General features: G+C 39.5%; 10 protein-coding genes and 1 long non-coding RNA gene across 12 annotated transcripts; 2 read left to right on the forward strand and 9 right to left on the reverse strand.

The window, feature by feature from the left end:
- Positions 1-2,449: 2,449 nt before the first annotated feature.
- Positions 2,450-2,977, reverse strand: LOC131317110 (uncharacterized). The gene is made up of 2 exons (XM_058346684.1): positions 2,833-2,977; positions 2,450-2,778 (listed from the first exon to the last, which is right to left on the reverse strand). Exons 1-2 carry the CDS (start codon positions 2,975-2,977, stop codon positions 2,450-2,452), a joined length of 474 nt encoding a protein of 157 aa, XP_058202667.1.
- Positions 2,978-8,419: 5,442 nt separating this feature from the next.
- Positions 8,420-9,862, reverse strand: LOC131317111 (crocetin glucosyltransferase, chloroplastic-like). The gene has a single exon (XM_058346685.1). It carries the CDS (start codon positions 9,818-9,820, stop codon positions 8,420-8,422), a length of 1,401 nt encoding a protein of 466 aa, XP_058202668.1. The 5' UTR covers positions 9,821-9,862.
- A 6,643-nt stretch (positions 9,863-16,505) lies between these two features.
- LOC131315738 (crocetin glucosyltransferase, chloroplastic-like) lies at positions 16,506-18,379 on the reverse strand. The gene is made up of 2 exons (XM_058344934.1): positions 18,141-18,379; positions 16,506-18,090 (listed from the first exon to the last, which is right to left on the reverse strand). Exons 1-2 carry the CDS (start codon positions 18,230-18,232, stop codon positions 16,647-16,649), a joined length of 1,536 nt encoding a protein of 511 aa, XP_058200917.1. The 5' UTR covers positions 18,233-18,379; the 3' UTR covers positions 16,506-16,646.
- A 684-nt stretch (positions 18,380-19,063) lies between these two features.
- On the reverse strand, positions 19,064-20,971 carry LOC131315739 (phloretin 4'-O-glucosyltransferase-like). The gene has a single exon (XM_058344935.1). The coding sequence runs from the start codon at positions 20,743-20,745 to the stop codon at positions 19,396-19,398; it is 1,350 nt and encodes a 449-aa protein (XP_058200918.1). The 5' UTR covers positions 20,746-20,971; the 3' UTR covers positions 19,064-19,395.
- Positions 20,972-32,700: 11,729 nt separating this feature from the next.
- LOC131315740 (UDP-glycosyltransferase 75C1-like) lies at positions 32,701-34,548 on the reverse strand. The gene has a single exon (XM_058344936.1). It carries the CDS (start codon positions 34,343-34,345, stop codon positions 32,939-32,941), a length of 1,407 nt encoding a protein of 468 aa, XP_058200919.1. The 5' UTR covers positions 34,346-34,548; the 3' UTR covers positions 32,701-32,938.
- A 3,722-nt stretch (positions 34,549-38,270) lies between these two features.
- On the reverse strand, positions 38,271-40,118 carry LOC131315741 (crocetin glucosyltransferase, chloroplastic-like). Its single transcript, XM_058344937.1, has one exon. It carries the CDS (start codon positions 39,994-39,996, stop codon positions 38,596-38,598), a length of 1,401 nt encoding a protein of 466 aa, XP_058200920.1. The 5' UTR covers positions 39,997-40,118; the 3' UTR covers positions 38,271-38,595.
- Positions 40,119-41,470: 1,352 nt separating this feature from the next.
- Positions 41,471-43,155, reverse strand: LOC131315742 (crocetin glucosyltransferase, chloroplastic-like). Its single transcript, XM_058344938.1, has one exon. It carries the CDS (start codon positions 43,014-43,016, stop codon positions 41,619-41,621), a length of 1,398 nt encoding a protein of 465 aa, XP_058200921.1. The 5' UTR covers positions 43,017-43,155; the 3' UTR covers positions 41,471-41,618.
- A 1,172-nt stretch (positions 43,156-44,327) lies between these two features.
- On the reverse strand, positions 44,328-46,139 carry LOC131315743 (crocetin glucosyltransferase, chloroplastic-like). The gene has a single exon (XM_058344939.1). The coding sequence runs from the start codon at positions 45,966-45,968 to the stop codon at positions 44,562-44,564; it is 1,407 nt and encodes a 468-aa protein (XP_058200922.1). The 5' UTR covers positions 45,969-46,139; the 3' UTR covers positions 44,328-44,561.
- A 7,713-nt stretch (positions 46,140-53,852) lies between these two features.
- On the forward strand, positions 53,853-55,405 carry LOC131315744 (crocetin glucosyltransferase, chloroplastic-like). The gene has a single exon (XM_058344940.1). The coding sequence runs from the start codon at positions 53,971-53,973 to the stop codon at positions 55,366-55,368; it is 1,398 nt and encodes a 465-aa protein (XP_058200923.1). The 5' UTR covers positions 53,853-53,970; the 3' UTR covers positions 55,369-55,405.
- Positions 55,406-61,567: 6,162 nt separating this feature from the next.
- On the forward strand, positions 61,568-63,334 carry LOC131315746 (crocetin glucosyltransferase, chloroplastic-like). Its single transcript, XM_058344942.1, has one exon. The coding sequence runs from the start codon at positions 61,803-61,805 to the stop codon at positions 63,198-63,200; it is 1,398 nt and encodes a 465-aa protein (XP_058200925.1). The 5' UTR covers positions 61,568-61,802; the 3' UTR covers positions 63,201-63,334.
- A 14,357-nt stretch (positions 63,335-77,691) lies between these two features.
- LOC131315747 (uncharacterized) lies at positions 77,692-78,647 on the reverse strand. 2 transcript variants are annotated; one of them, XR_009196882.1, is made up of 4 exons: positions 78,633-78,647; positions 78,339-78,429; positions 77,913-78,017; positions 77,722-77,834 (listed from the first exon to the last, which is right to left on the reverse strand). It is a non-coding gene; the product is annotated as an uncharacterized LOC131315747 (long non-coding RNA). The 2 variants fall into 2 exon arrangements; XR_009196881.1 differs by lacking the exon at positions 78,633-78,647 and having other exon boundaries at positions 77,692-77,834; positions 78,339-78,616.
- Between the last annotated feature and the right edge of the window lie 36,745 nt (positions 78,648-115,392).

Below are 115,392 nucleotides of genomic sequence, written 5' to 3' on the forward strand. Positions count from 1 at the left end.
AACGCCACATGTACGGACGTCTTTGGAGTGAAATCACTTATGCTTTATCACATACCACAAGTAATACAAGCAATCATATACGCATACTCATAACTATCTTAAAGATCAAAATACGAATACTTCTAATCAAACGATAAGTACGTAAATAAAGATAACCTACTTTATACTTGGGTTGGAAGACAAAGAGATCCTACTTATACTTACGGAAGTGAGTAGAGGTATTCTACCTTACTTCTTGGCGGTAGGTCGGCTACAGAAAGTACGTCGGTGGTCCGGCGGAGTAACTTCCTACGGTGGTCTCCGGTAGCTTCGAAAGAGAAAGGTTTCTCTCGAAACTTCTACTTGACTATTACTACTACTACTTTCGGATCGAGAGGGTGGTTGAGTGGTGGTCTAGCGGCGGCCTAGGTCGAGTTTCTTGAAGAACTCAAGAACTACTCAAAAACAAAGTAAGAACTAAAGAAAGAACAAAGAAAGAACACAATTTTTCTAGAGAGAGAAGTTGCTAGGTGAAGGTGTGAGTTGAATGGCATGGGATGGCTTGCTATTTATAGGCAAAACTCTTGGGCTCTCCCTCCCTCTCATGGCCGGCCCCCCCTCTCTCTCTCTACCTCAAATTTTGACACATGGCATGCACTTATGGAAGATCAAAGGCTAAACCCTAGGTTTGCATGGCTAGGTTAGGCTAAATGGTAGGCTTGCATGGCTAGATTGTACCAAGGATTGATCTTTGGGAGATTTGTTTGGAAAGAATGAGACAATGGTACAAGATTTGGTCAAAAAAACAAATATGGAAGTACAAATGGAGAGTTAAGTTTGGTTAGGGAAAAGATTCTCCAAGGATGGAGAAAGATCAAGGAAGGATCATGGAAGTACAATCAAATCTCTCCCTCTCTCTCTCCTATCTCTCTCTCTCGGCCTCTCTCCTCTCTCTCTCGGCAATCTCTCTCTCTCTCTCTCTCTCTCTCTCTCTCTCTCCCTTGTACACTACACATACACACACACACACACACACACACACACACACACATATATATATATATATATATAAATGAAGAAAGAATAAGAAAGGTACAAAGTACAAGATTTACAAAATCAAGTAAGAATCTTAATTGAACACATGTTTCCAATAAATAAATAAACTAGTGTACTAATGTACTCTAGGAAGATCAACTCCCCAATAAAATAATTCAATTGGATACAAAACCCCAATACAAAATAATAAAAAGGTACTTAGGAGAATATTAGGCTTAAAGGCTACATTAATAAAATATGGGTTCTTCATCACATGGGCAATAAGGAAAAAAATGACTAGTTAAAAGAATAACTCTTTTACCCAATGGATAATAAATACCCTAATTTTTATTATCCAATGGACAATAATAACTAGGAAACTTTTATAGTAAAATAATCAAGGAGTACTTTTAAGCATGTGACAAAAGCCCTATATTAAATATAGGTGTGGTACCAAGTACCCCAATTAAATAAAAAGACTAGGATTCTCCCTATTAAAATAATAATAAAGTACAAGTCAAATCAACTTTATTGGAAGGTTCTCTAGTCACATCGGTACTTTATTTGGTCAAAAGTCTCTATTATCCAATGGTCACTAACTTCTCTAACGGTTATTACCCAATGGATAATAGTTTCCCTTGCGGTTAATAACCATTGGACAAAAGAGTACAAGTACCTTTTATTAAAATAAAATTTTGAAAAGACTACATGTACTTTTTATAATAAAAAGTTTATTATCCAATGGACAAAAATTACCCTTGTGGTTATTAACCAATGGATAATGGAGGGGTGGGAGAATCCCCAATAAACAAGGAATAAATGTACTTTGCACAAGTTTTTATAAACCACTAAAATACTATATCTTGTACTTTACCAAAATATTTAAATAGGAAGCCTATTGTCCAATGAATAAAGATTTTTCTAACCATTATGGACCAATGGGTAAAGGCAAAAGGTTCAAAAGGTCCAACTAGTAACTAGGTAAGTTGGTTGCTCGGTTCCTCCAAGCAGTCGGTTGGAAATTAACTAAATTGGTCACGTTGGATTTCTAGTCGAGAGCAAAATTTTAACTACGACGAAAATTAACAAGTAATCATATAGCAACTCAAGAGAAAATAAGTAATTCAAATAAAATTCAAATATTTAACGAAATTTTTATTGACTAAAATTCAAGGTCGTTACAATCTATCCCCCTTAAAACAATTTCGTCCCCGAAATTGGCGCGCGACTACAGATTAGACTAGTTCGCTAGACCGGTCTCGAAATCATCGGCTATCCCCCTTAAAAATTGGAGTAGGCCACCATCAATCGAATTAAGCCTCATTACTTGCTTAACGAGATGGGGTTGAAGTTGCTTCTGCCGTTGAACAGCTTGCCTCGTCGTACGCCTTTGGTAAGGTCTCCACCGTAAATACCAACGCTAAATACAGAACTTCTACCAAATCGTCATGCGAACTAGCATTCCACAAGCATTCCTAATACATCTTTGTTGAACCCTCATGCTCCTCGATATTAAATCTATTTCCAAAAGTAGGAAACAATGGGTCCATCCTTTATAATCGTAAGGCATAAGCTCTTCATTGGACATCAGTAAGCAAGCCCTACGATACTCTTCAGTATTTGCAAAGGCATTGAAAGAACCTTTGCAGTCTCGGGAAAATAAAACATTGGCAGCGTCGACTTCTAGCGGCTGCTTCCAATCCAGTATTGCTTTGACCTCGATTCCATCCTTGGATACCACGTGCCCCAAGAACTTAACCACTTCTAGCCAGAACTTGTCTTGGCATAAAGTTAGCTATCTCAGAGTACTCGTAGTACCATCCGAAAGTGTCCTTCGTGCTTCTCCTGATAAGTCATCGAGCCTTGGCAATGGATACCGGTTCTTGATGGTGACTTGATTTAGCTCCCTATATAGTCGAAGTGTTCCTCCTCCTTCTTCTCGAACGATGTCGGTGCTTCCCATGGTAACGTACTCGGCTTGATAGGCCCTTAATCCAATAGCTCTTGCAATTGGGTCTTGATCTCCCTTAGTTCCGCAGGGGCCTTTTGGTATGGCGCCATAGAAATTGGTGCCGTTCCTGGCTGAAGTTCTATAGAGAAGTCTATTTCTCCTTAAGGCGATAAGCCAGGAAGTTCTTCAGGGAAAACATCGGCATACTCGTACACGATGGGTGGAAATCCCACTTCCATTCTATTGGCTTCCTCCAATTGAAGACTAGCGAGCCATCCAAATAGTTGGTTCTTCCATCTGATACCAAGTTGTGGATTCTGCTACCTCGATCTTTTCGTCGCTGAACTCGCTATCCGTCTATCCCCCTTAAAAGGAATCGAGTCCCTTCTAGGGTATAAGCTGTCACCATTCTTCTGATGGCAGTCTACGATCGCTTGACGTGCAGATCGCCGGTTCATCCTCAGGATTACTTCGAAATCCGCCATATCGATCACTAGAGGGTCGCAAGCTAGGCGCAGGTCGGCTACTCCTAATTTTGCTCTCTCAACACACTAGACTAATAGCTATGCTCCCTTCAACTGGTTCATGGCCAAAGCCACACGATCTCCGTCCTGGGTAACTCCGAAGGTGCTGAGGATCATCTTGACCTCATTCAGCCACATCTCGTCTACGATAGGATTGGTGTCTCCATGAAAGGTCGGAGGTCGACGTTTGCAGAACTCGTTCATCGCTCGGGTTTGGGTCATGGATCCATCGTCGTGGTTTTGGTTTTGGCGGTTGGCGTTCAAGGCAGCTATGAACGCTTGCATGACTGGGTTAGGTCGGGGTTTGCGTGAAAGGATTCTCCATTATCGTATCCTAATCCGCGGCACGTATTAACGATCTACGAGGGAAAATCGAAAAACAATTTTTCTTTTTGCAAATGGTCTATCTTTCAAAAGTCAAAAGCAGCTTAACAAATAGTATGCAACGGTACTCTTTAAAAATAAAGCTGATTTTTCATAGGTAAAAACATCATACAACATAAACAAAATTCTCCATAGATAAGCAGAAAGATACAATCAAAAGCATAGAGTTCTACTATAAAACAAATAGATTAGAACAGGATTTCCTACTACAAGCTAAGACGGTCCTAATCCTTATCATCCTATATCCCGAAGGATTACAACGATTACTAGTTTTATTCTATGCACGCCTAAGCAATCTACTTGGCCTTTACTGATCTTCTAGGGCCTCGTCCTCCTCGAGATTCTCTTCACCTAACAGATTTTCCTTCTCGGTCACCTCATTGGCGTCCTTATCACCATCGACTTCTTCCTCTTCAACCTCAAAGTTCTCCATCGGGGGTAAGACACCGAAATACTCATGGTAAGCAAACATGATCGGAAACATTTCTGAAAACCAGGGGTCCTTTTCAACGGGAATAGTGGTATTCTGCTGCACTCTTTGGAAATCTCTCTTTTCCTTAAGTACTGCGGCAATAAAGGCAGGATCCTCCAACTTTTGGGCTGTCAAGATTTCTATGGTATTTCTGGGTTGATAGGCTTCGGCTAAAAGATCAACCAGACGTTTCATCTACAAGAAAAAGTGTCAACCTCAATTAGGAAAATTTTAGGACAAGGTTTTGCTAATACTAAGAAAACTTTCGAGTTTCTAAGTTCCACAATCAACTCTTGTCTTAGGTCATCATCCAATTGTTCGGGAATTCCCAGCTCAGCGGTACTGCCAATTTCCGCGCCTTGCTTCAATCCGAAGATTATTTTGACAGAATTCCACCCAATTTGGGACGGTAAACTTAAACTCAATTTACGTTTGTGCAATGGTCAAACTATCTCGTGGTTCTACCCATTCTACCCATGGCCGAGGTTTTGAACCTAAAGCTTTGATACCAAGTTGTAACGCCCCGAATTTTGGGTACGTTAAGAAGACAATTTTATTGATAAAATCTGTAACGCCCTGAATTTTGGGTACGTTAAAAGACCATTTTATTCATAAAATCAAATGGAGTCTGGCTCGTTATTACAACAAAACTCCTACAAGAGTTCAATATTTACAAAAATGAAGGGGGTTCTACGGTTCCTAACTACAGCTCCTCCTTCTTCTCCATCCTAGCCAGCTCCTCAGCTCCAAAAGCCTCCACGGTGATCTGTTTACCCTGATCATCTACAAAGTCTGACACATTATGCCAGCGTCGCCACCGATATAATATGTCAGGGTCACCAAAAAGGCAACACCGTGAGCTACAAAGCTCAGCAGAGTAATCCCATACCCGCTAACCCATAACTTATAAACAAAACTATAATACAACATCAATTTCCACATGATAAGTATATACACAGTTTAATCAATGACACATCCAAATTCATTAATCATCTATCGTTGGTGTCCAAGAGTTTCGTATTTCTCCTACGCGACTCGTCGTAGACCGTGTCAACATTTTTACTTACAAAACAATCTTTCAAAATCATTTGTTTACACACCCAATCTTTTAAAATCATTTGCATTGGCTCCGTACCGCGGATAACCAAGCTACACACCCAACCTTTTTTAAATCATTTGCATTGGCTCCGTACCGCGGATAACCAAGCTACACACCCAACCTTGGTTCCGCCGCGCCGGGTTCCCAAGTATCCTCACAATGGTTCCGCCGCGCCGGGTTCCCATTGGCACACAAAAATATTTGCATTGGCTCCGTACCGCGGATAACCAAGCTACACACCCAACCTTGGTTCCGCCGCGTCGGGTTCCCGAGTATCCTCACAATGGTTCCGCCGCGCCGGGTTCCCATTGGCACACAACCTCACAATGGTTCCGTTTTTCCCGGATCCCATTGGAACACACACAAAACACACACCACACAATGGGCTACCACGTCCGGCCACATCGCGGTTTCCAAAACATTTCAACCTTTTCAAATGTTTCTTTTACGCACGCACACAACTAACATAATGCCACCCAAAACAGGTCATTATGTTGTTTCAAAATATTTCCTTCCTCGGAAAACATTTCTTTTAATTAACCACACCCTAGGTGTCATGTTTTTACTTTCTCGGTTCTCGTGTCTCATTTACATTCAAAGACTCCGCGGTAGGACATGAATCTTTCTAACAAGATCATTCAATTCTATATTACTTTAACACGCTCAATCACTACTTATAGCATAACGCCACATATACGGACGCCTTTGGAGTGTATCACTTATGCTTTATTCAAAGCACAACGCCACATGTACGGACGTCTTTGGAGTGAAATCACTTATGCTTTATCACATACCACAAGTAATACAAGCAATCATATACGCATACTCATAACTATCTTAAAGATCAAAATACGAATACTTCTAATCAAACGATAAGTACGTAAATAAAGATAACCTACTTTATACTTGGGTTGGAAGACAAAGAGATCCTACTTATACTTACGGAAGTGAGTAGAGGTATTCTACCTTACTTCTTGGCGGTAGGTCGGCTACGGAAAGTACGTCGGTGGTCCGGCGGAGTAACTTCCTACGGTGGTCTCCGGTAGCTTCGAAAGAGAAAGGTTTCTCTCGAAACTTCTACTTGACTATTACTACTACTACTTTCGGATCGAGAGGGTGGTTGAGTGGCGGTCTAGCGGCGGCCTAGGTCGAGTTTCTTGAAGAACTCAAGAACTACTCAAAAACAAAGTAAGAACTAAAGAAAGAACAAAGAAAGAACACAATTTTTCTAGAGAGAGAAGTTGCTAGGTGAAGGTGTGAGTTGAATGGCATGGGATGGCTTGCTATTTATAGGCAAAACTCTTGGGCTCTCCCTCCCTCTCATGGCCGGCCCCCCCTCTCTCTCTCTACCTCAAATTTTGACACATGGCATGCACTTATGGAAGATCAAAGGCTAAACCCTAGGTTTGCATGGCTAGGTTAGGCTAAATGGTAGGCTTGCATGGCTAGATTGTACCAAGGATTGATCTTTGGGAGATTTGTTTGGAAAGAAGGAGACAATGGTACAAGATTTGGTCAAAAAAAGAAATATGGAAGTACAAATGGAGAGTTAAGTTTGGTTAGGGAAAAGATTCTCCAAGGATGGAGAAAGATCAAGGAAGGATCATGGAAGTACAATCAAATCTCTCCCTCTCTCTCTCCTATCTCTCTCTCTCGGCCTCTCTCCTCTCTCTCTCGGCAATCTCTCTCTCTCTCTCTCTCTCTCTCTCTCTCTCTCTCTCCCTCTCTCTCTCTCCCTCTCTCTCTCTCTCTCTCCCTTGTACACTACACACACACACACACACACACACACACACACACACACATATATATATAAATGAAGAAAGAATAAGAAAGGTACAAAGTACAAGATTTACAAAATCAAGTAAGAATCTTAATTAAACACATGTTTCCAATAAATAAATAAACTAGTGTACTAATGTACTCTAGGAAGATCAACTCCCCAATAAATTAATTCAATTGGGTACAAAATCCCAATACAAAATAATAAAAAGGTACTTAGGAGAATATTAGGCTTAAAGGCTACATTGATAAAATATGGGTACTTTATCACATGGGCAATAAGGAAAAAAATGACTAGTTAAAAGAATAACTCTTTTACCCAATGGATAATAAATACCCTAACTTTTATTATCCAATGGACAATAATAACTAGGGAACTTTTATAGTAAAATAATCAAGGAGTACTTTTAAGCATGTGACAAAAGCCCTATATTAAATATAGGTGTGGTACCAAGTACCCCAATTAAATAAAAAGACTAGGATTCTCCCTATTAAAATAATAATAAAGTACAAGTCAAATCAACTTTATTGGAAGGTTCCCTAGTCACATCGGTACTTTATTTGGTCAAAAGTCTCTATTATCCAATGGTCACTAACTTCTCTAACGGTTATTACCCAATGGATAATAGTTTCCCTTGCGGTTAATAACCATTGGACAAAAGAGTACAAGTACCTTTTATTAAAATAAAATTTTGAAAAGACTACATGTACTTTCTATAATAAAAAGTTTATTATCCAATGGACAAAAATTACCCTTGTGGTTATTAACCAATGGATAATGGAGGGGTGGGAGAATCCCCAATAAACAAGGAATAAATGTACTTTGCACAAGTTTTTATAAACCACTAAAATACTATATCTTGTACTTTACCAAAATATTTAAATAGGAAGCCTATTGTCCAATGAATAAAGATTTTCCTAACCATTATGGACCAATGGGTAAAGGCAAAAGGTTCAAAAGGTCCAACTAGTAACTAGGTAAGTTGGTTGCTCGGTTCCTCCAAGCAGTCGGTTGGAAATTAACTAAATTGGTCACGTTGGATTTCTAGTCGAGAGCAAAATTTTAACTACGACGAAAATTAACAAGTAATCATATAGCAACTCAAGAGAAAATAAGTAATTCAAATAAAATTCAAATATTTAACGAAATTTTTATTGACCAAAATTCAGGGTCGTTACAAAAGTTCCTTGATCTAATTGTCTCCTCCAACCTCTCCAACAAAAGCTTTGAGATTCTCCTCGGAAGATCCACCTTCCTTCCCAGCTTCTCGAGCCAAATCCTTCCATTTCTTAGCATTTCTCCTCATTTCTTCCCCTCGCTCCTGACGTGGCCTCATGACCATCTCTATACACCTCTTAACCTCATCACTCCTAACAATTCCTTCTTCATCTGCCCTGACTCTCACACCAATCTTCCACACATCCGCCATCATCTTCGCATTCGTCGTTTGATCCGACAAGTGAGGAAACGCCACGACTGGAATCCCATAAGCCAAGCTCTCTAAGGTAGAGCTCCACCCACAGTGCGTCACGAAACATCCCAAGGAAGGGTGTGACAGGATTTCCAATTGGGAACACCAAGGCACTATCTTCCCTTGTTGTTCTAGTTCTTCCATGCAACTTAGCCTATCTTCTTGGTTTTCTTCTTCTCCGTTTTCTTGAGCTCGTATCACCCATAAAAATGGCTGATGGGTTTCCAACAAACCACGGGCAATCTCTTCCATTTGTGGTTTTTGAAGAATCACAAAGCTTCCAAACGACACGTAAACCACTGACGATTTGGGTTTCCCGTTTAGCCATTCGGTATAGTCGGTTGTTTTCTGAAAGAGGTCACATACCAATGAATTGTCTAAGGGATTGCCCAAGAAAGCTGATGGAATTAAGGGTCCAATTGCAATACAGTTATACTTCTCTATGACTTTCAAGGCCTCGGGCTCTAATGCATCGAATGTGTTAACAAGGATTTGAACCTTTGAATCATTTAGTTCCTCTATCAGCTCTTCGATTAATGCGAATGAGCTATGGTAGGCGCCGTTTGAGGTTGAAGGAAATAACAAAGAGGGTAGGTCACCAGCATGGAGCAGTGGCAACCCAGGTAATTCTATAGACCATGAAGGGTCTTTGTAATTTTCCATTATGACATCCTTATAACCATTGAAATAATAGTGGTAGATATCCAATACCATAGCTGGCTGAATCCATAGAACGGACGAGCACACGTGACAATCACGTGCCACCTTTGCTGCCCAAGGGAGGAGGAAATTGTAGATCAAGCACGTAACTGGACAACCTTCTTCAATGCTAGTCGCGATGATCTCTCTTAGCCTTCGGGAGCTGCAACTTCTAGTTTCGGAAAAGAAGTGATTCCTATCGAATCCGGGTTTAAACCCCTCATCGTAGCCATCAGAATAGGTGGCGAACTTGAAGCCATCAGGAATTTGAAAGTCGTTTCTTGAAATTCGACGTTGAGCATGCACGCTGATAACAAAGGTGACTTGCACATCCATCCGAATGAGACGCTTGGCGAGTTGAAGACAGGGGTTGAGGTGGCCTTGCGTGGGAAGAGTCACGATTATGAAGTGGGGCTTTGCCATCACCGACGGCGGAGCGTGGGGTTGTTTTGAGTAGTTTTCCTACTCGATCTAGTAGTATTGAAGGAAATGAAAGTGGGCATAGTTTGTCTTTGTGGGTATAGGTTTGTATATAAGGACAAGGATTTTGACACTATGACGTTTGAAGTGACGAATTGGAAGAAAAAATAGTCTTGTTTCATTATGTTTGTCGTTGTCACCACAAGAAAAATTCAATTGAGTGACGAATGAAAATCGTCACAAATTGTATATTTTTCATCACAAATAATATAGGTGACGAAAAAAAATTTGTCGACTAAAGGTTGTCGAGGATTCCTACCTAGTGACGAAATCTATTTTTCTCACCTATAGTGCCTTTTGATGACGAAATTTTTTGTCATCAATTATTCCTTTTAGCAACGAAAAAATTCGTCACCAATGTGACACATCGGTGACCAAACTTTTCGTTGCAAAAAATGTTTTCATATGGGAAAAAAATTCATTCTTTCTTGCTCCTGCTGGGTTTTGAACCCGAGTTCATTGAGTTTTTTGCGCAAGTTCCAACCAACTGCACCACACACACTTTTCAGTAAACATTTGAAATATCTAATATATAACACATATGTTTAACATGAAAATATATTTCGAATGTAATTTTGAACCTTTAAACATTAAAATTAGCAAATTTGATAAACATGAAAGTTTTAGGCAATTGAGTTATTGTTCAAACCTAATTTGAATTATCTCAATCGGAGTTTTTAGTAAAGAGTTACGTCCGAAATACATTTAGTGACAAAGCACAATTCATAAATTTCGTCACGAAAGGTGCCCATTTGACGACGAAATATACTTTTCGTCGCTGAAAGCGTTAAAATGATGACGAAAAATAATTTCGTCACCAAAGTTAAGCATTTGGTGACGAAATATATTTTTTGTCACCAAATGATTAATTATCTTTGGCGACGAAAAATAATTTCGTCACATTTTTTAAGCTTTCGACAACAAAAAATGTATTTCGTCACCAAATGGGTACCTTTGGTGACGAAAATATTTTTTTCGTCGCTAAACAAGTATAATTGATGATGAAATTATTTCGTCACGGAAGTTATCAAAATAGTGACGAATTTATTTTTTCGTCGCCAAATATACTCATTTAGTGACGAAATTAAATTCCGTCGCCACTTTTTCATCACCAATTTTAATTTTTCTAGTAGTGTGTGTTCAAGTGGGCATTTCGTGTGTGTGTGAAGTTTGAGGAATTGTACAACATCCAAGTATTTATGAAATTGACTCCTAATTTGAGTAGCTCAAGGTTAGATTGGTTTGGGTTGGAAACATAGTTGACTAGAGTTCTATATTTGGGGTCAGGTCGCAAGAAGGTAGTTTATTGTGAATCCTATAGATTTAGTGTGGATAACTTTCCTTTGACCAAACTAAGGAGGTGATAACTCAAGATGCGCGCGTAAGCTGGTCCAGACACTCTCGACCATCGAAAACCCTCCCTCATAATTGAGTACTATTGTTTATGCACAGCAAGACTTGCCAAAATGACAATATGTGGATAGCTTGTACAAGGATATACTTTCGACACTACACGTTCTCGTAAATTAATTGTATGAATACTGTTAAAAAAAATGAAAAGGAGAAGGTATAAGCACGTTTAGCCCTACGAACTAACTACTAAGTGATTATTTAATAAACCAGCATTTAGAGTTTCTCGTTCAATGTTTGGGTTTAAATCTCTGGAGTGAAACAAGTTATGTGTTTGTCCTCAATGTGCATGTTTCACCATTTTCTTTAGTAAAAAGGAAAAAGAGCTTGGTCTCGTGTAACTTTTATGTGGTGTGCCAATCACTTTTTCTGTGTGAAGAAAAGAGTAATGATGTATTATTGCGTGTGGGTGTTCTTCCTTTGAAATTGTTTGTTGAGCCTAGTTGTCTCGTAGATTCTCACAATCAATGAAGTGTCTCGGGTTTAGACTATGTACTTTATTTCTGATGTAAAATGATCTCTTCTATCGATTGACAAAAAAGAAAGGAGTAATCGTATTAACTATTAGTTCAAAAAAGTAACTCGCAAATAAGTTAAGCATACTCTTTTTTTTGAACGGCGAAGCAATTTATTTGGGAAAAGAGCGAAAGTTTCCAACCAAAAGTTGGAAACACAGTAAAGGGACGAAACCCTATACAACACCTAAGGGCCAAAAGTGCCCATATAAAGCAAATAAACACAAAACCAAAAGGCCAAAAGTCAAGATACAGCAATGTAAGCCCAACCCAAAAGAAACTCAAAACCTAATCCTAGAAGCCGCCACCGCTCGCCTCAGATAGAGCCACCACTGCCGCCGGAAAAACACCACTGACAACCACCATGCCTCCACATGCCACCCACGAGAGAGAAGCCCGAAACCAGAGCAAGCCCAATTTGTCGCAGAAGCTACACCAAGTCGTTAGGCTAGAACCGGGCTGCCCAACGACGGCCACGGCGGGAGCCAATGCCAACCGGTCCACCGAACTCGAAGGGACCCTAGCCGTTAAACGAAATCAGAGGAACCAACAATACCTCCAACCGGGAACGACAGGCCAACTAAAAGACGAGAGAACGAAGCAATACCGGCAAGGCAAGTTAAGCATACTCTTGATCTCATTACCAATCTAAAAGCTTTCTTTCCTGACTAGAAAAATGGAATGGAGGATCAAGCTACTTCAACCAAAATTAATCAACGATCGATATTCGAAACTGCATGTATTTCATTTACGGGCTTCCATGGATGATTTTTCAAAGACAGAAATTTCTCACTTTTTAAATCAAATTCCAGAAAGAATAAATTTATTTCGCTTATCAAGTTTCATTTTGAACAGCTTTTTCTATCGAACTTGTAGAACTTGTAAAAAGTGGTAGGAGGATAAGAGTAGAAAAAACATACACCCATTTGGGCTGAACGAACCACCATGTGGGTTTTGGCCCATCACACCACTTGGTATGGGCCCACGAAACATCTCGTCTTATAACCATTTTTTTTTGGCGATGCAGGGTGTATGTCCTAAACCAATTTGCGCGTTACGAAAAAATATGGGGGCTTCTTGTTCATTCGAATGAAGTTATGTAGAAGAGGCAACATGTGTATGGGTTAGGCGTGGAGTTACTCTTCTTACCAAAAAATGATTCTAATGTAATTCAAGTGTTCAACCCCGACTTACCAAAAAAAAAGTGTTCAACCACGATGATCGAGGTGTAACTAATGCTATAAAAATTTAAAAATTAATTCAACGCGTCCACATAAACCTATGCATTTGAAAATTGGACAATTAAGAACATTTCAACAGACATATATTACATTCGACGTACATGAGTCTCACACGATGCATACCGAATGCAAACATCAAGTAATTGTAAACACATCTGTATATGAACGTATATATCTCGATCAATTTCTACCATCAAACTCGATACCCTCCATTCTCTCTTAACCTACCCTAACGTTTCCGAAAACTGTTCCAATTTTTTGTGTGAAGAACCACCCTCCACAACAGCACCCTTTCCCAACCCTTTCCACTCCAAACACTTCCTCCTTGTTAGAATAAATGCATGTACAAAATAATATCGCGATCAAATCGTGGTTTTGAGATTGTGATTTGATTGTAATTAGGATGATTTTATTCCATAGTTAATCAGTATGATTTTCTTTTCATAGTTAGGCTCTCTCCTCTTGTATATATAGAGGTCTCATTGTATGGTTTCAATAATCGAATTCAATATTTCTTCTCTCATATTTAATAGAGTACTGCTATGAGTACCGACTGGCCGTGCCGGGCCGTCTCCGGCCACCGGACAGTCGATCCGAGCCGTCCAAAAATTCTAAAAACAAAAACCGAGGGGCCGTAAATGAGAATCAACGGCATTTGAGGTGTGTAGGGTGCTTAATCCGAGTACACCTTTTTCGTGTATATACACGAACAAATGGTGCTCAGATCAAGCACCCTACACACCTCGGATGCCGTTGATTCCCGCGCCCGGCCCCTCGAATTTTTTTTTAAAATTTTTTGGACGGCTCGGATCGGCCGTCCGGTGGCCGGAGACGGCCTGGCGCGGCCAGTCGGTACGATTTCTCTCCCCAGCCGTCGGTACCTATATCATTTCTGTATTTAATATGATATCAGAGCTATAAGATCTAGGCATTGTGGATTTTCGCTCCTAGCGGGCGGCCTAAGCCTCACTGCCGTCCGTCGGGCACTTAGTTACTTTGTCAATCTCCTCCATGCGCGCTCGTGGCTTTTCGATTCATGGCTTCTTCGTTTCTTTTCTTTCAAACTCAAGTTGGTAGACCTACTTGAGTTTGGTTTGGCGTGGCGTGGCGACTCCTGGTTTCTTTTTGCTTGGATATTCCTAGTTTCTCTTGGCTTTTTCAATTCAAGTTGGTAGACCTACTTGAGTTTGATGGGGAATGTTAGAATAAATGCATATAAAAAATAATATCGCGATCAAATGGTGATCTTGAGATTGTGATTTGATTGTAATTAGGATGATTTTATTCCATAGTTAATCAGTATGATTTTCTTTCCATAATTAGGCTCATTTCTCTTGTATAAATAGAGGCCTCATTGTATAGTTTCAATAGTCAAATTCAATATTTCTTCTCTCATACTTAAAACTCCTAATCCCCTCCCCTCTCACTCCTCCCCCATCACCACCTCCAAACACCTCCCCACCTCTTCCCTCTCCACCACCCCTTCCCCGTTCACCCGCCATTACCCCATTCCTCCACACCTCCTCCACCATCTTGGCATTTGTCGTCTGGTCGGAAAACTATGGACACCCCACCACCGGCCTGCCCGCCACTGAACTCTCCAGCACCGAGATCCACCCGCAGTGCGTCAAAAAACAACCAACTGGCCCGTTCCTCAGCCCCTCCAGTTGCGAACACCACGGCATGATCAAACCGTCATTTTCATTTAGCTCTGCTTCAGTAAAGGTGGGAATAAGACAGGTCTTTTTTGAGATGGATCCAAGTAGAAATGTGTGACATATAACCCATTCGTCCCTGCAGGTGTTTTTTATTTTTATTCAATCTTGGTTGGATTTTCCTTTTCTCTTCCTCAACTTGATATACCGGCCTTTTGTTAAGTTTTCCTTAATAAATGCATTACCAATAAAAAAAAAAACATACAACGCATTTGTCATCTCTGGTTTTAGTATATGATCTAATGCAGATCTGTAAATGGGTCGGATCCGATCCGGATCCAACAGATCCGAATCCGATCCGGATCCAACAGATCGGAATTCGATCCGGATCCGATAAGACCCAAATCGATCCGATCCGGATCCGATAAGATTCGAATCCGATAATAGTAATCCGGATCCGATCCGAATCCTATCTGAAAATTTTTTTTACTTCAAAAATTTTAGCAAAAAAAAAAAATTTTTCCGAAAAAAAATTAAAAAAAATTAAAATAAAAATACAACTTCTTAAACATTTTTTTTTTCAAAATTAAAAATTTATTGTTTTTTTAAAAAAATTTTAAAATATTAAAAAAATAAAGTTCGGATTCGGATTGATAACGGATTTAATCCGATCCGATCCGTATTTGAATTACCGGATTCGGATTATCGGATTTCGGATTGACATTATAGGATTCGGATCCAGATCCGGATCGGATCTGGTCCATTGACAGGCCGAATCTAATGTGGTTTGATCCTCGCTAGAGAAGCTGTTTGCTTTTGTTTTCTCGTACTTTATTTTTGTTATTTAATTTTTCTCTTTACACTTCTCTTTCCTCTTTCTTACATGAGTTTGACTTACCAAGACAAGAAAACAGAAAGTCACCAAATTAATGTACGAGAGACACTTCAAGTAATTTCTACCAAATTACACTCATCAGTCAAATTTTGATACTGTCAAGTTCTACAAGGTGAATTATCTGGTGACTGTTGAAAGTGGAAGCACACGAACTCGCTTACTAAACAAACTCTTATATATTGATTTACAACAAAACACAAATACATAGCTTATGGGGGATGGGAGAACTCCCATCTCGGGGTTGCTCCCACGTCCACAGTACTCTCTCTTTTGCTACTCTCTATATCTATCCATTGCCAAAGCATATATATATAGTAAAAGTTTCAAATGAGGACCTCTTAAAATGTGAACTCTTCTTTTCTGATTGAATTTCGATAATATCCGAGCCGCTCAATGTGTTCAGAACGTAATTTTAAGAATACCCACGAGAAATATCCAATTATAGGCGTAGAATATCACTATTCCAAGTTCATGCTTTGGAGACATTTTCTTCCCAGCCTTTAATTCCACACATGTAAACAAAGTCAATCTTGGCTGCTCACTTGTCTTCAAAAGCTGATGGGATATATCCACATTTTTCTTTAATCCAATTCCAAGTTTCTGCCATCCTCCACTATCTTTTTTCCTTAGCTAGGAATCAAGCTTACCATATTTCAACAATTTACATGTGGTATTGGACTGTACATCAAGGCATATAGTACACATTTTTTAAAATTTTCCGACACTAAGATAATTAATTAATTGTTTCCCATTTCTGAAAAATATGTTCCTAGCTCATTTTTATTTCGAAATATGAACTTTAATTCTCTCGCATGCTTCTTAAAATTGCATTTTGATCATACAATATCTTGTGTAATTGTGTGATCAACAAAATAACTTTTCTCTACGTAATAGGTTATTGCTTAACTGGGATAGACAAAATAATGCACAATTCATAAATACTCGTACTCATCTAGTGAAATGGGATACAACCTTGAAACTCATAACCGGAAAAAAAATTAAAAGTTAAATTATTGACAACTTAAAGAAACAAGAAGACAATAGTACTTCGATCTAATTGTCTCCTCCAACCTCCCCAACAAAAGCTTTGAGATTCTCATCGGAAGATCCACCTTCCTTCCCAGCTTCTCTCGCCAAATCCTTCCATTTCTTAGCATTTCTCCTCATTTCTTCCTCTCTCTCCTCACCCCTCATGACCATCTCTATACACCTCTTAACCTCATCACTCCTAACTATACCTTCTTCATCTGCCCTGACTCTCACACCAATCTTCCACACATCTGCCATCATCTTTGCATTCGTCGTTTGATCCGACAAGTGAGGAAACGCCACGACTGGAATCCCAGAAGACAAGCTCTCCAACGTAGAGCTCCACCCACAGTGCGTCACGAAACATCCCAAGGAAGGGTGTGACAGGATTTCCAATTGGGAACACCAAGGCACTATCTTCCCTTGTTGTTCTAGCTCTTCCATGCAACTTAGCCTATCTTCTTGGTTTTCTTCTTCTCCGTTTTCCTGAGCTCTTATCACCCATAAAAATGGCTGATGGGTTTCCAACAGACCGCGGGCAATCTCTTCCATTTGTGGTTTTGGAAGAATCACAAGGCTTCCAAACGACACGTAAACCACTGACGATTTGGGTTTCCCGTTTAGCCATTCGGTATAGTCGGTTGTTTTCTGAAAGAGGTCACATACCAATGAAGTGTCTAAGGGATCTTTTCTGCCCAAGAAAGCTGATGGAATTAAGGGTCCAATTGCAATACAGTTATACTTCTCTATGACGTTCAAGGTCTCGGGCTCTAATGCATCGAATGTGTTAACAAGGATTTGAGCCTTTGAATCATTTAGATCCTCTATCAGCTCTTCGAATAATGCCAATGCGAGATGGTAGGCGCTGTTAGAGGTTGAAGGAAATAACAAAGAGGGGAGGTCACAAGCATGGAGCAGTGGCAACCCAGGTAATTCTATAGACCATGAAGGGTCTTTGTAATTTTCCATTATGACATCCTTATAACCATTGAAATAATAATGGTAGATATCCAATACCATAGCTGGTTGAATCCATAGAACGGACGAGCAGACTTGACAATCACGTGCCACCTTTGCTGCCCAAGGGAGGAGGAAATTGTAGATCAAGCACGTGACTGGACAACCTTCTTCCCTGCTAGTCGCGATGATTTCTCTTAGCCTTCGGGAGCTGCTACTTCTAGTTTCAGAATAGAAGTGATTACTATCGGATCCGGGTTTAAACCCCTCATCGTAGCCATCGGAATAGGTGGCGAACTTGAAGCCGTCAGGGGTTTGAAAGTCGTTTCTCGAAATTCGACGTTCAGCATGGACGCTGATAAGAAAGGTGACTTGCACATGCATCTGAATGAGACGCTTGGCGAGTTGAAGACAGGGGTTGAGGTGGCCTTGTGCGGGAAGAGTCACGATTATGAAGTGGGGCTTTGCCATCACTGACGGCGGCGCGTGGGGAGGTTTTGAGTGGAGTTTTCCTACTCGATCTAGCAGTATTGAAGGAAATGAAAGTGGGCACAGTTTGTCTTTGTGGGTAAAGGTTTGTATATGAGGACGAGGATTTTGGCACTATGACGTTTGAAGTGACGAATTGGAAGAACAATAATGCTACCGAGCATTATTGTTGGAAGAAACACTAGTCTTGTTTGGTCGTGACTGTCGTTGAGTTCCAGTGGGCATTTTCCAAGTATTTATGAAAATGACTCCTAATTTAGGAGAATAGTTTTTGCACGCCATGACTTGTTCTAAAATGACATGATTGTGTGGATAGACTTGTAGAAGAAATTTTTTTGACACTACACGTTTTGGTTTATTAATTGTATGAAAAAACTAATTAAACTACGAAAAAACTTCACCGAACAACTCTTTGTGCACATTCATGTCCACTTTTTGATAATATAGCGCGTGAGCAAGTTTATTCGTACACCAACTATTCTTGGTGACCAGCCAACCTCACAATCCGCTAGTGGAGGCTCAATTAAAATCGGAAGAAAGACCCATTTGAACTCATAACATGCATGTCATATTTGGGCCAATTTTTTTTTTTTTTTTAATGTTTTTAGATGGGCCGTGTAGGCTCAAGATGCATATTGTTAAGCCTGGTACAGAGGAGTCCTACAGCGTAACAATATTGTTTGGGAAAATGACGGCCAAGGACGTGTTTGATAATTAATACCTTCCAATGACATTTTCAGCATTAACAAATGTTCTCAAATGTTCTTAGTATGTCCTTGGCGGGTATTAATTATCAAAACACGTCCTGGGCCGTTATTTTCCCATATTGTTTGGTTCTCTCACATGCAATTAGCAGTTTTTTCAAACGAGAATAAATTTTATACATCGGCAGCGTAAGTATTTGTTTTTTCAAAATCAATTGCATTGCCTCACGTCGTCAAAACAGTATTCATGTCTCAATGTAATTGATTTGGAAGAAACAAATGTTTACACTGTTGATGCAAATAATTTAATCTCTTTTCAAACATATCTAGAACCCACTACATTATCGAATTCCAAAGCATATATGACGACCAGTATTGAGTACATTCATAGCACATTCTTGATACCAATTTTATTACGTTTTTCTACAGACATCCACCATAGATGAAGATGGTCATTTGCATTTCGCTAATTGATCGATGATAAAGTGTAACACTTCCACGAACATTAGTCTCACCCGATGCATATTGATTTCAAACGTCATATAAAATACATCTGTATCTGAACATAAATATCTCGATCAGTTTCTACAATCAAATTCGATACCCCTTGATTTTCTCTAGATTCACTCTAACCTTTCCAAAAACTGTTCCAAATTTTTGTGCGAAGAACCACCCTCCACAACACTACCCTTTCCCAGCCCTTTCCACTCCAAACTCCTCCTCCTAATCTCCTCCCCTCTCTCCCCTCCCCCCATCACCACCTCCAAACACCTCTCCACCTCCTCTCCCTCCACCACCCCTTCCCCGTTCACCACCGCCCTCACCCCGTTCCCCCACACCTCCTCCACCATCTTCGCATTCGTCATCTGATCTGACAACTGCGGACACCCCACCACCGGCACGCCCGTCACTAAACTCTCTAGCACCGAGTTCCACCCACAGTGCGTCAAGAAACACCCAACTGACCCGTTCCTCAGCACCTCCAGTTGCGAACACCACGGCACGATCAACCCATCATTTTCATTCAGCTCTGCTTCAATCAAATCCCTTGTTTCCCCCTCATACTCTGTTTTTCGAATGACCCACAAAAATGGCCGTTGACTTTTCACTAACCCGTGAAAAATCTCTTCAATTTGCTTCTTTTGCAACACTGCCATGCTACCAAACGATACGTAAACCACTGATTTCTCTGGTTTTGAATCCAACCACTGGGTACAATCAGTGCCCAGCTCAAACAGATTGATCTGACCAGGGTTATGATCGGATGGAACTAACGGTCCAATGGGGATCACGGTCATGTGATCAACGGCTCTGATCGAGTCTTGTTCTAGTTCATCGAACGTGTTTACGAGGATTAATGGGTTGGGGTCTGTTTCTAGGGTTTGAATGTGTTCTTGGAAAGTGGGGACCACAGAAGCGAACGGACTGTCTGGTAAGAGGAAGGAAGGTACTTCATTGGGTGAAAACAGTGGCAATCCAGGTAATTTGATGGACATTTGAGGGGTGGTTTTGTCAGGGTAGAGGCCGTCATGGGTGTTGAAGTACCTGTGGTATATGGCAAACGTGGTTGCGGACTGGATCGAGAGAAAAGCGGAGGGGAGGTGGAACTCACGCGCCACCGCGGCGGCCCAGGGTAAGAGGACGGCGTAGATGAGGAAGGTCACGGGGCGGCCTTCGGCGGAGAGGGAGGCGAGGAGTTGGGCGAGGGTTTGGGACCCCGCGCGCTTGGATTCGGACATAACGACGGCCAGGTCTGCGGTGGGGTCGGGCCCGTCGTCGTAGCCGTTGGAGAAGGTGGCGTAGGAGAGCTTGTCGATGGCGGGGAGGGCGGTGGTGCGGCGGAGGAAGTGGACGGTGGTGGCTAGGGTGACGTGTCCGGCGGCGCGTGTGAGTTTCTTGGCTAGTTCTAGAGTGGGGTTGAGGTGGCCTTGGCCGGGGTAGCAGAGGAGGAGGAAGTGGTGGTGGTTGCTCATGGTTTGCGGGTTTTGTTGTTTATGGGAGGTGGAAGATGGATGCTGAAAGATTTATAACAGGATTTTAGAAAGTAAATTTCACATTTTTTGTTAATGAGAAAAACTTATTTACTTAGTTTTCCGTAAATTTTTTTTACAAAGATAAATCTGAACCGTCGAAAATACATTTGGACGATTCAAATTCACTTCCGTTGAGCTTATTATCTTTTTTGTTATTTATATTCGGACATGGATGGGTTCAGAAACAATGAGAAACATTTTTGTATCCGTATTGGGATATCTATGTACAAATAATATCCATTCATTTTTTAGTGCATTTTTTTCTCTTTCGAGACAAGTTTACAGGTAGTAATTTTTTTAAATGAAAAAAAATAAAAAAGAAGAACAATGAAAAGAATGATGTGATAATAACATTCCAATTTTGGATGATCGAGAATTGATTTTGACGATTTCTACTTTAATGAATTTTCTTTTTATTTTTGTTAGTAAAAAAAAATATTTTCTTACAGATCCTGAAGTGAAGAATGTCGGAGCAAAAAAAAAAAAAAAAGTTTGTAATTTTATTTGAAGTAATGAAGTGCATTTGAATAAAAGTGAGTGTTATAATTAACTAGTAATTGCCCGTGCCTAAAGGCACGGCGCAACGCGTTTAAAACACAATTAAAAGGAATTAACCTTTTTTACCGTTGACCTCCCCCGCCAAGAAAGCTGTCCTCTCTGAAAAGTCTTTTTTTCATATAAGGTTCAAGAGTTTATATTAAGGTAATTGTATTTAAGAAAAATATTAAAATTTACAACAACAAATGAATATAATTTCTTATTGCTCATGAACCAAATATAGAATGTAAATTGTATTTAAGAAAAATATTAAAGTTTACAACAACAAATGAATATAATTTCTTATTGCTTTGAACCAAATATAGAATGTAGAATCAAATGAGATTTCTGATCGAATTCCAGGCAACCAGCAATTAACCAAGTCAATTCCATTTGTTTGTTTGTTCGGCAAAAGATGAACAAACAAAAATAATATCAGAATAAAACGATCAAATAGATAGCATATGAAAATCCTCATTATTTTCTTTTTGGTGGGAGGTTCTAGCTAGAACATTCAAAGTACTTTTTTGTAGATTCACTCCAATCCCCATTCTTTGATGCTAGTAATAGCCTGCGCCTAAAGCACAATGCAACACATGCCATCCAAACCCGGCTTACACTTATCCTTCCTTACCATTGGTCTCTCCAACCAAAAAACTGCAGTTCTATCCAAATTTGTTTTTCAAAAAATATCACATTTACCAATTTCAAAGACAACTCCCAATGGAATGTCTACTGAAACATATAGGAGTAAAAAAGAGAATTAAATGAGGTAATGAAGAGAGCGATTGTTGTCTGACATAAGAAAAGTGAACACCAATCTTCTTTATAAAACATTAGTCCTTCTATGGAGAAAAAATAGTGACTGGGATATAAATAGAACTCCGTATACATATAAGCTCATCGTTGTCTGAAGTTGGTGAATTCCTAGGCCTCGTAGATAGGCTCTCAATTGAAGTGCTAGCGACAAAATTGTTGGCCACCCTTGCTGACTATGAATTCTGTAATATGTAACGAAAATAAAGAACACACCCTCTTTCTGTCATGCTTTCTTCAAGATTAATCCTTTGAACGTGAGCAATTGGAAAATTGAATAATATCATTCCCTTAATACTACTACTTTCTAGAGGGGTTGCTCAATGCTATGACTTTAAGAACCTAAAGAATATTACAATCATGAGAATTTCTATCTCTCACAAATTCATGCGAAGTGTGAACTATGTATAGAAAAACATAGTTGTGCATTGGATCACTCATGAAGCTATCAAAAGAAAGCTAGAAAATTTGCATGATGCTACCAAAGGAAAGCTAGAAAATACCCATGATTTGCCAAAACGCTCACAATTTCCTAGCAATCTTTGGCCCAATTGTACAATGCTTTGTTTTTCTTTCTTGTTTTCAACGTGCATGTTGGTCCAATGTCACTTTTGATAACATATTACCAGCTTGGGCCTAAAGTAGGAAAATGAAAAAGCACACATTAAAATTGGAAAAAAATTTAAATTACAAACACATAATGCATTTAAAAAACTAAACTGTTTGCATGACGTTGTTTTAGATTAGACTCAAAAAAGACAGGTGTAGTTTAGAGATGCTTTCATAGTTTGTCATTCTGACTCCGGATAATTTTTAAAACTACCAAAAGAAAGGCAAATGATACCCTTGAATTTTGATTTTCATTCTCCACATGGATGACATTGTGATCCCGCTCATCACGGATTACTATTCCAATATTTTTTGTCTCGAAGAGGTTGAATCTCAATGTACAAAGTCAGTTGTTAATAAAATAATCAGAAGATGACATGTCTATTTGATTCTAAAGAAGTTTAGAGAAATGAAATAGTCATACCCATTCATTTTCATTTCCCATGGCATAAGTTGCCTTCTCTTTCCCTCTATTTGACATTTGTTTTGCCTGAACCGATTCTTATTTCCGTTCGTCCTATAAAAGTAAGGTATGGTGTATTGTCAAAATTTACAAAAGAAAATAGTGAATATATATGTATGGAACTGATGGACATCTTTTTTTTTTGTCAATAAATTGATGGACTTACCTCATTGCTACGGATGACATTGACGTTTTGCTCATCACATACACTTTTTTCCCTTTGTAGAGGAGGTCAATCCTGCATAGAATTAATAGAGAGACTTGAAAGAGGTCGAACCTTAACTTTTCTATAAAAACTATACAAAAATTCAAAAAATCATACCGGTGCATTTTCCTTTTCCTTGGCAGAAGTTCGTGTAAATTTTTTCTTCTTGGGCCATTGAGCCTTCTTTTTCACAATAGATGTAAGAGGCAGAAAAAAGAACAATATTTTCAAAATCACACCAATATAACACCACCATGTTAAGCTTTTACACATATCCAAATAGTATCTCAAAATAAACAGAATAAATTCAAACTACTTAAACAAAGTATCTCAAAACCCATTTAGAAACCCATGCCAACGGCAAATCGTTCAAAAGTCAATCGTACACGTGATCAGGAAATACTACAATCTCTAGTACAGTGGGATACTACACTAATGGTTATCATCGACGTCACCAACAAAACTGAACAAATGCCAATCGTACCTGTCCCGTGATCGGGTAAAAAAAAAATAGTTTACTCACAGCCTCAACCTAATGCTTTCTTATCTTCTTTTCTCTTCTTCACGCAAACAATAGTACCCGTGATCAGGTAAAAAAAAACTCATAATTATATAGTAGAAGTCAATTGAGGTTATCATAGGATCCAAAAAAGCAATTCCAGCCGTTGTGAACATTGGAGACACTTAAGATTGTGTAAGATTTATTTGAGTTATTGTCATCTTTTACTCAAAATTCGATTTGTTTAAATGTAATTTGGGAATAGATAGGTTAGGCCTTATGTACCTGGTTCCCATACTTCTTAGTAAAATGCTTTCACAACAATTGAATGGAGGAAAATCCTGCTTTGGAGTATGTAAAAATCCTGCTTTGAAAAAAAGGGCACACACCAACCTATCTGTTTTCATCGATATTCAAAATTGAAATGAGAACACGGACGCCTATTGTGCTTTAAATTAAAATAGAAAGCTTTGATATTCCAAGACATGGAAAAAAAAAAAAAAGAACCGGATAAAGAATTCACAGTGAGTAGAGAACAAAGAACTAATTTTCTAAACAACTAATTTTTCAATTCACAGCCGCCACAACCGTTTGTTCAAAAAAAAAGAGAACAAAGAGTCATACATGTGGAAAGAGAACTGAAGAGAGAGCGAGAGTCAGGGAGACAGGAAAGAGAACCGGAAAGAAAATGATTAGGGAGAGAGAGCGACATTCGTTCACCCAAAATTCGACTTAGCCAAAATTTTGTTCAAAATTGGCTATTTTGAACAAATTAATCATTACCAAAATTCGTTCACCCAAAGGCAAATAAATCTTTACCAAAATTCGTAGTCCATTCAAAGGCAAATAAATCATTACCAAAATTTGTTCACCCAATCAACGGCATTATTGCATGTGATTATATTATCTTACCCGATTTATAGCACATCATTGTATTTTCCAATAGCATGTCATTATATTCTCACCCAATCAACGCCAATCAATGGCAATTTCAGAAATCATTACCAAAAATCTTGTATAAATCAGTCTTTGTATGACCGTAATTATAGTTCATAATCTTCCCGTAATGAGCTACTCTAGTCCACCCAATCATTACCAAAAATTCGACTGAAACCATATTGAGCAACTCTCAACCATCGGATGAAATCAATCTGAGTCATCTAATGCCAATGGTTGAATGAAGGGAGATTTGTGCAGAGAAATATGTCCTAAATTCAACAGCCAAGATTTATGCAGGAAAAATGTGTGGGCCACCACACCGTCGTGAATTGTATTATAGAGTATTATAGATACTACTCCGTTTTAAGGAAACAACGTAATTATCAACTTTAAAAAACAAAAAATGTTTTCTTTTAGAATATGAATCAAAAAAGGTTTGTTTCGTTTTTGAATGTTAAAAAATCAACCTAAAAGGAAATTATTGAGTTGGATGTAGGAAAATTAAATAGGAAAACCTTCTTAAGGAAACAACGTAAAAGCAATTAATTGAAAGGATTTATCGGTCATAAGGTTAGGAGAGTTTATATTAGGAAGTACTCTCTCGATCAAACGGCTACAACTAATATGAAATATTGATCGGACGGTTGTAGAGGGTGCTGGATTTATATGTATAGACAAAAACCACTCTGTTTTATAATATAGATTTCCACGTTATTTACCTAATCTAGATTTTAGGAATAAAAAAAAAAAAAAAAACCTTATCCATAACACGTGGCCGTCACCTTTGACTTTCGGTGCCACTATTGGGTTTCACATTTCTTTGATTAAAAATCTCTGCTATTAGTGACTCGTCAGCTGTGCGTGGTAGATAGACTATAATGGCAGAAAACAGTAAAATAGATTGCGTAGATGGCATTATTATCAGTAGGAACAGCTTTGTAATTTACGGGGCCTAAAGCCTAAAGCGAAGTTTGAATATTTAAAAATAGTTAAGGAGGAAAAAGTCTTTATACCAAAGCATTTTAAGCATTTGAGAGATATAAAACCAAAATCATTAACATTACAATATATATCTTAAAAACTACCGTTTCAAACATTACTCGTCTCGCACTTTTAGCTACATTGTATTAATTAAACACGCATAATCTAGCTTTACTACCATAGACAACAAACAATTTAGGCGCAATTCCACTAAGGTTTTTATTTTTTAATTACTTATTTTTAATTTTTTTTTTCTCGGTAAAACGAAACTTTTATAAAACCTCGAAATCGGATACAACGAGGGCTCGAACATGGAGAAACACACATGCTCGAACAAAACAAGAAAAAAAAAGGACCAAAAACAAAAAGCCCTCCAATAGAAAATTGGATGGCAAAGCACCTTACCACCCAAACCAACTTACAGCTTCAACACCCTAACTCCATCCAGAAAAATCCTAAAATCCTCCACCGAATATGATAAGTGCCAAAATATACATATTTTGGCCCTCCAATCTATATTTATTAGTCCTTTATTTATGTTAACTAATTTTTATTCTGTGTTTTAATGTTTATAGATTGCTCGAGCTCGGTTTCCAATAATTTGGGTAAAAAGAAGATTTTATAGAAGTTTTGGATCAAGATGCAAAGTTCTTCGAAGTTGAATGACTAATGTTTTATTATGTAAAGTCCAAGGGCTACTATGTAATTATTCCCTTCAATCCCTATAAAACCAACTTTGTTACCCTACTGATGAGTTCGGCCAGTCCTGGGAAAAAAGAGAAAAAGCTGCGCACAAGGGGCTGCGTGGAAAAGAAGAAAAAAGGCTGCTGCTACCGTTCTTTGTTCTACATATTGCTTACAGTATTTTTCCTTTCAAGTTTTTATGTTTTGTTCAATTACTCGCAATTCAGTAACTAGTTTTAAATTCCGTTCTTTATAAAAGTTGTTCGTTGATTCATGTTTAATTTAGAACTTTTATTTATTTACTATCTCGCGTAATAAAAACATGTTTCAAACTAGGGTTTCTTTTGTTTATTGTTTAATGATGAGTGAGTAGTTATCTAGGTAGGGTCGCGAGGTGATTAGCACGCCGTGATCAGTTCGGATACTGCTCCTGTTTTTAAACAATGTAAAAATGATTTAAGATTGAAAAAATACTTCCCGCGGACGAATCTGGGCATTGTCGGAGCCCATGTGAACGGGGGAATGGGGGTCCAAAACCCATTCTCCGCTGCGCATGGGTAAACGGCAACCATAGAGTCTCGCATCTTGCGGGGTATCTTTTTCAGTCTCAGATCGAACGTTTATAAGAACACCGAATGGAGCAGGTTAATCCGGACTGGTTACGAGTGCTATTAATCCTACGACCGTACCTTTTTTTTAATTATTTGAAAAGTACAATCAATTTCTAGGTTTTAATTTAATCTCAATCAAAACGAAAAGGGGTGGCTACCTAAGAGCCCATTTAAATTATAACAACCCGAATTTTTAGTCAGCACACATCACCGTCTCTGTGGATTCGATTCCGGACTTACCGGATATTGTGCTACGTCGGTCTCCTCCTTACGCTTGGGGTAATCCATTAATTTAGGACTAGGAAATCGATCAAGCATTTTTGGCGCCGTTGCCGGGGACGGTTACGTGTGTTAAGAATTCGGGTAGTTATTTTTTATTTGTTTTCTTTTTAGTTCTTTATTTATTTTTTTTAAATTGTTGAAAAAAAAAATGGCCGATTTTGCAAAGTGCTATGGAGGTTATACAAAACAATTTGATTGTTCAGTATACTTCCTATATTTTATGGTTTGGCCTCAGAAAATCCTTTTTCGCATATTGGTAACCTTGAGAAAGCTTTTGCTAGCGATGAAGTGGCTCTTTTACATGTATTCCCAAAATCTTTGCGTGGTCGTGCTCAAAGTTGGTTTATTTTTTTGAGTTCAAGATTGACATGGAGTGAGATTGTCATACAGTTTTTCAAAACTTTCAATCCCTCGTATGAGACTCATATGCTTTTACAAGAACTATCAGATTTCTCTCAACATGATGATGAGTCTTTGTCACAGTGTTGGGAGCGATTTAAATTTGTCGTATTCTCTTGGTCGAGTTTTAATTGTGAGATTGGCAGTCTTCTGGCTACCTTTTGCCATGCTTTAAATCCTAAGATATGCGAGGTGAATTTTAGGTCCACTGATGAATTTCTGGATAAAAACGCTGAAGATGCTTGGGATTTCTTAGATGAATTAACCCAAAAGCTCCAATTTTGTGAGTTGACCGAAAGTTCTGAGGATACCAATTTTGATGCTAGAGAAAAAGAGGAAATAGAGCCGCTTCATGAGGATATTAATTCTGATGCGAGAGAAAGAGAGGAAATAGAGTCCTTTGTCATTAGTGAAGGCTATATGCCTTTTGAGGAGTCATTGCCAATAGTTACTCTGAATAATCAAGTGCTCCCAGCTCTAGATTGTGCCATCCCTTCTATTGAGTCTCCACTTTCACAAGAGTTTTTAAATGTGAATCATAATGATTTTCTTGGTATTGATGAATTTAATTTAGTTTATCATCCATATTTTGTGGACTTTGTCAATACTTTGAAAATTGATCTAGTTTGGGCTAAGCATTTGGTTGAATTTAAGTGTCTAAAACGAATTCGGCAAATGTGCTACTCAAAATATCTTATCTTGTGGCATGGCCGAGTTCAATTCTTGATAAAAGGTGTAGAATGGAGTACTATGTTCATTGTCTTAGCTCTTGTTGGCATGATAAATGTTCGGAACCCACGTTTGGCTACACGTGCATAATTTTTATTTTTATTTTTGATGGTTTGGTATAGCCACCCGTTTCTCGCTTGAGAAATAGGGAGAAAAGTAGTACCCGTGTCTTTCGCGTGAAGAAAGTGGATGATTTTTTGTATTTTATTTTTCTTTCTTACCTTGTTTATTTTTTTAGTTATTTTTCTTGTTGTCTTGGAGGCTAATATTTTGCAGATTGTTCAATTCAAGTTGGAGGGTCTCCCTCTCTCTATCATTTATTCTGCTTAGCCCCTCCTTTTCGAGGTGATATCTCTCCTCTCTTATACGTTTATGTCCTATATTTTTATTCTTTTGCTTTCAATGTGGACATTGAATAGTTCAAGTTGAGGGGAATGATCACTTTGTTATTTATTTTGTTAAAAAAAATGAAAAATTGAAAAAATAGTGGGTTTTTTTTTGCATGAGACTTGAAAGCTGTTGAGATTGGCTTGCGATTGATTGAGATATGATAGTCAGTCTTGTAATATTGTGGTGGCATTGTAGTTCTTTTTGCTAGCTTGTCGCAAAAAATCTGTCATGGCATTTATTTTTAGCACATTTGCACTTCACGTCTGTTTGGGCTTTGGTTGCTTGTAAGCTGTGACTTAATTATTCTTGATGGCTAGTTTAGTGAAGACTTATGCCCCATGTGAGTTTAGAGCCCTATCTTTTCTTGGAGTGGTGTCAAATAAACTCTTGTTTGTCACGAAAAAAAGTAAATTCGTTGTTGATCTCATTATTTTTGTCGTCAAGTGTTGAAAATGTTTTGAATTGCCTACTTATCTCTTGGATTTGGAAAGTTGCATGGTTGTGTTGCCCATTGGAGAGGATTATAGGCCATCTTTGCTATTTAGAGCCGGTTCGTTTCTTCATTCACACATTTATCACTTATGAACCAATTTGAGCCTCATACATACAACCTTTTTTTTGTTGAGCTCCACCATCTATATTGTGTGTTGAGAATGGTTAGTTAATGATGTGAATGTGAATTTTTGAGAAGGGGATGAGTAGAGTTGTGAATTGAGTTTTGATTGTCCGGTGATCTTTTCCATTCAAAAAGAAAAAAGAAAAAAAAAAAGAGAATAAAGGGAAGACACCATATTATTGTGGAAAAATACACTTGTTCCTAATGTGGGATTGTATTAAAGGTAGCAGAGAGAGATATGGCGGAGTTGAAAAAAGAAAAAAAATTAAAGAAAAGGGGCACGCATTGTTTTATTTGCCCTATGTGAGTTGCATGTGGCCATTCTCGGACACTTGAATTTTTACCTAACCTTGAAATACTTTCCCTTACCTAATGTTATAACCGAAATGAAAGCCCTATTTTATCGTTGGGGCAATGAGTTGTGAATTGGTGGATAAAGAGAGTTTTCAATACTTGGCATTCCGTTCATGAGATCGTGTATCCACTTTGTAGAGCTTTCTTTTTGTGTCAACTTGTGCAGAGTATTTTGCTTTCAGTTACATAATTTCCGCCTGCACATATTGAGTAATATGCACCTTGTTTTGAGTGATTTCATTTGTTGAGTGCATGACACGGTGAGATTTGAAGCCGAGACTCGGCCCGGAGAGAACTTTTGGTTATTTTTCACTTGTGACCGAAGCCCTTGTTTACACACGCTGAGTATAGGTGCCATGACTTATGTTTCTGACTTGATAGTATTTAGAACTGCTTATGCCCGTTATCTCTTTGCGATAGCTTCATGTTTTTTGTTTGGGTATCATTGAGCTGTCTTACGGTTTTCGAATTTCATGTGAAAGGATTCTTGGTGTTTTGTGGGTGATCACTGCTGAAAACCCTCACGAGACTTCACTCGTCCTATTGGGACCGCCTGGGGGTTTAAAAGAACTATTGGTTTTTAATTTGTTTTATTTAGTTGCTTTTTTTTTTCTTTGCTCGGGACTAGCAAAGTGTAAGTTGGGGGGTGTGATAAGTACCAAAATATACATATTTTGGCCCTTCAAACTACATTTGTTATTCATTTATTTTTGTTAATTAATATTTATTGTGTTCTTTTGTTGTTTGTAGGTGGTTCGAGCTCGTTGTTTGAGATTTTGGATTAAATCGGAAGATACAAGAAACTTGGGGTCTAAATGCAAAGTGTTTAAAAATGGATTATTAGTTTATTATTTTATGAAGTTCAAGGGTCTTTATGTGATTATACCTTTCAAACCCTATAAAACCTTATTACCCTACTGACTGTCACGGCAGCTTTTGAATAGAACAAAAAAAAGAAAACTACGTACCTGGAGCAGATCTCTTTCTCACGAACAAAGAGAGACGGGGGCTGCCGAGACGTTTCTTTTGTCCGCAAGAGTTTGCGTACTTTCTTGTTTTTGATACTTTGTTCAATTACTCGCAATTCGGAAATCAGTTTTAATTTTTGTTTTTTTTTTTTTATGAAAATCGTTCGTTTGTTTTTGTTTGGTTTGAATCTCCTGTTTATTTTCCGTATCGAATATTAGAAGCATGATTAATTCTAGAGTTTTATTCTTTTTATTTTTAATAATAAGTGAGTAGTCGTTCAGGTAGGGTCGCGGGGTGATTAGCACACCGTGACTAGTTCGGGCACTGCTTCTTTTATCAAACAATGAAAAAACGATTTTAGATTGGAAAATACTTCCCGCGGACGAACCCGGGCATTGTCGGAGCCCATGTGAACGGGAGAATGGGGGTCCAAAACTCATTCTCCGCTGCGCATGGGTATACGGCGACTATAGGGTCTCGCATCTTGCGGGGTATCTTTTTCGACCTAAAATTAAACGTTTTTAAGAACTTCAAACAGAACAGGTTAATCCGAACTAGTTACAAGTGCTATGAACCCTACGACCATACCTTCCTTTTAATTATTGAAAGAATACAATTAATTTGTTAGGTTTTAGTTAATCTCAATCAATCATCAAGGGGTGGCTACCTAAGAGCCCGTTTAAATTATAACAACCCGAGTTTTTAGTCAGCACACATCACCGTCTTTGTGGATTCGACTCCGATCTTACCGGATATTGTGCTACGTCGGTCTCCGCCCTACGCTTGGGGCAACCCATTATTTTAGGTCTAGAAATCGGTCAAGCAGAATACATCTTTATGTCGAATTTCGCCTTTACCCACATTGCAACTTTAGTTTTAATCAATTTTACGAAACAAATCATTCTCTTACAATATATAATCTTTAATCTATTCGATGGCATCGATGTTGACGGAAGGTACGTTTTTCTTCAGCTTTAATTTTGAGAAAATTCTTAACCAATCCATGCATTCGGAAAACAACTACCCTTTGCCTTTTAAGTAAGTGAGCACATGAAATAATGAAGATATATAGCAAGTTATGAGATGCGGACCATCTTTATTTCAATCGTGATGTTGCCATTATGTTAGAACAAGTTGATCCCGGCTTCTCAGGGGCTTAAAAAAAAAAAAAGTTTTTTTCTTGAATTATTATAAGGGGTAAAAAAAGTGGAAGGTTGACCGCAACACAAGTTTTAACTCAGGACTGACAAGTGGGAGGTTGCCAGGGACAAGCTTCTGCGGATTTGCGGATGCTGCTATACAATGATATGCTGATTCATCAGGATGGATGTATTTAATTTTTTCCCATGTGCTTTCTTATTAGATACTACTATATTGGGATCTTTTCAAGATCTTGGTATCTTGGTTCTCTTTATTTTGGTTGATCAGTTGTCATCCTCAACCACCTAGGCTCAGGCAGCAAATGATTGTCGCGGGATTCGGGTGCCAATCACATTGGGATTGTTTTTCCCGCATTGTGACGCGCTTTCGCTCTTGCCTTATAATCAATCTATTGTATGTAATCCTTGCAATTGATTAATCCGTGCAATTGATTAATGTAATCTTTCTCGCCATTCAAAAAAATAAAAAAGTGCTCCCTTTTGTGTGCATTAATTAGAGCTTTATTATTGTTATTGTAAATTGCAGCTATTAATATATTTTTTGCCACTGCCGAAAGAAGTGCATCTGTCTTTTGAGATGAATTCACGTCAAAAAGTTGGAAAAGTCTTCAATACACGCATATCATGAACAAAGATACAAGAGATTTTTGACAAATATATATTACGACAAAATAAATGACAGATGCACCAGATACTAAAATTAACCCAATTACAAGAAATTAAGGGAAATAAATGAAAACCCTCTACTAAAATTAACTCCAGAGCACCAAATGCATCTGGTGAACGAAGATGCATCCAGAGAGATTCTTAACCCAATTACAAGAAATGATAACAAAATGAACACCAAATGCCAAAAAAGAAAAATAGAGAGACAAAGTTACCCTTTACCATTATCCTTCAACCTCTTCCACAAAAGCCTTGAGATTCTTATCCGAAGATCCACCTTCCTTCACAGCTTCCCTAGCCAAATCCTTCCATTTCTTAGCATTTCTTCTCAATTCTTCCCCTCCCTCCTCAGCACCCATGACCTTCTCGATACACCTCTTAACCTCATCACTCTCAACTATTCCTACTTCATTTTTCCCGACTCTCACACCAATCTTCCACACATCGACCATCATTGTTGCATTCGTCCCTTGGTCGGACCAATGAGGAAACGCCACCACTGGAACCCCGGATGCCAAGCTCTCCAAAGTAGAATTCCACCCACAATGCGTGACGAAACATCCCAATGAAGGGTGTGAAAGAACATCTAGTTGAGAACACCAAGGCACTATATTCCCTTGTTGTTCTAGCTCTTCCATGCAACGTAGCCAATCTTCTTCTTCTTTTTCTTCGTCTTTGTTTTCTTTTTCTCTCACAACCCACAAAAATGGCCGACGGGTTTCTAACAAACCGCGTGCTATCTCTTCCATTTGTGACTTTGGGAAATTCAATATGCTTCCAAACGATATGTAAATAACCGATGACTCAGGTTTTGAGCTTAGCCACTGGGTGTAATCCTTTGTTTTTTGAAATAGGTCACCTCCAAATGAAGTATCGAATGGATCTCTTCCATCCAAGAAAGCAGATGGAATTAAAGGTCCGATAGCAGTCAAATCATACTTTTCGATGACTGTCAAGGCCTCAGGCTCTATTGCATCAAAAGTGTTTACAAGGATTTTAGGGTTACTTTCGGCATCATCAAGTGTTTGCACCAGCTCTTTCAATAAACACACTATCGAATTGAATTTAGAGGTTGAAGGAAACATAGCAAAGGGAAGATCACGACCGTTGAGCAGTGGCAATCCCGGTAATTTAATGGACCATGAGGGGTCATTATGGTTCTTCAACATGACGTTCTCATCATAACCATTGAAATAATAGTAGTAAATATCCAAAACCGCTGCTGGTTGAATCCAAAGAAGCGTTGATGGGATGTGACAATCACGCGCCACCCTTGCAGCCCAAGGGAAGAGGAGATTGTAGACCAAGCACGTGACCGGACGACCTTCATCACTACTTGTTGCGATGATCTCTCTAAGCCTTTGAGAGCCGTTACTTCGAATTTCGGAAAAGAAGTGACTCATATCGTCTCCAAATTCAAACCCCTGATCATCATAGCCATCGGAAAAGGCATCAGCAAACTTCAACCCATCAAGGGTCCCAGTGTTTCTAGAAATCAAACGTTGAGCCGACACGGTAGTAACAAATGTCACATGCACCCCTATTCGAATGAGACGCTTGCCGAGTTGAAGACATGGATTAATATGGCCTTGCGCGGGAAAAGTCAGGAGGAGGAAATGGTGGTGCACCATATCTACGGCAGCCCGTGGGGCGGAGTGGGGTGGAAAGGGGGTGAGGTTTTCTAGTCTTCTTTGCAAGAAATGATGATGAGCATTATTTGTGCTTGTGGAATTTGCAGGCTATAGTAGGTATTTGGAATCTGTCACATGTAATGGTAGCTGGGAAAAAAAAAACGTTTTCTTAAACTAGGATTTTGACAATGTGACGTTTGAGGTGACGAATTGGGAGAAATAATACTTTTTTAAATTTTCTCATTCTGGTATTCTACTCAAGTGGACATTACGTTTGCGACAAGTTAGACGAATACTGGACCATCTAATAAATTATGAAAATAGATTAAATAACTCCAAATTTGATATTGCTCATGTATAGCACGAATTGTTAAAGCCACATCACTTGGATAATAATGCCCATTAAAAAACCATTCAAGCAGTATGATTCAATCAAGGGTAGTACTTTGTTTTATTTAACTTACGTAGCATATATACATACCTTTTGAAATTGGACAGTGTTACTGTTAGGTGACAATTTTCTTTTGATAATTTAGGTGTTCAGACCAACTTACGCACATCTCTACTAATGTTGGAGGAGCAATCTCATAGACTATTTGCAGGGATCCCAATTAAGTTAGAACAACGCCCTGTACGGACTGATCCTAAAAGAATTATTATAACCGAGAGATTTTGAACTTGAGACGTATCTTAAGAGGGAGCAAACCCTAGCTAAGAAAATATTAATTTTAGGTCAAATAAGGTTTTTGATTCTTTTTACACCTAAAATAAAGGTGAGATTCATTTTTTGAAATGGATTCACGTAGAACTGTGTTGTATACTTGTTAGAATTTCTGTAAACTCTTCATATCCCTCCTTAGTCAGCAATTACCTAGTGGAGGTAGTAAGTGAAATTACTCTCTTACCATTCCATGTTAAAAAAAAGAGAGAATTTCTGTAAACTCAAATAATAGGAGACACCAATCACAAGGGAATATTAAGATAATTATTTAAACAAAAAGGCAGGAGTGTAGGAAAAAAAAAGTTACGAGTCGAGTTAACGTCCCCTCTAGCATGACCCGAATATTTTTATTTTTATTTTTATTTTTATTTTGAGAGAATGCACCACTCTAACTTAAATTCACCTAATGATAGACTATTCAATGCCTGAGGCACCGTGCTGCTGGCCTCTTTTCCACTGCACAGTATGATAGGATCAATACAGCTTGTCTTTGACCCGACTCTATTAACCTCCTCACAATGCATGTATGGTGGAAAAGCCTGGGGCACCACCATGACATTTGAGATGACGCAGGGAGGTTTTGTAAGATGCATCTTGTCGTAATTAGATGCATGAATGTTTGATCCTGGATTTTGAGTGAGTACTTTTCCTGGTACTCTTGGATGCAATGTATAATGGGAACGATGGTGAAGTGTGTGTTTGTCCATATATATGACGTTTGATATCGATGACAAATTGGCAGAAAACCTAGCTAGACCTTGTTTTTTCTAAAGGAGAGAAGGAATTAATTATGTTCAAGTGGAGGAATACTAAACATCTAAGACCAGGACTGAGATTAATCCAATCCCAAAGCCTAAAACTGCGGAAAAAAAACACGGGTTTTGAGTTACGAAGGATATTAGCAGTCCCTTGTCGATCATTAATGGTGAACCCTATCCTAATTCTATCACCTTATGCAACTCATCCTTTTCAGTTGAGTTATCAAACGGGGGCCTGAGTATATGTGACAATAAGTACTCTTTCTATTGTGAATCCTATCGATCCTAGTTTCATCACCTTATGAGACCCATCATTTTTAATCGGGTTATCAAACGGGAGCCCAAGTATGTAACGACTCGCTCCAGTTGACCTGCTTAACCCTTAGCCCTAGCACGTGGCTCAAAAAGTTAACCTAGATCTGGTTTTTAGTAGCTGGTGGGTCTTTTCCTATATACATCATATTCTTCCTTTCAACTGCCGATGTGGGACATTACAATTTCTCCACCTTGGCTGCAACGTCCTTAATGCATTGACCCAGCAACCTTCCCCTGGTGGGTATAGTGTGACACTTAGCTCTGTACAGCACAGTCAATGCACTCGTACCAGGTTTGTGCTATGATACCAACTGTAACAATTTCCGCCAGCTAACCTACTTAACCCTTAGCCCTAGTACGTGGCTCAAAAGGTTAATCTCGAGTTTTTAGTAGTTAGTGGGTCTTTCCTATATACATCATATTCAATTCCTTTCAACTGCTGATGTGGGACATTACAGAGTATATGTGACAATAACTCATTCTATTGTGAATCCTATCTTAATCCCATCATTTTACGAAACCCATCATTTTTAGCCGGGTTATCAAACAGGGGCTTAAGTATATGTGACAATAACTCATTCTATCAAACATACACACATATTCGGCTATAGATGGGTTTACATATATTCGGATATCGATGAGTTCAAACACACTTGATAAATGCGAGATCCATAAGGTGTACATGGAACTCACACAATGGACGTGAGACACACACAAATCGATGATTGTAATGCATTTTTGTGTCCAGATCAATATTGGGATATCTATGTTTAAATCATATCCATTATTTTCTTGTAAGCAAACATTCTTTGTTTTCTCTATTGATGTAAGATTTTTTTCTTTTCTCGGCAAAACGAAGATTTTATAAACTCGAAAGGACTACATCGAGGGAAACCTACTAAGTGATAACGCTCAGAAGACACAAAAAAAAACAGAAAATTGATGTAAGATTATAATATTATGTTATTCCTTCAAAAGATAATGTACCAATTTACATGAATAAAAAAAAGAAAGATAACAAGAAGGATGCGACAATCAATCCCAATTTGGGGTGATCGACAATTGATTTGATCACTTCCTGTCGGAAAGAAATTCTTTTGTTTTTTGTTCGTTTAAAAATTATAAAAATTATCTTTTTACATCCTGAAGAAAAGAATGGTGGAATAAGTTAGTACATTTTACTACTTCTATATGAAAAATAAAATAAAATAAAATAAAGTGCATCTGAACAAAAGTGGCTGTTAACATTAATTAATTTCCACTTTCTTTTTACCTAATCAAGATTTTAGAAAGAAAAAGACACCTTATCCACAAAAACGTGGCCGTCACATTTGACTTTTGGTGCTATTATTTGTTTTCTCTTTAACAAAACAAATCTCTGTTAGTCGGTTTGTGATCTTGGTAAATTGACTGTAATGACAGAAAAAAACAAGAACATAAATTGCGAAGATGGCATTATTACCATATATTTTGAAAGATGTCAATTTACTGCTCCCTCCAATGTTCAAAAAAACTGTCTCTTCCGCAAAACAAGTACTTTAAAAAATTACATTTTTGTCAAGAAAAATTCAAACATATGTGCTATATATTAAGTAAATGTGGTGACGGCCCGTCTTTCCATGCAAATGATAGCTATGGTTCGAACCGGACATTCTATTGGCGGGTAGACAGTTCCTATGGTCACGCCCAAAAAGAGTTGCTGTGCTGGTTGCCCTCTCCCACCCTTTTTCTGTTTAAAAAAAAAACTTTTGAATAGATTCGTTTCTTGTAATTTGCCTGTTAACTGTTTGATACAATGTTCCTATGGGAATAAGGCAACTAGAAAAACACCATCACAAACCAACGCATCAAAGAATTAATTGAGTCTTCCTTGAGTATACATTTCTCCTAAGTTCGATGAATCATTGTTCTCCTCAGTATACATGAAATCTACTTTATGACAATTGCTTTTGAATGGTCTAATTCATGGACATTTATACTTGACAAATTTTTGTTGGGGCCGAATCACTAGGCAAGAGCCTAATTCCGTTATCCTTGTCAATTTATTAATTTCCCCCTTTTCCATGTCCCTTTTGTTCATTGCCTTTTTAACATTCTAATCAATTTAGCATTTTCCACTGAGGCAATTGCATTTGCTAGTTGGAATAAACAATGTATTTCCAAGGCATAACACACATGATGAACAAAGATACAATCTGGAGGTTTTTAACCCAATCACGAAAAAGAGAAATTAAACTTAAGTACTCCAGAACACCAAATACAAAATAAAATAAAATGACAAGGTTACCCTCTACTAGTCTCCCAAGGCATAATACACATCTGGTGAACAAAGATGCATCTTGAGAGATTCTTAACCCAATTACAATATATGATAACCAAATGAAAACCAAATGCCAAAAAAGGAAAAAAAAAAAAACAAAAAAGCAAAAAAAGAGAGACAAAATGACCCTTTACCATTATCGTCCAACCTCCTCCACAAAAGCCTTGAGATTCTTATCCGAAGATCCACCTTCCTTCACAGCTTCTTGAGCCAAATCCTTCCATTTCTTGGCATTTCTTCTCATTTCTTCCCCTCCCTCCTCAGCCCCCATGACCTTCTCTATACACCTCTTAACCTCGTCACTCTCAACTATTCCTTCTTCATTTTTCCCTACTCTCACACCAATCTTCCACACATCGACTATCATAGTCGCATTCGTCCCTTGGTCGGACCAATGAGGAAACGCCACCACTGGAACCCCGGATGACATGCTCTCCAAAGTAGAATTCCACCCACAATGCGTGACGAAACATCCCAATGAAGGGTGTGAAAGAACATCTAGTTGAGAGCACCAAGGCACTATATTCCCTTGTTGTTCTAGCTCTTCCATGCAACGTAGCCAATCTTCTTCTTTTTCTTCATCTTTGTTTTCTTTTTCTCTTATAACCCACAAAAATGGCCGACGGGTTTCTAACAAACCGCGTGCTATCTCTTCCATTTGTGACTTTGGAAAATTCAATATGGTTCCAAACGATATGTAAATAACCGATGACTCAGGTTTCGAGTTTAGCCACAGGGTGTAATCCTTCGTTTTCTGAAATAGGTCACCTCCAAATGAAGTATCTAATGGATCGCTTCCATCCAAGAAAGCCGATGGGATTAACGGTCCGATTGCAGTCAAATCGTACTTTTCAATGACTTTCAAGGCCTCAGGCTCTATTGCATCGAAAGTGTTTACAAGGATTTTGGGGTTACTTTCCGAATCATCAAGTGTTTGAATCAGCTCTTTGAATATATACAGTATCCCACTGGAACTGTCAAGGTTTGAAGGAAACATAGCAAAGGGAAGATCACGACCATTGAGCAGGGGCAATCCCGGTAATTTAATGGACCATGAGGGGTCATTAGAGTTCTTCAACATGACATCCTCGTAACCATTGAAGAAATAGTAGTAAATATTCAATACCGCGGCTGGTTGAATCCAAAGAAGCGCTGATGGGACGTGACAATCACGCGCAACCTTTGCAGCCCAAGGGAGTACGAGATTGTAGACCAAGCAAGAGACTGGATAACCTTCTTCTCTACTGGTCGCAATGATCTCTCTAAGCCTTTGAGAGCCGTTACTTCTAATTTCGGAAAAAAAGTGACTCATATCGTCCTCAAATTTAAACCCCTCGTCATAGCCATCGGAAAAGGCGTTAGCAAACTTCAAGCCGTCAAGGGTTCCGTTGTTTCTTGAAATCGAACGTTGGGCAGACACACTAGTGACAAATGTCACATGCACCCCCACTCGAACGAGACGCTTGCCGAGTTGAAGACACGGGTTAATATGGCCTTGCGCGGGGAAGGTCAAGAGGAGGAAGTGGCGGTGCACCATATCTGCGGCGGCCCGTGGGGCGGAAGGGGGGTGAGGTTTTCTACTCTTCTTTGCAAGAAATGATGATGATCATTATTTGTGCTTGTGGAATTTGTAGGCTATAGTTGGTATTGGGTACCTGTCACATGTATATGGTAGCTGGGGAAAAAACGTTTTGTTTGGTTATCGGCCTTTCAATCCGTAGACATGGATTTACTTTGAGAATGTGACGTTTGAGGTGAAGAATTGGTGAGAAATAATAGAGTTTTTTAATTTTCTCATTCTTGTTATTACATTCGAGTGGACATTACGTTTGTGACAAGTTAGACAAATACATCTTGAACATCTAAGTAATTAGGACAATAATTCGATAACTCCAAATTAATTTGAGTTGTTAAAGCCACATCACTTGGACAATAATGCCCACTAAAAAACCACGCAAGCAGTTTGTGATTCAATCAAGGGGAGTACTTTGTTTTATTTAACAATTATGCAGCATACATATGGACAATGTTAGGTGACAATACATTTTTTGATAACTTAGGTGTTCGAACCAATTTACCCACACTCCAAATAATCTTGGAGGAACAATCCCACAGTCTACTGGTGGAGATCCAATTAAAGTCAGAGGAAAGCTCTGCATGAACTGGCCATAAAAGGGTTATTTTACCTGATTGATTTTTGAACTTGAGGCCATTTCAGCCGAATCATGATGCCTCTATGAGGGAGTAAATTAACCCCTACGAAAATATTTAATTTTACGTTGAATAAGGTTTTTGATTCTTTTAATTTATACTAAAATAAAGGTGAGATTCATTTCTTCAAATGGATCCACGCAGAACTGTGGTATGTTAGAAATCTTTGTTAGAATTTCTATAAACTCAAATAGTACGAGACAACGCCAATCACAAGAAAGGGTTGAAGTTGCGGTTTCTCGGCGTTCATTTATGGGATCCGGGATCGTTTTGGGGCTCTCGTGGACATTTGGCTTTTGTGTCGGTGTCTGGTGGTTTTGGGATTGCGTTCTAGACTGGTTTTATCCGGTGGTCGTCTGTTATTGCTTGGGGTGGTGGCCGGTGACCGATGTTGGCGGCGGTGCTTTTGGTTTTGTTGAGAGTTAGGGTAGGTTTTGGGCTATGGGCTTAAAGGTTTGATATCTGGGCAATATAAGGCCACAGGTGCTTCGGCTAGGCTGTTTGTATTGGAACTCAGGGTCTTTTGGGCTTTGCCCTTGGGTGTTGCAGGATTTGGCCCTCTAGGTGTTTTTCTTTTTTAAATCATTGGTTGGATACCCCTCTTCTAACTTGATGTACCCATTATCAAATTTTTCTTAATAAATTTTTTGTCATTTCAAAAAAAAAAACACCAATCACAAGGATATATTAATGTAATTATTATTTAAACAAAAAGAGGAGTGTAGGTAAAAAAAAACTTATGAGTCGAGGCACATGCAAAACACTCTACCTAGAGCAAAAATGTCTCCTCTAGCACCAAGTTGCATGATACTCTTCCTCAAAGATATGATAATCTTTTTGGAAGCTTTGCGTGAAGCCCGGACAAATTGCGAACGTTGAAAGTTCTCCAAAAGTTAATGGAAAATAACAAATTGCAAACGTTGAAAGTTCTCCAAAAGTTACCCACAACTAGTCTCCTCCAAACTCATCCAGAAAAGCCTTGAGATTCTCATTTGAAGATCCACCTTCCTTCACGGCTTTTATAGCCGAATCCTTCCATTTTTTAGCATTTCTCCTCATTTCCTCCCCTATCTCCTCACCCCCCATGACAATCTCTATACACCTCTTAACCTCACCACTCGTAACTATTCCTTCTTCATTTTTCGTCACTCTCACGCCAATCCTCCACATGTCCGCCATCATCCTCGCGTTCGTCCCTTGATCCGACCAATGAGGAAATGCCACCAACGGTACCCCGGTCGCCAAGCTCTCCAGCGTGGAATTCCATCCGCAATGCGTGACGAAACATCCTAAGGAAGGGTGCGATAGAACTTCTAATTGAGAACACCAAGGCACTATCTTCCCTTGCTGTTCTAGCTCTTCCATGCAACTTAGCCTGTCTTCTTCCTTTTCTTCTTCTCTATTCTCTTTTGCTCTTATCACCCACAAAAACGGACGACCGGTTCCCAACAAACCGCGGGCTACCTCTTCCATTTGCTCCTTTTGAACATTCAACATGGTTCCAAATGATACGTAGACGACCGATGATTCGGGTTTTGAGTTCAGCCATTCGGTATAGTCCTTCGTTTTCTGAAAGAGGTCTCCTCTGAACGAATTATCTAAAGGATCTCTTCCGCCCAAGAAAGCCGACGGAATTAATGGCCCAATGGCAATCAGATTGTACTTTTCAATCACTTTCAAAGCCTCAGGCTCTAACGCATTGAAGGTGTTTACAAGGATTGTAGGGGTAGTTTCGGAATCATCAAGCGTGTCTATAAGCTCTTTGAATATCTGCAGAGAGGCGCGGTCAGAGGTTGAAGAAACCATAAAAGTGGGAAGGTCACGGGCATGGAGTGGTGGCAATCCCGGTAATTCAACGGACCATGAGGGGTCATTGCTGCTTTTGGCGATGGCCTCCTCATAGCCATTGAAGTAGTAGTAGTAGATACCCAAAACTGCGGCTGGTTGAATCCAAAGAAGCGACGAGGGGACGCAATAGTCACGCGCCACCTTTGCCGCCCAAGGAAAGAGAAAATTGTAGACCAAGCACGTAACCGGACAACCTTCTTTGGCACTAGTCGCGATGATATCTCTAAACCTTTCAGAGCTGTTACTTCTGGTTTCGGAAAATAAGTTACTCCCATCGTCTCCCGACTTTCGCCCCCCATCGCGACCATCGGAATAGGGGGCAAACTTCAGCCCGTCGGGGGTTTCGATACCGTTCGTGGAAATGCGACGTTGAGCGGACACGCTGGTGACAAAAGTGACCTGCACGCCGCGCCGAACAAGGTACTTGGCGAATTGAAGACTTGGGTTGATGTGGCCTTGTGCCGGATAAGACACGAGGAGGAAGTGGTGGTGCGCCATAGCTATATGGCGGCGCGTGGGGCAGATTCAGGCGGTTTTATGTACTCTTTGATGCAAGAGAAGATGATAATGAGAATTGTGCTTGTGAATATTTGTTGGCGAGTGTATAGATATATATTATCGGTTCCTCTATAGGCAGCCTAGTTGGCTGATGATGGTCTCCTGCACGCCCCAAAAAGGGTTGTACTTCCGCCCAATTTCAAAGCATTGCTAGCCTTTTCCTCCCGCGTGATTGACTGATGTGAGTTGTTAAGGCAAATTGACCCCATTACCCTTTTTCCCATATAAGATGCACCTCCTTTTTAACTATTCCAACGACCAATGGTTCATTAATTTTCTTTCCACAGTTTCAATGTAAATATTTTTTTTCGACTTTCGAAATAAAGCTATTTTACCATACAACGCTGCTAACCACACAGACATTTGTGTACAGATTGTGTACAAATTTTATCGTGAGGTCTATCACAGGTCTACACAAACGATCCGATCCGTTTATTAAATGTAAAATATTTTTTCAATGGTTCCCGTGAAAAATCAACTCAATTCGATACTTATAGGTGCTCAATTCAATCATCCAACTTTTTATTCAGATTTTCGACTGTATCTATACGTATCGGATTGAGACAATTTTTCGCGAGAACCTTTAAAAAAATGTATATTTAATGAACGGCTTGGATTGGGCTTTATCTTGCGTTCTAGACTGGTTTTATCCGGTGGTGGTCTGTCATTGCTTGGGGTGGTGGCCGGTGACCGATGTTGGCAGCGGTGCTTTTGGTTTTGTTGAGAGTTAGGGTAGGTTTTGGGCCATGGGCTTAAAGGTTTGATAGCTGGGCAATATAAGGCCACAGGTGCTTCGGCTAGGCCGTTTGTATTGGAACTCAGGGTCTTTTGGGGTTTGCCCTTGGGTGTTGCGGGATTTGGCCCTCTAGGTGTTTTTTCTTTTTTTAAATCATTGGTTGGATCCCCTCTCTTAACTTGATGTATCCATTATCAAATTTTTCTTAGTAAATTTTTTGTCGTTTAAATAAAAAACACCAATCACAAGGATATATTAAGATAATTATTTAAACAAAAAGATGAGTGTAGGTAAAAAAAACTTATGAGTCGAGGCAAAAGCAAAACACTCTCCTTAGCGCAAAACGTCCCCTCTAGCACCAAGTTGCATGATACTCTTCTTCAAAGATATGATAATCCTTTTGGAAGCTTTGCGTGAAGCCCGGACCTATACATTTCAAAACTATTTCTTAGGTTTGTCTCTTTCTCAGGTCTTCCACAGATCGAGTCTCTGAATAAATGATTTAAGTAATGGAATTGTTATCCAAACTAGGATTGATATTATTTAATGTGTTTTTGTACGTGAAATTGATCATATCACTCAACGGCTGTCATACTTTAAATCCATCAAGTTTTGATACTGATCTACCAATCTTCAAATTCTTAACCAAAAACAAAAAAATAAAAAACAAATAAGAAGGAAAAAAAAAGGGAAATTAATACAAAATAACAAACTGCAAACGTTGAAAGTTCTCCAAAAGTTACCCACAACTAGTCTCCTCCAAACTCATCCAGAAAAGCATTGAGATTCTCACTTGAAGATCCACCTTCCTTCACGGCTTTTATAGCCGAATCCTTCCATTTTTTAGCATTTCTCCTCATTTCCTCCCCTATCTCCTCACCCCCCATGACAATCTCTATACACCTCTTAACCTCACCACTCGTAACTATTCCTTCTTCATTTTTCGTCACTCTCACGCCAATCCTCCACACGTCGGCCATCATCCTTGCGTTCGTCCCTTGATCCGACCAATGAGGAAATGCCACCACCGGTACCCCGGACGCCAAGCTCTCCAGCGTGGAATTCCATCCGCAATGCGTGACGAAACATCCCAAGGAAGGGTGCGATAGAACTTCTAATTGAGAACACCAAGGCACTATCTTCCCTTGCTGTTCTAGCTCTTCCATGCAACTTAGCCTGTCTTCTTCCTTTTCTTCTTCTCCGTTTTCTTTTGTTCTTATGACCCACAAAAATGGACAACCGGTTTCCAACAAACCGCGGGCTACCTCTTCCATTTGCTCCTTTTGAACATTCACAATGCTTCCAAATGATACGTAGATAACCGATGATTCGGGTTTTGAGTTCAGCCATTCGGTATAGTCCTTCGTTTTCTGAAAGAGGTCTCCTCTGAACGAATTTTCTAAAGGATCTCTTCCGCCCAAGAAAGCCGACGGAATTAATGGCCCAATGGCAATCAGATTGTACTTTTCAATGACTTTCAAAGCCTCCGGCTCTAAGGTATTGAAGGTGTTTACAAGGATTGTAGGGGTTGTTTCGGAATCATCGAGCGCTTCTATAAGCTCTTTGAATATCAGCAGTATGAAATTTGAGGCGCGGTCAGAGGTTGAAGAAACCATAAAAGTGGGAAGGTCACGGGCGTGGAGCGGTGGCAATCCCGGTAATTCAACGGACCATGAGGGGTCATCGCTACTTTCGGCAATGGCCTCTTTATAGCCATTGAAGTAGTAGTAGTAGATACCCAAAACTGCGGCTGGTTGAATCCAAAGAAGCGATGAGGGGACGCGACAGTCACACGCCACCTTTGCCGCCCAAGGAAAGAGAAAACTGTAGACCAAGCACGAAACCGGACAACCTTCCTCGGCACTAGTCGCGATGATATCTCTAAGCCTTTCAGAGCTGTTACCTCTGGTTTCGGAAAAGAAGTTACTCTGGTCGTCTCCCGACTTCCGCCCCCCATCGTGAACATCAGAATAGGGAGCAAACTTCAGCCCATCGGGGATTTCGATACTGTTCGTAGAAATGCGACGTTGAGCGGACACGCTGGTTACGAAAGTGACCTGCATGCCGCGCTGAACGAGGTGCTTGGCGAATTGAAGACTTGGGTTGATGTGGCCTTGTGCCGGATAAGACACGAGGAGGAAGTGGTGGTGCGCCATAGCTATAAGCCGGCGCGTGGGGCGGATTGAGGTGGTTTTATCTACTCTTTGATGCAAGAGATAATAATGAGAATTGTGCTTGTGGTATATTCGTAGGCGAGTGTTTAGATATATAGTATTTGCAACCTGTAGCACATGCTATGGTAGCAGCGCAAATCTCTAGGCTAGTATAATACTCCTTCCATTCCGGTTTGGTTGTCTCATTTTTTATTTTTTAGAGTGTTTGACCTCTTAAAAAATTGACTATAATTTTCAATTCGCAATATTTTTAATATGCAATATGAATATTATTTGATAGATTTCAATTAGTGTTATTATACAAAATCTTCAAAATCATAAAAAAATATTATGAAACGTAAGATATAAGTATATTTTTGAAAGACACGTATTTCGATAATTGAACAAACAAATTGAGACGGAGAGAATAGTACTACGTACTAATGGCAAGAATTTTGTTAAATGACATGTGAGGTGACGAATTGGAAGAAAAACTAGACTTTTCTTCTTCATTTTTTTTTGTTTCCCTCACGTTTGTTGTGAAATATATATTGAAGTGGAAATTACGTGAGGGACAAATAGTAGGAAAACTAGTTGAAATCGCAAGATGTGTGCATGTAGACCTTACAAAATAATACTCCGTTTGATCACTTAAGCTTCACTCTAGAATACATTCTTAAAAAATAAGTACTTATTTCATATTTTCAAACTCAAAAATAATGTAAATGAAAAATAATTTTTCAATTTTTTTGCACTGTATAAAAGATCTCAATGAGATCTATCAAACAAGATCCATATTGATAGAAAAATTATTTATATAAGTACATAATTTTTGAGCTTAAAATTGTCTTCTTAAAATATAAGTACTTATTTCCCTTTCGGAAACTGAACCTTAACATCTGATGATTTCAGGCACATCTGTATACGGTTGTGTGCGGTGGCCGACTTCCTGAGGTTGAGTGGCGACGTTGATAATTTTTCTTAAATTGTACTCTACGAACATGGAATAATTTAATTAGATTCTCTGGTCTTTGCTAACACATCCAAAATCTGTCTCTTTCCATATTGGATTTATGTGCATATTTTAACCCAAACCTCCAAAGTATTCCAGTTATGTGGTCCTTTGCACTGTCATTGGTTTTTGGCAGTAACGGATGACAGTACTATGTCAACTCGATCTTTAATAGAGGAAAAATACTACTATACATCTTATGTTTGGGTTTGTATGATACGCATCTTCTTGGATTGTCTTAGACCTCGTAATATTTTGCTTAAAGTTTTGTAAAATTCATAAGATCATCTTTCAAGTTGAATCCCGTCGTAATCGATCTGCAAAATAACAATTGAACCGAATGAAGCTTTCCCAAACCCTACAATAGAAACTTCAAAAAAAAAAAAGTTGTGGATCTCTTGATTAATTAACACTCTGCTAAAATTGTTGGCTTTTGCACTGATATACGAGAGAGTTGTGAGTGAGACTTGAGGAGGGAACACAGCAGCCATGGAAGACCAGCAGCCTTTCATGACTTTTCCCATGCGTTTTCTTGCTTCCCAACTGTCTATATATCAATAATGCTATGGACACGATAACGGGCTACAACACTAACCACATCAATCTACGTAACACTGCATGATTGGTAATGAGAGAACAATTACTTTGCAACCACCAATCATGCAGTGTTTTCTCATTACCAATCATGTAGTAGTTGTTCTCTCATTACCAATCATGCAGTGTTACATAAGCAGGTATAGCTTGTGTTGTGGCCCTTGCATTATTGGTGTATATTTATACATGTATAGGCAATAGCTAGGTTAGGGAGTACGGATCAGAACGGGATAGATCAAACAAAGTGAGAGAGAGAGAGAGAGAGAGAGAGGTGTTTAATTTTCATGATTGTGTATATCATGGTTAATATAAATTGGAGTTTTTCTCTCGTATGTGTGTGTGATTCCCAGAGCAGAACGAAAATATGCGAGACACTAACATAGTAAAAGTTGTGCTTGAATGGCTATCGCAAATTAGCGGCCGGGACCGGCTCTACGATGACGTTTTCAGTTTATGTTTGTTCCTTGTCACAAAATTGTTCATGGCATCTATGTTCACACATATGTTGGACAAGAGAAATATTTCCAATAACAAACAAACATGAATTGTCGCTTAGGCAGCTGGTAATTATCTCGACAATACACCTGGAATACACAAATACCCAATAAGGGAGAAAAAACTAATGCATGACCCTAATCTTTCAATCCTCTGCAGTGCAACGCCCGGCCACCGCTCTCTTTCACCGCTCCTCCAATTTTACTGTTTGTCTCGGTAACCAATGGTCAAGATTTTAAAAAAACTCTTCCAGGTCTGGAAGAGTATTTTAAAATCTAAATCGTTCAAAATACTTTCAGAAGGCTAGTGAGAATGAGTGCGGTAGGAGGAGGAGTGAAAAGGAACGATAGGCGTAAACTTTTCAAATCTTTTTAGTTTTATTTTGAGAGAATGCACGACTCTAACCTAATGAGTAACTATTCATTGCCTGAAGCCACCGTGCCCCTGTCATATCTTTTCAACATAAATTATGGCGGGGTCAATACATTTTGTCTCTGACGCAACTATATTGACCTCATCACATTGCATGTGTGGTGGAAAAAGCCTGGGGCGCGCACCACGACGTACCCGAGTACTTTTCCCTAATCATATCACCTGACCTCATCACAATGTACGTATGTTTGATCCTGGCTTTTGTATATACGCACCTGGTTCGTTTCTATGCAATGTGTATGGGAACGATGGTGAAGTGTGTCTTTGTCCACATGACGTTTGAGATGACGATTTGGAAGAAAACCTAGACCTTGTTTTCTACGAAAGCGTTACAATACATGGAACTGTCCATGGTTCACATTAACAATGATGTGAATCTGAATCATTCATTTACCTTTCAAGGTGTTAGATTTCTTTTAGGATTCCAAACCTAAAATTAATTAGTAATAGGTGGAGTAGCTTCTAAATTTTATTAATAAAGCTTGGGTGGCTTAGATGAGCAATACGGGTAAAGTCACACTCCCCCTCACGTGCGATCCGGATGCACGTGGAGGTACGAATTGAAGAGACCAAGAGATTTGCACGGGCGCCGCACGCTCGACTACATAAGGTAAGGTCACCCAAGATTTAGCTCTAATATCATGTTCGATTTCTTTTAGGGTTCCAACGTAAAATAATTGGCAATAAATAGAGTACCCTCTAAATTTTATTAGCTAAATTTGGTAGCTTAGATGAATAATACAGGCTAAAGTCAGAAGAATTTTTTTTTTTATCTAACATGGTATTAGAGCTAGCTATAAGATCTAGGCTCTGTGAAATTTTCGCTCTCGGCGGCGGCCTAAACTGTGTTGCCGTCCACCAGGCACTCGTAGTAACATCTAATTGGCTCGCTCATTCAGATTCACCTCAAATCTCTTCTGTCATGGCTTCTCTAGCTCGCTCATGACAGTTCTTTGGCTCTCTTGATTAATTTCTCTTGGCTTGGCTTGGTGTGGTTGCTCCTGGCTCTCCTAGCTTTGTTCGTCCGAAAGAAGTCGTGATAGAAGAAGTCGTCGTATTACTCTGTTGCAAAGTTAGCTTATTCGTTTGGTTTGCTAAGACGATCCCTTATTCGACTTTTTAGCTTCTCAAAATTACTTCGCATATAAACCTCTTTCCTTGGGATAAAATTTTTTAGTTTCTCTTGGCTTTTTCAAGTTCAAATTGGTAGACCTACTTGAGTTTGAAGGGGCGTGCTATGAAAACATTATGTTAGCATATTTTCTATGTTTTAATTAATAATATATTTCTTTTTGGTAAAGAGAGATTTTATTATTACCAAAAGAGACAAGAATACAATAAACAAAGGGCATACCCCGAAAAAAGTCCAACTACCTATTGGAAACAAAACAGGATCACCAAACTAAAAACAAGAGCCTAGACTGCAGCTAGTTACAAAATATGTTCTGAAATGTTCCAAACTCTACGCAAAGCTCTATTAACAGTGCTACAACCATAGTTCCACCAAGAAGATGCCCTATCCCGTATATCCTTAACAATAATATCATAAATGGGATCTGAAGTGTACTACTTATTGCCGAAAACAATGTTATTCATCACTTTTCAAATGTAGTACACTGTACCCACCATTGCTAACTTGTAGAAGGCAGATAAAAGACATTTCTTCTTGAGGTGCTGAATAGCCCAACCTATTTCTTGCCCCATTTTGTTGGATTTCTAGAAATATTATACATATGAAGAACTTTATCCCAAATACATGCTGAGAAAGAACAATAAAAAAAAATGATGCTTTTGGGACTCATGCACATTAGAACATAGGACACATCGTATGTGGTGGGAGAAGGAGTGAAAAGAAGCTGTAGGCGAAACTTTTCAAATCTTTTTAATTTTATTTTGAGAGAATGAATGCACGACTCTAACCTAATGAGTAACTATTCAATGCCTGAAGCCTGAAGGCACCGTGCCCGTTATCTTTTTCACCATAAATTATGGCAGGGTTAATACATCTTATCTCTGACCCAGCTGTATTGATCTCATCACATTGTATGTGTGGTGGAAAGTGAAATGCTAAGTGTAAAGAAAATAGGCAAAAAAAAGACCTTTAAAGTATACATGAATGGCTCAGATGTACTGCATAGTGAATCTGGGCCGTTCATGTATACTTTATGAGTTTTTTCTTTATCAATTTTCTTTGTCCCTAGCACTTCTCGTGGTGGAAAAAGCCTGGGGTGCACACCACGACGTACCCGAGTACTTTTCCCTAATCATATCACCTGAACTCATCACAATGTACGTATGTTTGATCCTGGCTTTTGTATATACGCTCCTGGTTCTCTTCTATGCAATGTGTATGGGAACGATGGTGAAGTGTGTCTTTGTCCACATGACGTTTGAGATGACGATTTGGAAAAAAACCTAGACCTTGTTTTCTACGAAAACGTTACAATACATTAAACTATCCACGGTTCACATTAACAATGATGTGAATTTGAACTGTTCATTTGCCTTTCATGGTGTTAGATTTTTTTTAGGGTTCCAACCTAAAATTAATTAGTAATAGGTGGAGTAACTTCTAAATTTTATTAATAAAGCTTGGGTGGCTTAGATGAGCAATGTGGGATAAAGTCTAACACTCCCTCTCACGTGCAGCCCGGATGCGTGTGGATGTACGAATTGAGGAGACCAAGAGATTTGCACGGGCGCCCGACACTCGACCACATGAGATGAGACCACTCAAGACTTAGCTATGATACCATTTTCGATTTCTTTTAGGGTTCCAACCTAAAACAATTGGCAATAAGTAGAGTATCCTCTAAATTTTATTAACCAAACTTGGGTGGCTTAGGTGAACAATATGGGCTAAAGTCAAAATTTTTTTTTATTTTTTTTATCTAATATAGTATCAGTGCTATAAGATTTTTCGGCCCTGTAAAATTTTTGCTCTCAGCGGGCGGCCTAAACTTCGTTGCCATCTGTCGGGCACTCGTAGTAACGTGTAACTAGCTCGCTCATTTAGATTCACCTGAAATCTCTTCTGTCATGGCTTCTCTCGTTCATGACTGTTTTTTGGCTCTCCTGATTTCTCTTGGCTTGGCTTGGTGTGGTTGCTCCTGGCTCTCCTGTCTTTGTTCGTCCGAACGAAGTCGTGATATAAGAAGTCGTCGTATTACTCTGTGGCAATGTCGGCTTATTCGTTTGGTCTGCTAAGACGATCCCTTATTCGACTTTTTAGCTTCTCAAAATTACTTCGCATATAAACCTCTTTTCATGGGATAAATTTTTTTAGTATCTTTTGGCTTTTTCAAATTCAAGTTAGTAGACCTACTTGAGTTTGAAGGGGATGTTAAAAAAATATCATGTTACCATATTTTCTAGGTTTTAATATTATATTTCTTTTTGGTAAAGAGAGATTTTATTATTACCAAAAGAGATAAGAATACAAGAAACAAAGGGCATACCCCGAAAAAGGTCCAGCTACCTATTGGAAACAAGACAGGAACACCAAACTAAAAACAAGAGCCTAAACTACAGCTAGTTACAAAATATGTTTTGAAATATTCCAAGCTCTACACGAAGCTCTATTAACAATGCTACAACCATAATTCCACCAAGAAGATGCCCTATCTCGCATATCATTAACAATAATATCATAAATGGGATTTGAAGTGTACTGCTTGTTGCCAAAAACAATGTTATTCATCACTTTTCAAATGTAGTACACTATACCCACCATTGCTAACTTGTAGAAGGCAGATAAAAGACATTTCTTCTTGAGGTGCTGAATAGCCCAACCTATTTCTTGCCCCATTTTGTTGGACTTCTAGAAATGCTAAACATATGAAGAACTTTACCCCCAATACATGCTAAGAAAGAACAACAAAAAAAAAAAGATGCTTACGAGACTCATGCACATTAGAACATAGGACACATAGGGGATCCACCATCATTCCCCAAAAGAGAAGTCTATCCTTTGTCGAAAGTCGCCCCCAACAAATAAGCCACATAATAAAACCCCATCTAGGAATACCTTACTTGAACCAAACAATCGGAGCCCACGGAACTTTAGGGAGAGGAGTTTTAAGAGTCTCCCGAGCAGTTTTAATAGAGAACATATCATTTAAGGCAAGAATCTAGATCACGGAATCATCGACACCTGCGTAAGGCCTGAGGATTGAAAGGGTACTCCTCATAAGTTGCATAATGGCCCTATTTATTTGTCTAGGCCAGCACCACTTTCCATTTTGAATTATAGATGAAGCCTTGGCTAGAAGAGACCTACCCACATTATTAACTATGCCTTCACCAAATACTTTATAGAGAGGTCCTACATCATGCCAGTAATCTAGCCAAAAAAAAATAGTGTTCCTATTTTCAATCACATACTTGATGAGGGGCTGCACTATGTACCTCTCTAAGCTTAAAAAGTTTTCTGATGGTCCAAGAAGAGTCTTGAGGCAAACACATCTGCCAAAGACATTTCCTTTTTGTGATATATGAATGAACCCATCTAACCCATAGAGAGTCAGATTTCTTGCTCAAAGCCCACAAGTGCCTAATCATGGTTGTTTTATTTCTTATTTAGGCTAGGTTAATATTTATGTTTCCTTGTTATTCATTTTTCCTTCTTTGTTAGTTTCTTAACACCAAGTCCTGAAGCCTATATAAAGACAAGTTATGGTTATGGTTTGTAAACAATCTATAATATATCGTTTGCTTCTTCTTCATATTTAACATGGTATCAGACTATAAGAGCCAATTGGTTTTAAGTTAGAACCTTCCAAAAAATCTAACACAGAGATGGAAACTTTTCATATACTGTATCAATGTGTATCTGAACTGTTCACTTGCCTTTCACGGATGGAAACTTTTCATATACCATATCATCCCTCTGTTTGCTAAAGGAGAAGGAATTAATTATATGTTCAAGTGGAGGAATACTAAACATCGAAGGCCAGGACTGATAATCCAATCCCAAAGCCTATCACTGTCGGAAACAAGCATGGGCTTTGAGTTACGCAGGATATATATTAGCAATATTCCCTTGTCATTGTGAATCCTATCATATCCCATCACCTTATAGCGAAATCCATCATTCTTAGTCGGGTTATCAAACGGGGCTGAGTATACGCGACAATAACTCATTCTATCCATTCCCTACCCATGTACGCGTTGTAACTCCTTTCTAAAAATATTCACAAAATCGACATCTGATTTATATTGTCTCAATTGATGGACCAGTAAAAGAAAAGTGAAAAAGCGTGCCAAGTTATTGGACTGAAAAGTAGTCAAGGATAGGAAAGGTACGTCGATCCATCCATATATTCCAATTTTTTATCACAAATGTCAAAGTCAGGGCTCCCAAGTTATCCACATACCATATCCTTTTAAACCTCTGCAAAAACAAAATCTGAGGAACAATTTCTAGTTATTTGTTTCTTTTGTTAGTAAATTTTCCTTAGAAGGGAAAAAATTATGGATGATGAGCGTGTTCGAGTCCTTCTGGTAACCTTTCCGGCGCAGGGGCATATCAACCCCTCTCTCCAGTTTGCCAGGTGCCTCACGAGAATGGGTGTCGACGTCACTCTTTTGACGGCGCTTTCCGCCATCAACCGCATAACAAAAACCACCACCAGTAGTACTCCACAAGGCGTAACCTATCTTGGCTTCTCCGATGGCTATGATGACGGCTTGAAAGTCGACACTGATTTCGAGGTCTACATGGCTGACCTAAGGAGACGTGGTTCGGAGGCAGTAGCCAAACTCGTCACTTTTAGTGGTGAAAATGGAAAACCCTTTGTGCATGTGGTGTACACCATCCTTCTTTCTTGGGTAAGCCAAGTTACACGCGCCCTAAACGTGCCATCCACTTTCCTTTGGATTCAACCAGCAGCCATCTTGGATATTTATTACTATTCCTTCTATGGTTATGGAGATGTCATTAGGAACAATGTCAATGACCCCTCATGGTCAGTAGAATTACCCGGATTGCCACGGCTCACTGGCCGTGACCTTCCCTCTTTTTTATGTGCTCCAAACCTGTATAAATTTGCACTTTCGCTGTTTAAAGAGCATATAGATACCCTGGGTGAAGAAACAAATCCAAAAGTGCTCGTAAACTCTTTCGATGCATTGGAATCTGAGGCACTACGGGCTATTAAGAAGTTAAATTTTGTCGCTATTGGACCATTAATTCCGTCAGCTTTCTTAGACAGGAAGGATCCATCTGACAATTCTTTTGGAGGAGACCTGCTTCAAAAATCAAACAACTATATCGAATGGTTGGATTCAAAGCCAAGAGGATCTGTTATTTATGTGGCATTTGGAAGCATCTCTGAATTAGCGAAGCAACAAACAGAGGAGGTCGCACGTGGTTTGCTTGATTGCGAAAGGCCATTTTTGTGGGTGATGAGAGGAAAGGGAAATGATGAAAAAGAAGAAGATAAGGTGGGTTACAAAGAGGAATTGGAGCGACAAGGTATGATAGTGTCGTGGTGTTCTCAAGTGGAGGTTTTGTCACATTCATCCGTGGGTTGTTTTGTGAGTCACTGTGGGTGGAATTCTTCGTTGGAGAGCTTAGTTTCTGAGGTTCCGATGGTGGCTTTTCTACAATGGTCAGACCAAGCAATGAATGCAAAGCTTATTGAAGATGTTTGGAAGACGGGGGTTAGATTGATAAAAAATGGAGAAGGAATTGTTGAGGCTGGTGAGGTTAAGAGGTGCATTGAAATGGTGATGGGAGGGGGAGACAGAGGGGAGGAAATGAGAAACAATGCTAATAAGTGGAAGGATTTGGCAAGGGAAGCTACTCTGGAAGGTGGATCGTCGGACAAGAATCTCAATGCTCTTGTTGATGAGGTTAGAGCTCATTAGAGCTTATTTTAGTCTACTCGAACCTCAATTTCCAGCCCATAAATAAGTACATCTGTTACGTCCCGTCTTTTCTAATTCCTAATAATTATATTTCTGTAATAAAATAAAGGATTTTTATGGTTTGGATCGTAATTGATATGTCCTCTCTCTCCACATAGTATATCTGTTGTTGGCACTATTATAGTGCTGTGGTAGAAGTCTAAATAGTTTTAGTATTTGGTGTTGTACCGTATTAAATACTTTTATTAGGTGGTTACCTATTATTTAATGGAGAACGTGGGTCAGAGAAAAGAGGTCATTATATTAGACTAGGGTTGTTTATTTTGAGAGTGAGAAATCGCAGCAGCCAAGGGTTTTGTCTGGTTCGGAGATAGCCTCAAGTAAGTGGTTATTCTTCTCTTCATATTTATTTCTTTTTCACCTTCGCATGCTAAGGCTAAAATTGTGAACTTGCGTGTGGAGTAAAATTATTGGTTGTGTTGGGTTTGTGGCAAGGCGAGAGGGAAAGTGAATGAATACTATGCCAGTTGTGCGTAGTGAATTGTTGAAGGTTGTTAGATGTTCATTGCTATGTTGGCAAGTAATTCCCTTCCTATAATATTATTCAAGTTGTGTTTTGTGTATATAATAGTGGGTTGCTATGGTGGATTTTGGAGGATTAAGAGGCGGGTTATGATTGAAGAACGTGCAAAACTAGAATTAGGAGCAGAAAGTTTGTCATGGTGTGTACATAGAAAAATGAGTGAATTGCTTGGACTTGGGTTTTACAAATTGGATTTGTAAGTTTCTAGTGACAGATGGGTTTAGTCATAGGTATGGTTAATTTCGATTTGTATTATTAACCTAAGATGTTATAGTAAACATCACTAGATACATTAATGAGCCTATGTGAATTATCTTGTGGTTCAGGTTAACTTGATTTCGCGTTGTTTGATCGCATTACGTTTGGCCCAGGTGAGTAGCTAAGTATGTAACGTATTTTTGAAAGTTCCCTGTGTCTCTTAAAAGTATTTCCTTCAAAAATTTATATGAATGTTATTCGGAGACTCAAAACTGTTTATAAGTTTTTCTATAAATTGGCATGCGATGAATTTTCTGAGATCAATTGTTAATATTCTTTTTGGTGAGAGCTTGGTGGATATTAATGGGAACATTTATTTCGGAAGTCCAAGGAAATTATTCCTTCTCGTGTTGGTGACCCTGGCCATTGGAGAAAAGACCGTGTTAGGCCGGTGACCCTAATGCTCAACGGCTTTCTTTTGCTGGATCGTCTTTGGGAAAAGTACCATGGGCTGCCAACCCTGGTGACTCTAAATTCAATATTGGATCCAATTTTGATGAGATTTATTTTGGCCATGGTACTGTTTGATTGTGGTTCCCCATTGTTGATGGAGTTATTGTTGTGATCACCACTAAGAATGTTCATTGGTTAAATGCTTTATTGATTAATTTATTATTCTGCTAGACACCTCGTATGCCAAATTATGATTTAATGGTAATTATTTTAATCCCCATTTTCAACTTTATTTAATATACATACTTGCTATTCACTGAGCTCGTCAGCTGACGGATTTATTCCAACTTCTTTTTTAGGCAAGTTGGAGAGTTAGGTAAGGACTCTGGCGGTATCTTGGAGATTTCTTTTTATTGACCTCCATAGGATGTTGCATTTAGTATAAAGATTTTAATCATCGCTTCCGCACTTTGTATAACTTTTGAGTAAAATGGGATTACTATATTGTTGGTGGTAAATTTTTATTGGTTGGTTCATGGGATGGTTTTGCCCCATGTTTATGATTGGATTTATTTGGCTTTGGATTTATTCAATAAAAAAAATATTTTTGTTCGACAACTTATTTTATTCTAGGCTACGTGTTCCATGAGTTGGCCTTGTGGTACACGGCCGGTCACTTCTCATTTTTGGGGTGTGACAATTGTGGTATCAAAGCCAGGTTTGAAAAAAAAAAAACTTTTGCATTCATTTTGGATCATGTTTATTTAGTGGAGGTCCGAGTCCCAGAGTCCTACTGCCATTTGTGAGAACGTTTATTATTTGAACCATATCGGTACCCACATAGTATTAAGGAGTTAATAGTCATTGGGTGACACAATCGCGGTAAGATTTTTTATAGGTTTTCGATAGGGTATTGGAGAAGAATATAGCAAGTGATTTTATTTATTATCGGGATCGTTCATCATACATATTTTACAAGTACCTTTCTGACTGAATGGAGTTGGACTATGATGTTATTGAATCTGAAGATTAGTATTAATTGGTGGTAGTACACTTGGAGATTGACTTAAGAATGTAACTTAGAGGACTGCTATAAGTTGGTATGGACAATGGGCTAGTTGAATTGTGGGAATGTGTGCTAAGATTTTCTTATTTATAATGCTTAGTACATTCTAGATAGGCAGATATTCTTAAATTGTAGCTCTTTGATTGGTCCTTCTTTCTTATCCTTAGTATCTTAGTATAGATTTGGTTATGTTATGTTCTGTTAGGATAGGGCGATAATTATGCTTGACTAAAGAAATTCTCTAGGAACTGCTGATGTGTATTAGGAGATGAATAGTGGTAAGAATGGTCAGGATTTCGATGTTACGTCGCTCCAAACCGATTAAAAAAAAAAGAGAAGACTCAGATGTTTTAAAGTGAGAGTAGTGGATTATAGAAATTATTGGTTCTTCTGATCGAGTGGTAGCAATTGGATTTTGGGAACTAGGCGAAAAAAAAAAGATGGATATGTTTTGTCAAGGTTATGACCGCTTGATTAGTAGTGACTATGTAGTGGATTGTGGCTATAGTGGAATGCGAGTGCTTGGGTTGGTTTCAGTATATTAAAGGGGAATGATATAGTTTGTTTGGTGATTAAAAGGTGAAGTCATAGAGTGCATTGGTGGTGATTTGAAATTTTAATGTATTACGGTATCAGTATTGTGAAATTATGGGAAGGTAGAAAAGAGAAAACTTGTGTAGGCAAACTTATGGATTAGATGTGTTATTTTGCCATTGAAGTGGATATGGAGTATTACTAACTCGATCATTAGCAGTTTGCGGTTCTCATGTTATTTGTTGCTAAAGGTTAAAACTGATACTACTGGATCATTGGGGATGATCTAGACACATGATTTTGTATGAAAAAAAAAAATGAATGCAGGATCCTATGAAGTTGAATTTTGGGTTAGCGTATGGAGTTAGTCTTCAGAATGCGAGGTGAATTTAAGAATTTTCAGGTAAGGAGGTGTATTATGTGTTGTCATGGAAAGTGAGACTATGGGCTGGTTAGTTCGAGAATTAGTTTTAAAATTAGTTCGGTAGAGCAAGGTTTTGTTTAGCAATATCTTTGGTACCCATTATGAATTTTAAATTTTGTTGAGGTGATAAAATTAGATTTTTTAGAAATTCTCGAGACAATGATATTTGCTAGGCATATTGCTACCTACAATTAGTTCTGGAATTGATAATTTCTTTGGACTCTCATGAAGACTGCTTCGAACATGATTCAACTAAATTGTTTGGAGAGTATCGGTGAATGATGGGTAGCCAATTAGTAAAAACCAATCGATAATAAGAGGGAATCTATTGAGTCCTAGAACCATGAGGTACTGTAATGAATATTACAAGCTTGAGGTTTATTCATTAGTACACTTTGGATTTTTGTGAGTGAGTGGATTGTAGTACTTAATTGTTGAGATCAATCCTCAAAACTTTGCTTATTTGGTTTGAGCTAGAATTATTTTGATTCTTTCCATGACTTTTAATTCTAACCTTGATTGACTAGTTGGTAGATTATCTTAATTGTTAGTGTTAAGTTTTTTTTTTTTTGATCGGCAAAAGATAAAGATTCATTAACTCCAAACACAAAGTACATACAGAGCTAAAAGGATCATGGATAAACCGGTCTGACCATCCATGACCCTCATCTCCTAATCACATGAAGGAAAAACTGATTTGGGCCCAACAGGCTGAGCCCAAACCAGGGGAAAACACCTGAAATACCCAGGTTGGAGAGACACCAACCCAGAGACAAACAGCCCAAACAGGCAAAGCCACACACCTAATACAACCCTAACACCTAAACCAAGCTCACGAAACAGCCCTCCAGTCGCCGCCACCAAACGCCACCGCTACCGCCACCGCCACTGCCACCGCCCACGCTGGACCTGCCATCCCAGCCAATTAAGCCACAAGCATCTATTTACAGATAAAACACAGCACCGCCCAACCTACCACCAGCCGCCACCCACCGCCATCTATTGCCATCGTCATCACAAGCATCTATTTAAGTTAGTTTCTTTTGGGTGAAGTTGGAACATAATATTAGGGAGATTTTTGTTAAAATATTTTGTTGGTTCGTAGTTATGGAAGGTACTAAGAGGTCATGAAGATTTATATGTACTTTTAGAACTTAACTATTATTGAGTTGGATGTGAAGAAGATAGTTTAGTTCATAGCTAGAAATGTGAAAGTTGGACATCAAAGTATCACTTTACTAAGGGCGACATATGAGAACACAATTCGTTTGTAGACATTTGATATCGTTGTTGATGGAGCTTTATTGTTATACCTTTAGGGATTATGGTGTACGAAATCTTTTGTGGAATAGGTGACTGTCTATCTTATGCACCGGTTTATATAATAATTTTAAGGGACCATAAAAAAACTGACATTATCCCCCAAATCCACAACTTATACTCAAAGAAAAAATGAGAGCTTAAAAACACTCCGAACCACAACTTCACTGCACTTAAATCCATCTACATAATCGTTAACGGCCCTGATTTGTTATGTATAATCTTGTTAGGACTGGTTGGTTTTGATTGTCTTCTGTGACCACTGCCATTAGCAAAGTTGTATGTTCAGAACCCAGAATCATTGTGGCCCTAACAATTTAAAAAATAAGAAAAAGGAAAAAAAAAGAAAAAGAAAAGGAGGAAGAAGTACTAGAAAGTAATAGTCGAAAGTGTCAAGTTGGGCGATTAATTAGTTCTTTTTTTTTCCTGATCAATAAAAAGTGTGTCTAGCTAGATGTTTAAGTTTTTTTGCACTTAATTAATCAAATCTTAGGCCTTCCGGTATTAGTTAAAGTATGCGTAAGTTGGTTCAAAAACCTGAGTTATCATAAAGAGAAATGGTTTACCAATTCATGAAGATGCTTTTTCAGTCTTCCATGGCATTGTTTTGGCACTTTGTCCCAATGTAATGTAGCAAATCAGATCCACTTCAATATTAATAGCTCAAGGGAAAGAGAATCCAACCAAAAGTTGAAACCGAACAGCCAAAGGGGTAAGCCCTGTACAACCTGAGGGCCTATAGAACATAAAACAACCCAAGAGGCCTAAAAAGCCCTGATACATCAATAAAGCCCGGCCCGAAGAAACCCAAAACCTACCCTAATAGAATCGAGACGCCGCCGCCAACCGTTGCAAATAAGTCTGTGGGCACACGTACCAAAAATCAAATGAGTGCGCCACCCTTTTGAAATAGCGTAACGAAACGCTCAATTTAAAATCACAACTTAATTGAATTTGAAGAAAAAAAAAAACATATTCATTCATCGACATCCAATTTTTATAATTAATTATACACGTGACTAGACGCTTTTGATGTCCTTCGTGCGTCGACAATTATGCATACGTATGCACCTCCCTCACTTTAAATTAGTTCTATTAACCTGCTTGAAAATCCTCACTGGAGTGTGGACAAAGTACAGTAATTTCAACGCACTATTAAGTGCAGGTGCACTGAATCTTGCTATATTGAGATTCCATCGTCATGATTAATCCAGGGAATTTAAGGTGTTTGGGAGCTTTTACTTTTCTTTCTTTTTATTTTCACCCATTTAGCTTTTTGGCTTTTTCCAATTTTGATCACTTAAGTGGCAACAAAAATTAGCGGCAAGTCCAAGCATCTCGCGATTGAAACTTGACAATTTTTTGTGACCAGGCAGCAAGAGATAATTTTCTTGTGAATTCATTAGTCCCAACGAAGATGGTTTATCTTTGACAAGATCGAAAAAGAAAATAATCGAGGTGCGCGTAACCTACCTGGACAACCTATCGAGCCAAAAACTAAAAACAAAGAATATTCCATGTCACGTGAGTAACGTTGATGAACTAATAATAGAAAGCCGAGCCAAATAATTGACTGAAAAGTAAGGATAAGATTAGCTGAACGTAATGAAACTTTCCACCACAAATGTCCTAGTCAGAGCTCCCCTATACCATATGCTTGTAAACCTCTGGAAAAGCCAATACTAAGTACAAAACACTTTCCTTTTCTTTGAGTATACCCCCAAATCCACCCAAGAACAAGAGGAAAAAATCCCAAAATAAGAGCTGATTCGGAGTGAATTTTTGTTGTATTCCTAGCTCTAAGCACTGATTAAAGGATACTTCCACCCTCTATTTGTTCTTTTGTTAATAAAATTATGGATGAGAGTGTTCAAATCCTCCTAGTAATCTTTCCGGCTCAAGGACACATCAACCCCTCGCTCCAATTCGCCAAGCGCCTCGTGAAAATGGGCGTCCGCGTCACTCTCTTAACGGCCTTTTCCGCCGTCAACCACATAACCAAAAGCGCTGACACTGCGCCACGAGGCGTAACCTTTCTCGGCTTCTCCGATGGGTACGACGACGGCTTCAGAGCTGGCATGGATTTCGATGTCTACATGCCTGACCTAAGGAGACGTGGTTCGGAAGCAGTGGCAACAGCCATCACTTCTAGTGCTGACAATGGAAAGCCCATTGGACATGTGGTCTACACCACCCTTCTCCCTTGGGTAAGCCAGGTCACGCGTGACCTTCACGTGCCGTCCACTTTCCTTTGGATTCAACCGGCCACCATCTTGGATATTTTCTACTATTCCTTCTATGGTAATGGAGATTTACTCAATGAGAGCAAAATATCTGACCCTTCATGGTCAATTGAATTACCAGGATTGCCACGGCTTACTGGCCGTGACCTTCCCTCTTTTCTACTAGCTCCAAATGCGTTTAAATTTGCACTGCCTTTGTTTAAAGAGCACATAGATACTCTAGATGAAGAAACAAATCCGAAAATACTCGTAAATTCTTTCGATGCATTGGAATCGGAGGCTCTACAGGCTATCAAGAAGTTAAATTTTGTTGCTATTGGACCACTAATTCCGTCAGCTTTCTTGGACGGAAAGGATCCATCTGACAATTCCTTTGGAGGAGATCTCCTTCCAAAATCAAATGACTATATTGAATGGTTGGATTCAAAACCGAGAGGATCTGTTATTTACGTGGCATTTGGAAGCATGTCTGGTTTAGCGAAGCAGCAAACTGAGGAGGTCGCACGCGGTCTGCTTGATTGCGGAAGGCCGTTTTTGTGGGTGATGAGAGGAAAGGGGAATGGTGAAAAAGAAGAAGTGGATAAGGCGAGTTACGAAAAAGAATTGGAGCAACAAGGGATGATAGTGTCGTGGTGTTCTCAAGTGGAGGTTTTGTCACACTCCTCTGTGGGTTGTTTTGTGAGTCATTGCGGGTGGAATTCTTCATTGGAGAGCTTAGTTTTTGGAGTTCCGGTGGTGGCTTTTTCACAATGGGCAGACCAAGTGACAAATGCCAAGCTTATTGAAGATGTTTGGAAGACGGGGGTTCGATTGACTAAAAATGGAGAGGGAATTGTTGAGGGTGGTGAGGTTAAGAGGTGCATTGAAATGGTGATGGGAGGTGGGAGCAGAGGGGAGGAAATGAGAAACAATGCTAAGAAGTGGAAGGATTTGGCAAGAAAAGCTACCGTGGAAGGTGGATCGTCGGACAAAAATTTCAGGGCTTTTGTTGATGACGTTAGAGCTTGTTAAAGCTTGTTTTAGACTATGATCTTGATAGGAATTGTACTATACAACTTCACTGCACTTAAATGCATCTCCACAATCGTTAAGTACTATTCCGATTTGTATTGAATATTCTTGTTTGGACTCGTTGGTTTCGATTGTTTTTTTGCGACCGTTGCCATTAGTAAAGTGGTATCTTCAAAACCCAAAATCATTGTGGCCACATCAATCAAGCACAAAAAGAAAAGTGAATAAAAAGGAGGACGAAGAATAAGGTAGTTATAGTGTGAAATGGTTTACTCTATCACTTCATTGGAAGGTGGACATTGTTCTGTTCCTCTTACTTTGTCAAGACAGAGTGAAATGGTTTAATCTCTGCCTTTAATTGGGACTCCAGCAAATGGACGATGCGATTGGCCCTCGAAGATTAATTGAGGTCTGCGTGTGGGCTGATCTGGACACCGGAGTTATCAACAATAGAATGGGTTTACCATTGAAGATGTTTTTTTTACCCTTCTTGAGAAGGCGTTCTTGTGTTTGGTCCGAATATATTATAGTATGTTGGAATTCAGATCGGCACCTATTATAAAGGAATATATAATAAAGGAATATATAACCAGTATTGGCTATAAATTAAAATTTCGCAGTGCAATATAACTCTTTAGGCAAAAGTTGTGAAAAAATATTAGCTTAATTTCTCATCTTTTTAATGGTACAAGTATCTAATAATTGATATATGTAAGGACCCGATTTTATTATTATTTATTTTAATTGATTGTAGGTTGCCGTGTGGACATGTTGTTTGAGTGACATGGGACCCATGTGCCTATCCCGAGGCTTTTAATATGACTAGATATACATTCGACGCAAAATTTGAGTTTTGGTGGCTGAACTAAAAATTCTCGAACCTTGGGGAGTTGATTAGTGTTACCATTGAGCTAGAGAGACCTATGGTGTAATTTTTTCAAAAATCAAACTTTTATTTCCAGGGGAAGATCGGCTCCGCCATTTTCCATTTCCAGGAGTTTCATTTTTTTATACGTCTTCATCTCTTGACTCCTCATTCTCTTTACCTCTCAAATCTTCTAAATTTTGGAGAATCTAAGGAAATGAAAGTTTAATTCATACATACAACTCAAAGATTTTGGACCTCGAAGTGGGTTTGGAGAGGATTCAAAGCTAGGGCTTGGTATTTGCATTTTGAGGTAGGATACATGACTAATCCATTTGATATGTTTATTTTTAGTGTAAATATTGTGGATTTGTTAGTAGAGCATGAGTATTTTTTTTAGATTATGTGAAAATTTGTGGTAGGGCTTTAAGATCTCACATGAAAAACATGGATTTTTTTTGATACTTGTTAAAGAGTTGTGCTATATGTACCGACCATGGGGAGAGAAAACGTACCGCTGGCCGCCGGCGGGCCATCTCCGGCCACCGGACGGCCGATCCGAGCTGTCCAAAAATTCGAAAAAAAAAAACCGATGGGGCTTGCGTGAGAATCAATGGCATCCGAGGTGTGTAGGATGCTTGATCCGAGAACCATTTTTTCGTGTATATACACGTATATACATATATACACGAAATGTGGTGCTCAGATCAAACATCCTACACACCTCGGATGCCATTGATTCTCGCGCAAACCCCATCGGTTTTTTTTTTTATAGAATTTTTGGACGGCTCGGATCGGCCGTCCGGTGGCCCGGAGACGGCCCGCCGGCGGCCGTTTTCTCTGTCCCATGGTTGGTATGTATATCATTTCTGCTTGTTAAATTCTTGAGATTTATGTGTTATTGAGATATAAAGATGCTAAATGTTTAAAAGTTACACGTGTTAGTGAAATAGTTTATGCGTATTTGAAGTTTAATGAATACTTGGAGCTTGGATAGTTGATGAGAATTATGCGAATGATATTTGGGTATGAATTATCCCGTTCAGTGAGATAGGTTGGGATGATTGTACTCGAATTATGTTGGTCTAGATAGTGGTGCACCTAGGAAAAATAAACTGGGCTTGGTGAGCTACTCGGTGAAAGACCGAAAATTATTAGCGTGGTACACTGTACCCGATTACTCCGGTGTAAGGGTGGTGCTTGTATCCAGTTACCTCAATTCATGGGATGGTACTTGTACCTAACTACCTTTGGTTTGTGAGGGTGTTGCTTGTACCCGGTTACCCCGGTTCATGGGGTGGTACTTGTACTCGGTTATCCTCGGTTAGATATTAGAGTTGGCGTATGGTTTATGACTTTGGGTTAAATCTAGGAATGTTGGGCAGTGGTGATTAGACATAGAACCGTATGAGGTTATTGTTAAGGGATACTTATTGACACTTGATAATTAATTATGTATGGAATTTCAACTTGTGCATGTTTCACGATATTTATGTTAAACTTAAACATATTATTTGGTTTAGTCTCTACGAGAGCTCCGGCTTATGTTGTTTAAACTATTTCATGTGGCAATGAGGCGCCATGAACTTAGTGAAGTTGTGGACACATGAAGTTAAAAAAAACACCTAAAAAAACACCCCAAATCACAAACTCATAGTCCCCGATCAAATTTTTATGATCCGAACCGTTCAATGTGTGTAGAATGTGATTTTAAAGGTTCCTACGAGAAATTAACAAAAAAAAATCATCGAGAAAAGCTTGATTTGAGCAGTTTTTATTTGAACCGTTCAATAAAAAACTGTTTGAAACTGTTCGGATCAAGCCCTTCCCAGTCATTTTTTTTGCTGATTTCTCATAGGTACCCTTAAAATCACGTTCTGATCACATTGAGTGGCTCGGATCATCAAAATTTGATCGTGAACTATGTGATGTTTTTTTATGTGTTCTTTTGGGTGTTCCCGGAACCGCCCCGTATATATATATACATATATATATATACATATACATATATACATATATATATATATACATATATATATATACATATATATATACATATATATATACATATATATACATATATATATACATATATATACATATATATATACATATATATACATATATATATACATATATATATATATACAGTCGGATTCCGGTGAGGGATCCCGCATTTTTTTAAAATGCAGGACTCCCATTCCCGATTGAATTTCGATGATCAAAGCTGCTCAAAGTGATCCGAACGTGATTTTAAGGGTCCCCGCGAGAAATCAGCAAAAAAAATGACCGGAAAGAGCTTCATCCGAGCAGTTTTCATTGAACGGTTCAAAAAAAAAAACTGCTCGGATGAAGCTCTTCCCTGTCATTTTTTTCGCTGATTTCTCGCGGGGACCCTTAAAATCACGTTCTGCACACATTGAACGGTTCGGATTTTCAAAATTTGATTGGGAAATGAAAGTCCCGCATTTTAACAAAGTGAGGGATCCATCACTTGATAATTTGTGTATATATATATATATATATATGTATATATATATATATATATATGTATATGTGTATATGTAGACACTCCAATTTGGACTTCTCGAATTTCCTTAATTTATGGCCTTGAGGCTCCTCAATGATGAATATGGATTAAAACAGGCCTTGGATCAATTGGAACCATGCTCCTTGAGAGATTTTCGAAAGACATAATGCCAAAATCAGTTCCAAGCGCTCGGAACCACTTCTGAGCTCTCAAAACCATTTTCCTAAAACCCTTGGGCCAGCTCATTTCAGAGCGCTTAGGAGTGCCGTTCCTGAGCGTGCTCAGGAACGCTCCCGAGCGTGCTCAGGAACGCTCCCGAGCGCTCAGGACTACTGTGCTGCCCAATGGATAATAAAGTTCACCACTCTTCATGAAGAACATCATTGCAGCCGTCTGGAGCAGGTTTTACCTGCAGCATGCTCGACCTCAGTCCGCAGAGAATCAAATCATGAGGATTTTCCCTCCTAAAAAATATTTTATTCATCTTTGATGTTATTTTCAAATCTAAACCATAGGTTATGTTTCCCTATAAATACTCTGACTTCAGTTGACAAGAGGAGGTAGCTCTATCTTCCAAAAAACCCTCTCTAAGTCTGAAATCAATTCTTCAAAGTTCATCCCACATTTTCAAATCAAAAACCACACACAAAAAAAAAAAAAGGAGTTATTAACAAAAGAAAATGCAGGAAACCTAGAACAATACTCTGTTCTTGATTTCTTGGATTTTTCCATTCTGTCTCACCCTTCAAAAGCATTCGAGAAGCAAGGTTCAAATCAAAGGTAGAAATTCTTCTACTTTTTCAAACAAAAGGCTGTTTTTCCCTTCTGAGGGAGGTCCCTCAGCCCATCCTAGTCTCTCATACTGGTTGTGAAGTTGAAGGGACTTTGCTGTAAGAACAAGAGCAAAGGGATCGCAGAATCTATTTTCCAAACTTGCTGGGAATGCTCCGAGCACTCGGGAATACTCCTAAGCGCCCAGGACTGTTTCTAGCTCCATTTCCTACACTTTTGGCAAACAGATGGTAGAAATGAAGTTCATTCTTAAATAAATAGCATCATGATGACATGTTGCCGTAAACAAATCATTTTACTTTAGGCAAAAATCCATTTTCCTCGACATCCATTTTTGAATAAAGTTTGCAACAATAAAAAAGGGTTTTTATCCATAGAAAATGGACTTGGAGTAGTGACATGTCAAAATGAATCTGTTTTACGCTTAAAAAGGGACCTGGCATGCAGCTCACCCCCGAGCGCTCGGGACCATTTCTGAGCGCTCAGGTGCATGGTCCCGAGCGCTCAGGAGCATGGCCATGCAGTTGCAATTCATTTCTTCCACTGTATTGTCAATATTATGATCTCTCGTTTGCAGGACATACTCTGTTTTTCTCTCAAAAGAAATGTAGGTCTATTGTTGCAAAGGCAAGGAGGCACGGCTTGGAAGATTAGGGTTTATTCTCAATCCGTCAAGCCCTCTTCTGAGCTTATTGCATTTTCAAAATGATTTCATTTCTCAGTTTTAGCATTGTATTCTGCCTGTACCTAACAAGATTTGCAGGGTGGGTTAGCGGCACTCCTGAGCGCTCAGAAGTTTTCCCAAGCGCTCGGGAGTAATTCCAGTAGCAGTTTCTTATTTCTCTTCATTATCCATTTTCCATCACCATCATACACTGGCACTTGCATACACACCTTACTTGATTTATCTGTATATACTTGCTACTTGTTTGATGAAATAAAATCTTTTCGAAAAATCCCGCAAATGTTTAGTAGAGATCGATCTTGTATTGGGCGAGGGGTGACCCTTCTTCCCTCGTAATGTGGCTTCCAAATCCTTAACGAATCTCTGGTTTTCAATTAAAACGGTTTCTCGGGTGGCAAACCGTAAATCCGGATGGCGACTCTTCAATTTTTCAAATCGAAACAATATTTTTTGGGCCGCCCCGATCCATTCGGGGCTGTGGTAGCCCACAGTATATATATTAATGATCATGAGAGATGGGGGAATCTTTTTTAAACCCTTACCGTGTCTCAGTCTCATAACAAAAATGATAGGATCTATGAAACTGTTTGGACGGTCCAAATTCACTTTAGTTTCATGGATCCAGTTCATGGACTGTACCGGGCATCATCCCATAATGCAATGAGCCAAAAAAGTATCCAAAAGTGCATCGTTATTTTAGCAATTAAAAAGAATATATAGAAGATGCAATCATTTGCTTTTACTTATTTTATTGGGCAAAGAGAATAATCATCAACCGTCTGATCAATATTTCATGTTATTTATAGCCGTCTGATCAAGTGAATCCTTCCAAACATAAACCTTCTAACTGATGATAAAAAAAAAAACCCCTTCTAACCCTTATGATTGATAAATTATTTTAACTGATTGCTTTTACGTTATTTCTTTAAAACCGCTCAGCCAAAGGTTGAACACCAAAATGATCAACGTGTGGACACAATCATCAATCTTTTTAACTAATCATATAATTTTATCAATAATTTGTCTCTTTTACTTTACAAAATGCACAATGAATTTGGACAACAAAAACATCAAAAATATGGTTATCCAATCGGGGACAGAAAGAAGTAATTCTTGCAAGACGGCTTTGTGCATCTACAACCAAGGAGGGCACATATTCTCCTAAATGAAGAATGCGTGCTCTTCAACCATTCTTCATTTCCTTTTCTTCATATTAAAGAACCCTCTCAATATGAAGAATGTTCTTCATACATGTTTACGGAATACAAAATGTATAACTTTTGACATTGTGACCCACTCGTTCTAAATTAAAAGGAATACCACTAAAAATGTATTAATAATATTTTTAAAAGAAAACCCATGTTGAATATATTTGGTTAATGTTACAGAATTAATATTTAGAACTTTGGAGGAAAATTAAGAGATAATTGAGTTTTGAGTGTATAATTTGAAAACTGAAGATAGAAATTGAAGAATTGTGTTCGGTGTTTAGTGAATAGTACCACTTTTCAAATTTAAATTTTGAAATAAAGAATAATATTTTGATCCAGACGAAGAATTTTTTAGGAATTGGGTTGGATATGCTCTCTTTGTTTTATGGTAGTAAAGATAAATATGAATCTATAATTGACTGATAGTAAAGGTAGAAACCTTAAAAGGAACACTCGACGGATCAAAGAACTAGCAGTCTAGCAGACTAATTACTTTTTTATTTTTCCGGTCAAACGGAAAAAAGAGTATCACATAAGAGTTACACTCATAAGAGATTGACTTGCAAAATAAATCCTAACACTAATCAAGCACCTGTGGCCCTGCCTAATGGTCAGGTTGTCTCTGAAAACAAATTCTCTCATAGCAATGAGTATATCCATAACGAACATGATGTCGATCGTCTATTTGTTCAGCTCCTAATTTAGCCAGGTGATCATCACTAGCAGACTAATTACTAATTAGACTAAAGTAGCGTGCAAATTTTAAACACCACCACATCCCACTCAATTTTCTAACTTCTTAGGATCGCAAGTTTCAAGACAAGTGATCATTGCGGATACGATAACATTTAAACAGATGGGTACTGACTGGTACGTGGGATCCACTCTGGGTCTCACACGGATGATCCGAGCTGTTTAATAATTTAAAAAAAAAAAACCCGACTGGACCTAAGAAAAATCATCTCAATCCAATATATATAGGTGTTCGATCCAATCTTCTATTTTTTCATTCAGATTTCACAATTCTATAATCTAAAGGAAAAAATAGAAGATTGGATCGAGCACCTACACATTCTATTGGATCAAATACCTACACATATCGGATCGAGCTGATTTTTCACAAGGCCTACTCGGGTTTTGTTTTTAAAGAAAAAAATTATTGAACAACTCAAATCATCTGTGCGAAACTTGGAGTGAGCCCCGCGTGCCTGTCGGTACCCCATCGCTACTCTATTGGTCGGTACCAATAGTAGGACTCTTGCGGATAATACTCTTAATTGTATAAGTCTATACTAAAACGCAATAAATATGAAATATGGATGGATTACTTAAAAATTACAAGATTACCACGCACCCACATATTGCTTTTTGAAAAATATTGACACTATCATTCGTTCCAACTATTCATCATTTTCCCATTTTGTAGATCAACTCCACAATTCATGAATTCAATATCAACACATTTATATACATAATTACACAATTTTGAATCTAGCACTTACAAGTAACTGTTTCAGAACCACTACTATTCCTAGCAGTCCCCGAATCTGCATATGCTATCGGCATTAGGCAGATTGATATACCCACAACTATTGAAACTAGCATATTGACACCCATTCCTCCCTCTCTCTTTTTCCTTCCTTGCAAACACCTTTACAAAGAAAATACAAACTTTGTTCAATGCATTGAGTTTAGAGAGGATGATCCTTTTTATAGCTAAAAATAAAGAACGAATTAGTTAAGAAAACATCAATGGAATTACTGTATGGCCTACGGTAGCTAGGGACGTAGTCCTTCTCCACGAGATTCATGAATTTCCAGACTATATGTATAAAATCAATATATGCAAGTAATAGGCCTTTTTCAATTGAGGTTGAGGTTACGAGTCAAACATTTATGGTAGTGATTGAGAAATGGGTGGCTATAATCTTTGATAGAATTGAGAAATGGATTAACTCAAGCAAAGCAATTTAAGTTTTGGGGAAGTTCAGGAATACTCGCTAGTTATAGACTCGTGCTGTTTAACTCCAAGGGTTAGGCCGGTTGGTTAAGGCTTTGTGATTTCTAAATTTGACTGTCCTAAGATCTTAGGTTTATCCTCCTGTAAAGAGTGAATATTTTCTTTCCTATGATAGAGAGAATTGTATAGGATCCACGAAATCAATATGCTTATTAGTAATATTAATATCAAAAATGCTACTTGCACAACCGTTGTGTTGGTTGTGTTCGTAATTCTGACCGTCCAGATGTATTTGGACAGTCTAAATTTTAAAAAAACTCTTTCAAGAAAAAGTTTAACTTTTATGAGGAAGAGTTTGAGCGAATCCTGACCATTTATTATAGCAACGGATGGCTAGAGATTGATTGTGTATTGTATTTTACATAACCGTTGTGTGTGTAGCACTCTTGTATTAATATTGGAGTTAGTTTGTGATGAAACTGACACAATTTTCACCAAACACAGGAAGAATAATGTTCACTCTATTTAAAAGAGGGTAAACAAAATTATTTTCCATTTTAACTTTAATCTCATATATACTTTACCGATCAGATGTCTTTGCATCCTCTCTCTCTCTCTCTCTTTGATATTTTGGTAAATAATTAAAGTCAAGTGGGATAATATGAAGACCACTCACATAAAAAATACTCCCTCCGTCCCTTTTTAAGTGTCCTGCTTCGTAATTCCAACTTATTAAAAACACATCATCATTATACCTTTCACATCAACTTTTTCCTCCACTTTCCATACTTACCCATCATCATTACACTTTTACTCACTTACTTTTTAAAATAGAATCTACTTTTAGGGACAAAATAGACAATTCACCAACTTTTACCTACTAACTTTACAAAATGGACACTTATTAAGGGACAGCCCAAAATGGAATACCGGACTATAAATTAGGGACGGAGGGAGTACAATAATCAAAACTAGCAATATTTTGTCAATAACCAAATTTTATTTCTCAATCAAGCACGCTAACATTACACAAAAATATTCTCTCTCTCTCTCTCTCTCTCTCTCTCTCTCTCTCTCTCAAAAATGTTTTCAAAAAATAATTTTTAAAAACTGTAACTTTCATATTTTTTTTCAGAAACTTTTTTTATACAAATTTTTTTTTTTTAAAAACTGTAAGTAAATAAAGTGTGTTTTTCAAAAACAGTAAACTGTAAGTAAATAAAGTGTGTTTTTCAAAAAATTGTTTTTGAAATTTCAAAACTCTTTTTAGTATTCAAAGTTTTTTTATTTTTTGTAGTTTGAAAAGATGATATGATAAGTTTTGGTTAACCAATTTTAACTGTACTATTGTAGACATCTATATTGCTAACTATAACAATATCTTAAATAAATAATCAAAAATTAATGTGTCAACTTTTAATTATCAATTTTTTATTATAGCATTGTACATGTGAATACCCTTACATTAGAAGTTTAATGATAGGAACTGTTACGATCCAACTATTGCGGGAAATGTTTCCATCCAAATGTGGTACATCTAACTTGCAATGTTTCTTTTTTGCGCTTCTGTTGGAATCATCAAGATTTTGCCTAACCGTTGACAAATGTTTTAAAGTATTAAAAATTAAGAAAATCCATTAAATGCGTTACCTGCATATGGTTTGGATGCTTTGTTGGTACGTAATAATCTTATTATATACTAACAGTAAGTTCATGCTATGCACGAGAATTACAATAACAATAAAGAATATAATTTTAATTTGTTTAATTCGAATAATCTAAAAAGTTAATTTATAAGTGCTAACAAACTGGGCCATTATGTATTGAAAACAAATTAAATAAACGATTATGGATAATTGTGCTAGCAAGCAGTCTTCATTATATGTGCTAATAAACATTAGAAGTTTAATGATAGGAAGTGTTACGATCCAACTATCGTGGGAAACGTTTCCATCCAAATGTGGTAATGCATCTAATTAATTTATAATGTTTCTTTTTGCTTCTGTTTGGCTCATCAAGATTTTGCCTAATCGTTGACAAATCTTTCAATGCAGTAAAAATTAAGATTATCCATTAATTAAATGTGTTGTCTATATATGGTTTGGATGCTTTGTTGGTACGTAATCTTATTGCATTCTAAAAGTAAGTCCATGCTATTCACAAGAAGTAATTACAAATAACAAAAAAGAATACTATAATAAAATGCGGACCTCCCTTTCCCGATTGAATTTCGATGATCCGAGCCGCTCAATGTGTTCAGAACGTGATTTTAAAGGTACACGCGAGAAATCAACAAAAAAAATGACCGGGAAGGGCTTCATCGGAGCAGTTTTTGTTTGTTTTTTATCGAACGGTTTAAACAAAAACTGCTTGGATGAAGCCCTTCCCGGTCATTTTTTTTGCCGATTTCACGCTTGTACCCTTAAAATCACGTTTTGAACACATTGAGCGGCTCGGATCATCGAAATTCGATCGGAAAATGGGAGAAATAAGGAGGTCCGTATTTTAATTAAAATAAGGACTCCCTCATTTGAGACTGACTGTATATATATATATATATATGTGTGTGTGTGTGTGTGTGTGCGCGCGCAGCTGGAGCCAAAAGTCTGCAGCTCGTGTCGAGCTTGAGCCGAGTTCGAGCCAACCTAGAATCTAATTGTGAGTCATGCTTGAGCCGACCTAGAATCTTGTGAGTCAAGTTGAACATTGCAAAGCTTAACTCGGCTCGTCTCATTTGCAGCCTTACAATGAAAGGGTCTTTTAGACTAATGTCATGCTTTCCACCCTCTTCCCTAACTACTCATAACTTAATGAAAGGGTCTTTTAGACTAATGTCATGCTTTCGGCACTAAAATGTTTCTATATTGGTGTACCTAGAATCTAATTGTGAGCCGAGCTTGAGCCGACTTAGAATCTTGTGAGTCAAGTTGAACATTGCAAAGCTTAATTCTTCTCGTCTTGTTTGCAGCCTTACAATGAAAGGGTCTTTTAGACTAATGTCATGCTTTCCACCCTCTTCCCTAACTACTCATTACTTAATGAAAGGGTCTTTTAGACTAATGTCATGCTTTCGGCACTAAAATGTTTCTATATTGGTGTATGCGATTGGTATTCGGTGTATGTTTGTGAGTATAGGTTATATCTATTTGTTTGGGCATAAAATATTTTTCGGTAAAAATATTTATTTTATTTGTGTACAATGAAATTACTACTCCAAACGTGCACCGAAATGAGTAGGTTTGTTTTTGTGCATGTGTATAACTTGGTTGGGATTGAGTAGATTTATTTTGTTTGTGTACAATGAAATTATTACTCCAAATTTAAAGAGGAAGTATGTTCTGTCAACAATTTCAAAAAGGACCTGAACTTTTTTTGACGGCACTTATCCCGTTGCGAATATTAATCCTTTTGCGATAGCATCTCTTTTTAAAAGTGGGATCCACAAATGATGAAATAATCTAAAAACACTATGAAGTCCCAAGGGTACCGGTGAAGTCCCAGAGTATGGAATTGGTTTGTTTATAGTGGAGAAATTGTTGAGCCTGGATCAAAGTATGGAGTTGGAAATAGACTTGGTGGAAAGTCGGTTGATCAACTTTAAGTTAAAATAGGAGCCCTTTACGTGAGATTAGGGCTTCGGCCAATGTTGCCAGCCCCTCGTCAATGTATAAGGGTCTTGAAATGTTGCATTTTTGTGGGTGGTTGCTCACCGAGCCTGTGAGTGTAACCGTGCATTGACCGACCTTGCTGTCTTGCCAAGCCGAACCTAAGCCCAATTTACGTAGGTGATGTGAGTCTTAGGCTTGGTGCTTGACCGATTTCCTAGACCTAAATTAATGGGTTGCCCCAAGCGTAGGGCGGAGACCGACGCAGCATAATATTCGGTAAGACCGGAGTCGAATCCACAAAGACGGTAATGTGTGCTGAACAAAAACTCGGGTTGTTATAATTTAAATGGGCTATTAGGTAGCCACCCTTTGTTGTTTTGATTGAGATTAATTAAAACCTAAGAAATTGATTGTTCTTTTCAAATAATTAAAAAGAGGTACGGTCGTAAGATTCATAACACTCGTAACCAGTTCCGATTAACCTGCTCCATTCAGTGTTCTTAAAAACGTTCAACTTTAATTTGGAAAAGATACCCCGCAAGATGCGAAACCTCATGATCGCCGTTTACCCATGCGCAGCGGAGAATTAGTTTTGGACCCCCATTCTCCCGTTCACATGGGCTCCGACAATGCCCTGGTTTGTCTGCGGGAAGTATTTTACCAATCTAAAATTATCTGATTCAGTGTTTGAAAATAGGAGCAGTACCCGAACCGGTCACAACATGCTAATCACCCTGCGACCCTACCCTGACGACTACTCACTAATTAATAAACGAGAAACAGAAGAAACCCTAATTTGAAACATGCTTCCGAATACGAAATAAGCAAAAGAAATTAATAAACAAGTATCAACGAATAACTTTAATGAAGAACAAAAATTAATACGAATTATCTTAGTGCAAATAATTGAACAAAACTTTAAATAACATGAATGAAATAAAACTCGGAATAAAACTGTACAATATTGACAGCAGCCCCGTCGGCAGCCTCGTTCGTCCCACGGCCAGAACTTTTCCACGGCAGCAGCCTTTTCTTTTCCACGCCAGGACCGAACTCCCCTTTTAAAGTAAGTAGGCTGACTTTATATATTACTAGGTGCATGCCAAACGTGCAAAGCACGTTATTCATGCCCGTTGTGTAGATGGGTTTGGTTTTTTGTTGAAATTATGGATCTTGTTGATCGTAGCAGAGGCTATATGGTTAAGTTTGGGCAAGTGTATGAACAGAAGTAGCTACTTGTAGTAGTAGTAGTAGTTATGGTTTAGATGAGTTTTTGTGTTGAACAAAAGGCTTGAAGTTATTTGGTTTCTTGGATCACTTTAGCTACAGGATTTTTTATACAATTGCCAAAGGGTTAGACATAGCAAAAGGTAGAGTTAGTTCTAGTCAGAAAAAGCAAAAGTCCTTGGTTTTTTATACAATTGCCAAAGGGTTAGACATAGCAAAAGGTAGAGTTAGTTCTAGTCAGAGAAAGCAAAAGTCCTTGGTTCGACACTTCTTCATGCCAAAAGCTTGTGAAGTCTTGAAGCTGCTGGAAGCTGATCATCATTTGTTTTTGCTGGGGCTGTTCGGAGTTTGTTCAGCTGCTGGGGAGTTTTCTGCTGGGTTGGTGTCCGTTGTGGTGTCGATTGTTGGCTCAGAGATTGAGGTGCTTGAGCTGTGGTCTCCTTTTTTGCTTCTCTTATTTGGAGTGTTCGGTGGTAGAGCGAGGAGTGCTTCTGAATGATTTGCTATTTCTGTGCTGTTGTCAAGAGAGATGGCGTCAACATTGAATTTCAATTGACTGATTCCGGCATAGTTGTGCATGTAGGTTTTCAATGTGATGATGCATTTCTTTGGTTCAGCTAGCATGTGAAGCATTAGGAGGGTGAGTTGGCCCTGCATTTAGTTGGCAGTTAGATAATTTGCTAATGTAATGTGGCTGAGTTTGTTTTTAATGAATGAATTATGTTGTACTTACATCAATTGTATCTGCTGCTGTAATGTTATAGAACTCTCTGCAAACAAATCATGATGTAGCCTACACCTTGATGGGTTGCTCAATCAGTGACAAATAAAGAATTGAAACAACTAAATGAGAACTACACAACTATGTTTCTACTTCATTGCTATAGCTATTATGATGCAGGATGATTATAAGAAGAAATATAAAACCTCAGGATGTTTTGTTACACAGTTTCTCCGCTTGTTCTTTATTCGAAGTTGTTGAAGCTAGTCTAAAGCTAAAAGTGCTTCTATGGAGTTGATAAGTTATGATAGGGAATGCTTCTTTGGGTGAGGCTTGTTAGGATAAAAAGCCTTGCTGCGAGGGATTCCGAATTTGGGAAGGGTAAAAAAGAATCAAGCAGAAATGTTGTGGAGGGTTGTAGTCTGACTTCTTTTCAGACCATGTGATCCCTCCTCCTCTATAATTCGTAGCTCCTAGCCCATACCTGCTTCTTAGCTTCTAGCTGGTAACAGAAGATGTAGTCTACTTGACTTTGGAAAAACAGAAGACTTCGGTTTGTCTTTTAACCAATGGCTAAGGCCAATAGAAGGCCTTAACCTGAAGTTCTAACATCACAGCTACAGGTCTAGTGTGAGGGTAGTTAAAATGGATAAAAAAACGAATAAAATTTCTGTTCAGTGATCCTCCCTAAGGGTATGAGTTCACTGAGCTTTATCTACTAAAAAGAACAAAGGAGAGAAATTACTCTTTTAAGCAATAGCTAAGTGGAAATATATCTTTTTTCTAAAGTAGAGTTTGTGCAAGTTAGACAAAGCAAAAGTCTATGGAATGCAAGTTCTTCGTGTCAAAAAAAAAAAAAAAGGGTAAAGAAACTGCAGTTTGTGCTTACTGACTTCTAATCAAACAGAAATACATGTACCATTTTCATCTCCTCCATGTTGAGTACTCGGTTGTTCCTGAGCAGCAATGCATGGATTTATCGACTTGCGAGTAATTGGTGAGTTCACCAGGTTTTCTGCTAGCATTGTTGAGTACCTAGTCAAGATTGAAAAGATGAAGCGTGGGATTACAAATAATGTGCATTACCAAAGTGGCATCAAAAGGCCAGTGTACATGAAATAGTTGGAACAACATCATGAAAGCAGAAGAAACTTAGGCTGTTTGTCAAGCGATTTTTTCTTTTTTCTTGTCAAGTTTTAGTTGATGCTTGTACAGAACCTGGAACGACAATATTTTGAGAGGAAGGTTTTGAAATGTCACAAGTGTATGGTGAAGTTACTAAAACCCATATCCTAAATAGACTTGCCAGCCTCTCAATTTTCAGCTAGAATTTTGTCACATCTTTAGAAATATTGAGTGCAACTTTTCTCAATCGCTGCTCTTCTTCCAGACAATAGTCATAATGCAAACAATATTTAGTTGTAAACGTAAATAAACAAGACTATGTAAGAAGGTACAATCCTTAAGTGAAAAATTTGCTATTCTTCTACCACCAATTTAGTATGAAGTGTTTTCATTTGTTGGAAGGGGACAACGAACCTTCACTTTCTTTTCTTCCCTTGTGGCCGGGTCCAACATGCCCTTGCTGGCTCCAACGAGCCAATTTCCATTGTCTCTCAGACTCAAAGTCCTGTTAACAATTTCTACAGTGAGCAGAGTGACAATTTTAACCAACCTCTAACTCATAATTCAGTGATCGGGATGATGACTGATATTGATATTTAGTTTGAGTGTGTATTCTGTACAACATATAATTGGCAAGAGAATAAATTCGATCATGCTGATTGCCCACTTATACGTATGCTAGATATTACCCAAAGACTAATTCACCACCTTCGACAACTAAACTTCGTCTTAGGTCGACGTCGAGGCTCTTTTGGAGCTTCAAGTGCTACAACAGCCAAATTATCCATCAGAAAGGTTAAAAATAGCAGCAGACAAGTAAACTATAAATCTGTTCATGCTTTACCCTAATAAGCATGAAGCAAAATGTAAAACCATAACTCGGAAAATAATTCATAACTCCATTCTCTATTTATTTTGTTCAACACACAGGAAAACTGCAAATGCTTTATTCACCTAATAAGTTACCTCATAGCAAAACCAATTGCTACTCAGGTGTTATACAGGCCGATAAGAAAGCAAGGCCGTAAAACACATAAAAAGGAAGATTACTAAATCCATGATCTCACAGACAAGTTCGTAGTTTGAAACAATAAAGCAGTCAACTGCACAAACTCATGACCCTCCAAACTGAAGGAATGAACTATATTCAAACAAACGATACACGATTTAGATATTTGAATAACTACACAGATTGAAAACCATGGTTTGTAAATATCAGTTGAGATAGAACCTTCGATGTGGTGCTTTTTTCCAAAAAAAAAAAAAAAAACATCAGGACACCCTAAAACTGTAGAGCATGGAACACAAATGAAAAAATACTCTTTGATTTCCCAATAACATAGCCCAAATGCAAGAAATGATAAATTAATAAAATAAAATACAAACCACAGCTTACAAACCCAACTAAACCATCAGAATACCACAAAAGCCAACATGCAACACAAATGAAAAACCTACCAAAGCCATCGTAATGGTAGAAAAGCAAACATGGAACACGAATGAAGAAAAGGAACACATCGAAAGAAATACTCTGTGATTTTCCAATAAAAACCACAGCTTACAAACCCAGCTAAACCATTAGAATACCACAAAGGCCAACATGCAACACAAATGAAGACAAGAATAAAGATCTAGAAAAAATTCATGGACATCTTGATAATGAATTCCACCATAACAAGAAAAAATAATTAATTTTGTTTGATGCCTGCTTGTTCTTCATATGGATTATCATATTAATAGTTGTTGAACACACAAACAAACAAGACTATAATACTCCTTACTTCTCACTTTCTAATACTTCACTCACCAAATCAACCAAACCAACCAGACCAGACATCAAAATTCCTCAAAATCTGTCACAAAAACAACAAATGAAAATGAATACTACACGATTTCAGAATCAAGCCACAAAAGCGAACATGCAACAAAAATCAGGAAGGGGGAAAACATCAGCAACTAAAAATAGTAGCCCTAAATGAGTCTACCCACATAAATCGAACACAGAAGCACAAAAGCACACAATGAAACCTAAATGCAAGAAATCATCACAAAATTACATGTAATGGAGCGAGCAGAGTGACGGTAAAGTCATAAAAGCACACATGCAACACACATGGAGAAGGAAAAAGAGATGAAAATACTTCTAGACCGTGTCCGAGTCGAGACCCAACAGATCTGTGGGACCCAGAACCAAATTCGTCGGCGGCAGCCTCAGTTCCTCGCCTGGCTTTAGGATCTTGACCTGTCCCATGACAGAGTTTTTTGGCCTGAAATCTCGCGATCGAAGCCGCCCCATCTGGGCCTTAGTTCCGACTCACCAGATTTCGCTTTCAGTGACGAAAAACCTTTGATTTTGGGGTTTGGTTACGGTTGGCTTCGTAATGGAAGGATCTCAGGAGAAAGAGCGGGAGAGACGGCGAAGGTCCGAGAAGATGCACTCATGGGAGTTGGGAAAATATTCTCTTCGTTGGTAGAGAGGGAGGCGGCCAGAGCGGGGTGCCGCTCGCCGGAGACGAAGGTGGAAGTGGTGGTGTTTGTCGGTGAATAAAGGAGGAGAGAGAGAGAGGTGTTTCGGTTAGGGAAGGAGATGAGAGAGAAAGAGATGCACGTTTGGAACAGGGAGATAGGAGAAAAAGGGGAAATGTAGAGAGATGGAGAGATGTACACGTGTTTTTGTTTTGCACCAGGTATCAAAGGGATCACGCCACGTGGGTCAGAAGGGAAAACACCCTTGCTGCCACGCAGCCCCCACCCCCCCCCCCCCCCCCCCCCCCCCTTCTGCCTTCTGCCACGCAACCCCCAACTCCAAAACACCCTTTAAAAAGCCAAGCGAAAAACCAAGCGAAACTGGTTCTTATTTAAGAGGAGTAGGATATAGGAGTAGGGTTTTAAACCCTAATAACATAAAAGCCCCTTGAGTTTCACATTATAAGACATTAGTCATTCAACTTTGAAGGACTTTACATTTTGATCCAAAACTTCTAGAAATTCTTCTTTTTACCCAAATTATTGGTAACCGAGCTCGAGCAACCTATAAACATAAAAACGTAATATAAAAATCAGTTAACAAAAATAAAGGACTAATAATTGTATGTTAGAGGGCCAAAATATGTATATTTTGGCACTTATCACTTGGTGGACCATAAGTCCTGTTTTTTGCTTCTTTGGGCGGTTATGGTGGCTGAAGCAGGGATGTAATAGCCGTTTGTGGGTGTGACTGAAGTCAACATTTGGGGTTGATGGAGTGATGCCGAGTATAGTTTTATAGTAACGAAGACAAGTAAAAATTTGTACAAGACATCGATTGTCAAACAAGATACTTCTTTTACTTGGGAAACGTGAAATACAAGTTGAATGTAAAGATGTTGGCCGAAGCCAATAATAAAGAAATTGACATTGTTGTGGCCGAAGCCAATAATAAAGAAATTGACATTGTTGTGGCTGAAGCCAATTCTGTCATAAAAAAGCTTAAGAAAATAAAAAGCAGGATAGTTAGTGGCCGAACATGAGGTGCACTGTTGGGATTTTTCATTACATATATGCCTTCTTTAAATTCTGTGCATTCCAAGGGTTGGTAAGGACTTTCCCAGTCATGTCCTCTAATATGTAAACACCTTCACCAGCGATTTTGACAACACGAAAGGGGCCCTCCCAATTAGGTTTGAATTTCTGCTTCTTGCTAGCTTGCACCACCTTTCGCCAAACCAAGTCGTCTGGTTTGAAGGTCTTGGTTCGAACACTTCGATTGTAGCCTCTTGCCACTTGTTGTTGGTACTCGGCGAGCTTTAGCTGAGTGTCGTCACGCTTTTCTTCTGCTAAGATCAGTTCCTGTTCTACGGCTTCTTCATTAGTCTTTGGATCGAAGTTCTCTATCCTCAGAGTGGGGAACTTGAATTCTAGTGGGATTACCGCCTCCATGCCGAATGCCATTGAAAAGGGCGTTTGGCCTATTAAGCGCCGGGGGGGTAGAATGGTAAGCCTAAAGAACACGTGGTAGTTCCTTAGCCCATTTTCCTCTCTTGGAGTTTAACCGACGCTTGATCCCAGTGCAGACGGTCTTGTTTGTAGCCTCAGCTTGTCCATTCCCTTGGGGGTATACTGGAATAGAGTTGAAGAAGCGTATCCCAAATTTGGCACAGAGGCTGGTGAGGTCTTTACCGACGAATTGGCTTCCGTTGTCTGATACGATGGCGTAAGGGACTTCAAATCTTGTAACAATGTTTCGCCAGACAAATCTGCGAACGTCAGCCTCTTAGCCTCTGTGATTGTCACAAGAGGCTCGGCCTCTACCCATTTTGAGAAGTAGTCTGTTGCGGTGATCAGGAACTTGAATCCTCCTGGTGCTGTTGGCAATTTTCAGACAATATTGAGCCCCCATTGTGCAAAGGGCCAAGGACTGGTTATAGGAGAGGTTCTGGGCGGGTTGCTTTGGTATGGGAGAAAAAAGTTGACATGGTCGGCATTTGCGAACTGTGTCTTCACAGTCTTTCTTCCTATTCTTCCAAAAGTATCCCTGACTCAATGCTCGTTGGCAAAGTGAACGGCCGCCGGAGTGGCAGCCACAACTCCCTGAGTGAAGTTCGACGAGAATCTCGGGTACCTGGGTTGGGTGGACCACGAGGAGATATGGGCCGGAGATAGATTTCCTGTAGAGTTGGCCGCTTTCAGAGAGCCAGTAGTAAGCGGCTTTGTTCCTGATGCAATAAGCTTCCTTCTAGTCTGCTGGTAGAGTATCATTTTTGAGAAACACAATGATCTCGTCCATCCAGCTTAGGCCGAGTTCAACGTTGAGAACCTTTGGAGTGGCATCAAAGCTTGGGTGGTCGATGTTGCCGAAGCTGATTGTCCGAAATTTGGAGGCTTTAGAAGCTGAGGCATAGCGAGTGCGTCGGCGTGCGCGTTGTGTTTGCGGTTGATCTGTTCGATTTTGAAATTGTGGAAGTGGGTGATTAGTTCAGCTACGGTTGCCTGGTATTTTCACATCCGCAGATCCCGAGCCTCATAGTCCCCCAGTACTTGGTTTACTATGAGTTGGGATTCGCAATAAACGACGAGGTTGGAGATTTCCATCGCAACTGCAGAGCGTAAGCCAGCTAGGAGGGCTTCATATTCAGCTTCGTTATTGGTGGCGGGGAAGCCAATGCTGATAGCACTTTCGTGTAGTGTTCCACAAGGGGAGACTAGGACGACCCCGGCCCCTGCTCCGTTGTTGTTAGATGCTCCGTAAACATGTAGACGCCAGATGTCACCTTGGAAAAGGTGCCAAGGTTTCAGCGACAATTGATGCTCGGCGATGGTTTGTGTTGGGATTGGTGTGTTGAGAAGTTCAGTATCTTCCGGAGTAAGCTCAGCAATAAAGTCAACAAGAACCTGCCCTTTGATTGCCGTTCGTGGTTCAAAATGGATATCAAAGTTTGCTAGCTCTACTGCCCACTTGGAGACCCTGTTAGATAGATCAGCCTTTCGAAAGAGGCTCTTGAGGGGGTGTTCTGTTAAGACGACGATGGGGTGCGATTGGAAGTAGGGCAGGAGTTTCCTAGCCGTTGAAACGAGAGCAAGAGCTAACCTTTCAAGTGGTAAGGAACGAGTTTGAGCTGGAAGGAGTGTCTTGCTTGTGAAGTAGATTGGCATGTCATCGGCGCCTTCCCGTCGTACAAGTGCAGAACTGGTTGCGTGGGCGGACACGGCGAGATAGAGATATAAAGTTTCTAACTCCTTAGGTTTCACCAATAGCGGGGCCAAGTTTAAGTATTCTTTGAGTTCGGCCAAAGCAAAGTCACAATCCGAGGTCCACTCAAAGCTGCGTCGACTTTTTCCCTTCAAGGCATGGAAGAATGCGTGGCACTTGTTTGAGGATTTGCTGATGAATCGGTTTAAAGCCGCTGTCATCCCAGTGAGCCTCTATACTTCCTTGATTGTCCTTGGTGGGCGCAAATCTTTAACAGCCTTTATTTGGTTAGGGTCGGCCTCAATACCTCTTCGAGTGATCAAGTGTTCGAAGAATTTCCCAGCGCTCACCCCGAACGCGCATTTTTCAGGATTCAGCCGTAGCTTGTGTAGTTTGAGGATTTCGGAGACTTCCGCCAAGTCTCGCAGGTGGTTGGATTCCTTCTTGCTTTTTACGACCAGGTCATCAATGTAAGCTTCCACGGTGTGGCTGATTTGTTCTTGCAACATCTTGAATATTGCTCTATTGAACGTTGCGCCTGAATTCTTGAGCCCAAAGGGCATGACGCGGTAGCAGAAGATGCCATATGGTGTGGTGTGTGCTTGCTCGACCAAAGTGTGTCCTAGTAAAGAGCGCCCCAAGCGTAGGGCTAGGTTGGTTGCAGCATAATAAACTCAGAAGTCCGAGGTCGAATCCACAGGGAGCCAATGGAGCTAGACCGAAGGTTTGATTTACGAAGGGTTTTTAGCCTTAGGACCGCCAACCTTTAGGTTCGGCTTTGAGACGGCCAACTTTTGAGTGATTGAAATTCTCTCTACCTCCTAACTTGATTGAAAATGAAGTTTGGCTAGAAATTAAAAGTGGCAAGGTCTAGGGGTTTATTCCGCCCATAACTTAGGTCGTTCAATGCTTCTCTTCGATAACTCAAGTGAGAGTCATTGTCATTTGATCTCACTCGGAAGGTTTAACCATGAAAATCAAGTTTAACTCATACAACAAGGTTTGGAGATGGAAAGGAACTCATTTTGGCATTTTATCAAACACCTAGAGTGACAGAGTTCCGAGCATGCCGTGTGCCAAGGAGACTTGTCGACACGGCATCAAAGAAGTTAACAACCCTAAGTTTAGACCAAAGATTAGAGTTCAACAAGTTCTTTGAGGCATTTTGGCAAACACTTAGAGTGACATAGCTCCAAGCATTATATGTGGCAAGAGATCAAGTCCTTGCCTACACATAATCAAAGAGGTTAACAACCCTAGGTTTTCTTACATAAAAATGAACTTAATTCATTCACAAACCACATTAAGTACAAGAAATGAAAGAAGCCATTAAACTACCCAAGTCACGAGATAGAAATCACCCCATGACCAAGCCTTTATCATTACTCAACCATAGAACAAGAATAAAGAACAAGCATAAAAAGATAAATATGATTCATGGATAAAAACGAAAATAAACTTAAGATTACGAAAGATCTCAACCGTAACTACAACATTAATGAAGACAAAATACCTCAAAACCCAACTCTTCAATCTCCTTTGAAGAGAGATGAAGAGTTTGAGAGGAGAGTGAGGTAGAGAGAGAAGTTCCTAGGGCTGAAAATGAAAGATATCCTCTCAAAATGAGATTAAAAACTATTTATAGTCCCAAACATTCGGGATACAAAAGTCTAAACTACCCTTGAAATGTCCAAAAGTCGGGCATAAAATCTGCAGAAACTTCCAGGTGCTACGGGTAGGACCATTTTTGGGCTACTGGTAGTAGTCTCGTTTTGCAATTTTGACACAGCTTCTGATCACTGGCTACGGGTAGTACCATTTTGGGACTACGGGTAGCGGCTGGACAGATTTCTTTCTCATTTGTTTCTTTAGCCTTTCCATGTCCTTTGAGCTTCCGTTGTCCCGCACACCCTCTGAAGTTACTTTTCATCATTCTTGGGATTCGATGATGGAGTGCCACATGACCTCTGGTGTACGGATACCCTTAGAGTTGATCCATGGTGTCAAAACACGCCTTATTCACGCGATTCACCTAAAAACGCCAAAAACACACATTTCGTGCAATGTCGTTTATATCAAGCAAGTTATGCACTTGTGTGTGACAAAAATGAGAGAGATAAGCCCTATTATTTACATTATAGAGGGCTTATCAGTGTGATGAAAGCAGTTTTCTCCATGTCGTCGGGGTCCATGGCAATTTGGTGGTACCCACGGTAGGCGTCTAGAAAGCTTAGCCGAGCATGGCCTACCGTTGCGTCCACAAGTTGATCAATCTTCGGGAGTGGGAACCAATCCTTTGGACAAGCGCCGTTGAGATTGGTGTAATCCATGCAAATTCGCCATTTGCCGTGTTTCTTTTTAACGACCACTGTGTTGGACAACCATGTTGGGTATTGCACTTCCTGGATGGCGTTGGCTTCCAGTAGACGTTTGACTTCTTCGACGACGGCGTCGGCGTATTCGGCTGCAGAACGCCGTGCCCTCTGGATGACAAGTCTGGCTTCTTTCTTGATGTTAAGAGAGTGACTGATGAAATTGGGATCGACCCCCGGCATTTCATTGGGGGTCCAGGCAAAAACTTCTATATTTTTCTTGAGGTATTGGTACATTTCTTTGCAGTCGGCCTCACTGATGGAAGAGCTGATTAAGAAGAATCGGGAGCCATCCTCGTTGATTGGCATTTGGACGAGGTCTTCTTCTGCTTTGTTTTCGGCTAGCTGGCCAACATCATCGATCATGGTGATGTCTGGAATTTCGACCCATTGCACTTGCTTGACTTTGGTGGAATTGTGGACGGCTGAGACGTAGCATTTTTTGGAGGCTATTTGGTCGCCTCGAAGATCTTCTTGTCTCCCATTGATACCGATGAAGCGAACGACCTGGTGGTAGGTTGAGGCGATCGCTTGCATGCCGTGTAGCCATGTTCGGCCAAGAATTGCGTTGTATGGGCTAGGTACGTTTACGACAATGAACTTGACGCTCAACATTTTCGAGCCAACGACGACTGGCAGGAAGATTTGACCAAGTGGCCAAACGGGTGCTCCGTTGAGTCCGATGAGGGGTACTTCGGCGGGTTGCAAAGCTGATTCTGGGAGATTAAGTTTTTTGAATAGGTCATAGTACATGACCTCCGCCGAGCTTCCCTGATCGATTAAAACGCGCTTGACATCATGTATTCCAATTTGAACTGTTACGACGCGGGCGTCGGAGTGTGGTGTTTGCACACGTTCGAGATCGCGCTCGGTGAAAGTAATTGTCCATTTGGGTGACTCTTCTGGTCATGGTCGTTTGGATCCAGGTCCTACTGCGAGTACCTACTTGGAAGTGGATGCGCGATTGAGGTCAGCCTGAAGATTGGATTCAAATTCCTTTGTTACGGGGCCGTGGATAACGTGTATCGTTGGTCGCGGTTCATTTGGGTTGGGATTCCCAGCAGGTGGACGGGTGGGTGTTTTGGCTTGATCGATGTACTGATCGAGATGGCTTTGTGCTGCCAGAAGCTCTAATAGGGCATTGTATGGTGCACATACGGTTGTGTAATGACCGAGCTCGTTGTGATATAAGCACTTCTTTCGTGGGTTCTGATTTGCTTGGCCAGTGTCTGTGCCAAGCTTTCCTTTTGGCCATTCGAACCATGGTTGCCTCATGATTTCCTTCAAGAAAGACCAGATGGGTTCTTTGAAGTATGTGGTTTCGGCCACATAGTCATGTACCTTCGGCTGGTGCTTCTTTCCTTCCTTGATGTTGTGGACAAGTTTCTTTGGCTGAGGCTGTTGCATTGCGACTGGTGCTGTCAGCTGAGGTGTGATCGTTGTAGTAGAATTAGTTAGTCCTTGAGTCGCACGATCCGCGTAGAATTCTTCAAAGGCGCAGAATCTTTCCACGATGCGCATCAACTCGCCCATGCCATGGGGTGGGCGGATAGCAAGTTCGTCCAAAATCTTGCTGTTAATTTCTAAGCCATTTTTGAAGGTTCTTGCAGCCCAGTACTCGTCGATTCTGGGAATTTCATTGAACAGTTGCCTGTATCGTTCGGCGTACTGACGAAGAGTTTCGGATGGTAGTTTTCGCATTTAGGACAATGACTCAGGCTCCTTGGCCATCCTGTTACTTATGATGAAACGGGTGTTGAAAGCGCGTTCAAGGTCGGCTAGGTTCCGTATGGATCCGACGGGCAATTTGTTGAACCACTGGAGACCAAGGGAGCCGAGGCTGGATGGGAATGCTTTGCATTTGATTTCGTCCTTTGTGGTGCATAACTCGATGGTTTGATGGAAGTGAATCAGGTGGGTGTAAGCTTCGCATGTGGTAGGATCGAACTTCGTAAACTTTGGTAGGTGAAAGTTGGGTTCGGCCGTCATGTTGATTATGTGGGGCGTGAAGGGAGAAACGCCGAGGTCCTTCAGCTACCGCTCAAAACCAGGGCGCGGTGGCTTGCCGTGTTCATCCATCTTCGTTCTCTTGGAGTCTCTGTCAGGGGACTTTTCACGATTTCGATGCCGGAGTTTGTCTCGTAAATCTACTGTCACCCGGTGATGTCCGTCAACCGTCTTTCCTCCGTCCTTACGGGATTTGGTTTCGTTGTTCGGCTCTTAAATATGCACGCCTTTTCCGTTCCGTCGAGCATGGTTGCTATTGTCGAAATTTTCTGTCAGGATTTCCCCGAGACATTCAGATACATGGCATCTGGTCTCCACGAAATCTCGACTACGATGGGAAACCGTTGTGCGAGAGAATTCTGCGCGACCAGTCGAGTATGTGCTTGTAAACGACTCGATATCCCTAGTGTTGGTTCGATCGAGGTGGCTCTTTGAGCGGTGTGTTCCAGGTGTCGTGTGCCGCTTGTAAAGTATGATCTCCCTCGCATCACCTGGGTCTGGTGGGATGCCAAGGCGGTCCTTGACGGAGCCGCGATGGCCGGTGTCGTGAGGACATTCTTGTAGTGGTGGTGGGGGTGGTGTTTGCTTTCGTCGCCTCCCGGTTTTGCCTCCCGTCGATCTAGATGTAGCGGGGGTGGCGTCTCACTGCATCTGTTGTTTCATTTGGGCAACTTTCGCTCTCAGAGCTGTCAGCTCGTTGTCCCTATCTTCGTCACGACATTGTAACAAGCGGATGTAGGCCATTATTACGTCGTCCGCCACTGTGGAGAGGCCTGAACTGGGGGGAAGTGAAATGGACATGTGCCTTTCTGAAAACGGTGGAAGGATTGTGTTTCCATTGGCGTCTTCGGCCCCTGAGACGGTGACATCTGCTAGATCTCCGCCCATGGCAATCAAATCTGTAATGGTTGTTTAAAGGATGAAGGTGGGCTGAAGGAGGTTCGAGCCGTTTGGATCAGAAGTTTAGATTCACGTCGGGTTCACCAATTGTGTGGCCCGTGATTCGTTGACCTGCAATCCTCCTCCGTTGGCTCGTGGATTTTCCAGTCTTCTCGCCCAGTCCTGCACAGTGAACGCACGACTAAGACCTGGCTGGGGTTGCCCGGCAAGGCCCTCCGGCGAGAGGATGAGAATGTGCAAAAATCAAGTGAGAAATTAGGGTTTCAGGATAGTGTAGAGTGTCTACCTTCCAAAGTAGTCATCCTTTAATATTTATAGAGTCTCCCCGACTTGCTCTCCAAGTATCGTCATGTGCCTTGCACGAGCCAGATGGCGTCATTGTGACTTCACAGAATAGATCCGATAACCGTTTTGGCATGAGCTGGCACCTCCCATGTGCACTCATCATCATCTTCTAGCATAACCGTTTCTGTCACGTGAAGGGCCACGTGTCCAAGCGGGTGGTCGAGCGCCGTACCTGACCGAGCCCCGTTCCTGGCCGAACTCGGTACACGGCCGAGCCCGATGGGTGACATGTGCGAGGAACATGCTGACAAGTGTTCTCCACTGACGGTGGCAGAGCCTGAACCACATGTGTCGCCACCAGAGCTCTGAATAAGAATTTTCCCCATGGATGAGTCTCAGCCAGTAGCCGAGCCCCAGTTCAAACACGGTAGTGGCAACCGGTTGCGGGCAGTTGCGTTTGATCTGCTACACACATTATGGTAGGGTCAATATAGCTCGTCTTTGACCCAACTCTATTAACCTCATCACAATGCATGTGTGGTGGAAAAAGTCTAAGGCACTGCCACGACGTTTGAGATGACGTGGGGAGGTTTTGTAAGATGCATGCATCTACCATGTTGTATTTTGAGTGCACGTACGTGGGGAGGTTTTGAGTGAGTACTTTTCCGGGTACTCTTCTATGCAATGTATGCGAATGATGGTGAAGTGTGTGTTTGTCCATGTAAACGACGTTTGAGATCACGAATTGGTAGAAAACCTAGACCTTGTTTTCTAAAGGGGAGAAGGAAATAATTTTGTTCAAGTGAAGGAATACTAAACTGATCATTTTCGGCGGGTTATCAAACAGGGGCCTGAGTATATGTGACAATAACTCATTCTATCAATCTAACATACACGCATATTCAAAATGGGTACGGTTCACATATATTCGGATATAGATGAGTTCGGATATAGATGAGTTTAGACACGTTTGATAAATGCGAGATCCACAAGGTGTGCATGAAACTCACACAATGGACATGAGACAAACAAATTGACGACTGTAACACATTTTTGTGTCCGGATCTGTATGGGGATATTTATGTTTAAATCATTTCCATTCTATTCTTGTATGGACATTCTTTGTTTTCTTTATGGATGTAAGATTATATTATTATTCCTTGAAAAGATAATGTAGCAATTTTACATGAATAAAAATAAAAAAGAAGGATAAAAAGAAGGATGCAAAAATCAATCCCAATTTTGGGTGATCGACAATTGATTTGATCACTTTCTATCGCAAAGAAATTCTTTTGATTTTTGTTCATTTAAAATATAAAAGTTAGACAGCTTTGTTTGGTTTGTATTTTTGGTTTTGGTTTTGGTTTTGGTTTTGGGTAATGTTTGTGGAGAGAAATATGGGTAATAATTAAAAGATAGGGGTACTGATTGGAGAGATGTAAAGAGAACAAGTTAAAGTAATAATTGAAAATAGAAGTAATAATTGGAGAAAGATAAGGGTAATGATTGAAAACAAAAATGAAAATAAAAGTTAAAAAGGAAACCAAACAAATTAAGGCGCATCTTTTTCACATCCTGAAGAAAAGAATGTAGGATGAATAAGTTAAACTTTACTACATGATAAAAAAAAAATGACGTGCATTTGAATAAAAGTGGCTGTTAACATTAATTTCCACATTGCCGAGAAAAAAAAAAACATTAATTTCCACATTTTTTTTACCTAATCAAGATTTTAGAAAGAAAAAGATACCTTATCCACAAAACGTGGCCGTCACATTTGACTTTTTTGTGCTATTATTTGTTTTAGTTGATAACGATTTAACAAATCTCTGTTAGTCGTGTTTGTGATCTTGGTAATTTTTTTTAACAACAAAAAAGAATTTTATTAATCTTTGTAAACAAAATACAAAGATCAAACAGACTCTCGGTATGAGACATCAAAACGGAAGAAGAGCATACTCTTAAAGAAATCACCCTCTCACTCCAAAAATCACATGCCATCAAGAATCAAAAGGGGAAAAAATCGAGGATAGCAAAAGCCAACCAAGACATAAAACCCCAAAGCAGAACACCACACTCAAACCCAACAAGGCAGAAAGAACCTAAAAGAAGCAACACTTTTGAGATGACTAAGAATCAATCATCATGCTGAGGAGCCCGAACATTGGCCCTTTCATCATCTTTGGCTTCCATAATCATCACTACTACAATAATGCTTATTGATCACACTTATTACCCGTAATCTTTTGATTTTAATCACAATTACAAAACCGTGGTTTATCGGGCCGTTATTAAAAGTCTCCTACTTTTAATCACGGTTATAAACTGTGATACAAGCTAATAAAAAACTGTGCTTCATAGGTAAGAAACGTGATTGTTTTCAATTAAAAATCTCAGTGTTATAAAAAAACCGTGATCATTTTGAATGAATTGATCACAGTTTTTACTTAAACTGTGATAGTTTTAATATAAAAGAATCACACTCCCTCCGTTCCCTTTTTGAAGACCAGTATTCCATTTTGGATTGTTTCTTAATAAGTGTCCATTTTTTAAAGTTAGTGGGTAAAAGTTGGTACATTTTTCATTTTGCCCCTAAAAGTAGATTCTATTTTGAAAAGTTAGTGAGTAAAAGTGTGATAATAATGTCTCCATAGAAAGTAAGTAGGGAAAGTTGAGATAAAAGTTGATGTAAAAGGTGTAATGATGATATTTTCTTAATAAGTTAAAATTACGAAGTGGGATACTTAAAAAAGGACGGAGGGAGTAGTTTTTACTCAAACCGTAATCATATCTTCTTTACTGTGATCATTTTCAATCAAATAAGCACAATTTCTACTAAAACTGTGATCTTATCATCTATAACATCACAGTTTTTTCAGATACTATGGTTGTTAATGAACTTAAAATATCTCGCTTTATTTAGAAACTGTGGTGAACTTGTTTATTTTCTTAAATTAGATACTTTTCAGTTCTGAATCTAAAATTTGTTCCCCATTGCTAACTGTACAAGTGCATCATACTGCAATGGTATGGCAAATACATTTACTAACTGAAAAAGCCAGAATGTGAACTTATAATACTATTAATCTAAAAGCGTTTTACACACAAATAAGAGAATCAAACATGTTACATGGTCCGGGTATTGAGCCAAAAAATAAAGCCTAGCTAGATCAATGTTTAGGCAAAACGAATGACAAATATGCTAACTAGCCTCTCAAGTTCATCTACCATTTGCCACAACGACAAGTGTGTTTTCCTCAAGACTCATACTATAGTCCATAGTCTCCATACGAAATTTGAATATTGGCAGTCATCTGCAAGCAGGAAAATTACAAACACATCAATAATTTACTGAGAAAAATGATAAATTATGTCACGTATAGCATAGAACAACATACATACATACATACAATGACCTCTAGATTTGTAGTTGCAAAGTTGTGACCAACCCATCTCTTCTACCACCTGCAACATATCAGTATGCAGAAGGTCACAAGTAATATTACAATCCTCCCACAGTAAAAAAACATAATTCAACTTCAATTTAAATAACCGCACTAAAGTCGAGTTTTGGGAGACTGAAACAGAGCCACTACAGTTTTTCTCTAGTTTCACCATCTTGCTTTTTACACAGAGACTCCCTAAGCATATTTGGTGCTGGAAAACATCACGGGATAAATTGACAAATCTAAAATATTACTAAATATAACACTTAAATAAAGTAGCGATGTAAGGTCGGTTATCTGGTCAGTGGTCAGCCATGTGTAGCATTATAAATATGCAAACAGAGATTAACATGAATAGCTCTATAACAAACATAATATAAGTTGATTTTGTTAACAAAGCCAATTTCGAAGAACTTAATTGCACCTTTCGTCGATGCAATAGAGGGGATTCCAGTGCCATTGCCACTCATGATCACTCTATGAATAGGAGGCCATTTTTACTTCCTTTTTGTTTTTTCAAGAAACAACAATTGAGCTTTAATTTAACTTGTGAAATATAGCGCATAAAAACTGGGAAGAGAAAGTAGAAACAACAAAATTGGAACTGCCGAGTACTAGTGTAGGACTTAAGACTTCTATAGATTACAATTCTTGTACTAATCCAAAACTCGTTTGGTACTTTTATCAAACACCTAATATGCAGAATCATCCGTGATTGTACAAAACACAGAACAATCTATCAATATCCACATAATCACAATCCAAAAGACCAAGAGCATGCTTACCGTGAAAAACATGGCACGACTTTGGTGCGAATGGAGGAAGCGCTATCAACATTCGAATATCTTTCCTGAAAATTAGCACTAAACTAACTAGCCCGTCATTGATTAGATAACCGAGACTAAGTCCCAAAAAAGTACAAAACAAGAACACGGAGGGAAAGTTTGAAAAGAGAAATCGAATCTGGGTGAAACACTTACCGCAGAGGATGATTCTTCTAATCAAAATCACCTCAACAGATGGTTGTGGGCGAGGGATCCTTTTCTCATCGGAAGGGTGGTGGTGATCGCGGATTTTGCAACAGGAAGAAGCGATGAAACATGCTGCAGGATACGAAGGTTAATGAAGATGACGAGATGTGACAGTGGAGAGAAAGAGGGCGCCGACCTCACCGGGATGGAGAAGGAGAGAAGAAAGCGCTGAAACTGTTGGGTTTTCCTTTAGTTGCTCCGACCTCACCGAGTGAACTGGTAGCAAATTACGCGCCCAACTTTTTAATTTTTGGGCAAATTATAGTTACCCCCCTCTAACTAACCCTCGCGTACACTTATCCCCCTCTAACGTTTTTTTTTTGCACTTAACCCCCTCAAACTAACTGAAATTCAAACGGTCATAACCTCAAACGGTCATAACTTCTTCGTCCAAAATCAAAAATATGCAAATTATATATCGATTTCAAGGTCTTGAAGTCAGCTTTCTAATGACACAAAAATCACATCACAATTTAAAGCACACAGAAAGTTATGATCAAAACGGTATTTCTGTCTACCAGCCCTTACTCTTTTGATCATAACTTTCTATGTGCTTTGAATCGTGATGTGATTTTGGTGTCATTAGAAAGCTGACTTCAAGACCTCGAAATTGATAAATAATTTGCATATTTTCGATTTTGGACGAAGAAGTTATGACCGTTTGAAGTTATGACCGTTTGAATTTCAGTTAGTTTGAGGGGGTTAAGTGCCAAAAAAAAAGTTAGAGGAGGGTAAGTGTATGCGAGGGTTAGTTGGAGGGGGGTAACTATAATTTTCCCTTAATTTTTTTTAGGAGTGTTTTGGAAATCTTGTAGGCCCTCTCTTCTCACCTAAATTATTTATCACGGTTGTTAATAAAACATGGTTAAAATAAATAAAAGAAAATTTTATCACACTTTTAAGATAAACGTGGTTAAAATAAGTAAACACATTTAATCATGCTTTTAAAAAAATGTGGTTAAATCAAACAAGAAAGATTTTATCACGGTAGTAACAAAGCGTGGTTAAAATAGACTCATGTTATCACGCTTGTAAGAAAGTGTGATTAATATAGACACATTTCTATCACAGTTGTAATGAAGCATGATTAAATAGACACATTTTTATCATGCTTGTAGGAAAATGTGGTTAAATTAAGCACTTATAATCACGGTTCTATTCAAACTGTTATAATAAATGTTAGTTACCATGGTTTTATTAGCAAAGTGACATTAAAAATTCACCTCACATTTCTTTATCACGTTTTCATCAAAACTGTGATCTTTCTAACTTTCTTAATGTGTTCTTTATCCATTATTCTAGTATTGCATGGTTTTGCTTATAACGTTCGTCACCCATATAATCTATGCCCAAGATCTTGTCGATTGATCAAGTAGCTTCAGCCGCATTGAGGAGAATCTTGTTGATGCCTTTAGGAAAAAACGAATAGAGCAGCAGTTGCAACAGCAAATCTTCACTATGCAATTTTTCTTCTTTCTTCCACCCTGGCCTTCTTCTTGGATTTAGGACTTCGCAACATTTCTTCAATCGACTTCGATCTGCTTCCATTTTTCTTTCCCAATATTATTAAGGGAGAATTTTGCATAGATTCACTATAGCAGTTTCCAAACTCATCTAGTCCACATCTAAGTTTCATAACCCTTTAAGTCCAATAGCCTACAAAAATACCAATATACCCCAATATATGGAGTCCTAATAATTGTTTCTTTTTCCATTCCCTTCATTCCATTCAAACGTAGAGAGAGAGAGAGAGAGAGAGAGAGAGAGAGAGAGAGAGAGAGCGCCCAACCTCACCATCCCAGCCTCTTCATCGCCAGCCTTGCGTCGCGCGTCATGTAGACCGCCGGCCTAGTCTCGTCGTCTCAGCCTTTTGTCGCCGCCGCCATCGTCGTCGTCCTAGCCTCGTGTCTAGCTTCACGGAAAAGTACACTGGTAAAATCTCCATCTAGCTATTTCTCTTTGTTGACGTAGATCTTGCGCGTCTAATTTGGTAGATCTCATATAACTACAAAATTTTCTCAGATCTAGAATTTTTAGATTGGTTTATACACTAGTAAAAGCATAAGAATCCTTCTTTTCCTTTCTTTATCCTTATCTGTGAAGGGTTATATGTTCAGATCTATTAGGATTTTGTTTTTTGTACTTTTGTTTAGCTGTTGTTGCGAACATATATGGTTATATGTTTGGATCTATTAGGGTTTTATTTTTTTGTACTTTTTTTAGCTGTTGTTGGGTAATATAAATGGTTATATGCTCACATTTGTTAGGCCACTGCGCAGACAAACTTATATATGTTCAAGTTTGAACATGCTTTATTATTCTGTTCAAAAAAACATACTTTATTATTCTTTTATAAGGTTATATGTCCAAATTTGATCATACTTTATTAGTGTATATAGAGTTATATGTCCGAGCTTCAAAATGCTTTATTATTTTGATAGATGTGGTTTTCTTTCGTTTATATAACCATAGTCAATGATTATATAATAATATTTGAGTGCTAGTATTTAGGTTATACATGATTCTTGAATCTATGGTTATAACCATGTTTTTTGTACTTTTTTTAGCTGCTGTTGAGTAATATATAAGGTTATATGTTCGGTTCTATTAGGCTACTGCGCGAGCCAATTCATATATATATTTTAGAGTTTGAACATGCTTAATTTATTAATCTTTTATAAGGTTATATGTCCAAGTTTGATAATGTTTTATTATTATATACAGAGTTATGTGTTCGAGCTTCAACATGCTTTATTATTTTGATAGATGTGATTTTCTTTAATTTATATGACCATTGACGATTATTATATAATAATATTTGAATGCTAGTGTTTAGGTTATACATGATTCTTGAATCTATGGTTATAACCATGTTTTTTCTACTTTTTTTAGCTGCTATTGAGTAATATATAAGGTTATTCAGGTCTGTTAGGTTGCTGCGTAGGCCAATTCATATAAGGTTGTCTGTAGTTGTGTGTGTGTATGTGTGTGTACATGTAGGGGGATGAATTCAATTGATGCTTCGGATCAATTGGGATTGCAACGACTCATTCGTGCCTTTTCACCGGAACCCTAATACGTCGTCTGAACCCTAATCTGCAAAATAGACAAGAGGTGAGTGCACTTTTGCCTCTCGTGGCAAAGGCCCTCCGATGGCAAAGTTAGTATTGCGTACTAGTAGAGAAACCCTAATTATCAATAGAAAATATCGAATAATGCAACGTATTGCGTACCTTTCACCTTTAGGTTTACCTCATATTTATAAATTTGCATATGCTTGCTGCCCAAACATTCCTGTTGCCCTAGGATTCCTATTTCGTATAGAAAACCCTAGATATCAAGGATTCTCGGTTTCCTTATCAATTCATTAGAAAAGAGTCCTTTTAGGATTCTTTTCCATAGATAGCCGAACATCCCATTCTCATTGGGTATCTTTCTCAGATCCTATATTCTTGGGATCCCATCCAAGACTACTCTGGAATCTTCCAGAGTATTTCCTCTGCTCTTGCTCTTGATTAGAGATCTTTCCTTGTTTGGCTATATCGTAGCCGAACAGTCTTCCTGGACCAGCTACTTCACATGTAACTTGGTCCAAATATAATCAGAATGTCTCTATATGCCTAATAGTTAGTTTACACCAATGACTTCTCATGTTATTGGCCTTTATCGCCATTCAACGCACTGATCGGCGATCAGTCCTGTTCAATTTTTCACGTGTTCTTATACACCACGTGTTCGACAACTAGATGTATCTGTTCGGGAATACCTCCCTACAATTGCACCCCAGCTTTACCTATTTTCCACTATTCAGGGGTAATGGGTGAAGCTTTTTAGAGATAAACGTTTAGACTTGAATTTCCTTTGAAACCGAGTAGTCATAGTATTTAATATTTATTAATGCTTTTTGACGCCTTTGTCATTATACCATTTCGGGGTAGTGACTCCACATGGCATGTTTCGTATGCAACTCATTAATTTCGAACTGACGTTTTATCAAACGTCGTCAGAACGACATTTGCTTTCCGTTACTTTAACTTGTAACGGCGTGGGAGGACACATTTCGTCTTCGTTCCTTGCCCTTAAACCCCTAAAAGGGCTTCTTTTGGGTTTTCACCCAAAAACTCGAATCTCAGTTGTTTTTTCTCTCTAAGTTTTGAACGAAAATTCTTCCACCCTTTCCGCCATAACCGCTGCCTCGAAGCTTTCGATTGCACCTCCCACTATTGCTGCTGCAAAACATCGTAAGACTCTTATTCCTTTCTTGTATCTCATTCTAGGATTTCTTTGCTTGATTCGTCGATTCCCTAGGGCTCCAATCGTACCCTTTTCCAGATTTCTCTTTTTAAATCGGGTATATCTATGGCGGAAGATGGTGAGAATCCCTTGAAACCCAGCAAGTTTAGGAAATTATGTGAAACCCCTACTGCCATGGCGGCATTTAGGACGGAATACAATATTCCAGACAATGTTGGTCTTGAACTCGCCCCCCTGGGTGTAAATAGTGACGGAGGTTCATGCGATAGAATGTGTATCCCAATAGTAGCCATTGTTGAGGGAGGAGTTCGATTTCCCCTTCACCCATTACTCCGTCAAGTCCTGAACTGGTATCAACTCACACCAATGCAGGTTTCGACCAATTTCTTTAGGTTAGTGATGGGGGTAGTGGCTGCTTCGCCGCAACCTAACGTCTCAGAAATAGGTTTGCACCCCAAGCGTAGGGCTAGGTCGTTGAAAGCATAATAACAGGTAAGACCGGATCATTCCCACAGAGAAATCTTCTTTAGCGAATTTGGAATAGAAGTTGCTTAAAGATTGCGGCGTTCAAGCGGCCAACTTTGGAGTTTTGATTCGATTGATGAAATTAAATTTGGAAATAAACTAGGTTAAGATGGTCGAGTCAAAGGGATTGATCTACCCACGACTTAGCCATCAAACGGTTTCTTCATCTAACTCAAGAGTGGACCGAAACCGTCCGGATCCACTAGACGAATTAAAAGCTGAAGACTACTTATAACTTAATTCAAAGCTCTAATTCAAATTGAACTCATTTAACGCAAGTGAGAGACGAAAAAAGATCGTTCGCACGCGTAGGATTATCAAGCTCGTAGCACAAGGCGATAAACTTCATTGATCAAAGAAGCCACCAACCCCATGATCAAAGCTAGAAATCATGGGTTTAATTCATTCAAAACCTTGAGATTAAGCTAAAGTTAAGAGAAACCATTTAATGGACTAATCCATAGGGTGAACCTCACCCCATGACCGAACCGATTAACTACTCACTCATAATAAAAAGACTAGAAAACATGCTAAGAAATGAAAACGTGATTAACCGATAAAAACGGAAATAAACTTGATTTATAAGAAGATCCATACAATAGCTACAACATTAATAAATGAGAATTTAACATAAGACAATTACCTTAAGGAGTTCTTGAAGGAAACACAAACAAAAGCTTGAAAGACTAACAATGGAGTCCTAGGAAGAAAGAAAAGACTTAGGCCTAAAAAAAAACTAACTAATGGCCATCTCTTCCATAAATGGCATACAAGACTATTTATAGGCCTTACAAAATCAGCCTTACAATGGACAAAAAGGCCCCCAAAATATCCCAAAAACATACTAGAAGTAGAAACTTTCCATATATGGAATGTTGAAATATTCAGCAAAAAAGGTGATGGTCGAAGGGCATTGGTACCAATACCTAAAAAATGAGGTATTGGTACGAACTCAACTGTCTTCTAATTCGGCATGATGGTACCAATATCTAAAAAATGAGGTATTGGTACCTCTGTGTGAAAACAGCAGAACAGGGTCAGCTTGGGCCATCATGCCTTGTCGTGCCCCAACGGCCTTCCAATGCTTCATTACATGATCAACGGGACTTGGCGGAGGTATGCCATGTGGCCTTGATCCCACGAATGTCCTCGGAACCATCCTTGATGCATTAGGCTCGGTTGAACCACTTTGGCACGTTCCTTGCCAACCTTGACCTCCGGCCAATCTCCGAGGCTTCTTGTGGCACCGTTAGGCTTCGGTGACAATGAGATGAGTACCGGCGGGCATTTGGACACTTGGTTCATCCCGGAACGTTTATTGGCATCAAAACTGCCTTATTAGCGCGTTTTACCTGAAATACACAAAAACGTACCTTACGTGCAATATCGCATAAAAACGACAATATATATGTACATACACAACATACTAGAGGACTTAAGCACCAAGAATATGCATTATTGGGTGCTTATCACACCCCCCAACTTGAACTTTGCTAGTCCCTAGCAAACTAAAACAAAATGTATTTAACTAAACTATGCAATCTTTCCGAGATTTAAGATACAAAAACTATGCTCAACAACTACAACTAGGCAAGAGTCCAAAGCACCCCTTCAAATCCGAGTACATGCAATCCACACACAAGCATGCCATGAAGTAGGATGAACAAACTTTGCCATATTAGAATAGTCAAGCATGCATGCACCACAACGAGTTTCAACTCTAAAACTTACAAGGATACGCTCTTATTCGACTTTTCACGCAGTGAGATACAAGGTACATCCCATGACAAGCGCTAGCGAGTAAATGCAATAACCAGAGACAAAAAGCTATGCATGCTATCAAAAGAGCGCTAAGAAAGAAAGGAAAGCTAATTATTGACAAGTATGGAAAGACTAGGAATATCACAACTTAAGTAATAATAGATATCGACCATGCATCAAACGGAGTTAATTAGCGTACAAAAGATCAACGGAGGACTTTATTAGCTTATAACAACCTTGGATACAAAGGGAAAGGGACTACAAAAATGTAGTGGCCATATACTTGCACGGTTCATCTACCCTTGGCCACTACCAACCTTAAACTACCCAAGGCATGGCCACATATCGGCCAAACACCAAACAAAGTTATGAAAAATAAATAAAGAAAAACTACTACCACCGACTCAACAACACATAGTCATCATCCTCATCCGGCTTCTCATGGTATTGAGCCTCGAGCTCCCCGTTTCCATCGGACTCTTCCTCATCCGGAATGTAAGATAGCCCGGAGGTTACACCAATCCTCTCATCATAATAGTCAACCCTCTTTCGAATATGATTTTGCTCTTTCATAGCATCTCTTTGATTTTTCTTTGAGGAATAGGGTCATTTGAATTGAGATTTGTAGTAAGAGAGATTGAAGGACCAATTTTGAGGGCTTTGGAGAGTGAGATGAAAATTTGGTGCTTTAGCTTTTGTAGTGGGAGAGGAGAGATAGAGAATCATATACCAATTCTTCACCTTTTTACATCCCAACCATCACATTCACACCACTCCAAACCTCCTTGAATCATTGAAAACTATAAACACACAATCCTCCGAACATCCGGTTACCTAAGTTTGAACAATGGAAGAGACTCGGACTATGATTCAAAATAAGGACGATGAGACTCTTATGTGGTTTAATCAAACAAAAATGCATTGAATCATTTCCTAAGTACGCTAGCAACTCCAACAAGATGCATGAAAGATATAAACACTACTTAAGCATGCACAAAAGGTGTTATTTACGCAAGTGCGGAAAATGAGAACAAAAAGCATGGGATGCTTAATAAACGAATCTCTACTCTAGCGATGCACAACACTTGACTTGACTTTTAGGCTCAACTTGTTCATCAACGTTCATATATATGCATATGACATAGATTCAAACACAAAATCAAATTCGACGGGATACATGACTCTTGCCATATTGACATAATTGAGCATAATTAAAGTATCTAACAAGCGAAATTACTACTAACAAGAGAGGATTGCACAAAAATTTTGAAAATTTTACCAAAACAGAAAAATTAGACAAGTCTCATGAACATATATATCCCTCCCCCCAACTTAAACGATGCTATGTCCTCATAGTATGAAGAACAACAGTATTGAGAGAAGAGAATGAAAGATTGTACCTCTGGAGGGAATGTCAACCCGCCTATACCTCGACCAAGTTGGAGGCTTTTGTGTCATAGCTTCCCTTCATCATTGGAACTGCTTCCAAGGCTCACTCTTTCGGCTCCTCCATCGGAACCACAACTAGTCACACAAGGTCATCACTGAGGCTTTCTTGGTCTTACAACCGCGACACGTAATCGCACCCATGCTTAGGGCTCCTGAATGCCTCACTCACCATAGCTTTTAGACCTAAACCACCAAGGCTGGTATGGTAGCATGCTTACCCTGCAAAAGACTTAAGAACCAACTACCTACTAAGAAGCAAATGACATTAGTACCGCCCGGCTCATGTTATCCGGCCCTAACAACTGACAAGTAAAATTAAATCCACCAAATCGTCACGTGATTGAACGGGTACTACTTTTCTCCCCATTTCTCACTCAAAGCATCGTAGAGCAAGTCATGCAACAACTTCAAGTTCGAAATGGGTGGCTATACCAGACCATCAAAAGAGCAAAAGAAAAAAAAAAAAAAAGAAGAGAGGGAGAAAAAGAAAGAGTTTATGTACGTTCAGCCAAACACGGGCTTCTAACATTTAATATGCCAATGAACGCTAATAAAATGAACATAGCACTCCACTCCACACTTTGCTTCAAAAATTGAATCCGACCATGCCACAAAAATAGATACTTTGAGTACCGCAATTGCCGAATTTGCTTAAGACATTTAAGTTCAACCAAGTGCGCATTCCAAACTAGATTGATTTTCAACGAGTTGACAAAATCTACAATGTAAGGATGGTAAATCAAATCAAATTCATCAATACCAACAAAATCAATCAATTCGACTTTTAAAAGCTCTTGCACTAGTGGAGACTCGATAGGAGGGGTGGCATCGTCTAGACCTGAGAGTATTGGATGGTTCAAAATTTCTATGGAAGGTATCTCCTCAAAGGAAGGAGACAAACTCTCAGGTCTAGACACATTCTTCCCATCCTGCTCATTCAGCAGAGCATACAAAAAGTCTACCTCCGCATTCGTTTCCTCAAAAATGAGAAATTTTTCCCCCGAATTGTCACACAAAGGGGGATCAACAAGGGGAGAACACTGGATATCGGGCTCATCATCCGGCACATCACTCCATGCTGACTCTGCAGAGCTTTCATAAGCTAAACCAACATTTTCAACAAAGATATGTGGCTCTATTTTCTTTTCCCCAACATTTAAGGTGGCATCTTCAACATTGACATCATAAAGACAAGATTCTGAATTTTCAGCTAATTTATCAAAGTATTCCCAACTCTCATTAGCGGTTCTATCCAAAAAGGCACCATCAAACATCCTTTCTACAAGCTGACACGTTGTAGAATTTAAACTCTTATAGAAAATGAGAATAAGGTGTCTTGTTTCATAGCTATGTTGCGACCAATAAAGCATGAGAGATCTAAAGCGCCACCAACAACATGCAAAAGACTCTCCATCAAATTGATAAAAATTTACGATTTCACATAGTAGCATATGAGTCTCATACATTGGGGAAAACTCTTTGAAAAATTGTTCTTCCATATCTTGCCATGTAAGTATTGATCTTGAGTTCAAGGAATAAAACCAACTCTTAGCCATGTCTTTCAAAGATGATGGAAATATCTTTAATAAGACCTCTTTATCGTTCATGCAAAGCTCCTCGAGTTCTATGATGTGCGCACATGGATTGTCAGAGGCTAAGCCATGAAAATGGGGTAACACTTGAAGCATGCCCGACTTAACATTTAAAACATTGGCAGAAGGGGTGACTATGCAAGAGGGTGTAAAAATTTGATTGGGATAAATGTACTCCCGCATAGTCTTGGGGACTATTTCCTCATTTGCCGCCGCCATTCTATTACAAAGATAAAAATATAAAGTAAACAGGCCAGAGGGGCTATGCCTTCACCTCTCTCAAAACAGTTCCGTGGGGTTATGCCACCGCCACGTATATACACAACAAAAGAAAAGGCAATTGATGCTCAATCTAGCTTCGTTACACCTCAAGTCGAATTGGTGGCTCGGTTAGAGGTATCCGCTAAATCAAGTTCAAAATGCACAAAGGAAAAATAAACGGAGTACTTACAGTGGTTTGTCAAACGTCCAAATAAGCTATAATAAGACTTCCCCGGCAACGGCGCCAAAAATGCTTCGCCGCAACCTAACGTCTCAGAAATAGGTTTGCACCCCAAGCGTAGGGCTAGGTCGTTGAAAGCATAATAACCAGTAAGACCGGATCATTCCCACAGAGAAATCTTCTTTAGCGAATTTGGAATAGAAGTTGCTTAAAGATTGCGGCGTTCAAGCGGCCAACTTTGGAGTTTTGATTCGATTGATGAAATTAAATTTGGAAATAAACTAGGTTAAGATGGTCGAGTCAAAGGGATTGATTTACCCACGACTTAGCCATCAAACGGTTTCTTCATCTAACTCAAGAGTGGACCGAAACCGTCCGGATCCACTAGACGAATTAAAAGCTGAAGACTACTTATAACTTAATTCAAAGCTCTAATTCAAATTGAACTCATTTAACGTAGGTGAGAGACGAAAAAAGATCGTTCGCACGCGTAGGATTATCAAGCTCGTAGCACAAGGCGATAAACTTCATTGATCAAAGAAGCCACCAACCCCATGATCAAAGCTAGAAATCATGGGTTTAATTCATTCAAAACCTTGAGATTAAGCTAAAGTTAAGAGAAACCATTTAATGGACTAATCCATAGGGTGAACCTCACCCCATGACCGAACCGATTAACTACTCACTCATAATAAAAAGACTAGAAAACATGCTAAGAAATGAAAACGTGATTAACCGATAAAAACGGAAATAAACTTGATTTATAAGAAGATCCATACAATAGCTACAACATTAATAAACGAGAATTTAACATAAGACAATTACCTCAAGGAGTTCTTGAAGGAAACACAAACAAAAGCTTGAAAGACTAACAATGGAGTCCTAGGAAGAAAGAAAAGACTTAGGCCTAAAAAAAAACTACTAACTAATGGCCATCTCTTCCATAAATGGCATACAAGACTATTTATAGGCCTTACAAAATCAGCCTTACAATGGACAAAAAGGCCCCCAAAATATCTCAAAAACATACTAGAAGTAGAAACTTTCCATATATGGAATGTTGAAATATTCAGCAAAAAAGGTGATGGTCGAAGGGCATTGGTACCAATACCTAAAAAATGAGGTATTGGTACCAACTCAACTGTCTTCTAATTCGGCATGATGGTACCAATATCTAAAAAATGAGGTATTGGTACCTCTGTGCGAAAACAGCAGAACAGGGTCAGCTTGGGCCATCATGCCTTGTCGTGCCCCGACGGCCTTCCAATGCTTCATTACATGATCAACGGGACTTGGCGGAGGTATGCCATGTGGCCTTGGTCCCACGAATGTCCTCGGAACCATCCTTGATGCATTAGGCTCGGTTGAACCACTTTGGCACGTTCCTTGCCAACCTTGACCTCCGGCCAATCTCCGAGGCTTCTTGTGGCACCGTTAGGCTTCGGTGACAATGAGATGAGTACCGCCGGGCATTTGGACACTTGGTTCATCCCGGAACGTTTATTGGCATCAAAACTGCCTTATTAACACGTTTTACCTGAAATACACAAAAACATACCTTACGTGCAATATCGCATAAAAACGACAATATATATGTACATACACAACATACTAGAGGACTTAAGCACCAAGAATATGCATTATTGGGTGCTTATCAGTGGCCTTGAGTAGGATCTTGGGGACCCAACTGGAGATTTGGGACATCCAGTGGTGGTATAGCATCGTGCTAAACCCCGAATACAACACGTATTATTTCAAGGTTAGGAAAGCAGACAAGCGTCTCGTGCTCAACTTGCCAGACTCTGCTCGTGACCACGAGATTGATTTCCTCTATGTAACGGGAGCGTTTGAGCCAATAGGGGAGGACGGCCAAGTGGTGGGTTTGCATTGCACCCACATATGGGGTTACCCACGTACGCTCCTAATTTTGCTTTGTGATTCTCGTTTACTTGTCTTCTCGTAGCTTTTCTATGTGTCTAATTGTAACTTTGAATTTCGATCTTGAAGCTGAAAACGCTAACAGGCATCCTAGATGAGAGCCGAGCTACGTCCGAACAGAGGACATCAATAGGATCTTAAAGTACACAAGCGAACCTGGTACCCGAACAGCAGGTCGGGGTTGTAATGCTGACGTACTGCTGGGATACGACCCTTCGTACAGAGGGGTTATCGACAGAAGGCTTGCTCATCCAAGCACCAGTACTGCATCTACCTCCACTGCTCCTCAACCACGCAATTCAAGACTGCAAGCTGATGTTACCCTTGCCGAACAGCCGAGTGAAGTTGCTATCCCTGAAGGCGTTCCTCAGACACGTGTCGTGCTCAGAAGATCTGAACGAAGGCAAGTAATCTCCGAACAACAATCCGTTCCCCTCTGCATTACTAGCCAGTCGTCTTCCTCTGGGTACTCTCGATCTCCCCCCACCCCAGGTACAATGACTCGCCAACCTGTTGACCTTAGCACTCTTCTCACTGTCTCCACACGGGGACGTGGTGCTTCCACTAGGGTGGCATCAACTGGCGCACCCCCCCCCCCCCCCCCCGATCACGTCACAATAGGGGGATCAACATGATCATCGTCTTCTCCTCGGGAACACGATAGTTCCCTTGAGGCTGTTGATGCTCATAGAGACAAATGTCCCAAGAGCGAAGAAGCCGAAGATGCTGGAGCTCCAGTTACTTCAGCTCCATTGGAAACCCCAGCGCCGAGCATCCAAGGTCATCCGGATGTCTGGGCCCCTTAACTCATGAGAGGGGACCGGCCCATAAACATTAGGGACAGTGCCAGTTCCTCGAAAACTGCACTGGCCTTGGCACAGGGCCTATTGCTGCCTGTTGACATGCAAAAGGAGTCCTCGTCTCCCCCTGATCGACTTGTGTCCACTGGTCTCGTCAGTGGAATCAAGGTAACAAAAATTTCTTCTTTTAAGCCCCATCTTTGTTGTGGCAGTTAAAATTTTTTACTTATGTTTGGTATTTCTACAGTTCATCCAAAAAATGGTCGTACTGGGCCAGAAATTCCAAGAAGGTGAGGCCGAAAGAATTAGGCTTTTGAACGACAACACGAGGCTGCTCCGAACAGTCTCTAGATTAGAGAGGGAGAGAGATAAGGCCAAAACAGATATGTCTGAAGCTAAAGGCAAGCTTGAGACTACTGAAGACAGTCTTAACCAAGCTATGGCAGAGATTGACAGCACGAAAAAGGCTACATACGAAGACGACTATCAAAAGGGTTTTGATGCCACGACGGCCAGCTATGTGGAGCAGATGCCAGCCATCCAAGATCAGATCTGGGCTGCTTGCTGGGAGGCGTGTCTAACAAAGGTGGGAGTTGCCGAGGATTTCCCTCTCTGGGTGGAGAATGATCTACCAAGCCGCCAAGCTGCAGCCCCTCAGGAGCATGATGGTTCTCCTACTGATGATGTCGATCAGCAGATTGACGACTTTGCAGATGCCGATGAAGAGATACAAATAGAATCGCAAGATGTTGTTGAGCATTCATCTGTTCGGGAAGTGACCATCGAGACTGTCGTCCCAGAGGAGAATGCTGTTGCTGCTGGTGGTTCGGCTGGAACTGATGTTCACCCAGAGATTCAGAACCTAGACTGAATGGCAGGCAAGTATTTTTATGTTTTGTTTTTTGACTCAAACAATTTGGCTGGTCCTGCGTGACCATAGCATTTCAACCCTGCGTGGTACCAGTACTTTCTCTTTTTTGGTAATACAGGTATTCGGCCCTTTGTGGCATAACTATACTATTGCTCGGCTTCTCTCGTGTTTTGCATGTATTCGGATGCAAATAGTTTTTCCTAAGTATTCGTACTTTGATCCATTGATCACATGTTTGCTTGTGCATAAGTGTTCAGTACTTCTAGCAAATCCTGTACTTGTAAACCTCTTTCTGAGTTTCACGTATTTAAATACTTTCTAAGTCTCGCGTACTTACGAACCATACAAGTGTTTCATACTTGTGTTTGTTAACTTTTAAGTTTCATGTACTTAAAAAAGACATACAAGTGTATTCATACTTGTTAAGTTTCACGTACTTAAAAAACATACAAATGTTTTCATACTTGTTAAGTTTCACGTTCTTAAAAAAGACATACAAGTGTATTCATACTTGTTAAGTTTCACGTACTTAAAAAACATACAAGTGTTTTCATACTTGTTAAGTTTCACGTACTTAAAAAAGACATACAAGTGTATTCATATTTGTTAAGTTTCACGTACTTAAAAAAGACATACAAGTGTATTCATACTTGTTAAGTTTCACGTACTTAAATGTATAAGTGCTTGTTCCCTGCTCCCCAATACGAATGAGGAAAACCAAGCCCGTAGTTCGTATTTTTAAGATAAATACCAAGAACGCAATATTTAAAAAGTGATTTTATTCATAATCCGCCAAACTCAAGAGGGCGTTATTCAAACCCCTTGCAACTAAAATAACAAAACTAGAACAAGGGAATTATATTCGTAACTCCCACATAATCACGTAGTGCAATCTAAAACAGAACTTAATGCTTCTAAACAAAAAAAAAATCGTAGATTATGGACATTCCAAGGCCTCGGAATTGGATTACCATCCAAATCTGCCAATTTATAGGCCCCTATGCCTACAATCTCGGTTACTCGATACGGGCCTTCCCAGTTTGCCCCCAGCTTGCCTTTGTTGGCCACCTTGGTGTTGCCGAGCACCTTCCGTAGTACTATGTCTCCAACACCAAATTCTCGAGGATAAACATGCTTATTATAGCTCTTCATCAACTGTTCCTGGTAGGAAGCCAGATGGACCAAGGCCCTTTCTCTCCTCTCCTCGGCGAGGTCAAGCTCAATTTCAAGGGCCTTGTCATTGCCCCCACTTTCGACTAATGCGGTCCTATTGGTCGGAAGACCAACTTCCAGAAGTATGACAGCCTCTGTTCCATATGCCAATGAATAGAGGGTCTCTCACGTAGACCTCCTAGGCATTGTTCGGTGAGCCCACAGCACTAATGGTAACTCGTCAAGCCACTTCCCTTTGGCTTTGTCAAGCCTTTTCTTGATCCCGTCAAGGATAGTTTTATTAGACGCCTCTGCCTGCCTATTACTCTGAGGGTAGGCTGGGGTGGAATAATAATTTCGTATTCCATATTGGACACAAAAGCCTTGAATTTCTTCTGAAATTGGGATCCATTGTCTGTAATCAATGAGTAAAGGACCCCAAAGCGAGTGATGATACTTTTCCACACGAACCTTTCTATCATAGGTTCAGTGATTTTGGCCAATGGTTCAGCCTCAATCCACTTAGTGAAATAGTCTGTTGCAACTAGCAGGAATTTTTGATTCCCAGTTGCTTTGTGTAGGGGACCCACGATGTCCATTCCCCATTGAGAAAATGGCTAAGGACTTGTCAAAGGCATCAGATCCTCGGTTGGTGTTCGAATCATTGGTGAGAATTTTTGACATTTCTCACAAATTTTCACATACACCTTTGCATCTTCCAACATGTATGTGAAGATTTGTGAGAAATGTATTTGCATGTATGGCCACCAGTAGCCTTGGGTAATTGCTCGGTGGGCAATGGATCTGCCTCCAGCATGGCTCCCACATGTTCCCTCGTGGATTTCATGAAGAAATTTCTGCACCATCTCAGGATGTATGCATAGCAAATACGGGCCTATAAAGGATTTTCTGTATAACTTACCCTCTGGGGACAGCCAAAACCTAGCAGATTTGATCTTTATCTTATGAGCCTCATTTTTGTCAGAAGGGAGTATCTCGTCTCGTAAGAACTCCATGATTGGGTCCGTCCAACTTGGTCCTTGGTTCACGTCCAAGACCAAGTCCACACTTCTCCCAATGCTCGGCTCACTCAGATATTCTACTGCCACCTTCCTTTTGAACTCACTTGGTACAGCTGTAGCCAACCAAGCTAACGAATCTGCATGAGCATTCTGTCCAGAACTTATCTGTTCAATGTATACCCTTTCGAAGGTATCAAGCAGGTCTTTGGCTGCCTGTACGTAGACTACCATCTTTTCACTTCGGGTTTCATATTCCCCAGATAGCTGATTAACCACAAGCTGTGAATCACAATACACCCTAACCCGTTATGCTTTTAGGATTTTTGCACTCCTCAAGCCAGCTAAGAGTGCCTCGTACTCCACTACATTGTTTGATGCACTAAAACCGAGCCGAACAGATAGTTCGATCAGTACTCCTTCAGGAGGAAAAAGGACAACCCCAATTCCTGAACTAGTATTACATGCTGATCCATCAACAAATAACTTCCATTCCATACGGTCCTGTTCAGCTGAAGGTTGAATCTTCATGGGTGATGTCTTAGTCGCCTGTTCCTTTCTCGTAGGAGGTAGGGGAGCCACCGTAGGAGAAAACTCTGCCATAAAATCTGCCAATACTTGGCCTTTGATTGCCGTGCATGGCTGATAATCGAGATCGTACTGACTTAACTTGACGGACCACGTCGAGATCCTTCCCGAAAAGTCTGCTTTTCGTAGCAGTGATTTCAATAGAAACTCAGTATAAACCACAACCTTGTGGCTTTGGAAGTAGTGTGGCAGTTTCCTTGTGACTGTTCTAAGTGCTAGGACAAGTTTTTCTAAGGGCAGATATCTCGTCTCTGCATCCATTAGCGTCTTGCTAACATAATAAATAGGGATTTGTTCGATTCCCAAATCCCTCAACAGGACTGCACTTACTGCATGCTCAGAAACAGCTAAGTATAAAATTAAAAACTCACCTGGCTGTGGAGTTGACAAAAGTGGGGGCTCGGCCAGATACTTCTTTAGGTCCTGGAAGGCCTGTTCGCACTCTGCTCCCCATTCGAATCCCTCCCTCTTTTTCAATAATTGAAAGAAGAGTCTGCACTTGTCACTTGACCTGCTGATAAATCTATTAAGTGCTGCAGCATTCTAGTCAACCTCTGGACTTCCGTAGTGGTTTTGGGACTTTGAAGCCTTTGTAGGGCTGCAATTTGATCGGGGTTAGCCTCAATCCCTCTCATGGTCACCAAATGGCCCAGGAACTTTCCTGAACCAACTCCAAATGCACATTTCGAGGCGTTGAGTTTCAGTTTGTACTCCCTCAAGATTTCGAAAGCTTCTTTTAAATTAGCTATATGCCCCTGTTTATTTTGACTTTTTACCACCATATCATCTATGTAAACTTCCATAGTCTTTCCAAAAAGCCTTTTGAACATGATGGTTGTAAGTCTTTGGTATGTTGCCCCAGCATTCTTTAGCCCAAACACAACACTATAGCAGTACAACCCTCGTGGTGTGATAAATGAAGTCTTCTCTTGATCAGGCCCAAACATAGCAATCTGATGATATCCTCGATATGCATCGAGAAAACTCATTCGCTCATAACAAACGGTTGCGTCAACCAACTGGTCAATCCTTGGAAGAGAAAAATTATCTTTTGGACATGCCTTGTTTAGGTCTACGCAGACACGTCACTTCCCATTCTTTTTCTTCACCACAACGGTGTTGGATAACCACTCTGGGTAGTAGACTTCACGTATTGCTTTGGCCTCCAGTAAACGATCAACCTCTTCAATTACTGCATCCACATGCTGCACGGCTGCCCTCCGTTTTTTCTGAATGATTGGCTTATGCTGAGGATCAACGTTTAAATGATGACAAATCACACCTGCATCTACTCCGGGCATTTCCTCTGGTACCTATGCAAATACATCAACATATTCCTTCAGAAATCTTATTGTTCAGCCTTTTCGTCCGCTAGTAATGATTCTCTGATTAAGAAATATCTTTCAGGATCAGTCTCGTTGATCTGAATTTTCTCCAAGCCTTCAACCACCTTTTCAGCCGGACTTCTTCCAACATCCTCGATAGTTGGTTGATCTGGTACTTCTAATGTATGAATGTGGTGGGCCTTTGGGGCTCTTTTAATGATGAAAATCAAACATTGTTCTGCCACTTTCTGATTGCCTCTGAGTACCTCAACCCCATTCGATCCTGGGAATTTCACCATCTGGTGATAAGTTGAGGAGACTGCTCTCATCTTGTGCAACCATGTCCTCCCTATAATCGCGTTATAGGAATAAGGAACATCGACAACTAAAAAATTTGTCCTCAACACCACTGATCCAGCCCGAACAGGTAGTGTTACCTTTCCAAGAGGCCAGACTGCTCCTGCACCGAACCCAATTAGGGGTGTTGTAGATTGCTCTAAGTCTGTTTGGGTCAGCCCCAGCTTCTTGAACGCATCGTAGTACATCACCTCCGTACAACTTCATGAGTCCACTAGAATCCTATCAATGTCATATTCCCCAACTCGTAGGGTTATGACCAAAGCATCGTTGTGGGGTATTTGGACTTCTCCTAAGTCATCATCTGTGAATGCTATGCTTTCATTACACGCATCATTCTATCGCCCTCTCTTGTTTCCCAGTCGCATTACATGCTGATCGTGCTTGACTTGCCTTTATAATAGCCTAATCTCATTTCTCATATAAGGTGTGGCCAACCCATGTATCATGTGGATAATTCCTTTAGGATTTTGCTCGTAACCTAGTTCCATGGCTTTCCCTTTCTCCTTTGGATCCTTCTGGATAAATTCCTTGAGATAGCCCCGAGAGACCAAATCATCAAGGTGTCTCTTGTACATCTCACAATCCTCAGTCATATGGCCCCAATCTTTATGGTAACTGCAGTGCTGATTCGTAGCACATTTTGCATCCTTGTCTCCGCCTAGACTCGGGGGACCATTTAAAATATGGCCGATTCTTTATTCGATAAAGAATCCTATAAATTGGTTCCTTCCAAACCGTAGTGATAGAAAAGAAAGATTTGGGGTCAGGAGCTTGCTTATCCTTGTACGGCTCTTTTTTAGCCTGCCCATACTCCCTTCTCTCTCTATAAGTTTTGGGCTCTGGCTTATCCAGTTTTTTGACAGGTGCCTTCGGCTATTCGGCAACAGTCCTGCCATCCTCATGGAGTATGTCATCCTCCATTCTGGCGTGTTGCTCTATGCATTCCATTAATTTAGCCAACGTGGCTACTAGATGTTTATTCAATGAGCGACGCAACTCTCCCCGAACAGGCAAACCAGTCTTGAAGGTGGCAATTGCATACTCCTCACTGCAGCTTTCAATCTTGTTGAAAGTTTCCCAGTACTTCTTTGCGTAATCCCTGATCTGCTCGTTCTCCTCCTGTTTCATGGTGGAAAGACTTTCAAAGGTCTTTGGAGCTTTTCTGCTTGTCAAGAACTGAGCAGTGAATTCCTCAGCCAACTGCCTCCATCCTCGTATGGATCGTGGGGCCAGTTTATAAAACCAAGCTAAAGCCACCTTGCCAAGAATGGAGGGGAGCATCTTGCATAAGATGGCATCATCCCCTCGTGCATAAACATAGCCTGTTGATAATGCTGTGAGCTACGGGATCCGTATTTGTCTCGTAAAGTACGAACATACCGTGCTTCACTCTGCTCGGCAACCTAGCCTCTTGTAGTCTCTTTGCAAAGGGGGAGGCTGCAATATTACTTAGGGCCTTGCGTGCCGCTTCTCGTGCAGTCACTGTCCCATCCTCGAGCACCTTCGATTTATGAGCAGTAGCTTCGACCCAATCAGCATCAGGCCTCTCGTACCTATCTCGATGATGCTTCTTTGTTTCCTCCTCTTCTGGGGTGGAACTTCGGTCTCTGCTCCTCCTTTTTCGTGAAGAAGCCCTCCTTTCCGGTGTTCGGCTTTTACTTCTGCTTCTCCTTTTTCATGGAGAAGCTTCGTATCGCCCTGTGATAGGACTTCTGCTCCTTCTCCCTCGTGAATGAGCCTGCTTATGGACTACCAGAGTCCATCTGTCTTTGTGGGATTTCCTTCGAGAAAGTCCGGAGTCTTCTGGGTGCTCTCGTACCCGCTGCAACTCTTGTATCTCGTACTCTCATTTTCTAATCAAACGAGCGTACTCCTTGATTTCCCTTCTCTTTTTATCGAGGACATCATTATCATTGTGTATACTTTTTGAATGGGTCACTGACTCTTCTCTTCGATGAGACTTACTCCTTCTTGTGGAGCCGATGGCAGTTTTGTCTCCTTTTTCTTTGGAGTTAGCCCTATCATGTCTACCAATGGGCTTTCTCGGAGCACCTGGTGGGAATTTATCTCTTCCCCCACCCAACTGGTTCTTTGGACTAAACAGCGTAACTGGATCTTCTTCCATCATGATTATTTTTCAGAAAAATTTGGTTCGTTTCCCACAGACGGCGCCAATTGTAGGGGGATGAATTCAATTGATGCTTCGGATCAATTGGGATTGCAACGGCTTATTCGTGCCTTTTCACCGGAACCCTAATACGTCGTCTGAACCCTAATCTGCAAAATAGACAAGGGGTGAGTGCACCTTTGCCTCTCCTGGCAAAGGCCCTCCAATGGCGAAGTTAGTATTGCGTACTAGTAGAGAAACTCTAATTATCAGTAGGAAATATCGAATAATGCAACGTATTGCGTACCTTTCACCTTTAGGTGTACCTCATATTTATAGATTTGCATATGCTTGCTGCCCAAGCATTCCTGTTGCCCTAGGATTCCTATTTCGTATAGGAAACCCTGGATATCAAGGATTCTCTGTTTTTTTATCAATTCATTAGAAAAGAGTCCTTTTAGGATTCTTTTCCATAGATAGCCGAACATCTCATTCTCATTGGGTATCTTTCTCAGATCCTATATTCTTGGGATCCCATCCATGACTACTCTGGAATCTTCCAGAGTATTTCCTCTGCTCTTGCTCTTGATTAGAGCTCTTTCCTTGTTTGGCTGTATCGTAGCCGAACAGTCTTCCAGGACCAGCTACTTCACATGTAACTTGGTCCAAATGTAATCAGAATGTCTCTATATGCCGAACAGTTAGTTTACACCAATGACTTCTCATGTTATTGGCCTTTATCGCCATTCAACGCACTGATCGGCGATCAGTCCTGTTCAATTTTTCACATGTTCTTATACACCACGTGTTCGGCAACTAGATGTATCTGTTCGAGAATACCTCCCTATAGTACACACTCTTCCACCGCCACCGCCACCCACTCGCACCACCAGTAGCTCCCATATAATGTTATGCATTCTATTTTTTTTGGAATTTTTTAGCACAGAAATTTACATATAACGTTATATGTTTTATTTTATTTAACCGGTTCGTGCAACGGCCTTGCTGAATTGCTTTTTTACAGAATTCAGTTCCTCACAGATAACCATATAATGATATATGTTTGCATCTGTTTAACTCTGTGTATTAGGGTGTAATCATATTTTTGGTATAACCATGTTTTTTGTACTTTTTTTTAGCTGCTGTTGAGTAATATATAAGGTTATATATTCAGGCCTGTTAGGTTGCTGCGCGAACCAATTCATATGTGGTTATACACTCTTCCGCCACCGCCGCCCACTCCCACCACCAGCAACTCCCATATAATGTTATATGTTCTATTCTTTTTGGATTTTTCCAGCACATAAACTCACATATAACGTTATATATTTTACTTTATTGAACTGGTCCGAGCAACGGCCTCACTAACTTGATTTTTTATTTTTTTTACAAAATTTATTTTCTTCACAGATAACCATATAATGATATATGTTTGCATGTGCTTAACTCTGTGTATCTGTGCAGAAATGACAAAAGCAAAATAGAAAGGTAAAGAGTTGTTACTTGTGGAATGAGCATATAATGCCCGGCCAATAATAAGGATTGACCCTCTAGCATGGATGAAATGGTGGATGAA

The sequence above is a fragment of the Rhododendron vialii genome, chromosome 2a, assembly GCF_030253575.1.
Source record: "Rhododendron vialii isolate Sample 1 chromosome 2a, ASM3025357v1".
NCBI lineage: Eukaryota > Viridiplantae > Streptophyta > Magnoliopsida > Ericales > Ericaceae > Rhododendron > Rhododendron vialii.

What these genes read in the sequence shown, in the direction of transcription:
- LOC131317110 (XM_058346684.1), bottom strand. Translation starts at nt 2,977, where the DNA reads ATGGGAAGCACCGACATCGTTCGAGAAGAAGGAGGAGGAACACTTCGA. An exon ending in ACGAAGGACACTTTCGGATG is followed by an intron (nt 2,779 to 2,832) that starts GTACTACGAGTA and finishes AGTTCTGGCTAG; the next exon opens with AAGTGGTTAAGTTCTTGGGG.
- LOC131317111 (XM_058346685.1), bottom strand. Translation starts at nt 9,820, where the DNA reads ATGGCAAAGCCCCACTTCATAATCGTGACTCTTCCCACGCAAGGCCAC.
- LOC131315738 (XM_058344934.1), bottom strand. Translation starts at nt 18,232, where the DNA reads ATGCTCGGTAGCATTATTGTTCTTCCAATTCGTCACTTCAAACGTCAT. An exon ending in TACAAACCTTTACCCACAAA is followed by an intron (nt 18,091 to 18,140) that starts GACAAACTGTGC and finishes AGATCGAGTAGG; the next exon opens with AAAACTCCACTCAAAACCTC.
- LOC131315739 (XM_058344935.1), bottom strand. Translation starts at nt 20,745, where the DNA reads ATGAGCAACCACCACCACTTCCTCCTCCTCTGCTACCCCGGCCAAGGC.
- LOC131315740 (XM_058344936.1), bottom strand. Translation starts at nt 34,345, where the DNA reads ATGGTGCACCACCATTTCCTCCTCCTGACTTTTCCCGCGCAAGGCCAT.
- LOC131315741 (XM_058344937.1), bottom strand. Translation starts at nt 39,996, where the DNA reads ATGGTGCACCGCCACTTCCTCCTCTTGACCTTCCCCGCGCAAGGCCAT.
- LOC131315742 (XM_058344938.1), bottom strand. Translation starts at nt 43,016, where the DNA reads ATGGCGCACCACCACTTCCTCCTCGTGTCTTATCCGGCACAAGGCCAC.
- LOC131315743 (XM_058344939.1), bottom strand. Translation starts at nt 45,968, where the DNA reads ATGGCGCACCACCACTTCCTCCTCGTGTCTTATCCGGCACAAGGCCAC.
- LOC131315744 (XM_058344940.1), top strand. Translation starts at nt 53,971, where the DNA reads ATGGATGATGAGCGTGTTCGAGTCCTTCTGGTAACCTTTCCGGCGCAG.
- LOC131315746 (XM_058344942.1), top strand. Translation starts at nt 61,803, where the DNA reads ATGGATGAGAGTGTTCAAATCCTCCTAGTAATCTTTCCGGCTCAAGGA.